A 140,186-nucleotide genomic window follows, 5' to 3' on the forward strand; every position below is an offset into this window, starting at 1 on the left:
CGCCTGAGGCAGTGCTGTTTGGGGGTCTTGTTGGCAGCATGGTGGCAAAGCCTTCACAGGTAACCACGTATGTGTTCCAAGGCAGCCTCTGGGAATGTCACCACCTCTGGCTCGCAAGCCCCTCTTTTATTCACATGAACACACGCAGACCTGTCAGGCCCTCCATGATCAATGCTTGGACTTTTCCATTATCCACGGGCAGCCTGCCACTCGCGGTTCCCCGGGCGTGCCCACTTCTGGCCACTGCCAAGACCCCAGCGAGGGACTGGCCGGAGGAGCCTGGCTGGGAGCATGGACTGGTCTTCCCAACTTGCTGCCCAGGCTGTGGGCCTTGCCAGGTGTCAGACTCAATTTCCTGACCCTTCCTGCTCAGAGAACCGAACATATCTCTCCACCCAAGCTGGGTCCACCCAGGCTGCTGGCTTGGCAGGAGGAAGACCCCTTGGGGTCTAGACCAACTGGCCAGGCAGGGTGGGGATGGAATGCTGAAAGGTCACAGATCCAACTTGTCACCCATGGGACAAGCTGCCAACAGGAAGGCAACGCCACGGAATGGGGTGGCCAGGGAGGCTGCAGGAGGTATTGGAGGGAGCCCCAGGCCCAGAGTCCAGAGCACCCCCCCACGGCGTTCAATCCCCTGACTCACCCTGTCCCATGGGCAAGAACCAGGGCCAGATCCATAGCAAATCAGGTAGTTGAGAAACTGGATTTTTGAGGTCCACCCCACCGTCCATTAGTCAGCAAAGCTCCCTCCCACGGCCAATCTCATATCCCTTACACAACTTTGCACTTACTGCTGTTATTAAAAGAATAGCTTTATTGTGAGAATTCACACACCATACAATTCAGCCATTTAAAGTGTACAATTCAGTGGGTTTTAGTATATTCACTCACAGAGCTGTGTGATCATTTCCACAGTCCATTTTATTTTATTAGTTTCTGAGATGGAGTCTTGTTGTGACGACCAGGCTGGGGTGCAACAGTGTGACCTTGGCTCACTGCAACCTCCACTTCCCGGGTTCAAGCGATTCTCCTGCTTCAGTCTCCCGAGTAGCTGGGACTACAGGTGTGTGCCACCATGCCCAGCTACTTTTTGTATTTTTAGTAGAGATTGGGTTTTACCATATTGGCCAGGCTGGTTTTGAACGCCTGACTCAAGTGGTCCTCCCACCTCGGCCTCCCAAAGTGTTGGGATTACAGGCATGAGCCACCGCGCCAGGCCTCACAGTCCATTTTAGAACCTTTTCATTATCCTGAAAAGAAAACCTGTGCTTTTTAGTCAGGGTGCAGTGGCTCATGCCTGTAATCCCAGCACTTCAGGAGGCTGGGATTACTTGAGCCCAGCCTGGGCAATATAGTAAGGCCCCATCTCTATAAAAAATTTAAAAATTAGCCAAGAGCGGTGATGTACACCTGTAGTCTCAGCTACTTGGGGGCTGAGGCGGGAGGATCACTTGAGCCCAGGAGTTGGAGGCTGCAGTGAGCTATGATGGCACCACTGCACTCCAGCCTCCACAACAGAGTGAGACTCTCTAAATAAAATGCTTAAATCCCTCCTAATCTCTAGGTGGCCTCATGGTCTTTTTGAGCCTGGAGTGAAGCTGAACCCACTGGTGAGAGAACAAGAGGCTCCAGCTACAGGGAGAGAGGACTGCAGAGCAGGAGGCAGGTGGCCCAACTACCACCCAGCAGATTTGAACAACAACCCACTGACTAGGTGCTCCCATAGTCATTGGACAGCTCTAGGTCCTAGCTGTGGGCAAAGCCCGGGCTGGGTGCTTTAGGGTTTGGCTCTGTGCCTGGCAACCCTTCTGCTCCTGTCGGAGTAGCAGCTTCCTACAGATGGATGTGGCTTTGTGCCCTATGCTGGCAGGCCCTCCCCAGAGCTGAAGGTGCTTCAGGACCCAGGCCCATGCCTGCTGATCTCCACTGATCAAGGGAGACCTGATGAATGGGGGCTTTTCTAATGAGACCACATATCTCTTCAGGTCACAGTTCCCAAGGAAGGGTCACAGCTTCCCCCTCTGCTTGGGGCTTCTCAGGGAAGGGTCTGTGACCCCCTCAGATCAGACTTTCCAAAGCATGGTTGTACCTCCCTCATCAGACGAGCTCACTTTTTGGAAGTGCTCCATGTGTCTTCCCTCAGACCTTTTGCAAAGCATGGCTATGTCTCTCCCCTTAGGGCAAGGCCACATCCTCTCTGTCATACCAGCTTCCTAGGAGTTCCACCCCCCATGTGGCCTTCTATCTGAGCCACGCTTTCCTCATCCATAAAGTAAGGAGTGTCATATCTGCCTCATAACATTGCTACAGATGGAACAAAAACAACATAACATCACAATATTCACCATCCAATCAAAACTTACTATATCTATACTATGGAATGGTATTGGCAGCAAAAAGAGACAAGAACTGATACACGCTACAATGTGGATGGACTTTGAACACATTATGCTGAGTCACAGAGAATCACAGATTGTATTATTCCATTTGTATGAATAGACAAATCTCTAAAGACAAAAGTAGACTAGCGGTTGCCTCGGACTGAGGGGAGGGGGCAGAATGGAGGGATTGGGGGTTGAGGGCGAAGGGGAGTGAAGCTTTCTTTAAAGAGAAGGAAGCTATTGTGAAATTGATTGTGATGATGGATGCACAGTTCTGGGAATATACTCAAAGTCATTAAAGCGTCCATGTTAAATGAGTGAATTGTACGTTAAGGTAAACTGTGTTTCCATAAACCTGTAAAGGGACCTACAGACATATGTGAAAGCAGGAAAACATGACCTGTCATTTTTTTTTTTAAATCAATGAACCAGACCCAGAAGTGACAAAGATGATCAAATTAGTTTGCAAGGCTTTAAATCAGCTACAGAAATATGTTCAAGATCTTAAAGGGAAAACAAACATAACGAGAAGAGAATTTGAAGATTTGAAAGAGAACCAGTGGGATTTCTGGAGCCGAAAATACGTCTAGGATAAAAACATATGAGACGAGCTTGGCAGCAGATTTGACTCTACAAAGACAAGATCAACGAGCCTGAATCTATCCAAACTAAGGCACTGAGGGAAAAGCAAGCCAAAAAACACTCTAACAGAGCCTCGGCGACCTGCAGGACAATGCTAATCCATCCAACATGCCTAGGGTGGGAGTACCAGGGCAGGAAAAGTAATTGCTGAATTTTTTTCAAATTACAAATGTGATGAAAACCATGAACCCAAAGATCCAAGAAGCTCAAAGAGCTCCAAGAAGAACAAATATTAATTCAAAGAAAACCACACCAAAACGTATCCTAACCAAGTCGCCGAACACCAAAACCAAAGAGAAAAGTATCAAAAGCAGCCAGAGGGAGAAATAACACATTATGTAGAAGGAACAAAGATAAGAATGACTGCTGACTTATTGTCAGAAACAATGAAAGCTAGAGGACAATACAATGGCATCTTTGGAGTCCGGGGGTGAAGCAGGGGGAAGCTGTCAACTTAGAATTCTTTATTCAATTGAAAAAGTTTCCCCCAAATGAAGACAAAATAAAGATTAAAAAAAAAAAAGGTGAGAAAATTTATTGGCCAGTAGAAATAGCACTACAAACATTATAAAATTAAAACTTCAGGCTAAAAAAAATACATGTAAACATGAGATACAAGACAATGGAAAGCACTAGAAATAGCACATATGTGGAATAATGAAACAGAAATTTTCTCTTTTTATTTCTTTAAAAGATAATTGGGTGGGCGTGGTGACTCATGCCTGTAATTCCAGCACTTTGGGAGGCCAAGGCAGGTGGATCACCTGAGATCAGGAGTTTGAGACCAGACTGATCAATGTGGAGAAACCTCATCTCTACTAAAAATATAAAATTAGCCAGGCGTGGTGGCGCATGCCTCTAATCCCAGCTACTTGGGAGGCTGAGGCAGGAGAATCACTTGAATCCGGGAGGCAGAGGTTGTGGTGAGCTGAGATTGCATCATTGCACTCTAGCCTGGGCAACTCCAAGAGCAAAACTCCATCTAAAAAAAAAGGTTGGTTGGTTTTTAGAGACAGGTTTTCACCATATTGGTCAGGCTAGTCTCAAATTCCTGACCTCAGGTGACCTACCCACCTCAGCCTCCCAAAGTGCTGGGATTACAGGCATGAGCCACAGTGCCTGGCCAAAAAAGGTAATTGTTTAAAGAAAAAATAGTCGTGTTTTGCGGGGTTTATAACTTCATAGATGTGAAATGCATGACTACAATAGCATAAAGGATGGAGGAGTAAAATGCAAGTATGCTGTTGTAAGATTTTTATATTATTCATAAAGTGTTAAATGCAACTTAAGGGTAGACTGAAAAGTTAGAGATTCAAATTATAAACTTAGGATACTCACACACAAAGAAATAGCTAATAGGTCAAAGGTGACAAAATGGCAAACAAAAACCAAAACAAAGAAAAAACTTCAATCTAAAGGAAGGTAGGAAGCCAGGTGAGGTGGCTCACGCCTGAAACCCCACCACTTGAGGAGGCCGAGGTGGGCAGATCACTTGAGGTCGGGAGTTTAAGATCTGCCTGGCCAACATGGTGAAACCTCATCTCTACCAAAAATATAAAAAGTTAGCTGGGTGTGGTGGCACACACCTGTAATTCCAGCTACTTGGAAGGCTGAGATAGGAGAAGTGCTTGAACCTGGGAGGCGGAAGCTGCAGTGAGCCAAGATCATGCCACTGCACTCCAGCCTGGGCAGCAGAGGGAGACTTCATTGAAAAAAATAAAAATAAAAAAAGGAGGTAGGAAAAAAGGCAAAGAACAGAAGAAACAAATAAGCAAATAGCAAGATGGTAGCGTTAAACCCAAACGATAACTCTGCATCTGGCCACATGGAACGGCGGGAACTGGACTGATCCTTCCAGCTTAAAAACCGGGAGATGAAACAGAACGTGGCCCAGCACTTGTCTGAACCACAGGCGGTGCTGGGATGCGGTCCCTAAGAGAAGGGAAAGAAAGTGAATTCTAAGATCTGAAAAATTTGCAAATATCAGGAAATTATCATACTTCTAAATAGCCCATGGGTCAAGGAAGAAACCACATGGGACATTAGAACATGTCTTGAATTAAATAGAAACGAAAAAACAGCATATAATACTTGAGTGGTGTAGCCTTAAGCAATGCTTTGAGGGTAATTTATAGCTCTAATTGCTATACACGAGAAGAAAGTTTTAAAATAAATGAGTGAAGGCTCTACGTGTGTGTGTATGTATATGTGTGTGTGTATGTGTGTGTGTACGTGTGTGTATGTGTGTGTGTGTGTGTATGTGTGTGTGTGAGAGAGAGAGAGAGAGACAGACAGACAGACAGACAGACAGACACACAAAGGTCTCCTTTGTTGCCCAGGCTGGAGTGCAGTGGTATAACCACAGCTCACTGCAGCCTCAACGTCTCGGGCTCAATGAATCCTCTCACCTTAGCCTCCCAAGTAGCTGGGGCTACAGGCATCTGCTACTACACCCAGCTAACCTTTTAATTATTTTTTTTTTTTTGTAGAGACAGTATCTCACTATATTGCCAGGGCTAGTCTCAAACTCCTAGGCTCAAGTAATCTTCCTGCCTCGACCTCCCAAAGTGCTAGGATTTCAGGCATGAGCCACTGCTCTTTCATTTCCACATGCTAGAAAATGAAAGGACAAATGAAACGTGATGTAGAAAAACATGAATCATAAAGAGAAATCAAATAGAAAATGAACAAACAATGAAAAAAATCACTGATACCAAAAGCAGTTTCTTTGAAAAGTCCAGTTGTTGATGTATTCATTATCTATCTCCGTATAGCAAAACCACCACCACAAACGTAGTGGCTTTAAACAACATATATTTATTTTCTCATCGCTTCTGGGGGCCGGGAGTCCAGGCACAGCTTAGCTAGGTCCTCTGCTTCTAGCTCACAAAGTTGTGTTGCAATAAAGGTGTCTCATCTGAGGCCAACCGATGAAGAATCTACTTCCAACTCATGCGATGGTTGACGGAATTCAGTTTTTTGCAGGCTGCTGGCCTGAGAGCTTCAGTTTCCACCTGGCTGCTGTCAACCAGAGGCCACCCCTATCTCCTTGCCAGATGGCAGCTTATTTCCTCAAAGCCATTAGGTGTAGGGTGGGGAGGAGGAGAGTGTCCTGGCAAGACAGGTTACTATCTTCTATGATGTGATCGCATACGCATTATCACGCATATGCCTTCACCTGTGTTGTATTCCATGATTTGGAAGCAAATCACAAGTCACATCCACACTCAAGGGGAGATCACACAAAGGTGTGATGACAGGAGGTAGGACTCATAGGGCCATCATAGTCTCTCAGCGCCACTGATAAGACTCAAGCTATATCCTTTAAACCAAAAAATGGAGATTACTGCATTATCGATATTAGGAATGAAAGGAGAGATGTTACTGAAGCTTGTGTATATATTAAATCGATAAGGGAATATGAGGAGCGATTGCATGCCAACACGTTGGATAGCTCGAGCAGCATGGACAAATTCTTTAAAGACTCAAACGACCAAAACTGGCTCAAGAAGAAATCAAAGTTTAGAAGGAAAACAGAGTTGTAAATTTTTTTTTTTTTTTTTTTTTTTTTTTGATATGAAGTCTTGCTCTGTTACCTAGGCTAGAGTGCAGTGGCTCAACCTTGGCTCACTGCAACCTCTGCCTCTCGGGTTTAAGTGATTCTCCTGCCTCAGCCTCCCCAGCAGCTGGGACTACAGGCACCTGCCATCACACCCAGCTAACTTAGTAGAGATGGGGTTTCACACATTGGCCAGGCTGGTCTCGATCTCCTGAGCTTGTGATCTGTCTGCCTCGGCCTCCCAAAGTGCTGGGATTACTGGCATGAGCCACTGTGCCTGGCCAGACCTCTTAAGTTTTTATATTAAAAATGAACTGAGATCTCAAAGCAATAACCTAAACTTCCACCCTAAGAAACAAGAAAAAAATGAAAAAGTTAAATTCAAAGCAAATGCAGAGAAAGAGAGAATATAGATTAAGGGGAAACAAATGAAACAGAGACAGAAAAGCAATAGAGAAAACAATGAAACCAAAAAGTTTGGTTCTTCAAAAAGACCAACAAAAGTCACAAATCTTTAGTTTAGGAGAACTAGAAAAGAGAAAAGAGAAAAAAAAATCAAATTACTAAAATTGAGAATGGAGAATAGACATTACCATTAACCTCACAGAAAGATAGAGAATTGTAAGGGGACACTATGAACGGTTATACCCCAGGGGCAAATTCCTAGAAAGGCTCAAGCTACTAGAACAGACTCAAAAAGAAATTGACAATGTCAAAATATCTATAACAAGAGATTGAATTAATAATTAAAAAACAAAACGAAACAAAACAGAACAAAAACGGAAGAACTCCTCACAAAGAAAAGCCCAGGACCAGATGGCTTCACTGATGATTTCTGCCAAACATTTAAAGAAGAATTAATATGTATCCTTCCAAAACTCTTCCAAAAATAGGGGAGACATTTTCCAACTCATTTTCAGGTCCTGACACTAAAACCACGCAAAGACAAAACAAGAAAAAAACCCATAGACCAATAATCCTTATGAATAGAAACACGAGAACTCTCAGCAAAATACTAGAAAATGAATCATTAACATATAAATAGGGATTACATACCAATGGTCAAGCGGGATTTAAGCTAGGAATGCAAGTTTGCCTCAAAATCCAGTTAATACACTCTATTAATGGAATAAAAGGCAAAACCATACGATCATCTTAATGGATGTAGAAAAAGCACAGTCAAAATCCAACACCCTTTTATGATAAAAACAATCGCCAAACTAGGAAAAGAAAGATAATTTTGGCCAGGTGCGGTGGCTCACACCTATAATCCCAGCACTTTGGGAGGCTGAGGCGGGTGGATCACAAGGTCAAGAGATCGAGACCATCCTGGTCAACATGGTGAGACCCTGTCTCTACTAAAAATACAAAAAATTAGCTGGGCATGGTGGTGTGTGCCTGTAGTCCCAGCTACTTGGGAGGCTGAGGCAGGAGAATTGCCTGAACCCAGGAGGCGGAGGTTGCGGTGAGCCGAGATCGTGCCATTGCACTCCGGTCTGGGTAACAACAGTGAAACTGCATCTCAAAAAAAAAAAAAAAGGTAATTTCTCCACCTGACAAAGGTCATCCATAATAGAAAGTTTCCTCCTAAGATCAAAAACAAGACAAGGGTGTCCCCTGTCAACACTATCTTCCACATAGCATCAGATGTTCTAGTCAGGGCCGTTACACAAGAGAAAGAAATAAAAACATCCAATTGGAAAGGATTAATTCTAACTGCCTCTATTTGCAGAGGATGTGGCCTTGTACAGAGAAAATCCTAAGGATTACACAAACACACAGACATATACACACACACACACACACACACACAACTACTAGAACTAAAAATGACTTCAGCAAGGTTGTCAAATACAAGATAAATATACAAAAATCTGCTATATTTTTGGAAATGAACAATCCAAAAAATTAGATTAAGAAAACAATTCCATTTGTAATATAAAAATAAAACACTTAGGAACAAATGTAACAAAACAAGTGCAAGACATATGCTGAAAACCACAAAGCACAGTTGAAAGAAATTCAAGAAGACCTGGCTGGGCACAGTGGCTCACGCCTGTAATCCCAGCATTTTGGGAGTCCAAGGAGGGTGGATCATCTGAGGTCAGGAGTTCCAGACCAGCCTGGCCAACATGGTAAAACCCTGTCTCTATTAGAAATACAAAAATTAGCCAGGCTTCGTGGTACATACCTCTAATCCTAGCTACCAGGTAGGCTGAGGCAGAAGAATCACTTGAACATGGGAGGTGGAGGTTGCAGTAAGCTGAGATTATGCCATTGCACTCCAGCCTGGATGACAGAGCGAGGCTTCTTCAAGGAAGGAAGGAAGGAAGGAAGGAAGGAAGGAAGGAAGGAAGGAAGGAAGGAAGGAAGGAAGGAAGGAAGGAAGGAGGGAGGGAGGGAGGGAGGGAGGGAGGGAGGGAGGGAGGGAGGGAGGGAGGAAGGGAAGGGAGGAAGGAAAGAGAGAGAGAAAGAGAAATTAAACAAGACCTAAATAAATGGAGAGACATTCTGTGTTTATAGATTGGAAGACTTAATATTGTTAAAATGTCAATAATCCCTAAAATGATCTGGATTCAATGCAATCCTTATCGAAATCTCTTGTAGAAATTGACATGTCGATTCTAAAATTCATATGGAAATGCAACGAACTCAGAATTACAAAACAATCTTGAAAAAGAAGAAAAAATTGGAAGACTCACACTTCTTGACTTTAAAACTTACTACAAAGCTGTAATAATGAAAACATTATGGTAGTGACTTAAGAATCTACATGTGAATTAATAGAATAAAATTGAGACTCTAGAGATAAGCTCACACATTCAGTCAATTGATTTTTGACAAGGATGTTAGTATTTTCAACAAATGATGCAGGACAACTGTACATCCACATGCAAAAGAATGAATTTGGACCCCTACCTCATACCACATACAAAACTTCATTCAAAGTGGATCACAGACCCAAATATAAGAGCTAAAGCAACAAAAACCCTTAGAAGAAAAGATAAGTAAAAATCTTCATTCTTGGGAGGCCGAGGCGGGTGGATCACGAGGTCCAGAGATCGAGACCATCCTGGTCAACATGGTGAAACCCCGTCTCTACTAAAAATACAAAAAATTAGCTGGGCATGGTGGCGCGTGCCTGTAATCCCAGCTACTCAGGAGACTGGGGCAGGAGAATTGCCTGAACCCAGGAGGCGGAGGTTGCGGTGAGCCGAGATCACGCCATTGCACTCCAGCCTGGGTAACAAGAGCGAACTCCGTCTCAAAAAAAAAAAAAAATCTTCATTCTTCTTCAAGAATTAGGCAACAGCTTCTTAGATAGGACACCTGAATCACAAGTAATAAAAGAAACAGTTCATAAATTGGAGTTCATCAAAACCTAAAACTTTGTATTTCCTTTTTTCTTTGTTCTTTTTTTCATAGAGACAGGGTCTTATTCTGTTGCCTAGGATGAAGTGCAGTGAAACAATCATGGCTTCCTACAACCTTGGCTCAAGGGATCTTCCTGCCTAGCCAGGACATCCTCAGGCATATAGGCATGTGCTACCATGCCCAGCTAATGTTTTTGATTTTTTGTAAAGATGGTGGGGTTTCACTATATTGTCCAGGCTGGTCTTGAACTCCTGACCTCAAAGTGATCCTCCCACATCAGCCTACCAAAGCACTGGGATTTCAGGCATAAGCCACCCACCTGGCCACAAACTTTCTGTTTCAAAGTAGAAAGTGAAAAGACAAACCATCTAATTCTGTGTTTCTTATTTTTAGTAGAGACGGGGTTTCACCGTGTTGGCCAGGCTGGCCTCAAACTGCCAAGTACAGATGCGCCCGCCTCAGCCTCTCAAAGTGCTGGGATTACAGGCGTGAGCCACTGTGCCTGGTCTAAATTAAGGATCTTGGGATGGAGAAATTATCCTGTATTATCTGGATAGGTACTAGCACAAAGATTCTCATAAGGGGGTGGGGAGCAGGAGGGTCAGAGTCAGAAAAACAGATGCGATCATGGAAGCAGAGACGGATACAGCGAGAGTGAGAGCGAGAGCAAAGGGGTGGGATCCGAAGATGCTGCACTGTGAATTTGATGAAGGTGGAAGAGACTGTGAGCCAAGGAACTCAGGCAGCGCTTAGAAGTGGAAGAAGGCAGGAGTCTCCCCCAAGAACCTTCAGAAGGAACTTGAACCCGTGACATCTTGATTTCAGACAGAGACTGACCTCGGACTTCTGACTTCTGGGACTCCACGGTAATAAATTTCTGTTAAGGGCCATTTTGGACTAGCAATAAGACACTAATATACATATCTTTTTTTTTTTTTTTTTTTTTGAGATGGAGTCTTGCTCTGTCACCCAGGATGGAGTCCAGTGGTTTCATCTTGGCTCACTGCAGCCTCTGCGTCCCGGGTTCAAGAGATTCTCCTGCCTCAGCCTCCCAAGTAGCTGAGATTACAGGCACGTGCCACCACGCCCAGCTAATTTTTGTATTTTTAGTAGAGACGGGGTTTCACCACATTGGCCAGGATGGTCTCAATCTTCTGACCTCGTGATCCACCTGCCTCGGTCTCCCAAGGTGTTTTGATTTTTAAAAACTATTATGAATGACTTTCCTTTGGCCAGGCATGGTGGCTCACGCCTGTAATTCCAGCACTTTGGGAGGCCGAGGCGGGCAGATCACTTGACCTTGAGAGTTTGAGAGCATCCTGGCCAACCTGGTGAAACCCCGGCTCTACTAACCATCCAAAAATTAGCCGGGTGTGGTGATGAACACCCGTAGTCCCAGCTCCTCAGGAGGCTGTGGCAGGATAATAGCTTGAACCCAGGAGGCAGAGGTGGCAGTGAGCTGAGATTGTGTGACTGCACTCCAGCCTGGGTGACAGAGAATCTGTCTCAAAATAATAATAACAGTCATCATAATGGCTCTCTTTTTAAAATTTCAGTTCCCATTGTTTGAGCTGCATATGGAAATTCAACTGACACCTTGTTCTTCTCCCTTATGAGTTCTAGTAGCTTATTTCCTATCTCCTAGGATTTTCTACATACATGACCGTGGTGTCTCTGGTATGGACAGTGTGACTTCCTCCTTCCAATTGGATGCCTTTTACTTTTTCTTCTTTTATTATTGCACAAGTAGGACCCCCAGGACCATGCTAAATGCCAGCAGCGAGAGTGGACACGCTTGCCTTGTTTCTAATCTTAGGGAGAAATCATTCATACTTTACGCATTAAGATACTAGCTTTAAGTTTTTGTAGCTGTATTTTTTCTAGTTGAGATGGTTGCCTTCCATATTTAGTTTGCTAAAAAAAATTTTTTTTTGTAAATTATGAATGGGGCAGGGATGGTGGCTCATGCTTGTATTGCTAGCATTTTGGGAGGCTGAGGTGAGTGGATCACTTGAGGCCAGGAGTTTGAGACCAGCCTGGCCAACATGGCGAAACACTGTCTCTACTAAAAATACAAAAATTAGTTGGGTGTGGTGGCTCATGCCTGTAATCCCAGCACTTTGGGAGGCCAAGTTACTTGAGGCCAGGACTTTCAGACCAGCCTAGGCAACACAGCACGATCCCATCTCTACAAAAAATATTTAAAAATTAGCTGGGCTTGGTGGCGCCCACCAGTGGTTCCCAGCTACTCGGAAGGCTAAGATGGCAAACCAGGTGCAGACAGGAAGAGTGCAAAAGGGGCCCCCTACAGGTCAGGAGGAATGGAGGCAGCCCCCGTTTGGTTTTCCTGATGCAGTTTTCGTGGGTTGGTTGGTATTCTGTGTTAATTGCCCTTCCCTCCTGTCCCAGCTTCCAGGCAATCCCATGATACAGGGAGACAGGCACAGGCAGTTGGGTTGCCACCCATACTCTGTGAGGGAACACTTCTCTCAAGAGTCTGTGGCCCCAGGAGTGCTGGGGGGTTCCTGCTGCCGTCTTTCTCTCTATGCTCTTGCCACGTGGCACTGAAGGAAGATGCAGTGATAAGTGTGTTGCAGAGCAGAGAAACTGAAGCCCCAGATTTAGAGTCCGAGGACTAGGGAGGGGCTCTCGGGAGCTGAAACGTGTCAGTGAAATTGTTGAGAAGAGGGAGCTCAAGACGACAATTTGATAAGCAATTTATACAAACTCCTCAGCTCACCCCTGAGCTATGTGCATGTACATTCGACCCTAAACAGCATAGGCTTTGAGAAAAGAAACGACAGGACGGACCACTCCCCAGGACCTGGGCTGGCCACTGTGTGGTACATACTCAGAACATGTGGGAATAGTACTGCAGTGTGTTTGGGAACTAAACTCACACTGTCACTGCAGCTCGCTGAGTACAGGCAGGAAGTTGCAGCCCGAACCTAACCAAATCCATTGCCGATTTTTTTAAGTTAAACTTCTCCATAGAATTTAAGCAAGATTCAGAATCACATAACAATATGTTTGAGACAACCAAAATATAATTCAGAATTATCCAGTATATGAAGAACTAGGAAAATCTAAACATCTTCCATGGAAAAAGATAATTAATAGATGCCAACCCAAGATGGCACAGATGTTGGAATTGCCAAACCAGAATTTTTAAAGCAGCTATTTAACTATTTTTCTTGTTTCTTTCTTTTGAGACAGAGTCTTGCTCTGTCACCCAGGCTGGAGTGTGCAGTGGCACGATCTCAGCTCACTGCAACCTTTGCTTCCTGGGTTCAAGCAATCCTCCCACCTCAGCCTCCTGAGTAGCTAGGATTACAGGTGTGCGCCACCATGCCTGGCTAATTATTTTTGCATTTTTAGCGGAGATGGGGTTTCACCATGTTGGCCTGGCTGGTCATAAATGCCTGTGCTTAAGTGATCCGCCCACCTTGGCCTCCCAAAGCGCTGGGATTACAGGTGTGTAATCCCACACCTGTGGGATTTAGCCCCGTGCCCAGCCTGTTTAACTACTTTTCTAAGAGAGAATATTTTTGAAATGAATAGAAAGATAGAAATCCTCAGCAGGAAAATAGAAGATACAAAAAAGAGCCAAGTAGATATTTTAGAACTGAAAACATACAATTACCAAGTTTTAAAATTAACTCAATGAGCTCAGTAGCAGAATGCGTATGACCGAAGAAACAGCTAGCAGAGCTAAAAACAGGTTTTAACACCTTCTCCGGTGGCTCATGCCGATAGTCCCAGCACTCTGGGAGGCCAAGGTGGGCGGATCACTTAAGCCCAGGCATTTGAGACCAGTCTGGCCAACATGGCAAAACCCCATCTCTAAAAAATACAAAAAAATATTAGATGGCCATGGTGGTGCACACCTGTAATCTCAGCTACTAGGGAGGCTGAGATGGGAGGATCTCTTCAGCCTGGGGAGGCTGAGGCTGTGGTGAGCTGTGATCGCACCACTGCACTCCAGCCTGGGTGACAGAATGAGAGCCTGTCTCAAAAAAGAAAAAAAAAAAAAAATTCCAACAGGAATTACAGAGAGGAAACAGATTGGGGGAAAACAAAAACAATGAGCAGTCTCGGTGGAGTAGAAGAATGTGGTGCAAAAGATATTTGAAGCAATAACAGTTTAAACTTCTGAGACCTGGAAAAATAAAGAAGCTTACAGATTCAGGAAGCTTAGCAAACCCCAGTTAAGAACGTTTCAAAGACATCCATGCCCAGACACATCATAATCAAACCGCCAAAACCTAAAGACAAAGAAACTATCTTGAGCACGTCAGAAAAATGACACATCGCGTAGACCTAACAGTTATTTGAACGACCAGGGATTTATCATCTGAAGCCATGGAGGCCGGAAGGAAATAACACAGCCCGATTGGAGTGCTGAAGACAAAGAATTGTCAGTCCAGAATATCGTGTATCTAGTAAAAACATCCTTCAGTAACGAATGTAAAATACAGACATTTCGAGATTAAGAAAAACCAAGAATGTTCATTAGCGGCAGAACTATACAAAAGAAATGCTAAAGAGAGTTCTTCTTTCGAGAGAAGAATCATCCCAGGAGCCTTGAAACCTCCGGAAGGGCAACAGAAATCATAAATATCAGGGCGCATAAAACAGACTATTATTTGAAGTATGACTTTTTCTTTTTTTTTTTTTAGGTGGACTCTCACTCTGTAACCCAGGCTGGAGTGCAGTGGTGCGATTCCGGCTCTCTGCAAACTCTGCCTCCTGGGTTCAAGTGATTCTCTTTCCTCAGTCTCCCAAGTAGCTGGGATTGCAGGTGCACACCACCACACACGGCTGGCTTTTGTATTTTTAGTAGGGATGGGGTTTCACCATGTTGGCCAGGCTGGTCTTGAACTCCTGGCCTCAGGTAATCCACTCACCTCCACCTCCCAAAGTGCTAGGATTCCAGGTGTGAGCCACCAGGCCCAGCCTTAAATATATATGACTATTGAAAGCAAAAAGTATACTATTGTCTAATAAGTATTTAAAAATAAGCTTTATTTTTTAGAACAGTTTTAGATTCTAATAGAGTTTTCAATGTTTGTAGATGTAATACATATGACAGCTACAACACAGGATAGGGAAAGGAATCGTCATGATAGCCACGTTCCTACATTTTACAAGTGGTAAAATATTAATTCTAAGCAGAAAGTAAAAAGTTTGGCGTGCAGATTGTAACTCTTAGAGTAACCATTAAAAAACATTATACAAAGAGATACAGCAAAATAATGAATTGATAAATTAAAATTGAATAGTAAGCAGTATTCAAATAACCCAAACGAAGGCAGGAAAGGACAGTGAAGAATAAAAACAGAGAGAGCTGCCAGGTGCAGTGACTCACGCCTGGAATCTCAGCACTTTGGGAGGCCGAGACGGGAAGATCACCTGAGGCCGGGAGCTTGAGACCAGCCTGTCCAACATGGTGAAACCCCATCTCTACTAAAAATACAACAATTAGTGGGCAGGGTGGTGCACGCCTGTAATACCAGCTACTGGGGAGGCTGAGGCACGAGGATTGCTTGAACCTGGGAGGCAGACATCGCGACGAACTGAGATCACGCCACTGCACTCCAGCCTGGGTGATAGAGCAAGGCCTCGTCTCCTGTCTCAAACAAACAAACAAAAACATAGAGAACAAACAGAAAATAATGAATAAAATGTTAGACTGAAATCCAAGTACATCAACAATAACAACGAATGTAAAGGGTCTAATCACAGCAACTAAAAGAGATTGACAGAGGGTTTTTTTTTAAAAAAAGACACGACTATACATTTTGTTGTTGCTGTTGTGGTGTTGTTGTTTGAGATAGTCGTGCTCGTTGGCCGAGGCTGGAGTGCAGTGGTACCATCTTGGCTCACTGCAGCCTCTGCCTCCCAGGTTCAATGGAAACACCAGTGCTTCTCTTCAGGAATGGATAGAACGGGTAGAAAATCGGCTAGGATATAGAACTAAACGCAATCAGAAACCAACTCCTGTTGATAAAACACTCCATCCACAACTGCATTCTTTTTGAAGGCATATAGCCAGGTATGATGGCGAACACCTGCAATCCCAGCTATTCAGGAGGCTGGGGCATGAGGACCACTTGAACCCAGGAGATGGAGGCTGTAGTGCTGGGAATAGCATTGCGGCTTGGGTAACACAGCTGAGGCCCCATCTCTAAAGAAAAAGCACATAAAACATTCACTAAGATAGACCATGTCCTTGGACATAAAATAAGCCCTAACAAGCGTTTGTAATTTAAAATTATGTACCGTCCGGGCGCGGTGGCTCAAGCCTGTAATCCTAGCGCTTTGGGAGGCCGAGGCGGGTGGCTCACAAGGTCAAGAGATCGAGACCATCCTGGTCAACATGGTGAAATCCCGTCTCTACTAAAAATACAAAAAATTAGCTGGGCATGGTGGCGCGTGCCTGTAATCCCAGCTACTCAGGAGGCCGAGGCAGGAGAATTGCCTGAACCCAGGAGGCAGAGGTTGCGGTGAGCCGAGATCGCGCCATTGCACTCCAGCCCGGGTAACAAGAGTGAAACTCCATCTCAAAAATAAATAAATAAATTAATTAATTAAATAAAATTATGTAAAGTATATTTTCTGATGATAATCGAATTTAATCAGAAGTCAATAATAGAACACTAGAAAATACTAAAATGCCTGGAAATTAACTATAGCCTCCTACATAATCCTGGGGGAAAGAGGAAGTCTCAAGGGAAGTCGAAAAAATTTTAATTTGAATGAAAACGAAAATAGAAGACGTCAAAATTTACAGGATGCAGCCAAATTAAAGGAGAATTTACGTAATTAAATGATTATATTAGAGGAGAAGGGGCTGGGCACAGAGGCCCACACCTGTAATCCCAGCATATCGGGAAGCCAAGGTGAGAGGATTGCTTGAGGCTAGGAGTTCGAGACCAGCCTCCGCAACATAGCGAGATGCCACGTGTACAAAACTTTTTTTTAAATTAGCCTGGTGTGGTGGCACATACCGGTAGTCCCAGCTACTTCGGAGGCTGAGGCAGGAGAATCACTTGAGCCCATGAGTTTGAGGCTGCAATGAGTTAGTATCCTGTCATAATACTCCAGCTGAAATGATAGAGTGAGACTCTGTCTCAGGAGAAGAAGAAAAAAGAAGGAAGAGGAATTGGAGGAGGTGGATAGAAGGAGGAGGAGGAGAAGGAAAAAGAGAAAGAGAAGGAGAAGAAGAAGGGAAGAAGAAAGATTGTCTCCATGGAAAATCCCAAGGGCTAGGTATGCTGATTTATACCTATAATCCCAGCTCTTCGGGAAGCTGAGGCAGGAGGATTGCTTGAGACAAGCCCTGTCAACATAGCAAGACTCCATTTCTAAAAAATATAAGATAAAATTAGACAAGTGTAGTGGCATGCCTGCAGTCCCAGCTACTTGGGAGGCTGAGGTAGGAGGATCACTTGGAGGTCAAGGCTGCAGTGAGCCATGTTTGCACCATGGCGCTCCAGCCTAGGTGACAGAACAAGATACTGTCTCAAAAAAAAAAGAAAAAAAGAAAAAAAACTCAAGAAATCTTCAGAAAGAGGCTGGGTGCAGTGGCTCACAGCTATAATCCCAGCACTTTGGGAGACCCAGAAAGTGGGTGGATCCCTTGAGTCCAGGAGTTCAAGACCAACCTGGGTAACATTATGAAACCCTGTCTCTACAAACAACACAAAAAAAATGGCTGGGTGAGGTGGTGCACACCTGTAATCTCACTACTCTGGAGGCTGAGGTGGGAGGATCCCTTCATCCCAGGAGGTCGAGGCTGCAGTGGACTGTGATCGTGACACTGCACTCCAGCCTGGGCAACAAAGTGAGAGAAATTCTGAATAAAAAGAAAAAAAGAAATCTACAGAAAGAAAAATATATTATAACTATAAATAAGTTTGTAAAGGTTACAACATAGAATTGTGTATTTATGTGCTAGCGACAAAAGATTAGAAACTGAAATTTTAAAAACCATTTATAAAATGCCAAAACAATGCAATACATATGTATAAAATGAATAAAACATATGCAAGGTATTTATGCTAGAAATGTCAAAATGCTCTTTAAAAAAATCTAGAAAGACCTAAATAATGAAGAGGCATAGCATGTTCACAGATTAGAAGACTTGATATAAGTAGGATATCACCACTCCCCAGACTGGTCTGTAGATTTAACAAAACACAGATCAAAATCTGAGCAGGATTTTTGTAGATATATACAAGCTGCTTGTACAATGTACATGCAAAATACAGAGGAATTAGGAAAGCCAAAGCAAAGTTGAGTAAGAAGGAAGTTTGAAGACTCACATGACCTGAATTTAAGACTTACTCTAAGGCTGTAGCAATTAAGACAGTGTAGTATTGGCAATGGGACACAGGTAAATGCAATAGAATGAAATAGAATACTTCAATGCAAAAGAACAGAGTATAGACACAGACCCACAGAAATGCAGGAAACAGATTTCTGACAAAGGTGCAAAGACATTACGAAAGAGTAAGGATAATTTTTATAACAAATGGTGCTGGAGCATTGGATATTATTTGGCAAAAATCAATGAACTTCAACCTAACCTCACAGCTTACGCAAAAAAAAAAACCTAGCTCAAAAAGATCACAGATCTAAGTGTAAGACTAAAACTTTTAGAAGAAAATAATTGTGATGTTAGGTTAGGCAAAGAGTTCTTAGATACAAAATCAAAACTGCAATTTGCAAAATAAAATCTTGATTAATTGGACTTCATTAAAATGATAAACTTTTGTTCTCTGAAAAATTACTATTAGAATGAAAAGACAAGCACAGAAAGAAAAAAAAGTGTTTAAAGATGGCCTTACTCTGTCAACAAGGCTGGAGTACAGTGGCACAATCACAGCTCACTGCAGCCTCCCTTTTGGGCTCAAGTGATCCTCCTACCTCAGCCTCCTGAGTAGCTGGGACTATAGGTACATGCCACCATACCTGGCTAAGTTTGCTTATTTATTTATTCTTCTCTCTCTCTCTCTTTTTTTTTTTTTTTTTTTTTTTTGTAGAGACAGGGTCTCTCTATGTTGCCCAGGCTGGTCTCAAACTCCTGGGCTGGCCGGGGGCAGTGGCTCATGCCTATAATCCCAGCACTTTGGAAGGCCGAGGTCAGGAGTTCGAAACCAGTCTGACCAACATGACAAAACCCTGTCTCTACTAAAAATACAAAAATTACCCAGGTGTGGTGGCATGTGCCTGTAATCTTGGCTACTCTGCAGGCTGAGGCAGGAGAATCACTTGGACCCAGGAGGTGGAGGTTGCAGTGAGTTGAGATCACACCACTGTACTCCAGCCTGGGCAACAGAGCAAGATTCTGTCTCAAAACAAACAAACAAACAACAACAACAAAAAAAAACCCTCCAAAATTCTACTTTTACATAAATAAAAAAAAAAACTGGCAAAAGCCTGTGAGAATCCATTTGTTGCAACTCTGGAAATTAACCAAAGACTTGTAGCAGCCCAGGAGCACTTATTCAAGAAAAACAGCTGAATCTCAGTAAGAGCAGCAAGGTTTGTGGCATTTTAACTTACCCTCGTCCCACCCTCCACTCCTCCAGCTCAGTGGTAGCTTTGAAAATAACAGTTCACGTTCTGCTGCTACAGAACGGTCCTCATTCACCCAGAAATGGGATTTGTTATTTCCACCTGTCTGGTGGTTCCCGTAAAAGCAGCCCAGAACGTTCGCCTTTATTTTGCCTAACTCAGAGCTAGAGCCACTACCTGCCAGTAGATGGTGAAGGTGTTTATCAAAAACATCGGCAGGCAAACGTTTAGTCACTACTGCCTGAGTCACTGGATAATGATGGGGCAAACAATATCGTAACCAAAAAGCTTGGCAAGAAAGATTTGACAGACCCGACATGTTCTGGGAATCCAGGAGGCAATGCACGTGTTCAAGGATGATCGCATGCTCTTCAGCAAAGCCTGGGAGATTTGTTGGTTCCAGAAAGGTTCAAGTACATCTTTGTCTAATCATTAGCTGGAATAGAGGCTTTAGAGGCCATGCTTGACACAGGACACAGGATTTACAGAATTTGTTCAGACATCACTGAACAAACAATAATGACCACAATAAGCAGAAACAGTGACAAAACCTGGGGATAAAGAGGAAATCTGATTTCCAGAGTTGTATATTATAATATTTCAAAATGTACAGTTTTCAACCAAAAAAAAAATGAGGCAGGCAAAGAAATACAAAAGGATGGCTTATATATGTGGTGGGATCGGGGACACGGGAAGCAATCAATAGAAATTGTTCCTGAGGAAGCCCAGACATTGGGTTCCAGACATTGGAGTGCAGTGGTGTGATCTTGGTTCACTGCAACCTCTGCCTCCCAGGTTCAAGTGATTCTCTGCTTCAGCCTCCCGAGTAGCTGGGATTACAGGTGTGTGCCACCATGCCCAGCTAATATTTTGTATTTTTAGTAGAGATGGAGTTTTTCCATGTTGGCCAGGCTGATCTCAAACTCCTGACCTCAAGTGATCCACCTGCCTCAGCTTCCCAAAGTGCTGGGATTACAGGCTGGACAGACTTTAAATCAACTATTTTAAAGAGCTAAAGAAACCATGTCTAAAAAAACTAAAGGAAAGCATGAGAACAGTATCTCACCAAATAGAGAATATCAAAAAAGAGACTGAAATCATACAAAGTAATGAAATAGAAGTTCTGGAATTGAAAAGTATAACAACTGAAATGAAAAACTCACTAGAAGGGCTCCACAGATTTTTTAAAATAGCAAACTTGAAGATCAGTCAATTGAAATCATCAAGTCAGATGAACAGAAAAAAATAAAAAAAGAATGAAGAAAAATGAACAGAGCCTCAAAGAACTATGGAATGCCATAAAGCACATCAACATATGTATAATAGGAGTCTCCGAAGAAGGGAGAGAGAAAGGGGAAGAAAGAACATTTGAAGAAATAATGGACAAACATTCCCAAATTTGATATATAACCTGTGCATCTAAGAAGTTCAACAAACTCTAACTAGAATAAATTCAAAGAGGTCCACACCTAGATACGTCATAATCAAATTGTCAGAGGTCAAGGAGAGGATCTTTTTGCAGCATGAGAACAGAGGTTCATCATAGATAAGACGTCCTTAATAAGATGAATGGCTGGTTTTTCATCAAAAACCATGAAGGTCAGAGGGAGTAGGATGATCTATTCAAAGAGATGAAAGAAAATAAGATCAACCAAGAATGCTATATCTGACAAACTTATCCTTCAGAAATGAAGGAGAAATCAAACATTCCCAGATAAAAACTGAGAGAAGCTGTTCGTAGCACAGCTGCCCTATGACAAACGCTAAAGAGAGTCCTTCGGGTTGAGATGAAATAACACTAGCCAGCAACTCAAATCCACACAAAGAAATAAAGAACACTGGGAAAGATAACTACATAGTTAAATATAAAAGACAGTATAAACGTGTTTTTTGTTTGTAACTCCTGTTTTTCTATCTGATTCCAAAGACAATGGTACAAAGCAATAATTATAAATCTATATTGAGGGGCACATGATGAATAAGAACGTAACTTGAGCAAGAATAGCATGGGAGGGTAGTGAAGCTATATAGCAGCAAAGTTTTATATACTATTGAAGTTAAATTGGTATTAATCAAAACTACTATTAACCAGCACGATGGTGCATGCCTTTAGTCCCAGTTACTTAGGAGGTCGAGGTAGGAGGATTGCTTAACCCCAGGAGGTCAAGGCTGCAGTGAGCCAACATCATGCCACTGCACTCCAGCTTGGGCAAATTGGAGTGAGACCCTGTCTCAAAAGAAAAAATAAGAAAAACAAAATCAAAACTACACTGCTATAAACAGAGATGTTAATTGTCATCCCCAGGGCAAACACAAATAACTAAAATATATATAGTAAAAGTAACAACAAGGAATTAAAATGGTATACTACAAAATATCTATAAAACATAAAAGAAGGCTGTAATGGAAGAACCAAGGAATAAAAAGGCAAATGGCAGATGGACTGGAAGAAGTAAATCCTCATGATTAATTACACTAAATTAAATGGGTTAAACACTCCAACTAAAAGACACAAATAGGTTAAAAAACACAAATAGGTTGAAAGTAAAAGGATGGAAAAAATATTCCATGTGGACAGTAACCAAAAGAGAGCTAGAGTGACTACACTAATATCAGGGGGGAAAAAAATTGGCTTTAAGAAAAAAAAAATGTGGCCAGGCGCAGTGGCTCAAGCCTGTAATCCCAGCACTTTGGGAGGCCGAGGTGGGTGGATCACAAGGTCAAGAGATCGAGACCATCCTGGTCAACATGGTGAAACCCCGTCTCTTCTAAAAATACAAAAAATTAGCTGGGCGTGGTGGTGCATGCCTGTAATCCCAGCTACTCAGGAGGCTGAGGCAGGAGAATTGCCTGAACCCAGGAGGCGGAGGTTGTGGTGAGTTGAGATCGTGCCATTGCACTCCAGCCTGGGTAACAAGAGCGAAACTCCGTCTCAAAAAGAAAAGAAAAGAAAAAAAAAATGTTACTAGAGACAAAGAAGGACATTACAGAATGATAAAAGTGTCAATACTTCAAGAAGATATAACATTTGTAAGCCTATATGCACCTAAACACAGAGTTTCAAAGTACATCAAGCAAAAACTGCAGTAATTGGAGGGAAAATAGAGAATACCACAATACTATTTAGCCATGTCAATATTTTTATTTATTTGTTTTTGAGACAGAGTCTTGCTCTGTTGCCTAGACTGGAGTGCAGTGGTGCAATCTTGGCTCACTGCAACTTCCACCTCCCAGGTTCAAGCGATTCTCCTGCCTCAGCCTCCCAAGTAGCCGGGATTATAGGCATGCACCACCATGCCCAGCTGATTTTTGTATTTTTAGTAGAGACGGGGTTTTGCCATATTGGCCAGGCTGGTCTTGAACTCCTGACCTCAGGTGATCTCCCACCTTGGCATCCCAAAGTGCTGAGATTTCAGATGTGAGCCACCATGCCCAGCCTCCATCTTTAATAATAAAAAAACAACCAGACATCAGATCAGCAAAAAAGCAGAATGTATGACAACCGGACCTAACGAACATCTATAGAACATTCTACCCAACAACAATACGATACACATTCTTCTGATGTACACAGGAAACATTCTCCAATAGAAATTACATGCCAGGCCATAAAATATGTCTTAATACATTTTTAAAAATGGAAATAATACAAAATATGTTTTCTGACCACAATGGAATGAAATCAGAAATTAATAACAGAAGGATATTTGGAAAATTCACAAATACATGGAAATTAATCAACATACTTCTAAATAATCAGCAGGCCAAAGAAGAAAGTAAAGTAGAAAATCACAAGGTAAGGCCAGGTGCAGTGACTCACACCTGTAATCCCAGGATTTTGGGAGGCCAAGGTGGGTAGATCACGAGGTCAGGAGTTCAAGACCAGCCTGGCCAAGATAGTGAAACCCCATCTCTAAAAAAAAAAAAAAAGAAAGAAAGAAAAAAAGAAAAGAAAACCACAAGCTAAATTAGGAAATATTTTGAGTCTGGCACAGTTGCTCACACCTGTAATCCTAGCTCTTTGGGAGACTGAGGCAGGCAGATTGCTTGAGCTCAGAAGTTCAAGATCAGCCTGGCCAACATGGTGAGACCCCGTCTCTACAAAAAAATACAAAAAATTAGCTGGACACGGTGGTGCACACCTGTGGTCCCAGCTACTGAGGAGGCTGAAGTGGGAGGATCACTTAAGCCCAGGGGATGGAGGTTGCAGTGAGCCAAGATTGCACCACTGCACTCCAGCCGGGGTGACAAAGCAAGACTCTGTCTCAAAAAATATATATACATATATTTATATATGTGTGTGTGTGTGTGTATACATATACACAAAGTGCTGGGATTACAGGACTACACACACACACACACACACACACACACACACACACACACATATATATATAAAGAGAGAGAGAGAGACGAAAAAAAACAATGAAATGAAAATAAAACATAACATATCAAGATTTGTGGGCTAGAGGGAAAGCAGGGCCCAGAGTGAAATTGATAGCTACAAATATTTACATTTAAAAAGAAGAAAGATCTCTTTAAATCAATAATCTAATATTTTACCTTAAGAATATGTAAAAAAGAACAAAATAAGCTCAAAGGTAGCAGAAAGAAGGAAATAATATAAGGTAGAAAAATTAAATGAATGAATAAAAGATTAAAGAAAATCAATAAAACCAAAAGTTGGTTATTTGAGAAGATCAATGGTAGACACATGCCATTATACACTTGTCATAGAATGTTGGCCAGGCGTGGTGACTCACGCCTGTAATCCCAGCATTCTGTGGGGCCGAGAAGGGTGGATCATTGAGGTCAGGAGTTTGAGACCAACCTGGCCAATATGGTGAAACCCCGTCTCTACTAAAAATACAAAAATCAGCTGGGTGTGGTGGTACGCACCTGTAACCCCAGCTGCTGGGGAGGCTGAGGCAGGAGAATCACTTGAATCCAGGAGGCAGAGGTTGCAGTGAACAGAGATCATGCCATTGCATTCCAGCCTGGGCAACGAGAGGGAAACTCCATCTCAAAAACAAAAAAGTCATAGAATGTGTAACACCTGGAGCGAATTCTATGGAAACTGTGAACTTGGGTGATAATGATGTGTTAATATGGGTTCATGGGCTGAATATAAAATCATTGCCAAATTCAAGGTTAGGAAGGTTTACTCCTGCTTCCTTCTAAGAAGAAAGCAGCTGTTACATTAAGGTCTTCTCTCTATTTTTGAATTATGTGCCAAGTATGAACTATGATATATCCAAATATACCATTGTGATGAGGGGTGTCCATAGCGGGGAATGTTGTATGTGGGGGCAGGGGAGGCAATATGAGAATTTTCTGTACTTTCTATGCCATTTTTCTATGAACCTAAATCTTCTCTAAAAGATAGTCTAGGCTGGGTACAGTGACTCACACCTGTAATCCCAGTTCTTTAGGAGGCCAAGGGAGGAGGATTGCTTGGAGCTAGGAGTTTGAGGCCAGCTTGAGAAACCCAGCAAGAATTTGCCTGTGAGCAGTGAGTCATGATCACACCACAGCCCTCCAGCCTAAATGACAGAGTGACACCCTTTCTCTTAAAGAGAGAGAGAGAGAGAGACCAGGCACGGTGGCTCAAGCCTGTAATCCCAGCACTTTGGGAGGCCGAGGTGGGTGGATCACAAGGTCAAGAGATCGAGACCATCCTGGTCAACGTGGTGAAACCCCGTCTCTATCAAAAATACAAAAAATTAGCTGGGCATGGTGGTGCGTGCCTGTAATCCCAGCTACTCAGGAGGCTGAGGCAGGAGAATTGCCTGAACCCAGGAGGCGGAGGTTGAGATGAGCCGACATCACCCCATTGCACTCCAGCCTGGGTAACAAGAGCAAAACTCTGTCTCAAAAAAAAAAAACAGAGAGAGAGAAAGAGAAAAATACAGTCGATCTAAAAAAGAGATAATTGTCTAACGGCAAAAATAGTGGCAATGAATTGTATGTTTATAGCATATGTAAAAGCAAAAGGGATGACAAAAACCGTACCAGTGGAAGAGGAATTGGGAGTATCCTGGAGAAAAGCTTTTACTCTGTATATGAAGTAGTATATCACTTAAAGATACACTTTGACTAATTAAACATTTTAATTGCCCTCATTTTACATTCCCACTAGGTATATATAGTGTAAAATGATACAGCCACTTGGGAAAATAGGTTGGCAGTTTTAAAATAAGGCATTCAGATGTCACTGAAAACAGCAGGGTAAGGAATTCTAGAAATCCATCAGTCCACTAAAGCAATAATTAAGCTGGCAAAAAGTGTCAGATTCAACTTTTTTGGAACTCTGAAATTAAAGAAACAGCAACTAAAAGAGTACTTAATTAAGAAATAAACTGTTACATTTTGGTTAGGAGAATGTTGCAACTTTTTATGTAGTGCCTACAGTCTCCCACCGTCCACCTCAGATGTGGCTGTGATGACAGTTTGTGCCCCTCGTGTGGCTTGCTAGTACAGGGAGTGGGGGGCAAAGAACTTTGTTCTATACACTTGCAATAAGCATAAAAATAAAATTAAGAAAGCCATTCTATGGGCAATAGCTTCAAAATGAATAAAATACTTTAATTCCAATAAATTGAACAAAGGAGGTGTAAGACTTGTGTGGTGAAAAGTGCATGACATCATTGAACGAGATTAAAGAAAGCCTAAATAAATGGCAAAGCATCCCATGTTCATGGATTAGAAAACAGTACTGTTAAGATGGCAATATCCACCAAAATGATCTACAGATTCAATGCAATCCCTCTCAAAATTCCTACTGCCATTTTTCACAGAAATGGACATGTTTATCCAAAAGTTCAAATGCAAATGCAATGAATCTCAAATAGCCAGAAACAATCTTGAAAAATAACAAAGCTGGAGGACTCAAATTTCCCAATTTCAAAACTTACTTACAAAGCTACAGCAATTAAAACCGTATGACACCGCCGTTAAGAATAGACATACAGACCAATGAAATGCAGTTCAGAATCCAGAAAAAAAAAAAGCCAATAGATCTATTGCCAATTGATTTCCAACAAAGGTGTCAAGATCATTCAGTGGGGGAAGAATAGTCTCTCCAACAAATGGTGCTGGGACAACTGGATGTCCACATGCCAAAAAATAAAGTTAGACCTTTACCTCACCTCATGTGTCTTCACCTGACACAATTCAAAATGGATAAAAGACCTAACTGTAAGAGCTAAAATTATAAAACTCTTAGAAGAAAACAGAGGTAAACCTTCAAGACCTTGGATTTGGCAATAATTTTCTAGATATGACACCAAAAGTACAAGCAACAAAAAAAAGGCTGAACTTCATCCAAACAAAAAACTTACATACATTAAAAGATACAGTCAAGAAAGTGAAAAAAAAACCTACAGAATGACAGAAAATATTTGCAATTCATATTGCTAATAAGGATCTAGTTTCCAGAATATGTAAAGAACTCTCAGAACTCAACAATGAAAAGACAAACAACCCAATGAAAATATTGACAAAAGAACAGACATTTCTCTAAGGAAGAAATACAAATTGCCAATAAGCACATGAAAATATGTTCAACATCATTAATCATTAGAGAAATGTAAGTGAAAACACTACTTCATATCCATGAGGATGACTATAGTCAAAAAATGAAACATAAATTTTGTTGAGGGTCTGGAGAAATTGGAGTTCTTATATGTTGCTGGTGGGAATGCAAAATGGTGCAGCCTCTGTGAAAAACAGTGTGGCAGTTCCTCAAAAAGCTAAACACAGAATTGCCCTATTACCCAATATTTCCATTCCTAGATGTATACCCAAGAGGACTGAAAACATAAGTCCACACAAAAACGTGTACATGAAGGTTCACAGTGGTTCTATTCAAAATCACGAAAAGTCAGACCCTAAAGGAGCTGACAAACACACAAACAAAAAAACAAAGACACAACAATAGCCAGAAGGTGGAAGCAACCAAAATATCCACCAATGGATGAATGAATAAACAAATTGCAGTCTCTCCATACAATGAAATATTATCCAGCCCTAAAGAGGAATGACATTTTTTATACATTCTTCAAAGTGAATGAACCTTAAAAACATTATGTTGGGCCAGGCATGGTGGCTCACACCTGTAATCCCAGCACTTTGGGAGGCCGAGGTGGGTGGATCACGAGGTCAAGAGATCGAGACCATCCTGATCAACATGGTGAAACCCCGTCTCTACTAAAAATACAAAAAATTAGCTGGGCATGATGGCACGTGCCTGTAATCCCAGCTACTCAGGAGGTTGAGGCAGGAGAATTGCCTGAACTCAGGAGGCGGAGGTTGCGGTGAGCCGAGATCGTGCCATTGCACTCCAGCCTGGGTAACAAGAGCGAAACTCCATCTCAAAAAAAAAAAAAAAATTATGTTAAGTGAAAAAAGCTAGACAAAAAAAGTGACATTCTGTTGATTCTATTAATATGAATGCGCAGAATAGGCAAATCCATAGAGACAGAAAGTAGATTAGTGATCGTCAAGGCTGGGAAAATCGGGGATTGGGGAGTGACAACTTAATGGACACTGGATTCCTTATTGCATAACCTCCCACAATATGATGGTGTCTAGAGATGGGGCATTGGTAGTGCTGATAGAGACACACTATCGTGGATATACTTAATGCCACTGAATTTTACATTTTAAAATGGTTGAGATGATCAGTTTTATGTTATGCATACTCATCCACAAATTTTAAAAACAGTCTTCAATAAAAAATGAAGAGACAAACCACGGACTTACAAGAAAATAGTCACAAACCTTGTATCTGATAAAGAACTTGTATCCAGAATATAGCTGGGCGTGGTGGCTCACACCTATAATCCCAGCACTTTGGGAGGCCAAGGCGGGCGGATCATGAAGTCAGGAGATCAAGACCATCCTGGCCAACATGGTGAAACCCAGTCTCTACTAAAAATATAAAAATTAGCTGGGCATGCTGGCAGGTACCTGTAATCCCAGCTACACCAGAGGCTGAGGCAGGAGAATTGCTTGAACCTGGGAGGCGGAGGTTACAGTGAGCAGAGATCACACCATTGCACTCCAGCCTGGCGATGGAGCAAGACTTCATATTTTTAAAAAAATGTTTTCATAAAAAAGAACTTATATCCAGAATATATAAATAGGTCCTATAATCAATTAGTCAAAAAAAAATTTAAACCCCAACATTAAAAAAATAGGCAAAACACCTAAACATTAGACACTTTTCTAATAAAGTTGTCTACATGGTAACAAGCTCAACATAATCAGTCAGCAGGAAAATGCAAATTAAAATCACAATGAGACACCACTGTGTATCTGTCAGGATGGTCAGGCTAAAAAAATCCTATAGACTGTATGACTCTACTCTAAAGGCTGAAATTTAAAAGACTGACAACACCCAATTTTGGTGAGAACGTAGAGCGATCTCATCCATTGTCGGTAGAAATGTAAAATAACACAGATGCTGTAAGCTGAGTCTTGGCTGTTCTCGTTTGGTGAAACATCCACTTGCCTTATCGCCCAGCTATTCTACCCCTAGTTACCCTACAGAACCTCTAGAATGATGAAAATTTTCTCTGTCTTGACTGGTGTTAGGAACTGAATGCTTTTGTCTCCTGCCAATTTACACATTGAAGCACTAACCTCCCACGACATGATGGCATCTAGAGATGGCACTTTTGGGAGGTGATTAGGTTTAGATGGATTCATGAGGGTGAGGCCACCATGATGGGATCAATATCCTTATGAGAAGAGGAAGAGAGACCAGTGCTCTCTTTCCTTCCCTTCCTTCCTCCCTCCCTGCCTTCCTTCCTTCTTTTAGACGGAGTCTCACTCTGTCACCAGGCTAGAGTGCAATGGCACCATCATGGCTCACTGCAACCTCCACCTCCCGGGTTCAAGCAATTCTGTTGCCTCAGCCTCCTGAGTATCTGGGACTACAGGTGTGGGCCACCACATCCAGCTAATTTTTTTGTATTTTTAGTAGAGATGGGGTTTCATCACGTTGGCCAGGATGCTCTCAATCTCTTGATCTCATGATCTGCCTGCCTTGGCCTCCCAAAGTTGCTGAGGTTACAAGCGTGAGCCCCCACGCCTGGCCCTTAAGCTCACTCTCTACCATGTGAGGACACAGCAAGATGGCGGCCATTTGTAAACCAGAAAGTGGACCCTTGCCGGGAACCGAATCTGCCGGCACCTTAATCTTGGACTTCTCAGTCTTGAGAACCGTGAAAAAGAAGTCTGTTCTTTCAGCCATCGAGTCTATGGTATTCTGTGATGGCAGCCTGAGCAGACCAAGGCAGTGTGCTGTGGATAGCACAATTTGTCCAAAAGTATCAATTCATACACTTAAAACGTGTATTTTACAATATTAAATTGTATCTTAGGGAACGGTAAAGCAATGTTAACTGGGCCAGGTGTGGTACCTTACACCTGTAGTCTCAGCACTTGGGGAGGCTAAGGCAGGAGAATCACCTGAGGTCAGGAGTTCAACAGCAGCCTGGCCAACATGGTGAAACCCCATCGCCACTAAAAATACAAAAAATTAGCCGGGCATAGTGGCGGGCACCTGTAGTCCCAGCTACTCAGGAGGCTGAGGCAGGAGAATCTCTTGAACCCGAGAGGCGGAGGTTGCAGTGAGCTGAGATCGCGCCACTGCACTCCAGCCTGGGTGATAAGAGCGAAACTCTGTCTCAACGACAAAAAAATGCTGAACTTCAGTTGTAGCTTGCCTGTTACAGTCATAAGGGTTTTTACAAATTCTGAAACTATTCTCTTGTATTCTAGGCCCAAGCAAATGGTGAAAAACAGGAGCCAAATTTTAAAAAGTGATTCGCCAGGCATGGCAGCGCGCACCTTAGTCCCAGCTACGTGGGATGCCTAGGAGGGAGGATCGCTTGAGCCTCGGAGTTCAAGGCTGCAATGAGCTATGATCGTGCCATTGCACTCCAGCCTGGGTAGCAGAGGAGGAAACCTACCTCAAGAGAAAATTGGAGCCAGATTTCCCATTGTTGGAGAAGTACGTGTTTGGAAAGAGTAAACTGAGACGGTTATCAAATGGGAATTGGAGACATCGATATGAACTCTGTGTGTGCGTGTGTGCCTGTGTGTGCACGCGTGTGCGCACGTGCGTGTGTAAAGAGAACATGATATGGAGCAAAAGCTAAATAAGCGATGACTCTAGGTTAAAAAAAAATTATCAGGGAGTTCCTTGAACAACTCTTGCAACTTTTCTGTAAGTCTGAAATTGTTTCTAAAAATGTTTCAAAAAACAACAAAAAAAAATTCTTTTAATCAAGCCAATTAGCAAAGCCAGATTCCAGAGATACAGAAAGCAGAGAGGGTTTTGAGATCACCCCACCCAAGGGTGCTTAGGAAGGGAAACCCACTTTGCATACTCTATTATCCCATTCAGAATCAAGGAGAAATGCCACGTGGATTCTCCCTTTTGTAAGAGGCAGCAACCTGGCAGAAAGAAACGAAACCAGGCCGGGAGCCGGGATACCTGGGCCCCTGTTCCAGCTTAGCCACAGCCTGTGTGGGATGGCCCCTGTCCTCTGGATCTCACGGTCCTGTCCACACCACGAGGTGGCCAGAATCTCCAGCCACTCTGTTTTCACCACTCTGGATGATCCCAAAGCCAGCATGGGGCTCGCCAGCAGCTCAAAGACCCGCTGCAGCCCCCGGGAGGGTTTCCACTTTCCAAGAATTAATCTCTCTGCCTGCACTGGCCGCCTGTTGGACCGTCGGCCTCTCAGCACTCTGCCTGCCTTGTCCCGGGGCCAGCCTCAAGCTCGTGATGCGATTTTCCAGCCTGAGGCATCTCACCCTTGGAGCCTCCAGCTCCCACTCTTCCCTGCCACAGTCTGAGACAACCCCTGCCCCCAGCCCAAAAATGTACAGAGCAGCAGCAGCTGGGGTCTCTATTCTGCTGAAACTTGCGGACCTCCGGGATGGTGGCCACAGAGAGAGACCTGTCCTCAGGACGAGCGCAAGTGATGCTCTCCGGACTATGGTTGGCAGGTCTCACCTGCTGGTGCCAGCTGCCCACACCCAATGTCTTCACTGGAGCCCTGGAGACTTCCTCTGCAGGCTCCAGCCTCCCCAGGACAGAGAGAGATGGCTGGGCATGGCAGCGCATGCCTGTAATCCCAGCGCTTTGGGAGGCCAAGGCAGAGAGGATTGCTCGAAGTTAGGATTTGACACAAGCCTGGGTAACATAGCGAGACCCTGTCTCTATAAAAATAAAAAATTAGCTGGGCATGGTGATGTATGCCCACCTGTCATCCCAGCTCTTCCAGAGGCTGATGCAGGAGGATGACTTGATCTTAGGACTTGGATGCTGTAGGGAGCTATGATCGTGCCACTGTACTCCAGCCTGGGTGACAGAGTGAGACCCTGTCTCAAGAAAAGAAAAAAAAAGGCACCTCAGGGTCCACTTCTGAGAAACCCCTGAGTCTCTGGTCTAGGTCCTACTTTCAAGCCCCACTGTACATACAGGCGGCTTCCTCTAGACACATCTCCTGGCTGGGGTACCTCAACCTCCGTAAGCCTCCAGCTGAGGTCATCCTTCTCTGTCCCAAGCTTGCTCTTCCTTGTTCCCTACCCTTGCCATCTCTTGCTCCCAAAATGAGAGGGTCATCATCCCCAACCTCCGCCCCTCTTTATCTGAAGCATCCAAGCTGCAGCTCCGTGAGACTGTCTCTTTAATATCTGGAGGTGTTCTCTCCCCGCACACACCTGGATGCTTGCTTTTTTTCTTTTTTTTAAGAGACAGGGTCTCGCCTGTTGCCCAGGCTGGAGTGCAATGGCGCCGCCATAGCTCACTGCAACCTCGAACTCCTGGGCTCAAGCGATCATCCTGCCTCAGCCTCCCAAGTAGCTGGGACTTCAGGTGTATATCACCAGGCTTGCCTAATTAAAAGGATTTTTTTTTTTTTTTTTTTTTAGCTATGGGGTCTCACTATGTTGCCCAGGCTGATCTCAAATTCCTGGGCTCAAGCCATCCTCCCGCCTAAGCCTCCCAAAGCGCTAGGATGACGGGCATGAGTCACCTGCACTTGCCCTCGCTGCCTGCTTTAAGGAACACCCCAGCCAACCTTCCCTTTACCACCGCTTGTGTAAATATCTGGGTGCCGCGTTTCCCTGCTTCACCGCCCTCCACAGCTCCCTGTTGTCTTCTAGATAACGCATTCCTCAGCATGGTTTGAGTCGGTGTCTGCTCAGGGTCTGGCTTCTTGCTGGCACAGGGGCCGGGCGATGACGCGGCCTCAGCCCCACCTGGGCGTGCCCCTCGGGCAGACATCCTTCCCAAGCCCTGCTGCACCAGGCTGCCCTTGTTTCCTTCATTTTCAAAAATGAATGTTCATAATTCAATCACGTAGAATTTTTCTGGTACCACGTCTCTCATAATCTGACCGCTGTGCTGTTTGGCAGCGGGTGTTTATATTTTGACGGTTTCTAGCTGGGCTTTGGGCGATCCCACGTTTCAATTGTTTTCCCGTCGCAGTGATCAGATGTGTCCTCCGGTGTCCCCTGGTTGTGTCTTTGGACCTACTTCCAGTGCCCTCATGTCTGGCAGCCGCCTTCCTGCATAACTGCTTCAAGACATCATCTGGATGCCTTTAGACTGGGGGCCAGGCCGGAAATTACTCCACGGGGTCGCCACTGCCACACCCCCTGCCCGCACCCCTGTGGGTTCTCTGCACCACGGGGAGGCCAGCGCCCCCAGGCCTGATCCCACCAAGACATACGGGCCCTCCCCCCAGACCAGGCCCAGGGGGACAACTTCCTGGACACCTGTTTGGGACCCCCACTCCACCACCCTGGTTTGGCAAAAAAAGCAGGTCTTTCCCACAGGAAACCCACATCCAAGAAGAATCAGAAAGCAGCAGCTGTGCCCAGGTGCTTTTTATAGTTGACAAAGTGCTTTCACATGCACGGACCCCATTTGCACCGCATTAGGAGGCTGGGAGGTGGGCGTGATCATAACCATCTCCCATTCACGAAGGAAGAACTTGGGCCCCGAGAGAGCATCGAGGATGTCTTCCGGGTCTCGGGGAGACCGTGGCTGTGCAGCCGGGGCCTCAAGCCTAGACCTCTGGCCTCCAGTGCTGCACTTGAAATAGACAGATGCCTAACTATAACCAGCTGCGCATGGGAAGAGCCGAACCATACTGGGTTGAGGGATCTTAGGGGTCCAGGGAGTTTCTTTTGGGGACAGCCCAGAGCTGGACACAAATGTCAAGGAGCAGATACAATTCGAACGTGTACCTTCCCACGGACCCTCTCATCTGGGCCTCCTCCCACCTCACACCAGGGGTCACTCTCACGCATCCCGTTTTCCCAATCAGGAAACCAAGGCTCAGTGACTTAGGGACCCGGTCAAGGTCACCCAGACAGCGGAGGGGAGGAGCCAGGCTGTGAAGCCAGTGGGCCCAGAGATACTAGGCCCTCTTGGCCTCACCTGGGTGACTGCCAGGAGACCACTGGGGACAGAGTGGGCGTTAGGAGGAGTGGGGCTGAGGCCAGGGCGGAAGGCAGGTGCCCTCTTGCGCCAGGCAACGGAGCATGGGCTTTATAGGCACAGGAGCCTGCAGGCCATCGGTGACACAGAGTGGAAGTGCAGCTGTGGCAGGACCTGTCTGTAGCCTCCCTAATCAACAGAGGGGATGAACAGGTGGCCAGGGAGCGGCGCTCCAGAGAGATCAGCAGGTGTGTTCCACAAAGACCCAGACCACCTGTTTCCCAGCCACCCGAGAGGAAGCCCCTCTCCGCTCGCTCACTGCAGGGAGCCGCGTCCCGAGTCCCCTTGCTTTCCTCCTCTTTGTTCTGTCTTGTTCTGCTGGGGTGTTGGCCTCTCTACAGATGCTGGGGGAAGGGCAAGGAAGGAAGGTTTGTTTCCAATTGGTTTCAGGAGGCTGGAGGGAGACGTCTGTTTTTCCGAACCAAAGCAGAGACAGTCCACATTAGGGCTGAGGCATGAAATCCACTCTAAAACGCTCCGTGTGTCTCCAGCACGGGGCTGGTCCTCACGACCACTGTCTCCCATCTGGGCCCATTCCCTGTAACAGAGAGGGAGATGATGCTCTCCCAGTCTCCCCCTACCCGAGTCACAGCAGAATGGCCCAGGGCTAGACCAGGCAGCAATAGCTGCCAATCTGACAGCACTTGACATCTTTGAAGCTGGCTGGAGCCAGCTGGAGCTAGTCACTCCCACTCCACCTCCTCCAGGAAGCCCGCCCTGAACACCACCACCCACAGGGTTTCACAACACTGCCTCCCCACCGCCTGCGCGCCGGACACCATTGCCAGTGTATGCTTGATCAGATCCTGCACTGCATGGCCACGTTTTAGAATTTAATATCAGTCTTCTTCTATTGTATATTTTCTTCTCATGGATCACTCATTCATTCAACTATTTGTTTTAAAAAACTGTTATTAAGTATTTACTGAGGATGGGTGTAGCGGCTCACACTTATAATCTCAGCACTTCAGGAGGCCAACCGAGGCAGGACAGCTTGAGCTCAGGAGTTTGAGACCAGCCTGGGCAACACAGCAAAACCCCATCTGTACCAAAAATCCAGTAATCAGCTGTGAACAGTGGCACATTCCTATAATCCCAGCTACTCAGGGAGCTGGGGCAGGAGGATAGTTTGAGCCTGGGAGGCAGAGGCTGCAGTGAGCAAAACCCTCCCTCTAAAAATAATAATGATTGATGATGATAAAGATGTAAACATTTGTCTCGGTGTCAGAGACCGCTCTGAATAGTTCACTTGTATTAACGTGTTTGATGCCCCACAAGGCGGATAGGCGGGTGACATTATCTCCACTTTATAGATGAGGAGATAGAAACACAGAGAGGGTAAGCAACGTGCCTGAGGCCACACAGCAAGTGTCAGAGCTAGACCTTGGCTTCAGGCAGTCTGGCTCTAGAGCTGTGCTCTTCACGGTGATAAGGTTCCGCCTGACTGGGGAGGTATTACTGTGTTTCTTCCAAAGGGTTGCGGACACGTTTCAGCATGAATAAGTTAGCATTTCCAAGTCAAACAATTGATAACATCTCCCCCACGCCTCCCAAAAGTCCCTCCAACCTTTTTCTCTCATTGTTTCCTCGTGAATCTCCTTTCCCCAGCAAGAGCGCAAGCTGGAGGTGGCCCCAGCCCTAGCGGTACTTACGGGTTGGAAGGACTGACCAGGGTCCCACCACAGGACACCTGAGCTGCCAAACACACAGAGGCTGGCCACGTGACAAGGCTGAGTGTGAAGTTTTCCAACTCGCCTCCCCAGGAAAGATGAGCTCACACGCAAGGACGCTCCCGCATCTCGCATCTCGCGGGCGGGCTCGGAACTGCAAATGCGCGCTGGAGTCCCTTCCAATTCCCTAACTCGAAAAACCTGTCTGCTCGCCCCAGCTGCCGAGCGTGTCCGCCACGCACGATTGGTGCTAAGGAATGGTTGCCTGAGGCTGACTTAGCTGCAGCCCAGACCCAAGAGCTAGGGCCTTGAGAGCCTGGCCTTACCAAGGCGGACACGCAGACCCGGCTGTGGGGACCATGTCTGGAGCTTCAGGCCAAGTGGGTTAGCAAAGGTGAGGCTGGAGGTCGGGAGACTGGCAAGGAGGTAAGGGCTGAAGAAGGATGCTGAGACTTGAACTAGGGGGCAGGCCACGAAGCTGGAGAAGACGGGAGGCTCCCTAAGACATTGAAAAGGTGCTGGGAACAGGGCTTGGGTTCTCCAACCAGCTTGTTTGCTGAAGGTAAGAAGACAGGCGTAGTGGCTGGGCGCGGTGGCTCACGCCTGTAATCCCAGCTCTTTGGGAGGCTGAGTTGGGCGGATCACGAAGTCAAGAGATCAAGACCATCCTGGCCAACGTGGTGAAACCCCATCTCTATTAAAAATAAAACAAATTAGCTTGGTGAGGTGGCACACACCTATAATCCCAGCTACTAGGGAGGCTGAGGCAGGGGAATCGCTTGAAACTGGGAGGCGGAGGTTGCAGTGAGCCAAAATCGTGCCACTGCACTCCAGCCTGGGTGACAAAGTGACACTGTCTCAAAAAAATAAATAAATATATAGAGAGAGAATAGAAGGAAGAAAGCGAGAGAGAGAAGGACAGAAGGAAGGAAGAATGAGGAAGGGCTGGAGACTCTTGGATTCCATCTTCACTGGACTGAGGGTCAAAGCCTCCGAAGGGCAGGAGGCAGACGAGGTGATGCCCTCACCCTAATGTAGACGGGGTCCAGAAGTGTCTGGGGGGGGGGGAAGGTCCATCCAGGGCTTCAGGGCAATCAAGAGAGTGACAAACGAGAATTCAGAGGGGCAGGGAGGGCCTGGCAGAGCAAGCCCATGGCATTCTTGAGAAGACCGGGGTTCAAGAAGCGGGAACTGGGGTGTTTTCTACACCAACAACAAATAGCCTGATTCTCCAGGTACCACCTGGGTGTCCGATAGATCAATTCAGGCTGGGCGTGGTGGCTCATGGCTGTACTCCCAGCACATTTAAACCTGGGAGGCTGAGGCAGAAGGATTGCTTGAGAGCCCAGGAGGCCAGGTCTAGCCTGGGCAACCTAGCAAGACCTCGTCTCTAAAAAAAAAAAAAAAAAGAAGAAAGAAAGAAAACAAAAACACACACACGCAGAGCAAGGTGTAGTGATGCACCTGTAGTCCCAGCTACTCGGAAGGCTGAGGTGGGAGGATGGCTTGAGCCTGGGAGGTTGAACCTGCCATGAGCTATGATCATACCACTGCACTTCAGCCTGCGAAACAGAGCAAGATCTTGTCTCAAAAAAAAAAATCAATTCAATTCTGAAACTAACCACCCAGAGTTTGTGCAGGCTCCACGGGTTCAAGGCTCAGTTGCACAAGACTGCCCTCTTCACATACCAGGGGCAGGTCCTGGGTCACCTTCTGACCAACTGGCTATATATACATCAAGGCTGCCCACAGCCCCCTCTTCATTTTCCTACCATGGCTCCTAGAGCTCGAGAAAGCATCTATGACCTGCATGCCATTCCCGGTTTATTACAGCGAGTACGACTCAGTAACCGCCATGGGGAGGTGGAACAGAGAGCAAGGTATGGGGCTGGGGGTGCACTGATACTCACTCAGGTGGCTGGCACGATATGAACTATTAGGAAAAGTGATAGATTGCAATGTCAAACCTTTTGAAAGGCCAAAAGGTTTCACTGGGGCAGGCTGAAGGCAGCAGTTCATTGACATGAGCATAGGAAGGAGTCACAGAGATGGAAGACTTTACCCCACATCCCTTTCTCTCTACTCTGTCCTGGAAGATCAAAGGGAAATTTACCTGTTAATAGCGTTTACTGTGAGCCCTGGAGCCTAAAGCTTTTATCAGTCGTAAACCCATTCTCTTTAACCGTGTTAATTATCCACAAGTGCATTAGCTTAGAACCTCTGTTGTAACCTCTACAGAATCCGTGTGTGATGAACAGAGGCTCTGGGTCCACTGGTTGCATTTCACTGTCTGAAAGCAGCCAGCGGCCATCCCTAGCCCGCATGCGTCACTGTAATGGTGTGAGAGTGTATTCATTCATCCGTGGTTGAGTCAGGGTCTGCAGGCCAGACGTCTGCAGGTGGTGGTCGGTGTCACGGGGGTGTGTGGATCCCCCTTTCCAAGTGCCACCACCTTCACTGCACCTCAATTTGTTCACCAGCCCAAAAGCTCTCCAGATCCTGTAGCTTCAGGTTTTAAAATTTTTTATTTATTTTGTATTTTTTAAGTTTTTGAGACAGAGTCTTACTCAGTCGTCCAGGCTGGAGTGCAATGGCAGAATCTCGGCTCACTGCAACCTCCGCCTCCTGGGTTCAAGCAATTCTCCTGCCTCAGCCTCCTGAGTAGCTGGGACTACAGGCACCTGCCACCACGCCCAGCTAATTTTTGTATTTTTAGTAAATATAGGGTTTCACCATGTTGGCCAGGCTGGTCTCAAACTCCTGACCTCAGGTGATCTGCCCCCTTCAGACTCCCAAAGTCCTGGGATTCCAAAGGTTTTAGGAGTTTGGCACCAGGCTCCGAATATGTTCTAAAAACCAAGGACAAAGACCAAGTAATATTTCTTATAATGCCACAGGGGTTCAGGCTGGGTGAACACAGAGTAAGGGCCATTGGGTAGAGAGGAGGGCATCTGCCAGCAGTTAGATGACATAGAGAATCCTCTCCTTCATGAAGCCAAAAAGAAATAAATTCATAAATCATATCAAGAGACATGTGCAAGGCCGGGCACAGTGGCTCACGCCTGTAATCCCAGCACTTTGGGAGGCTGAGGTGGGCAAATCACTTGAGGCCAGGAGTTTAAGACCAGCCTGGCCAACATGATGAAACCCCGTCTCTACTAAAAATACAAAAAAAAAAGAAAAGAAAAGAAAAGAAATTTGCTGGATGTGGTGGCGGGCACCTGTAATCCCAGCTATTCTGAGGCACGAGAATGGCTTGAACCCAGGAGGCAGAGGTTGCAGTGAGCCAAGATCGTGCTACTGCACTCCAGCCTGAGTGACAAAGCAAGACTCTATCTAAAAAAAAAAAAAAAAAAGAGAAAGAAAAAATCAAAAAAATAGTAGTACTAAATTTCTCAGTAAAGAAGAGCCTAGGACAGTGTCGCTTCATTGGGGAATTCTGCCAAATGTTTAAAGAAAAAATTAATGCCAATTTTTTCTCAAACTCTTCCCAGAATTGAAGGGGGAGAGCATGCTTCCTGACTCATTCTATGAAGCCAGCGTTACCAAGAAAACTACCGATTCCGATCTCTATGAGTACAGATGCAACCAGAGACCGGCAAACCAAACTCTGCAGCGTGTTAAAAAAATTTTACACCGTGACCAGCGACCAAATGTGAATTATCCCCAGAACTCAAGAGTGGTTCAACATATGAAAATCAAGCTATGTAATACACCACATGAATAGGATGAAGGGAGGGAAAGAAATAGCCACGTGATCGTTTCACTTGATGCTGACAGAGCACTTGACAAAACCCAGCTCCTTTCATGATTAAAAAAATCAACTAAGAATTAAAGGAAACTTCCTCAGCAAGAAAAAGGCAGCAATGCTGGGCATGGTGGCTCATGCATGTAATCCCAGCATTCTGGGAGGCCAAGGCAGGCAGATCACTTGAGGCCAGCAGTTCGAGACCGGCCTGGCCAACATGGCGAAACCCTCATCTCTACTAAAAAAAAATACAAAAATTAGCCAGATGTGGCTGTGAGTGCCGGTAGTTCCAGCTACTTGGGAGGGCGAGGCAAGAGAACCACTTGAATCTTGGAGGTAGAGGTTGCAGTGAGCCAAGATGGCACCACTGCACTCCAGCCTGGGCGACAGAGCAAGACTCCATCTCAAAAGAACAAAAAGAAAATGACAACACTGGCCGGGTGCGATGGCTCATCCCAGCACTTTGGGAGGCCAAGGTGGGTGGACTACCTGAGGTCAGGAGTTTGAGACAAGCCTGGTTAACATGGTGAAACCTCGTCTCTATTAAAAATACAAAAATTAGCTGGGCATGGTGGCATGTGCCTGTAATCCCAGCTACTAGGGAGACTGAGGCAGGAGGATCGCTTGAACCTGAGAGGTGGAAGTTGCAGTTAGCTGAGATCGTGCCACTGCACGCCAGCCTCTGGGCGACAGAGTGAGGCTCTATCTCAAAAAAAAACAAGAAAGAAAAAAGAAAAGAAAATGACAATACCAAATGTTGCGGAGGATATGGGTTAATGAAAACTCTCATATATTGTTGGTGGGTGTGTAAACTGGTAGCAGCCACCCTGGCAGACAGTTTGACAGTTTCTTAAAGAGTCAGTCATACACCTGCCATACAGTTCGGTGTTTCCATATATCCCTAGGCATTTGCCCAAGAGAAATGAAAAATATCCATCTACACGAAGACTTGAACACAAATGCTCAAGGCAGCTTTATTCCTAATAGAATGGACTGTACAGAGCCCAGGTGTCCGCGCACAGAACAGTGGAAAATAAATGATGGCATATCCATATAGTGGGTAGTACTCAGAACAAAATATATGCAGAATCATGAATGGATGTCAAAAAATATTATACTGAGTGAAAACAGCTGACTCAAAAAACATATACACACAGTCCCTGACTTACAATGGTTTGACTTACGATTTTTCAACTTTATGATGATACAAAAGCAATATGCATTCAGTAGAATCTGTAGGTACCCATAAAACTCTCCTGATAGGCCGGGCGCGGTGGCTCAAGCCTGTAATCCCAGCACTTTGGGAGGTCGAGGCGGGTGGATCACGAGGTCAAGAGATCGAGACCATCCTGGTCAACATGGTGAAACCCCGTCTCTACTAAAAATACAAAAAATTAGCTGGGCACGGTGGCGCGTGCCTGTAATCCCAGCTACTCAGGAGGCTGAGGCAGGAGAATTGCCTGAACCCAGGAGGCGGAGGTTGCAGTGAGCCGAGATCGCACCATTGCACTCCAGCCTGGGTAACAAGAGCAAACTTCGTCTCAAAAAAACAAAAACAAAAACAAAAAAACCCTCCTGTTTTTCAATTTCAGTATTCAATAAATTGCATGAGAAATTCAATACTTTATTACAAAATAGACTTTGCATTAAATAATTTTGCCAAACTGAAGGCTAATGTAAGTGTTCTGAAAATGTTCAAGCTAAGGCTTGGTACCGTGGCTCACACCTGTAATCCCAACACTGGGAGACTGAGGCAGGAGGATCACTTGAGTCCCGGAGTTCAAGACCAGGCTAGGCAACGTAGCAAGATCACATTTCTACAACAACAACAAAAAAGAAAAAAAAAAGACCAGGCATAGTGGCTCATGCCTGTGATCCCAGCACTTTGGGAGGCCAAGGCGTGCGGATCACTTGAGGTCGGAAGGTCGAGACCAGACTGGCCAACGTGGCGAAACCCCGTCTCTACTAAAAATACAAAAATTATCTTGACATAGTGGCGGGCGCCTGTAATCCCAGCTGCTTGGGAGGCTGAGGTATGACAATCACTTGCACCTGGGAGGTGGAGGTTGCAGTGAGCTGAGATCGTACTACAGATCTCCAGCCTAGTGACTGAGTGAGACCCTGTCTCAAGGAAAAAGAAAAGGCTCTAGAGAAGGGGTCTGGGTTGAGAGCTGAGATCTGAGGGCCGCCCACAAGAAAGGCGTGGGCAAGAGGAGCTCAGAGGAAGGGTCTGGAAGAGACCATCATGGGCAGGGGCTTTGCAGAAAGAGGTTTCACAGTGTCTTGCACCACACGTCAGGGAGGAAGAGTGGCCGCTCAGTGACAAGAGTTGCTGCAGCCTCCATCTGTCCATCCGCCCAGGGAGGACTGGGGACAAAAGCCAGGCAGGAGACAGTCTGGAGAGAGTGGGCTGTGAGGAAGTGAGGGATTCGAAGGGCAGATGACTCTGGCCGGGCGCAGTGGCTCATGCCTGTAATCCCTGAGCTTTGGGAGGCCAAGGCGGGAGGATCATCTGAGGCCAGGAGTTTGAGACCAGCCTGGCCGACGTGGTGGAATCCTGTCTTTATTAAAAGTTCCAAAATTAGCAGGGCATGGTGGTGAACGCCTGTAATCTCAGCTACTCAGGAGGCCAAGGCAGGAGTATCACTTAAATCTGGAAGGCAGAGGTTGCAGTGAGCCAAGATTACACCCCTGCACTTCAGCACGGCTGACAGAGAGAGACTCTGTCTCAAAAGAAAAGAAGAAGTGTAGACGACTCTTTGAAGGAACTTAGCTAGGGAGAGAGACAGCTGGGTGGGGCTGAATGTGGGCCTCACAGGGGACTTTAAAACATAAATATTTTTTTCCTTGAGACAGGGTCTCATTCTGTCACCCAGGGTGGAGTGCAGTGATGCAAACATAGCTCACTGCAGCCTCGAACCCCCCGGGCTCAAGCCACCCTCCCACTTCAGGCTCCCATGTAGCTGGGATTACAGGTGCCCACCACCATGCTTGGCTAATTTTTATATTTTTGTAGAGACAGGGTTTCACCATGTTGTCCAGGCTGGTCTCAAACTCTGAGCTCAAGCAATCCACCTGTCTCAGCCTCCCAAAGTGCTGGGATTACAGGCTTGAGCCACCGCACCCGGCCTTAAAATTTCTAAATGAGAGAAAATGGACCGTGGGGCTGGGTGTGGTGGCCTATGCCTGTAACCCTAGTACTTCAGGAGGCCTAAGCAGGCGGATCACTTGAGGTCAGGAGTTTGAGACCAGCCCGGCCAACATGGGGAAACCCCGTCTCTACTAAAAATACAAAAATTAGCTGGGGGTGGTGGCGTGTGCCTGTAGTTCCAGCTACTCGGGAGGCTGAGGCAGGAGAATCCCTTTTTCCCAGGTGGTGGAGGTTGCAGTGAGCCAAGACTGCGCCACTGCACTCCAGCCTGGGTGACAGGGTCACCCAGGATAAGACTATGTCTCCCCTCTCTGTGTCAAAAAAGAATGAGAATGGAGTGTGGTCACGTGCTGAGGGTTGGGAAGCATGGGTGGAGGTGGAGGAGCAAAAGGGAGGATCACCTGAGGCCAGGAGTTCAAGACTAGAGGGAGGTCTCTGTGTCCAGAGTGCATCTGGCCCATGGTGGGCAGTTTCTGAATAAGCAAGTTACTGGGGACAGACGGCGGGAGCAGCCCTGGACGTGGTGCAGGTCCCCTTAGTGATGAGGGGTGCGGGAAGGGGAAGGACAGCTGGTGATGGGGGTTCTGGGGATGGGGAGTCAGGATATGAGGGAATCTCCATGAGGCAGCCGATGTGCCTGGAGCAGAGAGAGGAGAGTAGAAGGAGGCGCCCCTGACCCCATGCCCCAGGCGGCACGACCACTGGGCACAGGTCCCCCTTCCCTCTGTGTCGACCAGAAAGCACAGTCATGGTGGTGAGGGTGGAGGCGATGCAGGGCAGGAGCAAGAGGGACTGGGAGGAGCCTCCAACCAGAGGGCAGGGGGAGGCTGGGGCTCCAGCCCAGCCCTACCGTGGACTCAGTAGGAGACCCAGAGCTGACCTCTCTGCCCAGAGAGCCTCTACTTGCCCACCTGGAGAACGGGGCCTCGGCCTCCACGTGCCGTAGCGGGCTTGCAACGTGGCATCCCACAAGTCTTGCATTTCAGGCCTGCGGAACACAGAGAAGTGTGTACTTGGGGATTCCAGGATCCTGACATTCTATAACATAATTTCTGTGTGGCCACCAGGGATGGGGCCAGCCAATGTCTCTCCCCTCACAACGGCTCTGTGTGCCCATCCCTGCTGCCAGCTCCCCTCCCTTCCCTTCTCCCCGTCAACTCCGGGCACAGCCAGCCTCGCACACGTCCCAAGCAAGCACTTGGCAGACAGGGACTGTGATTCATGCCCTTCCAGCAGGCTGCGTGGCTCGCCCACCCGCCAGAGCCGGCAGGACATTCTTGGCCTCACCGTTCACTCAGGATTAGCAGGGCGGGGGTGGCTGGGGCTGGGGGAGGCAGACTGTGTTCTCGGGCCTCAGCGAGGTGGGGGGTGTTCATGTCTGAAGTGGCCGCCAGGCTGGCCAGGGAGGGAACATCACCCCTTAAACCGAGGCCATGTCTGGGACCCAGACGGCAGGACTGGGGCGGGGCCATCGGAGGAAAGCTGCCACCTGCTCCGTGTCCAGGGAAAGAAGGAGGGCCAGGAGTCCAGGGGCAAGCGAGGCCGCTCACCCCAAAGCTCCGACCCTACTTCCCTCCACAAGGCTCTTCCCTGTTAGGGGAGCCTGGCCCCCTCCATCCCCACTGCCAAGAGCATAGGCTCAGCCAGGAGTTTGAAACCGGCTCCCAAACAGCCCAGGAACAGAGGAGTCGGCAGCCTCCAGCCACTCCCTCCCCATGCCCACCCCAGCTCCCCGAATTCCCCACCAAAGCCACACCCCACCCCCGTCCTCAGACCAGCCCTTCGGGATGAACCTGGAGCTCCCAGGATAAGGCTGTGCCTCCCCCCTCAGACCATCATTTTAGAGCAGACTATGTCTCCCGAAAAATCGAGTGTCCCGAGCCTCACCAGAACACACACCGAGGTCGGCATCCCTGGCTAGGGCCGTGCCCCTTAGGCCATGGTCCCTGCCCAGAGCTCTGCCTCCTCCCTCAGATCAGAACCCGCAGGGCAAGGCCTGTCTCCTCATCAGGGGTGTGACAAGAGAGGACTGGGTCATCAAAGTGAGCAGCGGTGGCTCATGCCTGTCATCCCAGCACTTTGGGAGGATCCGCACAGGTGGGCAGATCCTTTGAGGTTGGGGGTTCAAGATCAGCCTGAGCAACATGGTGAAACCCCATCTCTACCAAAAACACAAAACAGTAGCCAGGTGTGGTGGCGCGTGCCTGTAGTCCCAGCTACTTGGGAGACTGAGGCAGGAGAATCGCTTGAACCCGGGAGGCGGAAGTTGCAGTGAGCTGAGATTGAGACATTGCACTCCAGCCTGGGCTACAAGAGCAAAACTACATCTCAAAAAAAATAATAATAATAAAACAACAACAAAAAAAAAACAAAGTAGGCAGCCCAGGGAAGACAGTCGGAGGAGAGTACAAGGTTCCCACTCACCGTGGGCTCACCTGGGCGCAGAGGAGTCTGTTCTTCCAAGGTCAGGTGCAAACAGCTCCTAGGCTAGGAGCAGGAGCGTGGCGCTGGACCATGGGTCAGGGAACGTGATTTTGGAGCAGGATCTCTGGGCAGGGAGGGGACCAGGTGTGCACAAGCCTGCGGTGATCCCCTGTGAAATGCATCGTCCCCCTCCTCCGGGGCTCCAGGGTGCTGTCCCCAAGCAGTCGTCACCCCAGACCTGGGCCTCTGAGGTTCAGCGTAGGTGAGTCTGACTCTGCCACCCAGTGCTCCCGCTTTGTGTCAGACTCCCGGGAATTGCACTTCTGACTCCACCCCAGTACTCCTCCACCTTTCTAACCTCAGTTTTCCTCATCTGGAAAATGGGGACAGGGACACCTGCAGCAGGTGGTTCCATGTGTGCTCTGTCCCTTTGGCTGGCCACAGGTAACTCCGGGTGACAGCAGGGCCAAAGGCGCAGGAAGCAACGAGGCTGAGCCCAGCCTGTCCTTCCGACCCACGGGCGGTGCCAGGACCTCCAGGAAGTTGCTGAGACGGAGCCGCATGCAGGAGTGGGAGAGAGCTGGCTAGCCTTGGGAAGGTCAGCCTTGGTGTCCTGTGGGGAGGCGAATTCCAGGCCCCTCTGGCCTTCCGCATGGGTCCATTCTCTCCCCCAAACTCTGGCTAGAGCCGCTCTCCAGGGAGAGCTAGGGACCCATGACCAGCCCAGGAGGAATCAGGGGCATGGGACACACATTCCTCTCTCTCTCTTTCTTTCTCTCTCTGCCTCATTCTCTGTTCCCCCAGACTGGGAGACGAAGGACTGGATTTGAACCCTGGCTTTGACATTCACCAGCTAAAAGGCATTGGGCAAGGTATTGAATCCCCCCAAGCCTCAGTTTTCACATCTGTAAAATGGGAGTGGCCGGGTGCAGCAGCTCACACTTGTAATCCCAGCACTTTTAGAGGCTGAGGTGGGAGGATCGCTTGAGCCCAGGAGTTCAAGACCAGCAGGGGCAACAAAGTGAGATCCTGTCTCTACAAAAGGTTAGCTGGTGTCTTCAGGCATGGTGGCTCACGCCTGTAATCCCTGCACTTTCGGAGGCCAAGGTGGGCAGATCACGGGATTGGGAGTTCAAGACCAGCCTGGCCAATATGGTGAAATCCTGTTTCCCGACTAAAAATATACAAAATTAGCCAGGCATGGTGGTGCACGCCTGTAATCCCAGCTACTCAGGAGGCTGAGGCAGAAGAAACACTTGAACCTGGGAGGCAGAGGTTGTGGTGAGCTTAGATCGTGCCACTGCACTCCAGCCTGGGTGACAGAGAGAAATTCTGTCTCAAAAAAAAAAAAAAAATTAGTGGGTGTGGTGTCGTGCACCTGTAGTCCCAGCTACTCGGGAGGCTGAGGCAGGAGGATTGCTTGAACCCAGGAGGTTGAGGCTGCAGTGAGCCAAGGTCATACCACTCCACTCCAACCTGGGTGACAGAGAGAAAGATTCTGTCTCAAAAAGAAAATAGTAAAATAAAATAGGAATGATAACAAAACCCAGGGCCGTTGGAGAATGACATGGGCTAAGGCAGGAAAGAGCCCGGCCCTGTGGGACAGGGAGGGCAACCCTGGGCACAGTCATTTTCATCCTCTCCAGGCTCCTCTGAGGAGCACCCAGAAACCCCAGCTCAGGGTAGGTGGTGCAAACCAGGGAGTCCTGAGTCCCTGGCCCAGAGCCCCTGCTGGAGAGGGCCAGGGTTCCTCTGCCCTGAGCATCACTGAAGTTTGGGTGAAGGGAGGGACAGAGACCCAGCCAGACCCTGCCCGTTCCAGCCCTGGTTCATCCCAGACCCCAGCGCTGAGACCTCTCCCCACCCGGGCCCCCAGCCAAGCTCCACTGTGACTGCCAGATCAGGAGGACAGTCTGCTTGCTCTCTGCTCAGTCCTTAAAAGTCCACCGGCCAGAGCTCCTCTTCTGCCTTGAAGGGGGCCTGTGTATGCAGGGCTGCGTGCCCTGGATGCCACAGGTAGGGGAAGCCACTGGAGGTCTCCCCAGAATAGTGCTTGGCTGCAGGTCAGATCCTGGGAAAAGGCCACAGGGGAAAAGGGCCTAGAGCTGGGGGACTAGGGCCCAAGCCGGCCCTGCGGGAGGAGGGAAGTGTGGGGGGGTACTTAATATGAGGGTGGGGCTCAGTGAGACGGGACAGTAAGGAGGAAGAGTAAAGGGGCTTAGGGGTGGGAAAGGGAGCTCAGTGGAGAAAAGGGGGGTTCCGGCATGGCAGGGGGCTCAGACTTTCCCTCCCTGGTCACGCTCTCCTGCCACTCAGCTCTCTTCATACCATCCCCCCTAAGCCATGCCCTCTGATCTCCCGCCTGCCTGGGGCTGACCACTCTGCCTTGTCTCTTTCCATCCAGGGCCTTGGGGAACTCCAAGACAGAATGGCCAGAGGCCTGGGTGCTGTCTGAGGACATCTCTGCAAAGCCCCAGAGGCCCAGGCCGGTGGGATGCAGGCTCCTGGCCCTGTCCAGGCTCATGCGATGGGGCAGGGGTGTAGGGGCCCCTCCCTGGGTTTGCCCTGGGATGGTAGAGAGCCACCGTGAGTCAGTTCAGGGTGGTGGGCACCAACAGAGCAGGATTTCATCCAAGAAGCAACAGGGAGGCCAGGCGTCTTGGCTCAGGCCTGTAATCCCCAAGCTTTCAGAGGCGGAGGTGCGAGGATGGCTTGAGCCCAAGAGCTTGAGACCAGCCTGGGCAACATAGCAAGACCTCCATCTCTGCAAAAAACTTTAAAAGTAGTTGGGCTTGGCCGGGCGCGGTGGCTCAAGCCTGTAATCCCAGCACTTTGGGAGGCTGAGGCGGGTGGATCACGAGGTCATGAGATCGAGACCATCCTGGTCAACATGGTGAAACCCCGTCTCTACTAAAGATACAAAAAATTAGCTGGGCATGGTGGTGCATGCCTGTAATCCCAGCTACTCGGGAGGCTGAGGCAGGAGAATTGCCTGAACCCAGGAGGGAGAGGTTGCAGTGAGCCAAGATCGCGCCATTGCACTCCAGCCTGGGTAACAAGAGCGAAACTCCGTCTCAAAAAAAAAAAAAAAAAAAAAAAGTAGTTGGGCTTAGTGGTGCACACCTATAGTCCCAGCTACTAGGGAGGCTGAGGTGGGAGGATCGCTTGAGCCCAGGAGGTTGAGGCTGCAGGGAGCAATGATGGCACCAGCACACTCCAGCCTGCAGGACAGAGCAAGACTCAAAGCCTGGAGGACAGAGCAAGACTCTTTTTATTTTTATTTTTTAATTTTTTGAGACGGAGTTTCGCTCTGTTGCCCAGGCTGGAGTGCAGTGGGGTGATCTTGGCTCACTGCAACCTCCGCTTCCCAGGTTCAAGCAATTCTCCTGCCTCAGCCTCCCAAGTAGCTGGGATTACAGGCACCCGCCACCACACGCAGCTAATTTTTGTATTTTTAGTAGAGACAGGGTTTCCTCATGTTGGCCAGGCTTCAAGAGTAAAGGGGCTTAGGGGTGGGAAAGGGAGCTCGAACTCCTGACCTCAGGTGATCCGCCTGCCTCAGCCTCCAAAGTGCTGGGATTACAGGCGTGCGTGACGGCGCCCGGCCAACTCTGACTCTTAAAAGAAAAAGAGAAAGAAATGACAGGGACTAGAAAGAGGCAGTGTAGGTGGGAAGGGACTTTCAGGATGCGGGTCCTGGCGTTGACACTCTCCCTGAGGAGCAGGAGAAGAAAGGGGGGTCCCCTGGGAGCTGCAGTTTCTCACTGGGATCAGGAAACTTCTGGGCTCTGCCCACCCCCACTTACACACTTCATCCACGGAGGATGTTATACAAGGAAGCTGAGTGGTTCATGCGTCCATCCTCAGGCTCTCTCCAAGATCAAGGGGGAGACCAGCTCCCAGGCCCCAAGTCCCATCTACATCGAGGGGCTGCAGGTCACAGGGCCTGTGGCAGCTGGAGGAGTTCCTCCCCCAAGCCTCTCACCACCCACCCCCTGGGGAATGCAAGTTGCCCTGGAAATACTGTTTAGGTACAAACACTTCTTCAGGCTATGTCCTGGGGGAGAGCGGGGAGGAGGAGGCCTGCTGGGCAGAGGCCAGGGGTGTGGGAGGTGTGGAGAGACCCCTTTTGGTCACCAAGTGGCTCCACTCCCCCGGGAAGGGAGCACCAGGGCTGATGCTGCATTTTCCGAGGCCCAGAGGGAGAGCTGGGGGTGCATAAGGGAGTCCCGGCAGAAGACAGCCTTAGATCAGAGCCCCAAGGCCCAGATTCTCCATCCTGGTCTGCTGCTGGGTCTGAGCCTCAGTTTCCTCATCTGTAAAATGGATGGTTTTCTCCTTGGTTCCTTCGACCTGTTTTTCAACATTCATGCTCTCTGCTGCTGTCGGCCTCTGCTGGAGGGACGAGGGGTCCAGAGGCCTTTCCTGCTCAGCCCCTCGAAGAAGCCCCCTCTGCCACTCTCTGACTCCGTGTGCCCACGTGAGAAGGAGCAGCTGGTGGGCCCAGGCTGGAGAAGTATCCTGGAAGGGCAGGGTGGGGAGGAATTTGGAAATTTTTAGAATCTTGACAGCCCCGTGAGTCAGTGGGGCAGATGGAAGCGATTAGACGCTGGCAGGAGGCACCGTGGGGTGGAGACGGGAACAAGAATGGTTTGGAGCTCAGTCCCCAGCGAGGCCGGATGGCTTCCTCCAAGCCCGTGTAGCAGCCGCCGGGTGCCCAGGCCTGCTGTGCATGTTTGAGACGCCAAGCTGGACAGTGTAAAGAGGTTCGTGTGATGGGGTGCCCAGGAGGCTAGGGGTACAAGAAAGGAATGGGACACAGGATGAGAGAACACGCTGGCCACCGGGTCCCAACACTGCTGACCAGAGGAGGGCAGGTTTCCACTGCCCATCCCCACCCCCAGTATCTACATCCCTTCCCGGAAGGACCTACCTACTGCTAATGCAAACACATTCCCCAGCAATCCAAAACCATATACTCGGCTGGGTGCGGTGGCTCACGCCTGTAATCCCAGCACTTTGGGAGGCTGAGGCAGGAGGATCACCTGAGGTCAGGAGTTTGAGACCAGCCTAGGCAACATGGTGAGACCCTATCTCTACTAAAAATACAAAAACTAGCCAAGTATGGTGGTGTGCACCTATCATCCCAGCTACTCAAGAGGCTGAGGCAGGAGGATCGCTTGAACCCTGGAGGCAGAGGTTGCATCGTGCCATGGCACTCCAGCCTCAGTGACAGGGTGAGACTCCATCTCAAAAAAAAAAAAGAGGGAAGGGAGGTGATTTGTGCCCAGCTGCAGGGGGTGACAGGCAGAGCTGCATCAGCCAACCACGGACCCGCCAATGACTCCTACCCGGGGAAGCAGGTTGGAGGAGCTGTTCTTCAGGTCGCCACAGTCATCAAGTGTGAACATGGGCCGGGCACAGTGGCTCACATCTATAATCCCAGCACTTTGGGAGGCCAAGGCAGGCAGATCATTTGAGTTCAGGAGTTTGAGACCAGCCTGGCCAACATGGTGAAACTCCATCTCTACTAAAAATACAAAAAATTAGCTCAGCGTGGTGGCACGTGCCTATAATTCCAGCTACTTGGGAGGCTGCCCAGGAGAATCACTTGAACTGGGGAGGCGGAGGCTGCAGGGAACCAAGATTGTGCCACTGCACTCCAGCTAGGGCAACAGAATAAGACCCTGCTCAAAAAAAAAAAGTGAACATGACTGCGAAGCACCAAACTCAGCTTTTTTCCAACATCTCTCATCACTCCATTTCTCCTCCAACCACCCATCCATCCACTCAGTGTTTAGCAAATAGTCATGCGTGGCTGCTCTCTTCTGGGACCTGCCAGGTTCTGTGGTCCAGGCCTAAAGATGCACACAGACAGAGCATCCCAGATTCCATGGTTGACATCTGGAAGAAGAACTCGCTCCACCCAGTGGGGTAGGGACACCAACGTGGAGGAGGAGCTCTGAAGGCAAGTCTGGCAGAAGCAGCAAGAGTTTGCCAGGCAGGCCCCAAGTGAGGAGGCTGTCGTGGGCATGGAGATCTTGGGGTCTGTAGGGGATATTGGGATCTGAAGGCCCAGCTCAGGAAGCTCTCATGGGCATGGAGGTCCAGAGATCTTCAGGGGGAGGTCAGAGGTCTGTGAGCCCAGCTCAGGAGGCTGTTATGAACAAGGAGAACTGGGGGTCTCCAGGGTTCTTAACAGAGGATGTAAGTCAGACCCAAGGAGAGGACAATGGGCAAGGTCAGAATGTCAGCACCCAAGACCTGCCCCCATAGGTGACAGTGGGTTATGGAAATGTTTAAAGCAGAGAGGATTTGTGTCATTAAAAGATCACTCTGGGCTGGGGACAGTGGTTCACACCTGTAATCCCAGCACTTTGGGAGGCTGAGGTGGGCAGATCACCTGAGGTCAGGAGTTTAAGACCAGCCTGGCCAACATGGTGAAACCCTGTCTCTACTAAAAATACAAAAATTAGCCAGGTGTGGTGACACATGCCTGTAATCCCAGCCACTCTGGAGACTGAGTCAGGAGAATCACTTGAACCCAGGATATAGAGGTTGCAGTGAGCTGAGATTGTGCCATTGTACTGCAGCCTAGGCAACAAGAGCAAAACTCTGTCTCAAATAAAAAAAAAATCACTCTGGTGGCCTGTGATCAGGCCAAGATAAAATCTAAACTAAGTGACAGTCAGTAAAGAAGAGGGTACAGGCAAAAGAGGGCTTAGGAGGTAAAATCAGCTTTGGGTTTAATTGGCATCCTAACAGTAATAAGTCTTCCATTCCATGAACATGGGATGTCTTTCCACTTATTTGGACCTTTCATTTCTTTCAATGATGTTTTGTAGCTTTCAGTGCGCAAGTCTTGTGCTTCTTTTTAAACAATTCTAAATTTGATAATGAGGTATACAGGGGTGAGGTGTGAGAGGCAGGCATCTGGGAAGACAGCTGTGTTCCTGTAGGGAAGCAGGAGGATGAAGATGGTGCAGGTGGAGATGGAGACAGTGAAAGAAGAGCTAGGTTGGGGCAGTTGCTGAGTCTTCTTTGAAGCTGACTTTGCAACATCTGGGACATCTAAGTGGAGAAGGCCTACAGAACTGGCTAAAAGACTGAAGTCTTCAATAAGGAGAAAGGGTCCTAAACACAAGGCCAAAGAGCTCAGAATTTTCTTGTAGATAAGATGATGGGGAGCTGTTGGCTTTATGCAGAGAAGTGACACAATCAGATTTAGAAGAATTATTCAAGCAGGAGGGAAGAGATTTGGCTTAAGGAGAGAGACACTGCAGGCAGGGAGACCTAGGATGAAGGATTTAAGTGTTCCCCTAGAGGCCAGGATCTGAGCAGTGGCCAGGGCAGGAAATGGGGTCATAGAGCAGACCTCAGTTAGCAATTGACCCAGGCTAATTGTCACAGGTGGATCTCACTTTATGCCAAGTGGAGTTTTGATGAGTTGGGTCATATGTCGATGCTTTATGCCAAATTCTGCTTTCATGACTCAATCCAAAAAAGAAATTAAGAAAAAGCAATTCCATCTACAGTAGCATCAAAAATAAAACAAAATACTTTGGAAAAAATGTTTTAAAAGAACATTTAATACTTCCACATTGAAAGCTACAAAACATCACTGAAAAAAATTAAAGATCTAAATAAATGGAAAGACATCCCATGTTCATGGATTGGAGGCTTATTATTGTTCAGATGACAATTCTACCCAAAGCTGATGACAATACTACCCAAAACAGATTCAATGCAATCCCTATCAAAATCCCAGTGGTGTATTTGCAGAAATGGAAAAAAATCCATTCTAAAAATCAAATGGAATTTCAAGGAAGCTCAAATAGCCAAAACAATCTTGAAAAATAACATTTGGAGGACCTACACTTCCTAATTTCAAAACTTACTACAAAGCCACAGTAATTAAGACAATGTGTTACTGGCATAAAGACAGACATATAGATCAACAGAATTGAATTGAAAAATAAACCATTACAATTGTGGTAAATTTATTTTTGACATCAGTGTCAAGACCATTCAATGGGGAAAAAATAGTCTGTTTCACAGATGGTGGCGAAACAAGTGGATGTTCACATGCAAAAGAATGAAGTTGGACCCCTACCTCACACCGTGTATAAACATTAACTGGAAATGGAGTGAAGATCTACATGTAAGAACTAAAACAAGAAAACTCTTAAAAGGCAACATCAAGGTGAATCTTCATGACCTTAGATCTGGCAATGGTGTCTTTGATACAATGCCAAAACTACAAGCAACCAAAGAAAAAATAGGTAAATTGGATTTCACCAAAATTAAAAACTTTTGTGCTTCAAAGGATACTATGAAGAAAATGAAAGGACAGCCCACAGAATGAGAGAAAATATTTGCAAATCATTTCTTAAATGACTTAAGAGACTATGTTATATGAAAGGCTCCCCTTGGAAACTTCTTCATGGTGGGGAGTGGAGGGGAAAGACCACACCCCAATGTACAGCATGCAGGCATCCTGTCCTGCCCTTTGTGGAAGGAGTTTGCCCAAAGAGGATCTGCTCATATAGGAAATTGGGGAAGTGAAAAGTGGGGAAGGGTGGGAGGAAGGAGAGACACTTGCCCCCGGGCAGCCACAGTTCTCTGGGAACTTGCTCACAAATTCCCTGAATTCCCCCAAATTAATTTTAGAACGAGTCCTCGAAACCCAAGGAGGTTGAAGGACGGCCCGGCGCCAGTTAGGGCAGCTCTCCGAAAGGGGACAGCGGGAGGGAGAGGCCGTCTGGCCTGGCCTCGTTTCCCAGCCAGGTCCCATCCATGGGAAGGTCACGAGAGGCACGAGCCGGGGCCAACCCTGTGCAGGGCGCGGGCGCGGGCAACAGGCCAGGAGGTCCCGGGGCCTGAGGCCTCCGTTCCCACTGACATCAGTGCAAGGTGTCAGGGGGCCTGAATCATCAGGGCTGCGGCCAGGCCCCCTCCCTGGGGGTGGGGGGAGAGCATAGCAGAGGCATGAGGCAGCCCCAGCCAGGCCAGCGTCCTTGGGCAAGGCTGGCCCCTGTGACTGTTTGATAGAATTAGCGAGTGAGACCCGCCACGGGGAGACATGGAGATGTCATCGTCCTGGGTTCCAACAGGCTGCACTCCCCCTCGTTCTGATTCACAAAATTCATTTCAACAGCTCTAGAGAAGAGCCTGTCGGCAGGGCCAAGGGGTCGTAAACACAGAGAATATTAATAGCTTCAGCCAGGCTGCCCGGGGCGGGGTGGGGGGGTTGGGTGGCTGGAGGGGCCCACCAGAGGGACTGATTTATTTAGTCTCCTCATTAATGATGTGGAAAGATGAGCGTTTGCCCAAGCCTGGGGCGGATACTGACCTACATCAGGGCAGGAATTACCCAAGCTAAGGACACGCCACGGGGGACCATCCGGGGCTCTGTCTCCCCCAGGCTCTATTCCTCTTGGTTTTATCATGGTGGCTCGGCTCTGTATCCCAACCAGGTGGGCCCAGGTGAGGCACCATCGTCGAGCCATCTCAAAGCAGCAGACGGTGGGAGCCAGGCACACCGGCGCATACCCTGGCCAGATAAAGATGGGTCTCCTTCCAGAGCTGAGGGCTCAAGAATAATGCATATTCGTGCCCATGAACACACGTGCTCAGACCTTTCCACGTTTCTGACAAGACCAGCCCATGTCCCCTCTCTCCATCCAGGTGGCTGGACGTACAGGATCAAGTCGGAGTGTAGAGTACCCAGCCATCCCAGGCTGGCACAGGATAGAGTGAGCCAGGAGCTGCAGGGCGTATGCTGACCAGACGAGGATGGGCCCCTTCCTGAACAAGGACCCTCGCCTCCTTCGCCCTCCACCCCAACCTCATCCTGCCATTAGTCAACCTTAGATGTCACTCTCAAATCTAGGGATATTTAGCGCTAGTTCAGGAAAATCCCACGCACATGTGCGCGCAGAATATACGCAACACCTGTTCCCCCGCACGATTGGCACAGCCCCATTTCAGGGCATAGCTTAGCCTGCCAGGGGAGCAGAAACCAGGGCAGCTGGCACGCTCTGGCCCTTCCCAAGTCCCCAGGTCCTGAGAACATCATTCCAAACCGCCCTTGGGGCCCCAGAGTCAGAGGTCGAAGACCAAGGAGTCTGTGAAGAGGGTCAGCTGGCAGTGGCTTGGGGAGATCCAGTTGGGAGGCGTGCCCAGGGCCCATGCAGACGGGCTGGGGGAGCCTCCCCCGGGAAGCCTTCCACTCCCAGCTGCACACTCCTGCCTGCCAGCGCTGGGACAGACACAGACAGACTGGGCCTGGCAGCGGCTGCAGCTGGGAGCCTGCCGAGTCCCGGGCTGGAATGAAGAAGGAACCTGTCCAGCAATGAGATCAAGGCAATGGCACAAGTGTCCCCCCCAGGGAGCCGAGCTCTGTGTCCCAGGACATTCCAAACTCTGTGAACAAAACATGGGATGGGAGGCTGGCCAGGCTGGGCCAGCGCCAGGTGGCCCCCACCCCTCCCATCAATGGGGGGTTGAAGGGGGAGCCCAGCCTCCTGCGGGGGCTGTCCCGGCCCAGCAGTGGGACCGGCTGGGAACGCAGCTTGTACTGCCGGGAATACTGCCCACACAAGTCGCCTGGGGACGATGCATCCAGGCACCTGACACGCTTCCTCCGCAGGGCGCCACATGTGGTCATCTGCCTGAACTCAGCACCATGTGGGGTGCTGTGGGCGACGCATCCATCCTGCACACCCACCTGTGTAACTTAGCAAACACCTCTAACCTTCAAAGCCATGGTCGTTTATATAACCCCTGAGGAAGCCTGGTCTGGCTGATTTCCCCCATTTTATAGGAGACTGAGGCCCAATATGGAGTTTGCTGGAGGCCACATGGTTATCAAGTGCTGATGCGGGTCTCACCCGGGACAGCTGCCTCCCTGGCCAAACCCTAACTCCACAGCAGCACCCTTAAAATCAGCAGGTTCAATGCCTTGATTCTATAAATGGGTAAACTAAGGCAGAAAGAGACAAGGCCTTGCCCAAGGTCATAAAGCATCAGAGGTGAACGTGGAATTCAACTTCAGATGTTGATGCTCGCAGGAACGTGAGCCAGGCATGATTCCAGAGCTGGAAGCCAGCCAGTGTGCATGGCTCAGACAGCTGAGGAGTGGAGAAAAATCATGGTGGCTTCCTGGAAGAGGTTTTCTCCCCTACAAGCAAGGCCTCTGAAGCTTTCTCAAGTGGCCCTATGTAGAGACAGCCATAGATGAACAGAAGGGAAATTGCAGCTTAGGCTCATGCCTGTAATCCTAGCACTTTGGAAGACTGAGGTAGGAGGATCACTTGAGGCCTGGAGTTTCAACATAGGGAAAAGAGAGAAAGAGGGAAAGAAGGAAGGAAGGAGGGAAAGAGGGAGGGAGGGAGGGAGGGAGGGAGGGAAGGAAGGAAAGAAGGAGGGAGGGAAGGAGGGAGGGAGGGAGGGAAGAAGGGAGGGGGGAGGGAGGGAGGGAGGGAAGGAAGGAAGGAAGGAGGGAAGGAAAAAAGGAAGGAAGGAAGGAGAGAAGGAAGCAGCTACCCAGGAGGCTGAGGTGGGAGGATCATTTGAGTCCAGAAGTTTGAGGCTGCAGGGAGCTGTGATCACACCACTCCAGGCAGGAGGCAGAAGAGGAGTCCTCTCCCATCCATCCACCCTGAGCCAGGGAATGAGACCCCATCTCTATTTTAAAAAAAAAGGAAAATTGCAAAGAAGAATGAGAGGCTCCTGGGGTGAGCTGTAACTGCCCGGGACACCTCAGAACCGTCCCTTCCCCTCTGCAGGCCTCAGGGGCCTCATCCATACAACAGGGACACAGGATGTTGGCTGTGGTGAGATCACATAGTGACTCCTGCCACCTCAGCCACTCCTGTGGCAAGGCTCTGAAGACTGGCGCAGGGCTGCCAGATAGTGGCCCTGGCTTTGGAGCCCCCAAGTCCTAGTGGGGTGCCTGGGGAGGGGAGAGGCAGGCTACTGCTTGCTGAGCTGGGATATGAGGTGTGAGGAGGAGCCGGGTGAAGGCCAAAGATAGGGTTGGTGCTGCAGGAGGGCTGGAGGGGCAGCCGGTGGAGAGGAGAGGAAGCATGGGCGTGGACAGCCACGGTCAGCAGCAAGGATGATATTCTGTAAATGACAAGAAACTGAGGGGATTAAGAGGGACAAGGTCATGGTCAGATTGACCCGGGGAAGGAGTCATCCATGAGGTCATCCATGGATGACCAGGCAGATCATGGTGGAATCCGATACCAGCAGCAGCTAGGAGCTTTCAGCAAAAGTTGAGAAAGCTCTGGGTGGGAGGCAGAAATGGAGTCCTTCTCTCCCATCCATCCCAGACGGGGGTCCCCTGGGGGGCAAAAGAGGGGCTCTGGTCCCCAGGTAAGGCATCTGGAGCCACGATGAGCCCAGTGACCATGTGCTGACCCCGACGTGTGCCTGGCCATCCCAGCCCTCAGCACGAAGAGTCCACCCTCTGGCTGGACCAGGTCAGGGTGACCAAGGGCATGACTGACAGTCAGCTTCTTCCAAGGAGCTACTTGGTCAGAGTCTCCCGGCTCCTCCCAGCGCCTAAGGCTTGTGGCACAGTATGTTTTCCAGAAGTCAGTGGTTCTGGCTGGGCGCAGTGGCTCATGCTTGTAATCCCAGCACTTTGAAAGGCCAAGGTAGGCAGATCACCTGAGGTCAGGAGTTCAAGACCACCTTGGCCAACTTGGTGAAATCCCGTCTCTCCTAAAAATATAAAAATTGGCCAGGTATGGTGGTACACGCCTGTAATCCCAGCTACTCGGGACACTGAGGCAGGAGAATCGCTTGAACCTGGGGGACGGAAGTTGCAGTGAGCCAAGATGGCACCAATGCACACCAGCCTGGGCGACAGAGCCAGACTGCATCTCAAAAAAATAGATAAATAACAGAAATCAGTGGATCAAACATGAACATTGAAGTAGGGCAGGCTGTGAGCAAAGACAAATTTAAGGAGTACCAGCACCGGGAAGGACCTGGAAGGTGTCGGCCTGGCCGCTGGAGAGAAGATGGGAAGAAGGAGGCGGTCGGGAGCGCCAGTGGGGTAGAGACAGCAGGGAGGGCACTGGAGGGGGGGGCGGCAAGGAGTGGGAGAAGGGGAGAAGGGAGGGGACTCCCCCATCCAACTCCGGTTCCAAGGACCCCAGCCTGCCTTCCGCCAAGCCAGGCTGGGGTCCTTGGAACCGGAATTTTGGTGGAGACACAGAAGCAGGACCGTGGGCCATTTTCACCTTTTAAAAACCACAGCCATTGGAAGCCTGGCGCGGGAGCCAAATTTCTGGGAGAGACAGAGGCCCCGTGGGCGCTTCCGCTGACGTCAATCGGGGTTTCTCTTGTGTGTCTGCGGCTTTGACAGGAGAAGGCCAGTTTAGGGGGCTGAGCCAAGAGCAGAAGGCTAAGCTCCACTCCCATCCTTCAAACTCCCTGCCCATGGATGAAACCCTTGTCAGGGTGGTTCGGGTACCCTGCTCATCAGGAGGGCAGGTGTCGGTTACAGGACAGGAGCTGGGGGCATCTAGAATCCTGCACGCAGTCGTGACCCCTGGGTCCTTATGTGACAGCCACACCCCATGCAACCTGGGAGGCTTCATGCCAAGGAACCCATTTTGATGCAGGGAAAGTGAGCCCCAGAATTGGGGCTCAGCCCAGGAGTACTCGGCTTCACCCAGGAAAAAATTCAAGGGTGGGCTGGGCTCAGTGGTTCACACCTGTAATTCCAGCACTTTGGGAGGTCGAGGAGGGCCGATCACTTGAGGTCAGGAGTTCGAGACTAGCCTGGCCAACATGGTGAAACCCCGTCTCTACGAAAAATACAAAGAAATTAGCTGGATGTGGTGGCAGGCGCCTGTAGTCCCAGCTACTCAGGAGGCTGAGACAGGAGAATCGATTGAAACCAGGAGGCAGGGGTTGCAGTGAGCCGAGATCGCACCACTGCACTCGAGCCTGGGCAACAGAGCTGAACTCTATCTCAAAATTAAAAAAAAAAGGCCGGGCATGGTGGCCTACACCTGTAATTCCAGCACCTTGAGGAGCCAAGACAGTTGGATCACCTGAGGTCAGGAGTTGGAGACCAGCCTGGTCAACATGGCAAAATACAAATATTAGCCTGGCATGGTAGGTGCCTGCAATCCCAACTACTCAGGAGGCTGAGGCAGGGAGAGTCGCTTGAACCCAGGAGGCGGAGGTTGCAGTGAGCTGACATCGCACCGCAGCACTCCAGCCTGGGTGACAGAGCGAGATTCCGTCTCAAAGAAAAAAAACAGGAATTCAAGAGTCAAGTTGTGGTGTTAAAGGGCACCTTTTACTGATGCAGCTGTGGACAGCAACAGCACAGCTGCTGCTCCTTGCTTATAGATTATCCTATAAGCAGTGTGTCCTGAGGCAGGCCTGCACTAACATTTATTTATAGCAAATGGTCGGTCGCATGCAAATTATATGCAAATGTTTTAATCATATGTAAATCACACGCACTTATTGATTATACGCAAATTAAGGGTGGTTCACGGAGACATTTCTAGGACGAGGGTGGTAACTCCTGGTTTGCTAGGTCATTGCTGTGAAAAGTGCTGGTAACTTTTGTGTTGCCATGGCAATGTGAACTGACATGGCACACGGGTGGGCGTGTCTTACGGGGAGCTGCTTCTGCCTCCAACGTGTTTTAGCTAGTGTTCAATGTGGTCTGGTGTCTAAGCCCCACCTCTGGAATCAAGTCCCACCTCCTACCTCATTTTGAGGTAAAGGTGGCACTATCTGCCACTAAGGGACAGTAGATGCCTCTTCTGCACCTCAAGGCTCCCAAGAAGACCTGTCCACCTGCCTGCTCCTCTCTCCCCTGCCCAGTGCAGCCACCTGGCTCCAGGCCAGAGCTTCTGCAGTGGCCGCTGGAAGCCCTCCACATTCCAATCCTCTTGACACAGCTGCCAGTCCAGGTTTCGGGAGCTCAGCCCAGCTCCCAGACACTAAGTTTCTCAGATAGGGAAACTGAGGCCCAGAGAGGACCCAGGTGCTCTCCGGCACACCCTGTGTCCTCAGGCCCTGCACAGGCATCAAAGCCCATTGTGCTGGAGAGAGAACAGGACTGAAGCTGTCTCTCCACCCACCAGGCGCGGTTCCAGCTGGTTGTAGGGGCTGAGGGGTAGGGGTGCAAATACAAGAGGGATAAAGGTCACCTGCAACACACACCTGCCCCCGTCAGCTCCACACACGCGTCGTCCTAGCCTGATGCCATCTGAGCCTTGACCCCAAACCCAGAGTGATCCAACACCCAAGCCAGCTGAGCTCAACTGCAACCGCAGACAAAGCACCGGCCATGGCCCCTGCGGCCACAGACTAAACCTGACCCCAACCCCAGACTCAAGGTTGAGCTCTGCCCTGGACTGAATCCCGACTCCTGTTGGAACCGTCACCTGCCCCACACTGAAGTCCAGCCACGGCTCCAGGCCGAGTCCTGACCCCCACCTCAGACTGAGCTCTGACTCTGGCTCCAAGCTAGCCCTGCAGCCCAGCCCTCCACCGAACCCAATCCCTGCCGCAGTCGGAGCCCTGAGCTCCACACCAGACCAAACCCCAGCTCTCCACCCAGACCGAGCTCCAACCTGGAATTAGCCTCGTTCCTGAGCCCGCAATAGGCAGAGCTCTGACTCCAATCCCAATCTCAAATCAAGTCCTGACCCTGACCGTGACCTCGAACTGAACCCGACCCCAAGGCAGAGTCCGGACCCAGCACAGAGAGCCCGGGAAAGGCTCTGAGGACAGCAGACACAAGCCCCATCCCCTCTGCTGCCAGGCAGGGCGGCAGGCCTGGGGCCACCAGGTAGCAGGGATGGGGGGAGGGAGAGAGGATACACGAGCACCCTGTCCCAACACACACGGATGTCCCCCGGCCAGTCAGCCCCACCCTCCCCGGCTCAGGCTTATCAAACTGTGCAGTGGGGGCTGCACAGCCGGCCTGCCTCTGTGTAGATGAACAGAAGGCTGGCAGAGGGAACATGGATCCTTCCATGCTGCTGCAGATGGGTCTTTCAAGGAAGGGAGATGGACCTAGGGGGAGATCCTGGCCCAGATGGGACCAAGGAAAGCCTGGCATTGGTCCGCCGCCCCCACAGGAAGCAGGTCATGTCCTGAGCCTACTGGACAGAGGCCTTGCTCTGCAGAGGATACAGCTGATGTGGCCACCACATCAGGGCGCAGGGCTAGGGGGCTTAGCAGCGCAGGCACTCGACCTCCTAGTATCAGGAGAAGAAGGACTGGGAGGAAGTGGTCCGGGTCCTCAGGGCTACCAGCCTGAGGGGCTACACCTCCTTCCTATCCTGGTGCCCTCTGGCCTCCGGAGGCAGAGCCAGGACCCCCAGAAAGGCCACCTGAGCCCCCCTTCCTCGTGGCCCCAGCCCCTGGCCCCAGTCCCCGCCTCGCTGTGAGAATGTGCACTCGCAGCCTCCGGGAAGAGATCAGCATGAAGGAATGTGCTGTCTTGGGGCCAGCGGACAGGATGGGCCGCTGGAGAGGGAGCGAGTGAGGAGAGGCGGGGAAGATCGGAGCTGGGAAGGGAAAGAGTTGATGGGGGCAGCCAGCCAGGCCGCGCCGGCCGGGCTATTGTTCCCAGCCCCGCAGGTCAGGTGCACCGGGCCGGCGGCCCAATCCCAGCCTGTGCTCAGCACGGGCGGCCCGGACTTCCCGGGCCTGCCTGCCTCTGGGGTCCTGCGCAGCCTAGGAAAAAGACAAAGCCTGTCCTCTGGGCCTCCAGTCAGCCCTCTGGGCCTCTGTCTGCCTCTTGGCAATGTCTCCCCTCTCCCGTCCTTCCGCAAGCCTTTCTCCGTCCAGACCTCCCTTGTGGGAGGAAGTCTTTGGTTTCCCCGGTCTGATAAGCTAATCTGCACACGGGTGTTAATAGCTGATAACGACTGGGATCAGTTCTCCAGTGTGGTCGGGGACCAGTAGCTCCATATCACCTGGAAACTTGTTAAAAAGGCGAACTAGCAGCCCCAGCCCAGACCTGCTGGAGCAGAAACTCTGGAAAGGACACCCAGTGGTCTGTTTCATGTTTTCGTGGTTTTTGTTTTGGAGACGGGGCCTTGCTGTCACTCAGCCTGGAGTGCAGTGGTGCAATCATAGCTCACTGCAGCCTCAAGCTCCTGGGCTCAAGCAGTCCTCCTGCCTCAGTCTCCTGAGCAGCTGCGACTACAGGCATGCACCATATTTGGCTAATTTTTTAAATTTTTGTAGAGACAGGATCTCTCTATGTTGCCCAGGCTGATCTCAAACTCCTGGCCTCAAGCCATCCTCCCCACCTCAGCCTCCCAAAGTGCTGGGATTACAGGCATGAGCCACCATGCCCAGCCCCAGTGGTCTGTTTTAACAAGCCCTCAGGGGATTCTCACACACATTCAGGTTTGAGAACTACTGATTTAGAATGTGACAATGACTAACTCAACACATGTCCACAGAAATAATAACAAGCCAGGTGTGGTGGCTCACATCTGTAATCCTAACACTTCAGGAGGCTGGGCCAGAGGATCACCTGAGGCTGGGAGTTTGAGACCAGCCTGGGCGACATAGTGAGACCCCTAACTCTACCAAAAAAAAAAAAAAAAAAAAAAAAAAACAGTAAAAATTAGCTGGGCGGCCAAGCGTGGTGGCTCAAGCCTGTAATCCCAGCACTTTGGGAGGCCGAGGCAGGTGGATCACGAGGTTAACAGATCGAGACCATCCTGGTCAACATGGTGAAACCCCGTCTCTACTAAAAATACAAAAAATTAGCTGGGCATGGTGGTGCATGCCTGTAATCCCAGCTACTCAGGAGGCTGAGGCAGGAGAATTGCCTGAACCCAGGAGGCGGAGGTTGCGGTGAGCCGAGATCACGTCATTGCACTCCAGCCTGGGTAACAAGAGCGAAACTCCGCCTCAAAAAAAAAAAAAAAAAATTAGCTGGGCGTGGTGGCGCATACCTGTTCTCATAGCTACTTAGGAAGCTGAGGCAGGAGGATTACTTGAGCCTGGAAGGCAGAGGTTGCAGTGAGCTATCATTGCACCACTGCACCCCAGCCTGGGTGACAGAGTGAGACCCTGTCTCTATTTAAAAAAAAAAAAGAAAGAAAGAAAAGAAAAGAAAAAAAGAGGCCAGGCATGGTGGCTCCTACCTGTAATTCCAGCACTTTGGGAGGCCAAGGTGGTGGATCACTTGAGGCCAAGAGTTTAAGACCACCCTAGGCAACATGGTGAAACCCTGTCTCTACTAAAAATACAAAAATTACCTAGGTGTGGTGACATGTGCTTGTAGTCCTAGCTACTCAGGAGGCTGAAGCAGGAGAATCTCTTGAACCCAGGAGGCCGAGGTTGCAGTGAGCTGAGATTGTGCCACTGCACTCTAGCCTGGGCAACAGAGCAAGCGAGAAAGAGAGAGAGAGAGAGAAGAAAAGGAGGGAGGGAGGAAAGGAGGGAAGGAGGGAAGGAAAGAGAGCTATAGAGGGAGGGAGGGAGGGAAGAAGGAGGAGAAGTTGAATGAATGAATAGGTGAGTGAATGAGCTTTCAGAAGGCCCAGTCTTATCCCCAGACTTGAGTAAAATGCTTTCTTCTTGTCCACCTGGTGTCCAAGCCCTGTGGGTGGTTGAGAGCTGCAGACTGGAACAGAGAAGGACTGACAGCTGACTCCCTCGGAGACGAGCAGGTCTCAGCAACTTCACCTGCAAAGAGCCCATCCAGCAGGCAGGGCCTGGGGCACGGCCAGGCTCAAAGAGGCCCAGTGAAAGCTGATGGGAGGAGGTGGTCTACCAGGCCAGTCAGAGGTAGTGACAAACATCTGGGGCTGGGGGCTCATGCCTGTAATCCTGTAACCCCAGCACTTTGGGCGACTGAGGCAAGCCCAGGAGTTCAAATCCAACCTGGCCAACATGGGGAAACCCCATCTCTACCAAAAATACAAAATACAGCCGGGCGTGGTGGCACACACCCGTAATCCCAGCTACTCGGGAGCTGAGACAGGAGAATTCTTTGAACCCAGAAGGTAGAGTTTGCCCAGATCATGCCACTGCCCTCCAGGCTAGGCGACAGAGCAAGACTGTCTCAAAAAAACAAATGAAAAAAGAACTTGGACCCAAGCTTGGATGCCAGGCCCCTGAATATTAAAGTTGGCACCTTCAGAAATCTGAGATCAGGCTGAACCTCAGGGGCTGGGACAGAGCTGAGCCCAGCAGTGGGGTCCGGGGACTTCTGCTGTGGGGAAGGGAGCAGAAGCTGCAGGGTGAGAGCCCGGCATGGTCTGGATCTTGGGAACTCATCCCTGAATCTGGCCTTTGGATCAGATACCTCCTGAGGCTGGCATTGCCCTTTCCAGAACTTCAGAGCACCACGATGTCTAAAGTCTTCCTGGCTTTCCCAGGGGCCTGGGTCTTGGCCAGACTTGGCCGCAGGGGGCTTAGCCGTGGTTCCCGTCTCCAGAACACATTAGAGAGATGGACGAGGTCTGTCTTAACCTCCTTGGTTTTTGTTTTGTTAGAGAAGGAGTCTCACTTGGTCGCCCAGACTGGAGAGCAGTGGTACAATCTTGGCTCACGGCAACCTCTGCCTCCCGGGTTCAAGAAGTTTTCCCTCAGCCTCCCTAGTAGCTGGGGCTACAGGTGTCCACCACATCCGGCTAATTTTGGTATTTCAAAGGCCCTATTCACAATTCAAGACAGCCAGGCATGGTGGCATGCACCTAGTCCCAGCTACTCTGAAGGCTGAGGCAGGAGGATCGTTTGAGCCCAGGAATTCCAGGCTGCAGTGAGCTATGATCCCCCCACTTCACTCCAGCCTGGGTAACAGAGGGAGACCCTGTCTCAAAAACAAACAAGAAAAAAATTTCAAGGCTCTGATAAGTCCTGCACGACAATAGCCTGTCTGACTTTGTGTTTTCTCGGCTTCTTGGATCCAGAAGCTCTTTCCCCTCCCAAAGCGATGGCTGATGGAGCATCACTTGGGAAACACACCCAGAATGCAGAGGGCATCCTTCCAGAGTTCCACGGAGGAAAAACAGGAGCTGGAGAAGCATCTTGCTGAAGAGGCAGGGAAGGCAGGGCATGCTGGAAACTCACAAAGGCTCAGCCTCTCTCAACCTCCAGGACCCACTGTCCCCAGCAAAGGTGTCATTAGCAGAAACCTCAGAGGAGGGGCAAGATTCCTATGTCTAAGAGACACCCTTGGGTAGGCTGGCGCACCCAGCTAACAAGGGAATGAGTGGTAACTCCCAGCATGCCCTGGGGAATTAGCCGGGAAGCCGACCAGATACAGCCTGGTCCCCTGGTTGGACTTGAATTCCCAGACCAGCTCCTGTCTGTCTACACCTGACTACCCAGCTCTGCCCAGCAGGGCATCTGACATCTGTCCCCTCCCCTCTCCCCCGATTCTGTCCTCTCCTAGCTCTTCTGCATCTGCCTAGGGTGTGAGATGGCCTCCCAACCCCCGACCTGGGGGCTTGGAGGCTCTTGTCCTTTTTGGAGTGGATGGGAGAAAAAAACTCCTGCCTTAGCTTCCTCCCGCCTGCTTAGCCTCTTGGCTGCCTTCTGAAGCCAGACAATACAGGGAAATGTGTGCACCCAAACAACTCTGCTGCATCAGGAACCGGCTGACCCTGCCCAGGGAAGCAAACTCCGAGAGCTCCACCCTGCTGTTCCCTCAGTCTGCACACCAGAGATCACGGCTAGAGGGGCAGCCCAGCAGGGGGTTATCAGAACCAAAGGGGTCATAGGCGTCCCAAGGTGGGCAGGAGGGGAGAGAGCTCAGGGGTCGCCTCTCTCTAGGTACCCGGGCTCGCCTTTCTGGCTAATTCAGAAAGGGAGCTCTATCCTTGACTGTGAAACATGCAAAAGCCAGATTGCCAGTGTTTTTCTGGAGAACTGAGGCTCTGAATCTAATCTGACCTAAAGATAATGAAAATAGCCCTTTGACTTGATTTGAAAAATGTGTTAATTCATTCCACAAGCATTTGCTGTGCTTGGGTTCTGTGCTGAGCCTAGCACTGGGCACTGGGGATCCAGGGGGGGTCAGCTCAGTGATGGCCTGGAGAGACCCGCGGTCTAATGGGGGAGACACCCACAAATGGAACCGGAGGGCATGCGGCTCTGCTTGGTACCCGGCTGAAGTTCCCCCCGGGGTCTAATGGGAGAGACACCCACAAATGGAACCGGAGGGCATGCGGCTCTGCTTGGTACCCTGCTGAAGTTCCCCCCAGGGTCTAATGGGAGAGACACCCACAAATGGAACCGGAGGGCATGCGGCTCTGCTTGGTACCCTGCTGAACTTCCCCCCAGGGTCTAATGGGAGAGACACCCACAAATGGAACTGGAGGGCATGCGGCTCTGCTTGGTCCCCAGCTGAAGTTCCCCCTGGGAAATGCCAACCTTGGCTAAACTGAAGTCTTGGGAGATTGCACACGCATGGCTGGGACGGGCAAGGGGGCCTGTCACCAAATGCGCCTGCTGCCATGTGGCCGCCCTACCATGGAAACCACAGGATCAGTGCATAGTTTGCAAAAAAAAACACAGGGTCGTGTCCCCATGTTCGATAAAGACTCCAGTGCCCTCCAGGGTCCCCTGCCGGCAGCCCTTCCCATCTTCTCCGATGGGAAGCCCCTTTGCCAACCTCGACGCAGCCCTGAGGTGATGAACATCAGGTGTGAGCCAACAGACCATTGAGAAAAGCAACACAGGGCAAGAGAAGATTGGCTCCCCCTGGCTCACAGGCACAAACACGTCCACAGATACGTGGACACGCCCACGAGATGACCTCCGGCCATTCCTGGGCATCCACCTTTAGGACATGTCAACTTCCAGCAGCGGGGGTCGGAGCGGAGGGAGAACCAGAGACCCAGTGACGGCCCCGCTCCCCCAGGCTCCCAGCTCAACCCCAGTGGGGCTCAGACCGCGACTCACCGGGTCTTAGGGTTTGGGGACGTCAAGTGTCAAGCGTGGGGTGGAAGGGGCCAGGAACACGGAGAGCAGGAGGCCGGGGGCCGCTAAGGTCAGGGCAGGCGGTCTGTTGTCCTGGCCCCTCACGCCCACCTTGCCCTCGTGCCCAGAGACTGTGTGTTTTTGTCCTTTTCTTGGAGGGGGGAGGGGTGCAGCTCGGAGCCTTGGGTGATGAGTTAAGTGACAATGAATTTGAACCACATGGAGCCTGGGCTTAAGGGGAAAGTGTTTTGGTGAAACGCAGCTGGCGTTTCATCAGCCCCCAGCCCCCACCCGCCAGACGGTACAAAAATAGTCGGGGCCAGGCAGGCTGTGACCCACAGGCCTGGCCCAGTTTCGCCACCCCCTGTCCCGGAGGAAGGCTCAGAGTGGCCTCTTGCCCCCGATCTGGGTTTCGTAATCTCGCCTTGTTCCGGTCACAGCTATGCGGACAGGCTGCTTTGTCTGGGAGAATTCGCTCCCTCTGGAAGAGACGGTGAGGCCAGGGAACCCTCTCCTGCTGTTTGTAACAAGTCCCCCTGGGGCACTGGAGAGAAGCCAGAGCTGGGCTCGCTGGGCTCGCTGGGCCCGGGTGGCAAGAGTGGCATGGTCCCAGCTCGGGGAGCCCTGCAGCTCTGGGGATGTGGGTGGGTCATGGGCCCTGGGGCAAGAGGCGGACTTCACTCAAGCAGAAGCTGGAAGGTCTATCACCCTCTCAAACCCAGCTCCACCCTTCAGAGGGGGAAACTGAGACAGAGGCTGGGCGTGAGTGATCTTAGGCGCCGGAATCTGTGTTTTGTTTTTTTGTTTTTTTTTTTTGAGACGGAGTTTCGCTCTTGTTACCCAGGCTGGAGTGCAATGGCGCGATCTCGGCTCACCGCAACCTCCGCCTCCTGGGTTCAGGCAATTCTCCCGCCTCAGCCTCCCGAGTAGCTGGGATTACAGGCACGCGCCACCATGCCCAGCTAATTTTTTGTATTTTTAGTAGAGACGGGGTTTCACCATGTTGACCAGGATGGTCTCGATCTCTTGACCTCGTGATCCACCTGCCTCGGCCTCCCAAAGTGCTGGGATTACAGGCTTGAGCCACTGCGCGCGGCCCGGCACTGGCATCTGTTAACAGCACAGAGGAGGCATCTGGAAGTGCTCGTGGGCTGAGAAAATGATAAAAGCCCTTTGCCCCAATCCCTCTCAGCTGAGTCCAGGAAGGAAAGGAAGGCATAGCTCCCAGAAACCCCCACCCCAGGGCACACCCAGAAGGTAGACAGGCCCCACCGCCGTGAGCCTCTGTCACTCCTCATCTCCTTCCCTCCTTCCCCAGATGTGAATGGTGGTAGCCGCTCCTGAAGCCCCCTCTGGGGTTGGGATGAGGGGAGGGGACCCTAATCGTGCCATTGCAGGCTGGTGGCAGCAGGACCCACAGCACAGCAGCTCCCAGAGGGAAAGAGATGTGCCCACAGTGAGGCCAGGGGCAGCTGGGATGGGGAGAGATCCTGGGGTAACAGGGCCACTGATTTGACAGTCAAAAGTCACATCCGCCGGGCGTGGTGGCTCACGCCTGGAATCCCAGCACTTTGGGAGGCCGAGGTGGGAGGATCACCTGAGGCCAAGAGTTCGAGACCAGCCTGGCCAACATGGTGAAACCTCCACTCCAATAAAAATGTAAAAATTAGCTGAATGTGGTGTTATATGCCTGTGATCCAGCTACTCTGGGAGCCGAGGCACGAGAATCACCTAAGCCTGGGAAATGGAGGTTGCAGTGAGCCAAGATCATGCCACTGAACTCCAGCCTGAATGACAGAGCGAGACTCTGTCTCAAAAAACAAAAATAAAAATAAGGCCAGTTGCGGTGGCTCATGCCTGTAATTCCAGAATTTGGGGAGGCCAAGGAGGGTGGATCACGAAGTCAAGAGATCGAGACCATCCTGGCCAACACGGTGAAACCCCATCTCTACTAAAAATACAAAAAAATTAGCTGGGCACGGAGGCGCGCACCTGTAGTCCCAGCTACACGGGAGGCTGCTTGATCCCAGAGGCAGAGGCTGCGGTGAGCCAAGATCGCACCATTGTACTCCAGCCTGGATGACAGAGCAAGACTCTGTCTCAAAAAAAATAAAAGAAAAAAGAAAAAGAAAGAAACCCCCTCCACTTGCCCCTTCAGGCCACAGCTCCCCAGGGAGAACCAGACCCCTGGGACCTCAAGACAGGACCCATGTTGGTCCTTCCTGCCTCGGTCTCCCCATGCAGGGCCAGACCAAAGCACCTCAAAAGCATACAGGAATCATGGCCTGGGTGCCCCCTTTCTCCCCGCGCCTGCCTCCTGCCCCAGGGACCCCGGGACCCAGCCTGTCTGGGAAGCCCTGCTGTCCTGGCCCCCTTCCCTGCTCTTGCTACCGAGAGAGTTTCCGCTCCCTCCACTCCATTGTTCTTCCAGCAACACTGGCCCCCGCCCCAGCTGGGGCACAGGGACCTTACGGCAAGGCTCTGGGAAGCCTGATCCCACACCCAGAGTTTGGGGAATGGGGGAGGTTTCCTCTTCACCCTCCTGGTGGAGGTGTGGGAGGTGTGAATTAGGGCTGGGTGAGGCAGCTCCACAGAGACACAAAATGGAATCAAAAGGCAGGCAGCTCTGCTAGGTCCCCAGCTGAAGTTCCCCCTGGGAAATGCCAACCTTGGCTAAACTCAAGGCTCGGGAGACCGGCACATGCATGGCTGGGACAGGCGAGGGGCCCATCACCAAATGCACCTGCCACCGTGTGGCCGCCCTACTATGGAAACCACAGGATCCGTACATAGTTTTCAAAACTGGAGGTCCTGTCCCTGTGTTCAATAAAGACTCCAGTGCCTTCTGGGGTCCCCTCCTGGTGGCCCTTCCCATCGTCTCTAATAGGAAGTCCCTTTGCCAACCTCAACACAGCCCTGAGGAGATGGAGTCACCTGCTCCAGAGGGAGTCCCAGCTCTGCTGCTTCTCAGCCATGTACATACATGCCTTTGCCTCTCCAAGCCTCAGTTTCCTCATCCATAAAATGGGAATGACCTCATGACCTTCCAGCCAAAAGTGCTGTGGGGAGTACATGGGATACTACATCATGGAGAAGTCCTCTCTGTGTGCCTGGCAGGAAGGAAGGGCCCGGTGAAGAGGGCCCCCCATGCTTCCTAGAGAGGGGTGGGGACTCTGGGTGATGTGGGAAGTTGCTAGAGGGATGGGAAGGTCCATCAGGATGTCCAAGGATGATACCGTGGTGAGGTGCACCTGTAGTCCCATCCTTGGACTCAGCCTTGGCCCCAGGGTGCCTGCTCCTTGTTCTGTCTCCATAGGTCCTCTAGCCTGTCAGGCAGATGCAGACACGGAGGGACGCTCCCCTCACACATACCAGCGGAGACCCCCAGCCCTATCCTTGGAAGCCCTGGTGACCATTAAAAAAAAAAATAGCCAGGCGTGGTGGGCCGTACCTATAGCCCCAGGTACTCAGGAGGCTGAAGTGAGAGGATCACTTGAGTCCAGGGGTTCGAGACCAGCCCTGGGCAACATAGCAAGACCACATCTCTATAAAAATAAAAAAAATTAGCTGGGTGTGGTGATGTGCACCTGTAGATCCAGTTACTTGGGAGGCTGAGGTGGGAGAATCGCTTGATCCTAGGCGTTTGGGGCTTCAGTGAGCTATGATTGCGCCACTGTCCTCCAGCCTGGGCAACAGAGCAAGACCCTGTCTCAAAAAAAAAAAAAGTGTGGACCAGGCACAGTGGCTCACACCTGTAATCCCAACACCTTCGGAGGCCGGGGCAGGTAGAACACCTGAGGTCAGGAGTTGGGGAAGATAGAACAGGGGCCCTGGCAACTCAGCCAGTTCTGTTTCTCCTCCTGGGCAGAGCCCAGCGACACCATCTCTGAGGGTCTCGCTGCCATCCCTCTTGCGGGCTGGCTTAGTCTAACTCTGTCTCTGCTCTTTCTGACGCCCTCATCCCACCTCAGCTTACAGAGAGGCCAGAAGTGCAGTGGTCCAGGATACAGATTTGGCCAGGCATGGTGGCTCATGCCTGTAATCTTAGCACTTTGGGATGTAACAGCAGGAGGATGGCTTATGTCCAGGAATTTGAGACCAGCCTGGGCAACAAAGTGAGACCCCATCTCTTTTTTTTTTTTGAGCTGGAGCCCCACTCTGTCACCCAGGCTGGAGTGCAACGGTGTGATCTCGGCTCACCACCACTTCTGCCTCCTGGGTTCAAATGATCCTCCTGCCTCAACCTCCGGAGTAGCTGGGACTACAGATGCATGCCACCACACCCAGCTAATTTTTGTATCTTTAGTTGAGTGGCCCAGGCAGGTCTTGAACTCCTGAGCGCACCTGATCTGCCCACTTCAGCCTCCCAAAGTGCTAGGATTACAGGCATGAGCCACCGCACTCAGCCATGAGGCTCCATCTCTACCAAAAAAAAAAAAAAAAAATTAGCCAGGCGTGGTAGCTTACACCTATAGTTCCAGCTACTCAGGAGGCTGATGCAGGAGGACTCTTGAGCCTAGGAGTTCGAGGCCGCAGTGAGCCATCATCATGCCACTGCACTCTAGCCTGGATGACAGAGTGAGACCTCATCTAAAAACAGGGGGGTGGAGGACACAGACTTTGGGACCAGACTTCCCAGTTTGAATTCGCGCTCTGCCACCCGAAAACCAAGCAGAGCTTAGGCCTCAGGTTCCCCATCTGTAAAATGGGTTAAATGGTAACAACAGTGCTTCCCTGCCAGGGAGACTGGAACGAGTTAACGTCAGCAAAGCCCTCAGAACCGCATCTGGCCCATGGCGAATATTTAATACATGCTACGCCTCATCATTTTCTATTTGTGTCTTCATCCTGCAGGTTTGCTGACTCACATTTTCCATGGGTAAGGAGGTGCGGGAGAAGGCGTGGGGCTCTGTGGTTTGAATGGCTTGATGCTCCAGGCCTCGGGGCTGCAGGCTACCATAAAGCACTTCTTTCAGCTGGGGCCAGCGATGCTTCGATAAAGCTTGACCACAGGATGCAGGATGGGCAGGTTCTGCAAACACACCCCGGGCCTCGGAGGCTGGGCCAGCACCAGAGCTGAGACCATTCAGGGCAGGCAGGCAGCAAGGTCCCTAGCTCCAGGCCAGGGGCTGTGGCCGCTCCCTGCTTCCCTCCTTACCTCCACTCACCCCGCCCCTGCACGCCAAATCTCCAGCCTCCACCCCAAGGCTATTCACATCCCCTATCCTAGGAGGCTGAGAACCTGGGAAGGCAGCGTCGCAGAATCCTTGGATCTTGAAGTTACAAGGCTTTGGCTAGTGCTGGGAGGTGGCCTCACAGCCTCAGGGGAGTAATGTCTGCCGGCCAGGTGTGGTGGCTCACGCCTGTGATCCCAGCACTTTGGGAGTTCAAGACGAACAGATCACCTGAGGTCAGGAGTTTGAGACCAGCCTGGCCAACATGGTGAAACCTCGTCTCTACTGAAAGTATAAAAATTAGCCAGCATGGTGGCAGACACCTGTAATCCCAGCTACTTGGGAGGCTGAGGCAGGAGAATTGCTTGAACCTGGGTGGCAGAGGTTACAGCGAGCTGAGATCACGCCATTGCACTCCAGCCTGGGCGACGAGAGTGAGACTCCCTCTCAAAAAAGAAAAAAAGAATAACCTACGCCATTGCCATGCTCCTGACAGCAGTCCCACCAGCTTGGATCCCTCCACAATGGGGCGCTCACTACCACAATTGTGACTACCACAATTGCTAGAATCTGGGAGGCAGAGGTTGCAGTGAGCTGAGATCACGCTACTGCACTCCAGCCTGGGCGACAAAATGAGACTCTGTCTCCAAAAAAAAAAAAAAAAATTCCCACTTGCTTTTAGCTCATTAGGATCACATGTCCCTAGTGAGGTCAGAGGGGCCTACAACCCCATGAAGAGGAACCGGTCCAGGCCACCACCAGGCAGTTCCCATGGCGTGTCTTTGCCCAGGCAGCCCTTTGTCCCTGAGATGGTCTATTTTTCCAGATGCCCTTGGGTGACCTCGTCCCCAGGCTTTCTTCTCTGAGTCTGGGGCTCCTGGAGGAGACATCCAGCCCCTACCCTGCCAAGCATGGGTGTTGGCAGGGAAGGAGGGAGGAGAAGAGAGGATTCCTGGAAAGGGACAGCAGGGCTGCTTGTGTGAAGGGAGTTTTGTGATAGGGACCCAGTGCAGCGCCCTGTCCCCCACAGTTGGTGGCACCCCGTGCCGTGCCTGAGGCACCCCAGGGGGGCGTGGGCAACCAGGCAATCCAGGGAGCCTCAGAGGCTCTTTCAAGCCCTGCCAAGGGGCTGCTGGGTATGTTGGTGCAGAGTGGCTGCTGTCACCATTCCTGGCAGGGGACATGTGTCCAGATTATGTCTACACTAAGCTAGTCCCCAGGCAGCACCCAGAAGCCCTGTGAGCCCTCTGCACACAGGACCCTGCCTCAGGACGGGGAACCCAGGCAGCACCCAACACCAGACCCAACCGGGCACGGGGAGAGGCGGGGTGACCACAGGGTTCCAGCTGTCCAGATGTGCGGCCAGCATTCTGCCGAGGAGACGGGGCGGAGCTGCCTCAAGAGGCCCAGATGGGCCGCGTTAACCTGGGAACAGGCTCTTTGGGGCCCAGATGCTCTGTATTTAGCCGGCTAGCTGGTTTTGGTCTCCAGATGTGGGGCTGGGGTGAGGGGCAGGACGCAGCTCCAGATGCGAGCACTATGTGCAGGCAAAGCTGCAGGGCCCAGCTGCAGCCTCCAGGACCGGCGGCTCCCCAGTCTTGCCCTTCTCCAGCACCCCAATCCATGCCTACCTGCCCCTGGGCCAAGAGGGGCTCAGGTTCACTCAGGCTCAGAAGCTGGCAGAGCCCACAGGCACCCTCATGGTGGGAAAGGGGACAGAGCCCAGGGACCTGCCCAGTGCCACACAAGTCAGGGACTGGTAGGACCCCCAAAAGGTGTAGAGAGCCTGGGGTCCCTCCAGCCACAGGCAGCTGCAGGTGGGGGCTTGGGGGAAATGCCTTCCTCTCCCCACCCCACACAGACACTCTGACACACACAACTGAGTAGGCTGGACAGCCTTGGCCAAGCAGTGGGAGGAGGTGCTGCATTCACCACGGAGGGGAATTCTCAGGGGACACAGTCCTGCCCCGGGGGGCATCTCAAAGGATCCAGCCTTGCCCTGAGGGACCCACCCCCCTCCGCCCCCAACTGCTCCACCCAGGACCTTCAAGAACCCCAACAGGTGGAGGATTTGGGCTGATGGCTGACCCCCCAATCCCAGGCACTTTTGGGGTCTTAAGCCCCCAACCCCAAGCCAGGGTGATCAAAGGCAAAGAGAGGTAAAGGAAGAAAAGGCACTGTCACTGCTGAGCAGGTGCTGGGCGAGGGCGTGGAGCAAGCCTCCCGAGGGAGCCCAGACACGACGGCCTCCCAGGTGCCCGGCCATCCTCTCCCATCTAGCACAGATATGGGGGGGGCAGCCAGGGAAACCAGGGACCCCTGCATTAGTTGCAGCATGGTCCTGAGACCCCGCAGCCTTCCCCTCCCTTCACCCAGAGGGCCTCCATCCTAGAGAAACGCAAGTCTCCCAGCAGCCCCCTTCTCCATACCAACAATCACGCAAGGTCAGCTGCCCCTCCCCAGCACCCTCCACCAGGCCCTAGAAGTGCAGCCGAGAGGCCAGGCACGGTGGCTCACACCTGTCATCCCAGCACTTTGGGAGGCCAAAGTGGGAGGATCACCTGAGGTCAAGAGTTCGAGACCAGCGTGGCAAACATGGCAAAACCCCGTCTGTACTAAAAATACAAAAATTAGCCAGTCATGGTGGCGGGCACCTGTAACCCCAGCTAATCGGGAGGCTGAGGCGGGAGATTGCTTGGACCCAGGAGGCAGAGGTTGCAGTGAGCCACGATTTCACCACTACACTCCGGGCTGGTGGACAGAGCAAGACTCTGTCTCAAAAAACAAAAAAAAGAAGTACAGCACAGAAGGCGGGGACCCGGGCACGGGCCGGGACTGCAGGAAAGCCCCTTGCCCGCTAAGCCTCAGTCCCCACTGCCTGGCGGCCCCAGCCCTGGACTCTGAGACAGGAAGTCGCGGTGGCAGCAGCAGGCAGAGGTCACGGTGAAGTTCGCCTGATCAGAGCAGCCTAGCTGGGGGTTGGGGGCAAACAGGCACAGCTACAGCTGGGGGTTGGGGGCAAACAGGCACAGCTACTCTTTGGGCCATCAGGCATCTTGCTGGCCCCTGCTCACTCTGACCAGGCAAAGCAGCTCAGGAGACAGACGGCAGGACCAGGACCAGGACCAGGACGGCGCAGTCTGGCTGGGTGGGGAGGCTGGCTTCGGGAGCTGGGTTGAGGCGAGAAGCGCTAATAGGTTATGTCAGGCGAGCGCTCTGGGGAAGGGGCCGCGCCTCTCAGCTCTGGCAGCCCCACCTGGGGCCTGAGCCCAAGAGCTGGGGCCTGGAGAGAGGCTCGGTGCTGAGCCCAGCATGTGGACCGGGGAGTGGGGAGGCAGGACAGGAGCGAGCCCCATCCCCAACCAGACCCAGGGCAGCAGCGGGGCTGGCGGTAAGACAGAGACCCCTCTCTTGGGCTAGGCGGGTCCCGGTGAAAGTGGCTGCCCATGCTTACATGATGGGTGGGGCTGGGCTTGCTGGGGCTGGGCTTGCTGGGGCACGAAGTCCAGGGATGGGACCACCTCCATGCTCCAGAGGGCCCTCTTATGATATATCCCCTCATTTCCCCTTCTGCCCAGAAACCCCATGGGCGCCAGGATCCCATCCCCAAACCCTCGGGACCCCGATCTCTCCCCTAAACTTCTGCTGCTCTGCCGGGACACCAGCCACTCTCCCATCCTCCAGTGTGCACTCGGGCAGCCCCTAACACCACAGCGTTTCCTGGGGTTGGGATGAGGTCAGGGTGCGACAGGGGCTGGGGAAAGGCCTGCATGTGAACCCCTCTCTTGGGGATGTGGGTTCCGGGGCTGAGCAGGAGCTCCAGGAGATAGAGAAGCTCTCAGAACAAGGGTGAGGGGGTCAGGGAAGGGCCAGGAACTCGGGCCGGGGCCTGCAGACAGACTGAGGAGGGGGCCCCTTACAATCCTAGTGGGGCAGCCAGCGCCCTGTGTGTCTTGGCGAAGTGGGACCCCTGGCCCGCCAGGTATGTAACAATTCCAGCCATTTCCTGCCCTATTAATGAAAAAGGGACTGATATAAATACACGCTCAGCATAAATAAATACAGGCCAGGCTCGGGACTGCATAGCAGACAGATTGCGTGAAGTTGCTGGCCAGCCTTGCAGCCCCCACCCTGCCCGTGCCCCCCCACCCCCCTGACACCGGCCACCACTTGTTTCCTTCCAGCAGGCCAGGGCCCCTCCACACTCACAGGCCTGAGACAGATGCACTGACTGCTCCCATCCCAGGCCTCAGAAGTGGCCGCCCCCCCGGGGAAGGCCACAGGCCTAGGAGATGGGGATCAGGGTCCCAAGAGCCTCCCATGCCAGCCCTGAGGGGGATGGCATGTGCATAGACCAGGCCACAACCCTGTGACATCTGGCATGCTGTGATTATGCCCTGATCCCAGGGGGGGAAACTGAGGCTCTCAGCGTTCAGGAACTTGCCCAGCGTTACACAGCCAAGAGGCTGTAAATCCAGAATCCAAACCCAAGGCTCTCTGACCCCAAAGCCTCTGTTGTGTCCACCGTTGTGAGTGGCAGCCTGGGCAGACTCTGCCCTTCTCCCTTCTCCCAGGATGCCAAGGACCTTGGAAGGCCAGGAATACTTCAAGTCCTAGAAGAGACTTTGCAAAAGCAGGAATAACTCCAGGACAGGGGATTCGGGGAGCCAGAAGTCAGCCAGTGTAAGGCCGAATAGACAGGGCCCCCTTCTTCTACCCCACCCCACCTCCCACCTGGGCATTCAGGAACAAGGCCTGGCATCAAGGAACCCCAAATGCTGACTCCTAGCCAGGCATGGTGGCTCACACCTCGAATCCCAGCACTTTGGAAGGCCAAAGCAAGAGAATCGTTTGAGGTCAGGAGTTTGAGATCAGCCTGGCCAACACAGCAAAACCCTGTCTCTATTAAAAATACAAAAATTAGCTGGGCATGGTGGTGGATGCCTGTAGTCCCAGCTACTTGGGAGATTGAGGCACAAGAATTGTTTGAACCTGGGAGGCAGAGGCTGCAGTGAGCTGAGATCACGCCACCACACTCCAGCCTGAGTAACAGCGAGACCCTGTCTCAGAAAACAAAAAAACACACCAAATGCTGACTCCCCTATCAGGGATCACCCCACCCATCCCACACTGCGCAGACATGGAAACCAAAGCGCAGAGCGGGCAAAGAGAGCCTCATCCACTGTCACACCCAGTGATCAAGGCAGGGCAGAGGCGCAGAACCCAAGCATGTGTCCCCAAGCCCTGATCTTCTCCACAGAGCTTGGGCTTGGGTTGAGAAGGGCCATCCCCTCCTACAAGGCTTCCTTTGCTCACGGGGGTTCCAGCTCCCAGCCCGGGCACAACCAAAGACAGACTCGGGGTCCACCTATGTCCCAGAACCCCGGCTTTGCCCTTGCCCAGGAACAATGGCTTAATCGCAACAATGGCTGAGAACCCCTGGTCCAGACACCCTATTAAAAAAAAAAAAAAAAAGGTCTGGGCACCGTGGCTCATGCCTGCAATCCCAGCACTTTGGGAGGCAAAGGTAGGTAAATCACCTGAGGTCAGGAGTTTTCGACCAGCCTGGCCAACCTGGAGAAACCCCATCTCTACTAAAAATACAAAAATTAACAGGGTGTGGTGGCGCACGCCTGTAGTCCCAGCTACTTGGGAGGCTGAGGCAAGAGAATCCCTTGAACCTGGGAGACAGAGGCTGTAGTGAGCCAGGATCACACCACTGCACTCCAGCCTGAGCGACAGAGTGAGACTCTGCCTCAAAACTATATGTAATAATAATAAAATAAATTTAAAACGAAATTTTTAAAAAAAGGCTAGTACTCTGTCTTCAAGCCATGGAAGCCCTCCCTCACCAGTGGGTGACTGTACTGGCCACTCCCTCTACAGGCCACCACTGGGGAAAATAGGTAAGGGCCAGGCTCAGTGACTCATCCCAGTCCTCTGAGAGGTGGAGGTGGAAGGATTCCTTGAGCCTGGGAGTTCAAGGCTGTAGTGAGCTATGAGGGTGCCATTGCACTCCAGCCTGGGCAACATAGCAAGACCCGTCTCTAAAAAAAGAAATTACAAATTAACTGAGTCTATGGTGGTGTGCATCTGTAGTCCCAACCACACGGAGGCTGAGGCAGGAGGACTGTTTTGCTTGAGCCCAGGAATTTGAGACTGCCGTGAGCTACGATCACACCACTGCACTCCAGCTTGTGAGACAGAGCGAGAACCCATCTTAAAATAATAATAAAGTAAAATATAAATGATTAAAAGGAAGAACAGGATGATCCACGTGGACTGACTTGGACACAGGTGGGTGGCACGTTATTCAAATGCAAATCGAAAGCAGCTGGCCTATGAATGCGACGAGAGCTTCCCCAGCACCATCTGCAGGTGTCTTAGGTGAGCGTATGTACACATGTGCACATATAGAAAGAATCGTGTTGAAAAGATACACCGCACATGCTTGACACTGTTACAAAGTTCAGAACCAGAGAAGGGGGAGACATTTTTTACCTTAACATCTCTGTATTTTGGGTCATTTTTTTTTTTAAGTTGGAAGAAGGAAAAACAGTATCAGACTTCAGCCCACTGCCCAGCTCCCCCAGGACTCCCATCTCTCTCCCTCTGCTCCTCTAAACTTTTTTTTGAGATGGAGTCTTACTCTGTCACCCAGGCTGGAATGCAATGGTGCCATCTCAGCTCACTGCAACCTCCACCTCCTGGGTTCACGAGATTCTCCTGCCTCAGCCTCCCGAGTAGCTGAGATGACAGGCACCTGCCACCACGCCCAGCTAATCTTTTTGTATTTTTAATAGAGATGGGGTTTCACCACATTGGCCAGGCTGGTCTTGAACTCTTGACCTCAGGTGATCCTCCCACCTTGGCCTCCAAAAGTGCTAGGATTACAGCTGTGAGCCACCACGCCTGGCTCCTCTGAACTTTTGAGCCCCCATCCACCTGCCCTTCCCCTTTCCCCACCTCCTACCACCTCAGGCCCCCAGGCTGCATCCCTGTCTGTCCCACCTTGGCCCCAGACTGTTCTAGGACCTCCTCCTTTCCTCCAGTCCCCACATCAGCAATGGTGCATTACCTACTCCTGCACTCAGGCTTCCCTGAAAGTTGTGCATAAGTTCTAGAATCCCAGTCATATTACGCCTCTGACCAGGGGATTATAGGTCCTTCCTGGTATGTGTTCTACCTTGTTGGCCAGGCGGGACCCCCCAGATGTCCCTCCTAGGGCAGGACAGCCTTGCTGCTCAGACCTGAAGGAAGGGTCTGGACATTCACCTCACGTCCACCCTGGGCTGTAAGGGAGGCCCTCGCTGAGCTGCGAACCCGAGTGGAGAAGGAGCATGCTCACATTACCACCCTCTGGCTTGGGAGTGGGTGAGAGATGATTGCAAACACTCAGAAAACCATCCCTTCCCCTCTCAGCAGAAACACCCACCTGAAGGCTAAATCTGGGGGATCAGAAGTGCCACAGCCTGAGCTGGCACAGCAGCATCAGCCACCCCTGCAGCAGGACCCTGTGTCCTCACTCATAGGTTAGGGGAGCGCTGAGATGCTGGATAGGTTTCCTCACCCCAGGGAGACGGATGGCTCTTCAACAGATAGGAGGGTGAGTGTGGCTGGTTCTGTGGATGGATGGGTGGGTGGAAGGATGGATGGATGGATAGATGGATGGATGGATGGGTGGATGGGTGGATGGGTGGATGAGTGGGGGAGGATGGTGGGTGGGTGGATGCATGAATGGGCTGATGAATGGGTAGATGAATGGGTGAGTGGATGGGTAGGCAGATGGGTGGATGGGTAAATGGATCAGTGGATGGGTAGATGGATAGATGGATGGATGGGTGGATGAGTGGGGGTGGATGGTGGGTGGATGGATGCATGAATGGGTGGATGAATAGGTAGATAAATGGGTGAGTGGATGGATGGATGAGTAAATGGATCAGTGGGTGGGTGGATGGATGGATGGATGGATGATGGATGGATGATGGATGGATGGATGATGGATGGATGGATGGATGATGGATGGATGGATGGATGGATGGATGGATGGATGGATGATGGATGGATGATGGATGGATGGATGGATGGATGAGTGGGTGGGTGAATGTGTGGGTTGGTGGGTGGATGGATGGATGGATGGATGAGTGGGTGGGTGAATGTGTGGTTTGGTGGGTGGGTGGGTGGGTGGATGCATGGATGGATGATGGATGAATGGGTGGGTGGGTGAATGTGTGGGTTGGTGGGTGGGTGGATGGGTGGATGCATGGATGGATGATGGATGAATGGGTGGGTGGGTGAATGTGTGGGTTAGTGGGTGGGTGGGTGGATGGTTGGGTGGGTGGGTGGGTTGGTGAATGGATGATGGATGGATGCATGGAAGAACAGATGAGTGGACAGATGGATGGGTGGATGTGTGGGTGGATGGGCAGGTGAATGGACGAGTTGGTGAATGGATTGGTGGGTAGGTGGATGGATGGTTCTGTGGGTGGCTTTGTAGGTGGGTGGTTAAGTGGATGGATGAGTGGCCAAGTGAGTGAATGAACGGGATTACTGAAGCCTGGCTCACAACTGCTTCTCAAAGGAAGTTGCTAAATCTCTGAAATGTGAGGGCCTGGCACCCCCTAGAGGTCAAAGTCTCTAACTGTCCATCTCTCCTAAAGCCCTGGGCACCAATACTTCTGAGAACTGCGGGCAAGCACCTAGAGAAAGCTAAGAATTCTGGGAAACAAAAAGTCTAGAGAGCCAGTGCTGGCTCCGCCCTCGACAGACTGTGACCTTGGGAAAGTTCAACCTTCGGAGGCTCAATTTTCTCGGCTGTAAATGGTGTAGTCAAAGCCGATGCCATGTTGCTAGGAGATTTAAACCAAAGTATGAGTAAATTGTCTGAGATGGCTGATATCTGGCCCATAGAAGATGCTGACAGAATGTGATTTCCTTCCCAGAGGACGGCCCTGGGCTCACATGCACGCACACACGTGCACATCACTCACACAACGTCTCTCCAGCCCATTAGGGAAGAGGGAGTGAGACCGTAGGCCAGGCCAGACCGGGAGAGGCAGTTGGGGATACATTTATTCTCTGGGATTTCCTTGCTCTGGCAAAACTGGTCCAGACTCTGAGGCCAAGGACCCAGACAGTGAAGGCAGCAAGGAAGACTCCAAGGCCTCCCGGGGTTCAAGCTCCTGGGCCTGGGCCAGCTGGGTGGTGTGCTCAAAGGCAGCCTGCAGCAGGTGGGAGGCCAGGCAGGTGGTCCAGGTGATGAGATAGGCCAGGTGCCAGGAGGCGAGTGCAATCATAGTCTCCATCCACCAATACAGGCGTCTCAGCTGTGCCAGGAACTCCCTCACCAGCCAGTTCACTTGCAAGGCCTGGAACAGGGAGACAGGTGGACAGATGGCCCTTACCAGCCCATAGGGTTAAACTGCTTGGCTCTGCCCGCCCCCCAGCCCAGCCAGCCCTGGCCACACCCAGCACCCCAGGCCTCCCCTCCACAGCCCAGCCGCACCCCTAGACCACCCACCTTACTGAGCTGCCAGCCCAGTTGGGAGCAGCGGGCCTTCTGACACACTCTCCAGGTGACCACCACCAGTAGCAAGGCCACCAGCATCAGGCCATGCAGACACAACAAAAGCAGGTCTGTCCAGATGGCCAGAGACAGGCCCAGCCGCTCCCAGGCACCCAGCAAGGCCAGGCCCAGGACCCTGGTGCCATCCCGAATACCAGCCCACATCAGCCTGGGTCCCTGCAGTACCAGCCAGACAGGGACCTGTATCAGAGCCAGCCCAACCTGGAGAGCCTGGCCCAGAGGGCAGGCTGCAACTCCCAGGGGTAGGTGGGTCTGCCAGTTACAGGTCTCCCCAGCCTCCTGGGCCAGCCCTGACACCCAGTGGTTGAAGAGGTTGATCTTGAGGAGCAGGAAATTGTAGAGGTGATCTCGGTTCTGAGCCAACTGCAGGAGAAGAGAGAGAGGGGGTCTCACTCATCATCACCCTCCTGGGGCAGGGACCCCACTTTTTTTTTTAATAATTCTTTTTTTTTTCCAAGATGGCGTTTTGCTCTGTCGCCCAGGCTGGAGTGCAATGGCGCCATCTCAGCTCACTGCAACCTCCAACTCCTGGGTTTAAGCAATTTTCTTGCCTCAGCCTCCTGAGTAGCTAGCTGGGATTTCAGGTGCCTGCCACCACGCCCGGCTAACTTTTTTTGCATTTTTAGTAGAGACGGGTTTTCTCCATGTTGGCCAGGCTGGTTCAAACTGCTGACCTCAGGTGATTTGCCCGCATCGGCCTCCCAAAATGCTGGGATTATAGACGTGAGCCACCGCGCCAGGCCAGGAGCCCCACTGTTACTGCAGAGGTGAAGCTGCTGGACCACCGTGAGCCAGATCCCCACCCCAAGGCCTCAGCTCCCTCCTTGTGCAAGGATGAACTCTGTCCACTTTTAAGGACTCCATTCCGAGGGGGGAATTTTAGAAGGTGTTTCATATTATATTTGGGTTCCCTTCCATTGGATTTTTCTTTTTTTAAGAAACAGGACCTCGCTGGGCACAGTGGCTCACACCTGTAATCTCAGCACTTTGGGAGGCCAAGTTGGGCAGATCACAAGGTCAGGAGTTGGAGATCGGTCTAGCCAATGTGATGAAACCCCATCTCTATTTTTAAAAAAAAAATGGCCAGGCTCGGTGGCTGACACCTATAATCCCAGCACTTTGGGAGGCCAAGGCTGGTAGATCACAAGGTCAGGAGTTCAAGACCATCCTGGCCAAGATGGTGAAACCCCATCTCTACTAGAAATACAAAATTTAGCCAGGTGTGGTGGCGGGTGCCTGTAATCCCAGCTACTCAGGAGGCTGAGGCAGAAAATTGCTTGAACCCGGGAGGCGGAGGTTTCAGTAAGCCGAGATGGCACCACTGCACTCCAGCCTGGGTGACCGGAGACAGAACACTCCAGCCTTGGCAACAGAAGACAGAACGAGACTCCGTCTCAAAACAAACAAAAAGCCGGTCATGATGGTGCCTGTAATCCCAGCTACTCAGGAGGCTGAGGCCGGACAGTCACTTGAACCCAGGAGGCAGAGGTTGCAGCAAGCCAAGATCACACCACTGTACTCCAGCCTGGGCAACAAAGTGAGACTCTGTCTCAAAAAAAAAAAAAAAAAAAAGATTTTCAGATTTCTGATCTGGGTGACCAGTTGGACAATGGTGCCTCCCATTCACTGAGACACTGCAGGACTCGGGTTAGGGGCGAAGCTGTTCTTGAGTCCTGGAGTTGAAAGACCTTTCATCAGAGCTAGAAAGCCCCCAGCCCTTGAGTGACACCAGTCCACCCACCGGGAACCCCCCATGCTGGTGTCCACAGGCCCGCCATCTGAGATTGACTGCATGCCCCTGACTCACGGGCTGGATTTGCAGAGCTGGGGGCATGGAGGGTACAGCTTTGCTGAGACCAAGGGGTGCAGCAAGGAGAAGAACTAGGGTGGAGGTGGGAATAGGACCTCCCAGGCTGTGGTGCTGAGGCCAGGGAGGAGGGAACCCTATGATACCCCACATGATCCTAGAAGATTGTTTTTTGAGATGGAGTGTTGCCCCGTCATCAGGCTGGAGTGCAGTGGCATGATCTCAGCTCACTGCAACCTCCGCCTCCCAGGTTCAAACGATTCTCCTATCTCAGCCTCCCGAGTAGCTGGGACTACAGGCACCCACCATGCCCCGCTAATTTTTTTAATTTTAGTAAAGACGGGGTTTCACCATCTCGGTCAGGATGGTCTCGATCTCTTGACCTTGTGATCTGTCCGCTTCAGCCTCCCAAAGTGCCTGGATTACAGGCCTCAGCCACCACCACTGGCTGAGATCATTTATATAAGAGAGGAAGCAGAGGCTCAGAATGGTGAAGTGGTTTGCCCAAAGTCACATAGGTAGAGAGTGAAACAGCCGAGATGCAAATCTAATGCTGTCTGTCTTTCTCTGCTGCACCGTATTATACAATCATGGCTCACTGCAGCCTTGGCCTCCCAGGCTCCATCTATCCTCCCACCTCGGCCTCCTAAGTGTTACCGAGCTGTGACCCCAACCACAAGCTTTTGCATGTTTAAAAAAAATGAATGAGAGGTGGGGCATGGTGGTTCATGTCTGTAATCCCAGCACTTTGGGGGGCCGAGGCAGATGGATCAGGAGGTCAGGAGTTCGAAACCAACATGGCAAACATGGTGAAACTGTGTCTCTACTAAAAATACAAAAATTAGCCAGGCATGGTAGCACGCACCTGTAGTCCCAGCTTCTTGGGAGGCTGAGGCAGGAGAATCACTTGAACCCAGAAGGCAGAGGTTGCAGTGAGCTGAGATCGCACCACTGCACTCCAGCCTGGGCGACAGAGCGAGACTCCATCTCAAGAAAAAAATGGGAAAAACAATGAATCACCCACAGGAGTGACCCTCAACAGAGAAAATTCCACCAGATGAAGTAGCTCACGCCTATAATCCCAGCACCTCGGGAGGCTGAGGTGGGAGCATCACGTGAGGCCAGGAGTTGGAGACCAGCCTGGGCATCATAGTGAGACACCGTCTCTACAAAATACAAAAATTAGTCAGGTGTGGTAAGGCACACCTATAGTCCCAGCTACTTAGAGGCTGAGTGGGGAGGAGTACTTGAGCCCGGGAGTTGGAGGCTGTAGTGAGCTGAGATGGCACCACTGCACTCCAGCCTGGTCACACAGCAAGATGCTGTCTCTAAATAAATAAAAGAGCCGGGCGCAGTGGCTCATGCCTGTAATCCCAGCACTTTAGGAGGCCAAGGCAGGTGGATCATGAGGTCAAGAGATCGAGACCATCCTGGTCAACATGGTGAAACCCCGCCTCTACTAAAAATATAAAAATTAGCTGGGCACGGTGGCGCGTGCCTGTAATCCCAGCTGCTCGGGAGGCTGAGGCAGGAGAATTGCCTGAACCCAGGAGGCGGAGGTTGCGGTGAGCCGAGATCGCGCCATTGCACTCCAGCCTGGGTAACAAGAGCGAAACTCCGTCTCAAAAAAAAAAAAAAAAAAAAAAAGAAAAGAAAATTTCAGCACTGAAGTTTGGGGTGGGGTTTCTGGGAGCTGTCAGATTATTCTGGAAGTCAGGCAGCCCACCTAGTTCCACTGGACGGGACAGGCAAGGCTCGGGTCCGGCAGCTCCGAGGTGGCTTTGTAAAGGGCCTGGTGTGTGGTCTCCACCCCACTTACCTCTACCCCCCACTCACCAGTACTGAGAGCCTCACGGCCTGCAAGAGAAGCCCCAAAAGGCTGGATCTGACCGGAGGAATGGTCTCCATGTCTGGCCTCCCCTCCTCCTCCAGCTGGGAGAAGCAGGATGACCTCACAGATGCCACAGGGTGGGGCCAAGTTACCATGGGGACCCAGTTGCCACAAGAGACCCCCGCCTTTACCTGGCTCCAGCCGCTCTACTGCTTCAAACCTCAGTCCAAGTCTGACCCCAATGTGGCCAAGAAGGTCTTTAAGCAAAGCTTTCTTTGGGTCAGATTTCTCCAGAGCTTGGAACAGGAATTCAAGTGCCACCTAGGAAAGAGTTCATGTCTGTAATCCCAAGGCTCTGGGAGGCCAAGGTAGGAGGATCGCTTGAGGCCAGGAGTTTCAGACCAGCATAGGCAACATAGCAAGACTGTATCTCTACAGAAAAAAAAAAAAAAAAAAAAAAAGGAAAGAAATAGTCAGCTGTGGTGGTGTGCCCCGGTAGTCCCAGCTACACGGGAGGCTAAGGTGGGAGAATCACTTGAGCCCAGAAGATAGAGGCTGCAGTGAGCCAGGATCACTCTCGCCTGGGTGACAGAGCAAGATCCTATCTCTAAACAAAGAAAAAAAAAATTTAAGTCCCAGGAGTTTATATGGGGCATGGGCCCTGCAAGCGTCCTTGGGAAGAGAGAAAGTGAGGCAAGGACAGATGTGTTCATGAGCAGGGTTTGAGTTCAGGCAACTCGAGCTGATCCCCAGGATCCAGAACAGAAAAACCCCAGGCCTGTAATGACGGAGCCTTGACCAGGGCCGAGGCCCTGGGAATGGAGACGGCAGATGCCAGAAACCTATAGCCGGGACAACAGAGAGAATTGGAGGATGTCAAGACCCGCGATGATCTGAGACGTTGCCCACTTGCATGTTAACAAGTTACCCAGCCAAGCTCCATGGCTGCCACAGGAAGACACGAGACTCCCGGGTCAGAGAGCAAACAACGTCACTCACGGCGATAGCAGTGAACTAGAGTGTAAGCATTTTGCATTCATTCCCTGAGCCCCAAATCCCACAGAGTGACGTGACAAGGCCAGGTGGTGCCTGCAGCACCCCAGGTGGGTGTGTTACAAGAGAGGAAGAGGAAGTCTGAGCTTGGGGAACCCAAATCTTTTATTTTCTTTTCTCTTTGCTTTTCAGATGTAGCCTTGCTCTGTCACCCAGCACAGTGGTGCAATCTTGGCTCACCACAACCTCCACCTCCCAGGTTCAAGGGATTCTCCTGCCTCAGCCTCCCAAGTAGCTGGGATTATAGGCACCTACCACCATGCCCAGCTAATTTTTTTTGTACTTTTAGTAGAGACAGAATTTTTCCACGTTGGCCAGGCTGGTTTCGAACTCCTGACGTCAGGTGATTCACCTGCCTCAGCCTCCCAAAGCGCTGAGATTACAGGTGTGAGCCCCCCACTGCACCGGCCTTTCTTTCTTTTTCTTTTTTCTTTTTTTTTGTGATGGATTACAGGCATGAGTCACCACGCCCGGCCAGGAAACCCAAATCTTTTCTAATGAGCAGTGAGCAGGGCTTCCTTTTGCCCCGGAGGGAGACGCTATCTATATCTTTCAAGGTTGTCTGATACACAGATGTCCTGGAAAAGAAAGTCCAGGGCAAAAGGCCTCCATTAGTGCCTCACTCACAAGACATACAGAAACATGAAGGACACATAGAGATTTGCATCCCAGCAGTGGAATGAGCAGGAAAAGAGGTAAAGCGAGACGGGGCCAGCGATACCCCCCACAGCAGAAGACTCGAGTGATGGACAGATGGCAGTGCTGCCCGCCAAGTGGGGGCGGGGGAGAGAGGAGTAGGTTTGAGGAGAGAGGCAGTCTGGGCAATATAGTAAGACCCCATCTTTACAAAGCATTCAAAAGTTAGCCGGGCATGGTGGCACATGCCTGTAGTCCCAGTTACTTGGGAGGCTGAGGCAGAAGGGTCGCTTGAACCCATGAGGTTGAGTCTGCAGTGAGCCATGATTGTGCCACTGCACTCCAGCCTGGGTGTCAAAGTAGGATCCTGTCCGAGAAAAAGAAAGAAATGAATAATGGTCCTACCCACCGGGTTGCACCTGAAGGCAGCAGGACCGTCTGTGGGAGGAGCCTCCACTGTAGATCAATCAACTGGGAGCCTTGAACCCTCAGTCCAAACTTCCCGCCTGCCTGCGCCCTTCTCTTTCTTAGCACCAGGTTCAAGGCCATCCGTGCATTATTGCTCTGTGTGGCCTGGGAGTTTCACTTTGCAGGGTAGCAGGCAGGCAAGAAACCCCAATTATCAGTAGTCTCTGCCTTGCACAACGCCGGGGGGCGCCATTCACCGGCCTCTGCCCTTCTCCGCCCCAGGACCCAGGGTCAGAGGAGCAGCAGGAAGCAGCCGGGTGCCCATCGGTTCTCTGGTGCGCCCCCTGGGGGCGCAGGACTGCAGCACGGCCGCGCGGGGGCAGCAGACACCGGCGCGTGCCCAGACGCCCCGCGCAGGTGGGTGGAGAGTTCCCAGTGACTCGCTTGTCCCCGGGCCTGTGAGGCTGATTTCCCAGTAACAGCAACGTCACGCCACCCCCAGGAGCTCGCCCTGTGCAGGTCCCGTCATGCCTGGGGTGCTGGAGGCAAAACCACGGAGAAATTATCAGGACCAAAATCTTTTTTATTTCATGTTCCTAAGTTAAAACTTCATTTTGTTGCAAATCTTCACTTTTTTTTTTTTTTTTTTTTTGCCAAAAACTACACAAAAAGAATATGCCTGTATACTTATTGGAGCATGGTATTTCTTCTTTCTTTTTGTTTGTCGTTGGAAAAAGAAAAGAAAAAACAGCCCGGCACTGTGGCTCACTCCTATAATCCCAGCGCTTTGGGAGACTGAGTCGGGTGGATCACAAGGTCAGGCGTTCGAGGCCAGCCTGGCCAACATGGTGAAACCCCTTCTCTACTAAAAATACAAAAATGAGTCAGGCATGGTGGCGCGTGCCTGTAATCTCAGCTACTAGGTAGGCTGAGGCAGGATGATCCCTTGAACCTAAGAGGCAGAGGTTGCAGTGAGCCGAGATTTTGCCACTGCACTCCAGCCTGGCAACAGAGAGGAGACGCTGCCTAGATAGACAGATAGATATAAACAAACAAACAAACAAATAAATAAATATTTTTTTTTAAGAGAGGGGGATCTTGCTCTGTTGCCCAGGCTATTCTTGAACCCTTGGCTTTAAATGATTCTCCTGCCTCAGCCTCCTGAGTAGGTGGGCTACAGGCATGTGCCATCATACCTGGCTACTTTTTATTATTATTATTATTATTTGTGTAGAGATGGGGTCTCACTAAGTTGCCCAGGAAGATCTCAAACTCCCGGGCTCAAGAGATCCTCCCACCGCAGCCTCCCAAAGTACTGGGATTACAGGTGTAAGCCACCACTCTTGGCCTGCATTTCTTCTTTCTAAAGATGGTTTTATCCAAGCCACTTACATTCGAAAATAATGATTAAAAAGCAATGAAAGAGGCCAGGCGCGGTGGCTCAAGCCTGTAATCCCAGCACTTTGGGAGGCTGAGGTGGGTGGATCATGAGGTCAAGAGATCGAGACCATCCTGGTCAACATGGTGAAACCCCATCTCTACTAAAAGAACAAAAAATTAGCTGGGCATGGTGTTGCGTGCCTGTAATCCCAGCTACTCAGGAGGCTGAGGCGGGAGAATTGCTTGAACCCAGGAGGCGGAGGTTGCAACTGAGCTGAGATCGTGCCACTGCAGTGCAGCCTTCGGGACAGAGCAAGACTCCATCTGAAAAAGAAAAAGAAAATATCATACAGCAATGAAGGCATGAAGGACTGTATCCTGGTTAAAGAAGCTGATGGGAGACGGCAAACTTATGAACAGAGCTGGTACACGGCGATAACCTTGTTGAGTTTTTGCACCAATCGTCCTTATCTGTAAACGTGGAAAATACTTAGAACCAGGCAGGGAAAGTTGTGGGGAGAAACCAGTGAAATCTGGTCGCTGTCGGGCCTTTGACGGCCCCTGGGGGCGGATGAGTAATGAAGTCCGTATCTGTGAAAGAAAAGGAATTCGACAATTTTTAGAAACAAAATTGCTTTCACGTGAGTGTAAATTTGTAAAAAGAAACCAGCCAGGGTGCAAAACCTGTACTAACTCACAAACCACTGTGTGGAAATCGTCACTGCAACCAAACTGTTTTCAGGCAATTCACTTGGAATCCCAACATGATTTTAAATTTAGTTTAAAAAGCCCACTGCCAAATGCAAAGAAAAACCTTTGCTATCTTAAAATTAATTCAAAAATTTTAAATAAAAACAAAAGGAAATACTTTAAAAACATTTATTTTTTATTTATTTATTTGTGTCAGCCAAAACCAAGGATGATTTTTTTTTTTAAACGTTTTTACACGTTGGGAGGCCAAGGCAGGAGGATTACGAGGTCAAGAGTTAGAGACCAGCCTCGCCAACATGGTGACACCTGTCTTTACTAAAAATACAAAAATTAGCCAGGCACAATGGTGCGCGCCTGTAGTCCCAGCTACTCAGGAGGCTGAGGCGGAAGAATTGCTTGAACCCAGGAGGTGGAGGTTGCAGTGAACCAAGATCGCGTCACTGCACTCCAGCCTGGTGACAGAGTGAGACTATGTCTCAAAAAAAAAAAAAAAAATGTTTTTAAAAGGATATAAAGTTGTCAAACCATCTCATGTTTCAAAACTATTGTTCATCCCAAAATAAGAGTGCCGATAAATGGGCAAAATGGCATATATACAGGCCCCGTGCGGTGGCTCACACCTGTAATCCCAGCACTTTGGGAGGCTGAGGCAGGAGGATCGCTTAAGCCTAGGAGGTCAAAGCCAGCCTGAGCAACATAAGACCCCTGTCTCTACAAAAAAAAACACACAAAAAACAGGAGTGTAGTGTGTGCCTGTAGTCCCAGCTGCTCAGGAGGCTGTGGAGGGAGGATGGTTTAAGCCTAAGAGGTTGAGGCTGCAGTGAGCTGTGACTGTGCCACTGTACTCCAGCCTGGGTGACAGAGCAAGACTGTGTCTCAAAAATAAATAAATGTTAAACTAATCAACATATTAAAAACCAGCAACGGGCATTATTCATAACATTCGCCGATTCATTTGTTGATTAATTTGTTCAGAAACAAAGTTTCAGGCACTTGTTTTCTGCCAGCTCTCCCAGATCTTTCTGTGGAATATTCTCCCAGCACCCCATCCCTCCTCATCCGCTCCTTCTTCCTCTACTTGCTCTTTTTATTTTTGTTCTGTTTTGTTTTGAGACAGAGTCTCACTCTGTCACCCAGGCTGGAGCGCAGTGGAACGATCTAGGCTCACTGCAACCTCCGCCTCCCAGATTCAAGCGATTCTCCCAAGTCAGCCTCCCAAGTACCTGGACAAAAATTATCTGGGTGTGGTGATGTGCATGCCTGTAGTCCCAGCTACTCGGGAGGCTGAGGCAGGAGAATCACTTGAACCCGGCAGGCGGAGGTAGTGGTGAGCCGAGATCGAGCTGCTACACTCCAGCCTAGTAGACAGAGCGAGACTCCGTCTCAAAAAATAAAAAAGAAAGAGAAAAGAAAATATTCCTCAGGGCCCCCTCACCTCTTTGTTTAAACCATACTGTGGGCCGGGGGTGGTGGCTCACGCCTGTAATCCCAGCACTTTGGGAGGCAAAGGCAGGTGAATCACTTCAGGTCAGGAGTTCAAGACCAGCCTGGCCAACATGGTCAAACCCCATGTCTACTAAAAATACAAAATTTAGCCATGACTGGTGGCACATGCCTGTAATCCCAGCTACTTGGGAGGCTGAGGCAGGAGAATCGCTTGAACCCGGGAGGCGGAGGTTGCAGTGAGCCAAGATCACACCACTGCACTCCAGCCTGGGTGACAGAGCAAGACTGTGTCTCAATAAATCAATCAATAAATAATAAACTGTATTGTTGAAAGAAGTCCTGGAGCCCCTCACAGCCGCCACCAGCCGCCACCACTGTCCTGGCCCAAGTCACCGAGCAAAGGCAAAGGCTGTGACAGGCTGAGAGAAATGTTCACAGCCCGCAAACTATCCAGAATCTCAAATATCCAAGGAACTCCTACAAACCGGTGAGATAAAACTACGTGGCCCACATGGAATTTCGGCTAGCCAGAAGGAGCGAATTCAAGCACTCTGCTGTACAGCGCGCTAGCTACAGTTGATAACCATCTCTTGCACACCTGGAAATTGCCGGCCAGGTGCAGTGGTTCATGCCTTCGGTCTCGCTCAGCAATTTGGGAGGCCAAGGCAGGTGGACTGCTTGAGCTCAGGAGCTGGAGATCAGACTGGGCAGCATCTCAAGACCCTTTCTCTATTAATGAGCCAGGCGTGGTGGCATTTGCCTGTAGTCCCAGCTACTTGGAAGGCTGAGGTAGGAGCATGGCTTAAGCCCAGATGGCAGAGGTTGCAGTGAGTGGAGACTGCAAACTACACTCCAGCCTGGACCACAGACTGAGACCCTGGCAGGTGGGAGGGAGGGAGGAAGGGAGGGAGGGAGGGAGGGAGAAGGGGGCAGGGAGAAGGAAGGAAGAAGGGAGCCTGGATCACAGACTGAGACCCTGGCAGGCGGGTGGGAGGGAGGGAGGGAGGGAGGGAGAAGGGGGCAGGGAGAAGGAAGGAAGAAGGGAGGGAGGGAGGGAGGGAAGGAAGGAAGGAAGAGGAGGGAGGGAGGGAAGGAAGGAAGAAAAGGAGGGAGGAAGGGAGGGAGGGAGGGAAGGAAGGAAGGAAGAAGGGAGGGAGGGAAAGAAGGAGGGAAGGAAAGGGAGAGGGAGGGGGAGGGAAGGGAGGGAAGGGGAAGAGAAAGGAATGGGGAAGGTAAGGGAAAGGAAGGGACGGTGGAAGGGAAGGGCAGGGGGAAGGGAAGGGGAAGGGAAAGGAGGAAGGGGAGGGGAGGGAAAGGAAGGGAAGGGGAGGGAAGGGAAGGGGGAAGGGAAGGGGAGGGGAAGGGAAAGGAGGAAGCGGAGGGGGGGTAAGGGAGGGAGGGGAGGGAAAGGGAGGGAAGGGAAGGGAAGGGAAGGGGAGGGAAGGGGAGGGGAAGGGAGGGGAGGGAAAGGGAGGGGAGGAAAGCAAAGGGGGAAGAGGAGGGCAGGGGAGGGGAAGAAAGAGAAGGGAAGGGAAGGGGGAAAGGGAGGGGAGAGAAGGGAAGGGGGAAGGGAAGAGGGAAGGGAGGAAAGGGAAGGGAAGGAGGGAGAGAGGGAAGGAGGGAGGGTGGGGAGGGAGGAAGGAAGGAAAGTTGCCAAGAGAGTACATTTTTAATGTTCTCACTGCAAATTAATGATGTAAATATGTGAGGTGACGCACATGTCACATGGCTTGCTTAGTCATTCAACAACACATCCACATATCACAACATCATGTCATACGGTTGTCCCTTGTCAGTTAAAAATAGGGAAAGGAAAAAATCAAATGACCCAATGGACAAAAGCAAAAGCAATCCACAGAAAAGGAAACGCCAGGAGCCAATACATGTGTGGCAAGAGGTTCAGCCTCACCAGTCATTAGGGAGGAATGCAAACTGAAACCACAGTGAGATATGATCTCACCCTCATCTGCAAAAACAAAAACGTCCACGGCACACATGTGTTTATGAGTTTGTAGGATAACCAGAGCCTCGGACACTGCCTGTACCCTGACTCAGGAGTGCCCTGCTGGCTTTCAGTCTCTGGATGCCACTCATTCTAAGAATTGTATTAAACAGGCCGGGCGCAGTGGCTCACACCTGTAATCCCAGCACTTTGGGAGGCTGAGGTGGGCGGATCACCTGAGGTCGGGAGTTTGAGACCAGCCTGACCAGCATGGAGAAACCCCATCTCTACTAAAAATACAAAAAATTCGCCAGGTACGGTGGCTCAAAACTGTAATCCCAGCACTTTGGGAGGCCGAGCTGGATCACGAGGTCAAGAGATCGAGACCATCCTGGTCAACATGGTGAAACCCCGTCTCTACTAAAAATACAAAAAATTAGCTGGGCATGGTGGCGCGTGCCTGTAATCCCAGCTACTCGGGAGGCTGAGGCAGGTGGATCCCTTGAGCTCAGAAGGTTGAGACTGTAAGGAGCTAGGATTTCGCCACTGCACTCCAGCCTGGGCAACGCGAGGAGACCTTGTCTCTGAAAAGGAAAACAAAAGTATTGTACAAAGCTGCTGATTAAACACACACGTGAAACTGAAGCAAGACCCTAACAAAGCAATAGTTACTGTTACTCCATGTGGCGTGCTCTACTTCCTACTCATTCTATTTCACAACAGGCTGGATCGTTTCCACTCCCCTCCAGTGGGTTAAAGCACTCCTTCCAGAAACATCTACTCATGAACAAAGAGACACGTGCATGGCAACATTATATCCTATCCCCGGAAAGTGGGTAAGTCAACCAGGTGTGTCCCTTGAGGCTTGAGGGATAACTAATCGGTGGTGAAATGAGCAAAATGAACGCAGTCCGCGTGCATCCACACATAGAAAGAGCTCATCAACAGGCTGGCACGGGGGCGCACGCCTGTCATCCCAGCGCTTTGGGAGGCGGAGGTGGGCAGATCACCTGAGATCAGGAGTTTGAGACCAGCCTGGACAACGTGAAACCCCGTCTCTACTAAAAATACAAAAATCAGCGGGGCGTGGTGGTGAGCACCTGTAGTGTCAGCTACCTAGGAGGCTGAGGCAGGAGAATTGCTTGAACCGGGGATGGGCAGAGGTTGCAGTGAGCAGAGATCACGCCACTGCACTCCAGCCTGGGCAACAGAGCAAGACTCCATCTCAAAAAAAAAAAAAACCATTGAAGCAGAGTTGAAGGGAGAGTGGGCAACGTGGCAAAACCTTACTGCTATGAAAACTATCGAAAATTAGCTGGGTGTGGTGGTGCACACCTGCAGTCCCAGCTCCTCGGGAGACTAAGGTAGGAGGATTTTCCTGGCTGGAAAACAGTGCAAGGGCCCTCTGACAGCCTTGGCACTTTCCAGGAACAGCAGAAGCCACCGTGGCGGGATGAGGAAAAGAGATGGTACAGATCAGCAGAGGAAAGAACTTGGACTTTGGGTTTGAAGCAGAGGAGTCCACTTATCAGATGAGTACTGAGAAAATGCCACTCCGGTGGGGCACAGTTCGTTAACTATTGAAACACTCATTACCAAATACATGGGGAGTTATTACACTAGACTTCTTTTGTGTGTGTTTGAGATTTTCTCTTTTTTTCTTTTTCTTTTTTTTTTTTTTCTCAGACACGGTCTCGCTCTGTTACCCAGGCTGGAGTGCAGTGGCACAATCTCAGCTCAGTACAACCTCTGCCTCCCAGGTTCAAGTAATTCTCCTCCCTCAGCCTCCCACATAGCTGGGAATACAGGTGCCCGCCACCATGCCCAGCTAATTTTTGTATTTTTAGTAGAGATGGGGTTTCACCATGTTGGCCAGGCTGGTCTCGAACTCCTGATCTCAGCTGATCCATCCACTTTGGCCTCCCAAAGTGCTGGGATTCCAGGAATGAGCTGCTGTGCCTGGCTGGTATAGTTTGAGTTCACAGGGTTTGAGCTCCCAGAGCATGGGAGGGGAGAAAAACAGCTTGAGCTGAGCCCCTGGGTGCAAGGTGGTCCACGGGCATTTGCAGAGATGGGCCCTGAGGAGGAGCGATTTGGGAGTGGAAAGAATCGCTCTCGGGTCTGGGCTCGCTGCCAGTGAGAGACCTGTGGCCTCCAAGGAGATGTTAGTTTCATGGCTGGGTGGACATGTCCAGAGTTCAGGGAAGAGCCAAGACTAGGAGTCATCAATTTGGGAGTCACCCACAAATAAATAGTATTTAAAACCATGGGACTAGATGAGATCACCTCGGAAGTGGGCGTAGGCAGAGAAGAAAGGAGACCCAGGACGGAGCCAGGGGCCGCTCCTAAGCTTAGAGGTAGGGAGAAGAGTGAGGAGGAGGTGGTGAAGAAGGTGAGGCAGGAGGAAGACTCCAAGGACGGGACTTTGCCATCTGGTCCTCAACAGCTCCACACGCCATCGGCACCAAGGTCACCCCCCCTCAGCAGCCCCTGACTCTTGTCACTCCAGCTCTTGCCAAGTCATTGCAACAGTCTCAGAGCTTGGGGTTCGCCCAGCCCGCTCTCCCCGCTGCCTTCTGGAGCCATCTTTGTAAAACGCAAATCTGAAGTCACAACTTCCCATTGCACATTTCAGGTTAGAAAGCATGTCCATAGTTCAGGCGCGTCGGCTCACCCCTGTCATCCCAGCACTTTGGGAGGCTGAGGTGGGCGGATCACCTGAGTTCAGGAGCTCCAGACCAGCCTGGTTAACATGGAGAAACCCCGTCTCTACCAAAAATACAAAATTAGCCGGGCATGTTGGCGGGCGCAATCCCAGCAACTCAGGAGGCAGGAGAATCACTTGAACCCAGGAGGTGGAGGCTGCGGTGAGCCAAGATCACACCATTGTACTGCAGCCTGGGCAAGAAGAGTGAAACTCCTTCTTAAAAAAAAAAAAGTAGAAGAAGAAAGCGCATCCATAGGCTAGCTGCAGTGGCTCACGCCTGTCATCCCAGCACTTTGGGAGCTGAGGCATGCAGACCAACTGAGGTCGGGAGTTCGAGACCAGCCTGACCAACATGGTGAAACTCCGTCTCTACTAAAAGTACAAAATTAGCTGGATGTGATGGCAAACGCCTGTAATCCCAGCTACTTGGGAGGCTGAGGTAGGAGAATGGCTTGAACCTGAGAGGTGGAGGTTGCAGTGAGCCGAGAGCACACTATTGCACTCCAGCCTGGGCAACAAGAGCAAAACTCCGTCTCAAAAAAGGAAAGAAAAGAAAAGAAAGAGAAGGGGAGAGAGAGAGAGAGAGAGAGGGAGGGAGGGAGGGAGGGAGGGAGGGAGGGAGGGAGGAAGGAAGGAAGGAAGGAAGGAAGGAAGGAAGGAAGGAAGGAAGGAAGGAAACCAAACCCTTAATATTAAAATCACTTAGCAAAACTCCATCTCAAGAAAGAAAGAAGGAAAGAAGGAATGAAGGGAGGGAGGGAGGGAGGGAGGAGGGAAGGAAGGAAGGAATGAAAGAAACCACTAATATTTAAACCACTTGGGGTTGGGCTTGTGTTTTTTAGGCAGGGTCTGCTCTGCTGCTCAGGCTACAGTGCAGTGGCACAATCCTAACTCCCTGCAACCTCAACCTCCTGGGTTCAAGTGATCCACCTCAGCCTCCTGAGTAGCTGGAACCACAGGCACATACAAACACACCCAGCTAATTTTTGAATTTTTTTGTAGAGGTGGGGTCTTACTATGTTGCCCAGGTTGGTCTTAAACTCCTGGGCTTAAGCGATCCTCCAGCCTCAGCCTCCCGAAGTGCTGGGATTACAGGTGTGAGCCACTGCACGCAGCCAAAGGATCCTTTAAATTCGTCTCCCACCCCAAACTATTTTCTCTTCCCCAACCCCCCCAAGCTCACCCCTTCACTTTGGCAGCAGCTCACCTGGGGGGAGGGGGAGCTTGATATTCACTGCCCTGAGTGAGAGGGTCATGTTCAGCAAAAGACATTGATAAGGCTGTGAGGTTTCAAAAACTTAAGAAGACTTGAGGGGATTGAAGAATTAGAGGAAGAAAAAGAAAACTTGATGAGTTAGAGAAAGGCCTTCCAGCCCCAAAGCTAGAACAGGTTCCTGGAACAGGGAGGAGGACTGGAAAAGACTTGCAGTTCGAGATATTTCAGGCACATCTCATACTTTTCCTGCCTCAAAGATTTCAGTCATTTAATCAGCTGTTTCTCTCAGGAGCTCTGGTTCCTTTTAGCTCAGAATGCTTTAAAAAAAAAAAAAAAAAAAAAAAAGACAAATTCCTGCTTGGTCACCTGGGCTGGAGTACAATCACGTGATCTTGGCTCACCGCAACTCCACCTCCCGGGTTCAAGCAATTCTCCTGCCTCAGCCTCCCAAGTAGCTGGATTAGAGATGCCCACCACCATGCCCAGCTAATTTTTATATTTTTAGTAGAAACAGTTTCATCATGTTGGCCAGGCTGGTCTTGAACTCCTGGCCTCAGGTGACCCGCCTGCCTCTACCTCCCAAAGTCCCAGAATGACACACATGAGCCACCACGCCTGGCAAGAATGCATTTTTAGAACCAAGAGCTGGAATCTCAGTGGGGTGATCGCTACTGAAGTGTTAGGTGTTTAGGTCGCTTTGGCAGACAAAGCTGGGAAATTCACAAATACACACGCACATTTGTGTCTATTTCTGCATCTTTCCACCAATTTATGTCTAATGTCTCCCACTCTCTTCCAACGCTACAGGGTTCATTCTACTCTTCACCCTGTAAACCCGGAAATCTGAGACAGATCTCAGTTAATTCAGAAAGTTTATTTTGCCAAGGTTGAGGACACATACCTGTGACAGTCTCAGGAGGTTCTGACCACATATGCCCAAGGTGGTTGGGGCACAGCTTGGTTTTATACATTTTAGGAGACGTGAGACATCAATCAATATATGTAAAAAGGACATTGGTTTCATCCAGAAAGGTGGGGACAACTGGAGGCGGGGAGGGGCTCCAAGTCACAGGAATGTGAGATACAAATGGTCGCATTCTTTGAGTTTCTGAGAAGCCTTTCCCCTGTAATCCCAGCTACTCAGGAGGCTAAGGCAGGAGGTGGAGGTCGCAGTGAGCTGAGATTGCGCCACTGCAGCACAGCCTGGGCAACAGAGCGACATTCCATAAAAAAAAAAAAATCTGGAAATGCAGTCCAGTAGGTCTCAGTCTTATTACACTCGGCCGCTATTCAAGATGGAGTTACTCTGGTTCAAATACCTCTGACACTTCCACCCCTAAACATCTCTAAAGTTCATCCACTCCTCTCCCCAGTCAATGGCTTCTACCCAAGTCACGTAACCATGACCTCCCACCCAGACAGTTGCGACAGCCTGCCAAATTCTGCCTCCCCAAACCCTTGATTCCTACAACAGTCCTCTAGACCAGTGCTTCTGAACCTTCAGCTGCCTAGAAATCCCCTGAAGAGTTTGTAGAAACACAGAAACTCTGGGTCCCATCCCCAGCAATCTAATTCTGATTCAGAAGGTCCCAGGTAGACTGAGAATTTTTTCTTTTTTCTAGATGGAGTCTCACTGTCTCGAGGCTGGAGTGCAGTGGCTCGAACCCGGTTCACCGCAACCTCCGCCTCCCGCTACTGTTCAATACAGTAGCCACTAGCCACAGGTGGCTATTTAACTTATTAAAATAAAATTTGGCCGGGCGCGGTGGCTCAAGCCTGTAATCCCAGCACTTAGGGAGGCCGAGGCGAGTGGATCACGAGGTCTAGAGATCGAGACCATCCTGGTCAACATGGTGAAACCCCGTCTCTACTAAAAATACAAAAAATTAGCTGGGCATGGTGGCGCGTGCCTGTAATCCCAGCTACTCGGGAGGCTGAGGCAGGAGAATTGCCTGAACCCAGGAGGTGGAGGTTGTGGTGAGTCGAGATCGCGCCATTGCACTCTAGCCTGGGTAACAAGAGCGAAACTCCGTCTCAAAATAAATAAATAAACAAATAAAATTTAAAAAAAAAATACAAATACAAAGTGAGGGTGAATTCTAGGCCCCTCTCCCGCCCGTGAGAACGCAGGGACTCCCCAGTGTCTACAAACCTCCTGCTTTTAGGAAGCATAAAGGACTTCGGGAGGCAGGAGGGCAGTCGGAGTGGGACGGTAGAGGGGGAGGCCGGGGCCAAACCCCGGAGAAGCCCCTAAACCAGCACAGCAGGAAAATGTCTCAGCGGTCCCGGCTCTTCCCAGGCTGGAGGAAGGCCACAAGCCTTGAGCTCATTGGCTGACGGTAGGGGGCGGACTGCCAGAGCCTTCCTTTGATTGGCTAGTTTCTCTTAGCGGAAAGCCAATCGTTGCGGGCAGGCGGTGAGGGTGTGGCCAGGCTCGGCGTACAGGCCCCGCCCCGAGTCCCGCTGCCCACCCAAGCCAGGCGCTCTCGATTGGCGGTGAGTTCAGACTCAGGCCTCGTTCGAACCCTTTCGCTCCGCTTGTCGCCCACTTCCGACCCTCTCCCCGTCAGGGGGCGGGAAAGAACAGGGCCTTCCTCCAACTGCCGGGCACCCCTCTCTCCCACCCTGCCCTTCCCCAAGCCCTGCAGCCCCAGAGTGTAAATGTCCAAACGCGCCCTCTCTGGGCTCAGTGTCCCCATCTGGGGTAGGGGTCGGATTAGGGGTCGCGCTGGTGGCCTGGCAGCCTCCTCTGCAGTGAGAGGAGGAAAGGAGGGGTTGGGCGATTGAGGTGGACCACGAGACAGGGCAGCCGTGACCCCGCAGGAGCATGGCCCAGGAGGAAGCTGGGAGCCTGCCCGAGGTGCTGGCACGTGTAGGGGCCGCTCATGGCATCCCCGACGTGGCCCAGAAGCTCCACTTCTATGACCGCTGGGCTCCGGATTACGACCAGGTAAACCCATCTGGGTCCTTGCCTCCCCTAGACCAGCCTCCATTTATCTACCTGTAGAGTGAGGAATCAGCCTTGAACCCAGGGGCGGCTGTGAGAGTGAAGTGAGGCCTGGTTAAGAACCCTACGGTCCTGCTGCCCCTTCCGGACCTGCCTCACAGCTCAGGATTGACAGCCCCATCAGGGGCCATCACTTCCCTGGGGGCTGCCTGGAGGAGGTGCTATTGAGAAGTCACTGTGGGGCGGGACTTGCAGGCTCACACCTGTAATCCCAAGCACTTTGGGAGGCCAAGGCGGGCAGATCACCTGAGGTCAGGAGTTTGAGGCCAACATCGTGAAACCCTTTCTCTACTAAAAATACCAAAATTACCCAGGTGTGGTGGCGGGTGCTTGGTAATCCCAGCTACTTGGGAGGCCAATGCAGGAGAATGGCTTGAATCCAGGATGTGGAGCACCAGCGACAGAGGGAGTCTCAGAAGAAAAAAAAAAAAGAGGCTGGGTGCAGTGGCTCACACCTGTAATCCCAGCACTTTGGGAGGCCGAGGCAGGTGGATTACCTGAGGTCAGGAGTTCGAGACCAGCCTGGCCAGCATGGTGAAACCCTGTCTCTACTAAAAGCACAAAAATTAGCCAGGCATGGCGGTGCACACCTGTAGTCCCAGCTACTCAGGCGGTGCACACCTGCAGTCCCAGCTACTCAGGAGGCTAAGGCAGGAGAATCACTTGAACCTGGGAGGTGGAGGTTGCACCACTGACTCCAGCCTGGGCAAAAGACCAAGACTCCATCCCCCACCCCCACCCCCCGAAAAAAAAAAAAGAGAGAGAAGTCACTGTAGACGCAGCAGAGAGAGCTGCCCTGACCAGGAGGGAAGGTCCCTGGAGGGCTGATCCACCATACAGTGGGCTGGGGGCTAACTCTCCAGTGCTGGCCCCTTAGCAAGGGGAACCACCTCATGCCTGGGCATCCACTCACGGTAGCCCCAGCCAGTCTTGATCCCCCGACACACACAGCTTAGCCTGGCAGATTCCGAGACCACCCCACAAGGGAGCTCCCCCAAACCCTGGGGCACCACTCTTTCCCCAGGACGTGGCCACCCTGCAGTACCGCGCCCCCCGCCTTGCAGTGGACTGCCTCACACAAGCCTTTCCAGGCCCACCCCACAGTGCCCTGATCCTGGACGTGGCCTGTGGCACAGGCCTAGTGGCTGCCGAGGTGAGGCTCTTCCAGATCCCCTGCCTACTCCTTAGCCCTACACTTCCTCAAATCTCCCCCTGCCTGTGGCCCCAGAACCGCCCCCCCCCCCCCCCCCCGCCAACGCCTCAGCCTCACCGTTCCACGGTGGCTCCCACCTATGATCCCAGCACTTTGTGGGGCTGAGGCAGGAGGATAGTTTGAGGCCAGCCTGGGCAACAAAGCAAGACCCCTATCCCTACAAACAAATTTAAAAATTAGCCAGGCAGGGTGGCGCAGGCCTGTAGGTCCCAGCTACATGGGAGACTGAGGTGGGAGGATCACTTGAGCCCAGAAGTTCAAGGCTGCAGTGAGCTGTGATCACGCCACTGCACTCCAGTTTGGGCGAGAGAGAGACATTGTCTCAAAAATTTTTAAAAAACAAACACATGGGCCACATTCAGTGCAGAGTCCACTGCCCTCCCAAGGTGCAGGGACCCAGCCAGGAAGTGGCAGGTGTGAACCATGACTCAGCCTCCCACCCCCACTCCAGCTACAGGCCCGGGGCTTCCTCCAGCTGCACGGGGTGGATGGGAGCCCAGAGATGCTGAAACGGGCCCGGGCCCGTGGCCTCTATCAGCGCCTCAGCCTCTGCACCCTGGGCCAGGAGCCTCTGCCCAGCCCCGAAGGTACTTCCTCTCCCACCCCAGCACCTCGAGGCCCACCCTCACAGAGCCCTTTCCATTGCCTGTCCTCCATTCCCCACCCACACTAAACCCCGCCCCTCACTCAACCCTGCACCCCACGATCTGATTGCAGCCCAGGACTGGGCCATACTTATCCTCCAGGGGACCTGGGTCCTGCAGATGTGGGCAGTAGCTCTGTCCCTCCCCTAGGGTGCTCTGAGGCCACACCACAGACAAAGCACCTTCCGAGCATCACACCATGTCCCCACCCCACCCCCCACACATACACAGGAACCTTCGACGCGGTGCTGATAGTTGGTGCTCTCAGTGATGGCCAGGTGCCCTGCAGTGCGATACCTGAGCTCCTACGTGTCACCAAGCCAGGTGAGGATCAGCCCAGCCAACCACCCTCCACCCCCCGCCACCATACTCCTTCCCCTCTGCACAGCATAGACACAGGCCCCAGAGCAAGGGGCAGCGTCCTGCCCAGGGCCACACACAGCCTAGCCTAACATCCAGCCACCAGCAGCAGACCCAGGCAAACAGGCGGGGCAGACAGGTGGCCAGCTCAGCTCTTATCCAAGGGCAACCAGGAGCAACTCCAACCTCCTGCAGCCTTCATTTCCCGGCCTGGGAGCCAGGTGTTGTAACAGGACTGCAGTAAGAATCGGGTGACTTCCTGTCTCTAAGACCTTTGCTTTGGTCCTGGCCCACAGTGAGGTCTCGGTTCTGTTCCCTGCTCTCCCTGCTTCCTCACTCATTCATGGATGCCTCTGGGGCATCTCGTTCTCTTTCCTGGTCTCAGTTTCCTCATCTGGGAAATGGGGCTGCTATGGGGAGATGAGAGCTGTGGGCACGCGTGCTGCTGTGGAAGCAGGTGTATCTCCGCCTCATGCTGTGTTCTTGCTCAGCCCTGCGCTTCCCTCTGCTCTGGGCAGAAGGCTCAGACCCTGCCCTCTGGGCCTTGATCTCAAACCCACTGTGGCCCGGGAAGGAGCCAGAGAGGACGGGGCCTGGTTGGAGGTGGACCCACAAAAGTCGTGAGTGTTCATTGCTCCGAGAATTTATTTATTTAATTTGAGACAGAGTCTCACTGTGTCGCTGAGGCTGCAGTGAAGTGGCGAAATCTCAGCTCACTGCAACATTCACCTCCCGGGTTCAAGCAATTCTCCTGCCTCAGGCTCCCAAGTAGCTGGAATTACAGGAGCCCATGACCACGCCCGGCTAATTTTTGTATTTTTAGTAGAGACAGGCTTTCACCATGTTGGTCAGGCTGGTCTTGAGCTCCTGACCTCAGGTGATCTGGCCGCCTTGGCCTCCCAAAGTGCTGGCATTACAGGTGTGAGCCACTATGCGCAGCCCTACTCCAAGAATTCAGAGAAGAGAGGCATTTCTGAGACCAGGTGAGGAATCCACGTGGGGGGCAGCCTAAGACAGAAAGGAGAGGGGCTGAGAGTGAGAACCAGGAGGCGCTGGCTGGCTGCGGAACAGGAAATCGGAGAGGTAAACATGCTTCCTCTCCCTCCTCTCTCTGCACCCCCTGCCAGGCCCAGCAGAGGCTGTGGCTAAGGCTGGGCAGGTCTGGGCAGGCATTAGCCTCCGGGGAGTCTTGAAGGCTGACAAATGCAGGGACACGATGGGGTCAGCTGCAAAGGTCGAAGTCGGGCCCAGGAAGACAGGAACTTTGTACTGCGTGAAGCAGCCAGGGCCCGACTTCCTAGCCCAGCCTATGCCTGCTAAGCCCTTCAGCTGACCGAGCCCCATTGCCTGCCCATGGGGGACAGTCTCCCCTGCTCCGGAGGCTCTCCTCTCACCGTGCTCCCTTCTACCAGCAGCGCCCTGCTTCTCCTTACTCCCTCCTCCAGGAAGCCTTCTCAGACCACTCATTGGGTCTTCCGCATCTCTCCTTCTCAGTGCACCTGAGGCCACCCTGGGCACACTATAGGTGCCTGGACCTGAGGTGACAAGGCCATTTAGCCAGCACTTACTGTAGGACACTTTACACACACACCAGCCTTCCTGTGATATAAGATAGTCATCCTCTCCATGCCAGCTGGGAAACTGAGGCCCAGAGAGGTGAAGGGGCTAGCCCAAGATCCAAAGCACACGTGGGGGCTTTCTTCCTGTCCATTCAGACAGTCATGTCCTCCGACAGAGGCGTAGGTGAGTGGAGAGGAGGGTGTCTTCTCAGTCCAGGAGATTAAGAATTCCCTGCCAGGCACGGTAGCATACACCTATAATCCCAATCCCAGCACTTTGGGAGGCCAAGGCAGAAGGATCACTTGAGCCCAGGAGTTCAAGAGTAGCCTGGGCAACATAGCAAGACCCCATTTCTACAAAAAAAAAATTTTTTTAATTAGCTAGGCATGCTGGTGAGCACCTATGGTCCCAGCTACTGAGGAGGCTGAGGTGGGAGGATTGCTTGAGCCCAAGAGTTGAAGGCTACAGTGAGCTATGATTATGTCACCGCACTCCAGCCTGGGAAATAGGGTGAGATCCTATGTCAGGAAAGAAAAAAAAAGGGCCAGGCATGGTGGCTCATGCCTGTAATCCAAGCACTTTGGGAGGCTGAGGCAGGCAGATCACCTGAGGCCAGGAGTTCGAGACCAGCCTAGCCAACATGGCAAAACTCCATCTCTACTAAAAATACAAAATAGCCACACATAATGGTAGATGCCAGTAATCCCAGCTGCTCGGGAGGCTGAGGCAGGAAAATCGCTTGAACCCGGGAGGCAGAGGTTGCAGTGAGCTGAGAGCGTGCCATTGCACTTCAGCCTGGGTGACAGAGCAAGACTCGGTCTCAAAAAAGAAAAGAAAAAATGAATTCCTGATGTAAAAGACACAGAAAGACTGCCCTGAGAAGGAAGCTGGAAGAATTTCTTGTCTTGAAGGGACAACCCTCCCCAGCAGAGATGGCCCGGGACTGTGGCTCCTGCCCCTCCCCCATCTCACCTGCCCTCCTCCCCCAGGTGGGCTGGTGTGTCTGACCACCAGGACCAACTCGTCTAATCTTCAGTACAAGGAGGCTCTGGAGGCCACCCTGGACAGCTTGGAGCAGGCTGGGGTGTGGGAGCGCCTAGTGGCCCTGCCTGTGGAACACTGGGAGCTGGCTACCTCCGAGCTGGAGGTGGTACCCGGCACCTCTGCCAAAGATGGCTTCATCTCCGGCATCATCTACCTGTACCAAAAGCAGAAATCGACCCAGGTTGAGGAAGTGAGATCCAGCCCACAGCCCCCAGCTGTCCCCTGATTCTATGTGGCCTTAGCTGGGCCCTTCTGCTGGGCCTCCTCTGCCTCCCTTGTAAAATGAGACCGCCAAACCAACCCTGCCCCTCAGAAATGCCCTGCTGGCCGGGCGCAGTGGCTCACACCTGTAATCCCAGCACTTTGGGAGGCCAAGGCAGGTGAATCACGAGGTCAAGAGATCAAGACATCCTGGTCAACATGGTGAAACCCCGTCTCTACTAAAAATACAAAAAATTAGCTGGGCATGGTCGTGCGTGCCTGTAGTCCCAGCTACTCTGGAGGCTGAGGCAGGAGAATTGCCTGAACCCAGGAGGCGGAGGTTGTGGTGAGCTGAGATCGCGCCATTGCACTCCAGCCTGGGTAACAAGAGCGAAACTCCATCTCAAAAAAAAAAAAAAAGAAAGAAAGAAATGCCCTGCCTATTAAATGAGCTCCCAGAAGGGGCAGAAGGACTCATGGCTCTGCAGTTTTCTAGCCCTGGACATCAGGCCAGGCGTGGTGGCTCACACCTGTAATCTCAGCACTTTGGGAGGCCGGGACGGGCAGATCACCTGAGGTCGGGAGTTCCAGACCAGCCTGACCAACATGGAGAAACCCCGTTTCTACTTAAAAAAATACAAAATCAGCCTGGCATGGTGATGGCACATGCCTGTAATCCCAGCTACTCGGGAGACTGAGGCAGGAGAATTTCTTGAACCTGGGAAGTGGAGGTTGCAGTGAGCCGAGATCACGCCATTGCCCTCCAGCCTGGGCAACAAGAGCAAAACTCCATCTCAAAAAAAAAAAGAGTGGCATCAGTTCCTGTGGGTTCTAGAATCAAGAAGTGGCAGGTTGTGGTGGCTGAAGCCTGTAATCCCGGCACTCTGGGAGGCCAACACAGGAGGATTACTTGAGATCAGGATTTCGAGACCAGCCTGGGCAACATAGTGAGGCCCCCATCTCAAAGAAAAATTATAAAAATTAGCACTTTGGGAGCCCGAGGTGGGAGGATCACTTGAGGTCAAGAGTTCAAGACCAGCCTGGCCAACATGGTAAAACCCTGTTTCTACTAAAAACACAAAAATTAGTTGGGCATGGTAGCACATGCCTGTAGTCCCAGCTACTTGGGAGGCTTACAGAAGAATTGCTTGAACCCAGTGGGGGTGGAGGTTGCAGTGAGCTGAGTTCATGCCACTGCATGACAGAGCAGGACTCTGTCTCAAAAAAAAAAAAAAATAGAAATTGTAAAAATAAGCCAGGTGCCATGGGTGCTTGCCTGTAGTCCCAGCTACTCAGGAGTCTGAGTGGGGAGGATTGCTTGAGCCTGGAGGTCATGGCTGCAGTTACGGTGAGCTTGGATCATGCCACTGCACTCCAGCCTGGGGACAAGACCCTGACTGTAAAAAAAGGAAAGAGGCCCAGCTCGGTGGCTCACGCCTGTAATCCCAGGACTTTGGGAGGACGAGGAGGGCAGATGACAAGGTCAGGAGTTTGAGACCAGCCTGGCCAACATGATGAAACCCCATCTCTACTAAAAATACAAAAATTAGCCAGGCATGGTGGCGGATGCCTGTAATCCCAGGCACTCGGAAGGCTGAGGCAGGAGAATTGCTTGAACCTGGGGGGCAGAGATTGCAGCAAGCCAAGGTCACGCCACTGCACTCCAGCCTGAACAGCAGAGCAAAACCTCAAAAAAAAAAGTGACAGAGAAGACCCCTCCATGAGCCCTCCCTGAGCCAGGTATAATTGGTCGCTCCTTCCAGGGTGCTGGGCCCACTCACCTCTAACTTACTGACAAGAACATGAAGCCTGAGCTACCTTGGAACTTGCGGTGCACAGCGGTGTCAGAGCAGGGACCCAAGGCCGTGGCCAAGTCCAAGGGGTTGCTGAGACCCAAGCCCTGTCCTGGACAGCTCCCCGACCCAAATTCAGAGCCCTAAGTCCCAAGCTATAGATCTGGGGCTGGGCCACACTCCATTTCCTCATCCATCAAGGGATCCAAATGACAAGCTCTGGGTGTGGCTTGGAGGCTGCCCTTCAGGTGAAAGGCATTCAGTGACCAGCAGCACCTTGCTGGGTGTGAACAGGGCTGACGATAATTTCTCCTTCAGAGACAGTGGGAAGACTTCACGGGGGAGGAGGCTCTGAGCTGGGCTTTCAGGACAAGCAGGATCCAGAAGGATGGAGAAGGGAAAAGGGACATTCCAGGCTGGGAGCAGGGATGGCCTGTGCAAAGGCTGGGAAGTGGGGCCTATAGGGTGACCCAGGAAAGAGGAACAGACCAGCCTGGCTTCCCAGACAAAGCTGGAACAACATCGGGGTGTGGGTGGAAGGTGGCCCACACCTCGGAGCCGGGAGCCCATGTGGCTTCCCTTCTGGGATCCCCAAACCTTCACTGGGGTCCCAGGCATACACTGTTTCCTGTATATGAGTTTACCCTCCAACAAAAGAAGGGCCCCCCACCTATACAAGGTGATACCTTGGGGGACCATTTCAAGGTTTTTGGGTTTTTTTGAGACCCTGTCCTGCTCTGTCCCCCAGGCTGGAGTGCAGTATTGCGATCTTGACTCACTGCAGCCCCCGCCTCCCGGGTTCAAGCGATTCTCCTGTCTCAGCCTCCTGAGTAGCTGGGACTATAGGCGCCTGCCACCACATCCAGCTAATTTTTGTATTTTTAGTAGAGACAGGGTTTCACCATGTTGGTCTGGCTGGTCTCAGCCTCCTGACCTTGAGATCCACCCGCCTCAGCCTCTCAAAGTGCTGGGATTGCAGGTGTGAGCCACCGCACCTGGCCTCAATTGTTTTTTTAGGTGATACCTTGTGGGCCCATTTCACTGTTTTTTGTTTGTTTGTTTGTTTTAATTTTAGGTGATACTGTGGAGGCCCATTTCAATTTCTTTCTTTTTTTTTTTTCAATTTCTTTCTTAAGTTGATACCTTGGAGGCCCGTTTTGATTTTTTTTCGTTAAGACTTAAGTTCTCGATCTGTCACCCAGGCTGGAGTGCAGTGGTTTATCCAAGCTCACTGCAGCCTCAAACTCCTGGGCTCAAGCAGACCTCCTACCTCGACCTCCCCAAGTACAGGGATTACAGGCACCACGCCCAGCTCAGTTTTTTAACTTTTTGGAGGGATGGGGCCACTGTGTTGCCCAGGCTGGTCTCAGACTCCTGCCTCAAGTGATCCTCCCACCTCCACCTTTTAAAGTGCTGGGATTACAGGTGCACACCGCCGCACCCGGCCCAGCTTCAATTTCTCACCGTTCCCTGGGTCCTGTTTTTTCTTTTTAAGTGTTCACAGCCCAGTGATCCCGCTCCTCACCGACCCCCGGCGCAGGCCTCCAGCCCTGCCCCGCCCACCTCCACAGCAGAAATCGGAGACAATACAACTTATTCCTGTGCACAGGTCCCGTTTATTGTAGAAAATAATAATAATTACAGTGGTGAATAGATCTTCTTAAATTACAAAACAGAAACGACAAAGAAGGTGGAGCAAAAACCCCGGGGCTTCTGAGGATGAAGCCATCCCCTCCTCCCTGCCATCCTCCCAGGCTGGTTAGTGTCCTTGGCAGGGACAAAGGACTTAGAGGGGATCAGTCTCTAGAGGCCCAGGGGCCCTGGGCTGAAGTGGGTGTAGCAGAGAGTCCTGAGGCCGCAGAGCTGGGCAGCCAGAGTGGCCTCCTGGGCCCCCTCCCCCACCACTGCCCAAACCTGTTTACATTGCAGTCACCCCTCCCCTCCAAACCCGTCCATCCACTCTGCACTGCCCAGGCAGGTGGGTGGGTGAGGCCTCAGCTGTACTCCCTGGCGCCGGTTTGGGTGAGCAAGGCACAGTCCCAGAGGTGACATCAAGGCCTGCCCGGGGAACAGAGGAGACACCAGGGAGAGAGGTGGACTCAGGAGATGCAGGCAGACAGGGTGGGGAAGCTGTAAATGGGGACAGTGGCCAACACCGATGCGGGCAGAGCCCAAAGTGGCCAGCAGGAGCCAGCTCCCCACTCCACCACCACACCCTGTCACCTCCGTCCCTCCGAAACATCCAGAGTAGGGTGGCATCTGTCTTTGCTAGCAGGAGGCGGCCTTGGGAAAGTGTCCGAGTGGGCCGGAGAGGCTGAAGGCTGCTGCTCTCCTACCTAGCTCAGTCTCTGTTTGCCCAGTCCCCAGCCCCCGGCAGCCAGTGGCCCACGGCAGGGCCCTCCTGGGGTCACAGCCTGCGCTGAGCTCAGTCCAGGGAAGAACAAAGACAAGAGGGACAGAGCGGAGCCGTGGCACCTTACACGTAGTTGCTGGTGGCGCCAGAGCGGGCGGCAGAATACTTGGCGGAGTAAGGCTTGTCTGTGCGGGGTGGGCAGTTACAGCAGAGGAGCCCCCCGCCAAGCAGCAGGAGGCCCGAGGCGGCCCAGCCGATGTAGAGGGAGGCGCCCAGCTCCCGCTTCTGCCCGGAGGCCACTAGCGGGTTGTAGAAGTCTTGGATGATGTTGTGGGCCGTCCAGGATGCGGGCACTATCACCAGCAGTCCGGCCAGCAGGAACACCACGCCCGCCACGATCATGGTCTTGGCCTTGGCGCTCTCGTCCTCCAGGCAGTTGGTGCACTTGCCGCCCACCACGGACAGCAGCACGCCCAGCGCGGCCACGATGATGCTGATGATGATGAGGGCGCGGGCCGCCTGCAGGTCCTGCGGCAGCGCCAGCAGCGAGTCGTACACCTTGCACTGCATCTGGCCGGTGCTCTGCACCACGCAGTTCATCCACAGGCCCTCCCAGATGGTCTGCGACGTGACGATGTTGCTGCCGATGAAGGCCGTCACGCGCCACATGGGCAGCGCGCAGCACAGCATGGCGGCCAGCCAGCCCAGCACGGCCAGCGCGATGCCCGCCACCTGGAGCCCCATGGAGGCCATCGCTCAGCGTCCGCGGAGGTCGAGGACCTGGAAGGCTGCGGGGATCCGGCTGTGGGGGGCTGTAGGATTCCAAGCCTGGGGACGGACTTGACCTTGCAGAGAGCTCCTTTGCTCCGTGAGTCCTGATGGACAACCCAGCGAGTGTGAGCAGACCGGTTCCTTCCTGCCGGCAGCTGCCAGGGCGCTCGCTCTCCGGGACAGGTTGAACGGTTATATGGCTCTGGTGGAGGGGCGGGGGCAGAGGGAGGGGTTTCCCTCACTGGGGCCTCCCCTTGACCAGTTTCTCTGGATTCCTGAACCCAGGCCAACAAAGGCACTTTTGAGGCCCCAACCCTGGGCCCCTGAGTCACTCCTGTCTCAGAAGAAACTACCCTCTCCCCTTCCTCAAAGCCCGTGCTGAGATCAGCCGGCAGACAGACACTGAGTCATAACCCAGGGACACCTGGGTGTTCACAGGGCAAGGTCAGGGGGCACCAGACCCAGCCAGGTTTGGGAGCCTGAAGACCAGGGTCCCCACAGGCCAGTGCTTCCTCATTCCAGGCTTAGGTGGAAGGACAGGTTGGGACCCTCAGGGAGAAAATTTGAGCCCACCTTGATTATTGTCCTTTCTTATCCTTGATTATTGTCATCTTATCCGTTTCATCACTGGCAGTTTCATTCCTGTTGTGATTCTGATCATTAGTGCATCTGACCTCACCAGCAATGTGCGAGGCATCGGTCCGATAAAGTTACATGTAGGGGAGCGAGGAGCTGGGAGGCCGGGACCCCTGGGTTCATCACTCGCTCTCACCCATCTTTATCGCCCGGCTTTTCTGCGACACGATACACCTTCAGCCAAAAAGACACCAGCGCCTGTGCCCCCTCCACCTCCGTAGAAGTTTAGGCTGGTGGGCTCTGTTCCTGCCGGGGTCCAGCCTGCTTGCCCAGAACTGGGTAGGGCGGGTCACCAGCAAGCCGTGAACTAGATCCTGGAGCCATCATCAGCCCCGTAAATGGGTGTTTACCCTGTGGAGACACAAAACCTTCTGATAAAGCCAGAGTGGGTGCAAAGTCCCAGGAGATTGCAAAGGAAAGGGGAACCCTCCCGGGGCGGAGGCAGTGGTGCTGGGGGATCTCGACTGCAAAGGGGCGCAGCGTGGCACAACTCCAGGGGGTGCTGGATTCTTGGATTATGCTACAGAAGCATCAGGAACAGGTCCTCCAGAAAAATTCTGCAAGGCAGCTGGGCACGGTGTAATCCCAGCACTTTGAGAGGCCGAGGTGGGTGGATCATGAGGTCAGGAGTTCAAGACTAGCCTGACCAATATGGTGAAACTCCATCTCTACTAAACATACAAAAAAAAAAAAAATTAGCTGGGCATGGTGGTGGGCACCTGTAATCCTAGCTACTCAGGAGGCTGAGGTAGGAGAATTGCTTAAACCCAGGAGGCGGAGGTTGCAGTGAGCTAAGATCTCGCCATGGCACTCCAGCCTTGGCAACCGAGTGAGGCTCCATCTCAAAAAACAAAAAAAAAAAAGGAAGGAAAAGAAAAGTTCTGCAAGGCAACTGGACTGGCTAAGGGAGGACATTCTGGTGGAGGGGACAAAGACCGAGGGTGGGCCAGGCAGCTCATTCTGGGAACAGAGCCCCCAGGAGAGATGTGCCAGGCAGAGAGACTGGTGGAGGAGGACATTCAGGCAGAGGAAACAAGGCCAGAGGTGGCAAGGTGGGGAAAGGCAGCTCATTCTGGGAACAGCGAGGAATCCAGTTTAACCAGAGATTGGGCTGGGGAGGGAGGGGTCAGAGTAAAAGGGTCAGAAATTTCTGCCTGGAATGGCACGAGCCCTGGGAGATAGAGGGAGGGTGGAGGGTCTAGATCAGGAGGAACTTCCTTCAAGGCAGACGACTGAGGGGACCTCTGGGAAGGGGTCACCGTGGGAGTGATCGAGAGTGTCTGGGGCTCATCCCAGCCACCCTGAGGGAGCCTCTCCTCACCCGCCCCCCCCCCCCCCCCCCCCCCCCCGTGTAGTCACTTTATATCTGTTCCCTGCTGTGCTGGGAGTGCTGCAGGGGCCACGGCTCCAGTGTGTCCCTGAGCTGCCATCATTGTCCAGCACTGGTGGTCTTGTGCCCAGTTCTGACCCAGAAGGCTGCCTAGTCCTTGAGGGAAAGTTACCTAGGGTGCCACGGTTTGGGTTGAAGCGATTACTGAAAACACATGGGAGGTATCCGAGGTAGGGTTGTTGACTGGTAACGAAGCAGCGGGCAGCCTGGGACAGCCTAGCCTGGTTACAGAGGGGAAGCTGAGGCCTGGCGTTGTGTCTACACACATCTCTCTCCCCTGCTAGGCTGGTGCTCCTGGAAACACGTGCCCAGCACCAGGCTTCATACATCACAGACACCCCAGAAATGTTCGGGGCATTCATGCCTGTAATCCCAGCATTTGGGGAGGCTGGGGTGAGAGGATCGCTTGAGGCCAGAAGTTTGAGGCTGCAGTGAGCGATAATCGCACCATTGCACTCCATCCTTGGGCAATGGAGCGAGACCCTGTCTCAAAAGAAAAGAAAAAAGAAATGCTTGATGGAAAGAATGAGGGATTCTCCAGTTTCCAATCACACTCCCACACCTTCACCTCCATCGTAGGCACACTCACCAAAGCAAACAGGGATGGTTTCTGCCTGGACCACGCCTCCCTGGGGCTTTCTTTACAAGGCCTCCCCCCCCACCCCCACCCCCACCCCCCGCCATGACTGTCGATAATTGCTTTCCCCTCAATGACCTCATCACAGCCTCCTGTCAGTCAACAGGGCAGGGACTTTTATCACCTTGGCTCCAAGGAGTGAACTGAAGCCCAGAGAGGGCCAGGGGCTTGCCCAAGACCAGTGGGCACTCCAGTATGGGTGCCTCCTTCCCCAGTACCTCTTACCTGTGGTCCCAGCCAGGTAGCCTTTAGCAAGATTTCTGAGTAGACAGGTGCCTTGGCCAGATGGCCAGAACCCGCTCCCCGCCCCACTTCCTGCCCTTGCTTTCCTGTGACACAGCCAGCCGGCACTTGGAGAAGCAGCTGTAGGGGAGGGTAGGAGAGGGGGGAGCAGGCAAGCCCTTGAACGGCCCACCTGTGGTCCTACAGAAGTGGCTAAGAAGCTGTCCTTCCTGCCAGCCATGCGTATCCAGAGCAGAGAGCAGGGAGGGGTCGGGAGTTTGGGGAAGGGCAGGTGCAGGAGGGGCCCCAGGCAAACGTAGGGCAGGGGAAGAGGCTCGGAGCTCACAGGGGAGGGGGGGCTAGGGACCCAGGTGTGAAGGGCAGGCCAGAAGGATGTCCTTGGCGATCAGCCAGTAGCTCAGCACTGGAGCTGGAGAGAGATGTGTTGATGCCTCACTGATGCCAAGAGAGGCTGGCTGAGTCCCACCCACCTGCCACAGGAAAAACACCAGCAAAGGCAAGATGCCTCTGGAAGCTCCGCTCTGGCTCCCAGAGCCCTAAGGCAGAGGAAAACAAGGAAGTTTGCCTCCAGGCCTGCATCTGGCACTCTCCCCAGAGCCCTGAGATCTTTTACAAGGACACCTTATAAGGCATCTGCCATTCGTCACCTTTGTTTAGGGCCAGAGAGTGCAGAGTCGGTTGGCATTCATTTCTTTTCTTTTTTTGTGGGGTGGGGGGAGGTGGTTGAGATGGAGTCTCGCTCTGTTGACCAGGCTGGAGTGCAGTGGTGAGACCTCGGCTCACCGCAGCCTCCACCTCCTGAGTTCAAGTGATTCTCCTGACTCAGCCTCCCGAGTAGCTGGGACTACAGGCAAGTGCCACGACATCCGGCTAATTTTTGTATTTTTAGTAGAGACGGGGTGTCCCCATGTTGGCCAGACTGGTCTCGAACTCCTGATCTCATGATCTGCCTGCCTTGGCCTCCCAAAGTGCTGGGATTACAGGCGTGAGCCACTGCATCTGGCCTTCTTTTTCATAACATGCACTGTGTGATTTTGTGATGACAGAATTGTATCTACATGTGCTGGTTTCTGGTTTTTTTCTTTCTCTCTGTCACCCAACCTGGACTGCAGTGGCGTGATCTCGGCTCACTGCAGTCTCCCCCTCCCGGGTTCAAGCAATTCTCATGCCTCAGCCTCTCCAGTAGCTGGGATTACAGGTGCCGGCCACTGCACCTGCCTAATTTTTGTAGTTTTAGTAGCGACAGGGTTTCAGCATTTCGGCCAGGCTGGTCTCAAACTTCTGGCCTCAAGTGATCCACCCGCCTCAGCCTCCGAAAGTGCTGGTATTACCTGGCCACGTATGCTGGTTATTGTCAAGAATAAAAACCACCAGATCAGCTCACCCATCTCTGCCCACCCGGGAAACCATCTTTCCAGCCCTGAGGCCGTCCCTGAGCTCCTTTGTAAAAATGAGAATGTTGCACCCCCTCCCCTCTCAAAAACAAAAACAGACATGAAATGAGATGGGGATGTAAAAATGCTTCGTGAGCCAAAAAGTTGAGGACAAAAGCTGGGAAGCTGTGTGTCCATAAGCCATATCCCCGCCCTGGGGCCTTGGGTAATACAATTCCGTCTCTGAGCCCAGCTTCCTCCCCCGTACAACGAGAACACTGGGGCCCACTCCCCAGGCTGAGACACGCGTGAAATGAGAGGAGGATGTAAAAATGCCTCGTGAACCAAAGAGTTTAATACCAAGAGGAGGACGCAAAGTGGCTGCTGCTCAGCTCGGATCCTGATCATATCGGGTGTGGGAGCTAGGACTTCGAGACCCCTGTCCCCAAAGTTCCAGGGGTTTGGCCAAGTCCCCAATTGTTTTTTTTTTTCCTCCTTTCTTTTTTTTCTTTTTGAAACAGAATATCGCTCTGTCACCCAGGCTGTAGTGCAGTGGTATGATCTCGGCTCACTGCAACCTCCGCCTCCTGGGTTCAAGCAGTTCTCCTGCCTCGGCCTCCCAAGTAGCTGGGACTACAGGCACCTGCCGCCATGCCCAGCTAATTTTTGTATTTTTAGTAGAGACAGGGTTTCACTATGCTGAGCAGGAGAATCGCTTGAACCTGGGAGGCGGAGATTGCATTGAACTGAGATCGGGCCACTGCACTCCAGCCTGGGTGACAGAGCAAGACTTGTCTCAAAAAATAAAAATAAATAAATAAAGGATGGATTATTTTTTTCTTTAGGCAACAAGATCCTATTTCTTTCTGAAGTCCTTGAGTTCAGATTGGAGGCCTGGCGCCAGGCTGAATGGGGGAGTCCCTGGCTCTCAGCCTGGCACCCCACACCAGCAAGACTGTCCACCCCCTCGGGCTGGTGCTGGATGATGGCAGGCCTGGCTGCCGGTCTGGCCAGACTGGCTGAGCCGGTGCTGCCCATAGGCTGGGCCCCACGTGGGCCAAGGGTGGGGGTGGTGGCCACATCTGGGGGTGTTTCCAAGGAAAAGAAGCACCGCTGCTTTTCTCACTGCTGTCTCCTGGCAGAGTCCCAGGGTCCGGCACTTCTGGTGGCAGGGATGGGGAGAGGGGCTGAGCAAAGCAGGGAGACTCGGTGAGAGAGCTTAGTTAGAGAGACTCATAGGAGAAGGCTGTGTGAAGGGAGGGAGGCTTACACAGGGGTTAGGACTGAGAGACCCTTTGCTAAATTCCTTTCCCCCACATCAGTGCATGAATTTCGGTTTATGTCTGTCAGTTTCAAGAAGCCTCGCCAGGCATGGTGGCTTAAGCCTCTAATCTCAAAACTTTTGGAGGCTTGAGGCCAGGAATTCGAGACCTGCCTCAGCAACATAATGAGACCCTATTTCTATTTAAAAAAAAAAAATTTTTTTTTTTTTAATTAGCCAGGCATGGTGGCATACACCTGTAATCTCAGCTACTCGGAGGCTCAGAGAGGAGGATCACTTAAGCCCAGGAGTTGGAGGCTACAGTGAACCCTGATCATGCCACTGTACTCCAACCTGGGTGACAGAGCAAGACCTCCTCTCTAATAAATAAATAAATAGCAAGCCGCATATTTACCATGACCTTTGGCATTCCCACCTTTCTGCTTCTCAGCTGTCCAACCCTTCACAGGTCACTCCCCCACTTCACAGAGAGATCCATCCAGGCCCCAGGCATAGACCCTCCCTCCTGCTCCCCCCCACCTCACTTCAGGGCAGCCCTGTCTCTACCTGCCTTTACTTCATTTTCCCAGAGGCAGGGGAGGGAGAGGACCTAAGGGCTGAGGAATTCCTGAAGACCCTGTAATCTGATGGTGGAGTCAATCCTCCCCAGCCCCACCCCTCCCACACCCATCCAGGACAGCCTCCTCCTGCCAGGCGCCTCTGCCTTGGCCTCTCAGGAAGCAAGCCAACCAGTACAACTTTTCTTTTCTTTCTTTTTCCAGGCTGGAGTGCAGTGGTACAATCTCAGCTCACTGCAACCTCTGCCTTCCGGGTTCAAGCGATTCTCCTGCCTCAGCCTCCCAAGTAGCTGGGATTATGGGTGCACACCACCACGCTTGACTAATTTTTGTATTTTTAGTAGAGACAGGGGTTTCACCATGTTGAATAGGCTGGTCTCAAACTCCTGACCTCATGATCTGACCCCTCAGCCTCCCAAAGTGTTGGGTTTACAGGCGTGAGCCACCGCGCCCGGCCAGGAAACCATTTTTTGAGCACCTACTCTGGGACCAGGCACTACGCTAAGTGCCTTTGAAAACCATTGACTAGCAGGATATTATTTCATCTCATTGCAAAACAGTGCAGGGGCATTCATTGGCAGGGGCATTCACTGTCATTCTCTTGTTGGTTTGTGTTTTTTTTTTAAGAGATGGAGTATCTGAGTCATGGCACCAAAAAAAAAAAAAAGATGGAGTCTTGCTCTGTCACCCAGGCTGGAGTGCAGTGGCACAATGGTAACTCACTGCAGCAGCCTCGAAACTCCCGGGCTCAAGGAAACTTCCACCTTCAGCCTCCGAGTAGCTGGGACTACGGGTGTGCACCACTGCACTCGGCTAACTTTTTGTTTGTCTGTAGAGACAGGGTCTCCCTATGCTGTCCAAGCTGGTCTCTTAATTCCTGGCTTCAGGTGATCCTCCTGCCTCAGCCTCCCAAAGTACTGGGAATGCAGGGATGAGCCACCAGGCCCAGCCCATTCCCATTTTAGAAATGAGAAAACTAAGGCCCTGGGAGCTGATGTGATATTCCAGGGCCACCAGATTAATGGCAAGAGCGGCGTCCACACCCTGCCCGATGTCTGATTCTGGGGCTCATCTTCTACCCCTACTCTCCTATTTATTACTCTCCATCTTTTTTTATTCCCTCATTCTTTCTGGAAAGGCATGCTGAGTGCCTGCATGGGCCAGGCCCAGGGCTAGGTGTGGAGCTCATCAAGGTGTACTTAGCCCATCCTGAATTTAAATAAACAGCTCCCACGCAGGGAAAACCAGCTCTGTGTGAACACTGGAGTGGGAAATATCAAGTCTACCTGGGGCACCCCAGGCAGGCTTCCTGGAGGAAGTGGCAAGTGGAAAGGAAACCTGAAGAATAAGTAAAAGCTTAGAGACCTATGAAGAGGAGAGAGCTCTCCCAAAAGGAGAGTAGCAGGGACAAAAATAGGGTGTGCTGGGGGAGGAAGTATCTGTGGAAAAGTGAACTTGAGGGGAGGAAAACCGGCAGGTGAGGGCGCTAGGGCTGGAAAATAAGTTGGGAGCATCAACCCAGGAGCTTCGGTTAATTGGAGGGAGAGTCAGGAGGGCGGTCTTGCCGTGGGCTGGGTGAAGGACAAGGGAGGCGGGGCTTCACGGGGAGGGCGTCCCTGACGAAGGACCAGCCAGGACTCCCAGAGAAGGCCCCCTGGTCCCAGGCCAGGACAGGCCTTGTCTCCAGTAGGCAGAGCAAGAGGCTGGGATCGTCCTATGCTGCTTCCTCTTGGAAGATCAGAGAATGCCAGAACCCAGCACCTGTGGCCCGACACACCCCTGATGACGGTTTACAGAGAATCTGTCTGCTTCTGTGACACACCAAGAGGCTGAGAGAAACCTGCCATGAGTCAGCAGTGACAGAGCCAGGGACAAAACCCAGGAGCCGGGATCATCAGCACCATCCTGCTCCATTTCCAGGTGACTCAGAGATCATATTACCCTTCAATCCCGGCACAGAGGCCCCAGGCCTGGCCTCTCTCCTGCCTCGGGTCCCCCACCCCATCTCTCCCACATCTCCCAGCATGGATGAGTGGACGCCGCCCACGCCCTCTCCTGCCACACACAGATACGAATCTCTTGCCTTCTCAGGGCCCAAGAAGTCCAGCTGCCAGGTCTTTGCCCTATTGCCAGGTGCACCTCCTGACCCAGCCCTGCCGGAACCCTCATTCCCTGCCAGTTCTCCTGTCTGCATCATCTCAGGAAGGGTACAACCACATCTGAACTGTCCCATCCCCTGGCAGGAGGCGGGCTGGGGCCAGGAGCAGCCACACTGGTGATTAGATTTGAGCTTTGTAATTTTTCAGTTTTTTTTTTTTTTTTTGAGGCAGTCTCAACACAGGCTGGAGTGCAATGGCACGATCTCTGCTCACTGCAGCCTCCGCCCCCCAGGTTCAAGTGATCCTCCTGCCTCAGCCTCCGGAGTAGCTAGGATTACAGTCAGGGACCACGCCTGGCTAATTTTTGTATTTTTAGTAGAGACGGGTTTCACAGTGTTGGACAGGCTGGTCTTGAACTCCTGACCTCAAGTGATCCACCCGCCTTGGCCTCCCAAAGTGCTGGGATTACAGGCATGAGCCACCACGCTTGACTCAGTGCTCTTTTTATATCAGGGCTTATGCATCATGGCTTGAGCGTTTGAAGTGCGCCTTGGTGCTCAACGACAGCACTCAACTCTGCCCTCTTTTCCTCCGCCCTTCCTCCCTTTATGCTTCCTTGCTTCTTTCCAGCTGAGCAAGGGGAGTGTGGATGCCCCAGGGCTTCGCAGCTGCCACAAGTTGGTGTCACGACCCTCAGCGTCAGTCTCCATCCACATCCCCATGCTCTCCTCACCCACCTCCATGCAACAAGCATGCACGTTTATTTTCTTTCTGTCAATTTCATTCCAATTCTTTGCCATCTCAGCAGGCTGGCAGGGAACCCACAGTCGGTCCTCCCTGTAGCTCCTGCTCTGATCTGAATATAGATGGTCCCAGGACATCAAGAAGGGAAGGCCCCCACATTTGTCCCATCAGCCATCGCCAAGCTTTGGCTGCCATAAAAACCTCCAGGCGCCTGACCAACATGGTAAAACCCCATCTCTACTAAAAATACAAAAATTGGCTGGGCATGGTGGCGGGCACCTGTAATCCCAGCTACTCAGGAGGCTGAGGCAGGAGAATCGCTTGAATCTGGGAGGCAGAGGTTGCAGCGAGCTGAGATCGCGCCACTGCACTCCAGCCTGGGCAACAGTGCGAGACTCCATCTGAAAAAAACAAACAAACAAACGAAAACCCTCCAGGCTTCAGTCTGTGTGGTCTCTTCAGGGCCTGGGGCTCAGTGGCCTTGCAGCCACACCGAGGAATCAGAAATCACTGCTAGGGCCAGACAAGGCAGCTCACTCCTGTAACCCCAGCACTTTGAGGTGGGTCACCCTGGCAGGTGGGTCACTTGAGGTCAGGAGGTCAAAACCAGCCTGGCCAACATGGCAAAAACGAGTCTCTAGTGAAAGTAGAAAAGTGAGCTGGGCATGGTGGTGCACGCCTGTAATCCCAGCTACTCGGGAGGCTGAGGTGGGAGAATTGCTTGAACCCAGAAGGTGAAGGTGGCAGTGAGTCGAGATCCGGCCACTGTGCTCCAGCCTGGGAGACAGAAGGAGACTCCATCTCAAAATAAAATAAAATAGTTGTTATGGGGTCTTTATGAATAAAACGAAAATAAAATAGAGGCCAGGTGCTCATGCCTGTAATCCCAGCACTTTGGGAGGCCAAGTTGGGTGGATCACCTGAGGTCAAGAGTTCAAGACCAGCCTGGCCAACAGGGTGAAACCCCGTCTCTACTGAAAATACAAAAATTAGTTGGGCATAGTGGTGCGTGCCTGTAATCCCAGCTACTCAGGAGGCTGAGGCAGGAGAATTGCCTGAACCCGGGAGGCAGAGTGAGCCGAGATCACACCATTGCACTCCTGTCTGGGAGACAGAGTGAGACTGTCTCCAAAAAAAAAGAAAGAAAGAAAAAAGAAAGCTGACAAACACTCTGGGTGCGGTGGCTCACGCCTGTAATCCCAACACTTTGGAAGGCCAAGGCGGGGGGATCATGAGGTCAGGAGATTGAGACCATCCTGGCCAACATGGTGAAACCCTGTCTCTACTAAAAATATAAAAATTAGCCGGGTGTGGTGGCAGGCGCCTGTAGTCCCAGCTACTCGGGAGGCTGAGGCAGGAGAATCACTTGAACCTGGGAGGCACAGGTTGCAGTGAACAGAGATCGCGCCATTGCACTCCAGCCTGGGCGACAGAGTGAGACTCCATCTCAAAAAAAAAAAAGAGAGAGAGAGAGAAAGAAAGCTAACAAACACTGCCCGAGCCAGGAGATCAGAGTCAACATCAGCAGTCATTTATCGTGTTATATACTCGTGATAGAATGTAAAGCGGATGGCACTTTACCTGTGATCTTTCTCCTAAAAACCCGTAATCCTAATCTAATCATGAGAAAAACATTAGACCAAATCCCAAGACAGAAGCATCTGCAATATAGCTGACCAGCACTTTTTTTTTTTTTAGAGAGACGGGGTCTCGCTATATTGCCCAGGCTGGAGTGCAGTGGCTATTCACAGGCACGATCTCACTACTGATCAGCATGGGAGTTTTGACCTGCTCCATTTCCGACCTGGGCCGGTTCACCCCTCCTTAGGCAACCTGGTGGGCCCCTGCTCCCGGGACGTCACCATATTGATGCCAAACTTAGTTCGGACACTTGATCGGCATAGCGCACAACAGCCCAGAACTCCCGGGCTCAAGAGATCCTCCGGCCTCAGCCTCCCGAGTATCTGGGACTACAGGCACGCGCCACCACGCCCGGCAACCAGCAGTCTGAAGATCCAAAGATCGTTTTAACAAGGAAAGTCTGAGACCTGCGGCAACCAAGAAGAGCCTTCATTACATCATGACTAAATGTCACCTGGTATCCTGAATGGGATCCTGAAGCAGAAACAGGACACTGGGAAGAGCTATGGAAATCAGCATATGTAAATTCAGGCAAATAAATGTAAATGCTGTAAATAAATGTGATATGGATCCCAGAGGAGATCCTGGAACAGGAAAAGGCCATTAGATAAAAACCGTGTGGCTGGGCATGGTGGCTCACACTTGTAATCCCAGCACTTTGGGAGGCTGAGGCAGGAGAATCACTTGAGGTCAGGAGTTCGAGACCAGCCTGAGCAACATGGTGAAATCCCGTCTCTACTAAAAACACAAAAATTAGCCAGGCATGGTGGCAGGCGCCTGTAGTCACAGCTACTCAGGAGACTGAGGCAGGAGAATCACTTGAACCCAGAAGGCAGAGGTTGCAGTGAGCCGAGATCACGCTGTTGTACTCCAGCCTGGGTGACAGAGCCAGACTCTGTCTTAGAAAAACAAACAAACAGCCGGGCGCAGTGGCTCATGCCTGTAATCCCAGCACTTTGGGAGGCCAAAGCGGGTGGATCACAAGGTCAAGAGATCGAGACCATCCTGGTCAACATGGTGAAACCCCGTCTCTACTAAAAATACAAAAATTAGCTGGGCATGGTGGCGCGTGCCTGTAATCCCAGCTACTCAGGAGGCTGAGGCAGGAGAACTGCCTGAACCCAGGAGGCGGAGGTTGCGGTGAGCCGAGATCGCGCCATTGCACTCCAGCCTGAATAACAAGAGCGAAACTCCATCTCAAAAAAGAAAAAGAAAAACAAACCAACAAAAAACTTGTGGCGATCCATGTAAAACATACACTTCAGTCACCAATATTGTACCAACATCAACCTTGCTTCATTACCTGAAACAAACAGCCAGTATCGATGTCAAATGTTAGCAGTAGGAGAAAGAGCATAGGGATCTACAGAACTCTCTACTGTCTTCTCAATTCCTTTATAAATCTGAAACTGTTCTTAAAAATAAACACTGTAGGAGCCAGGCGAGGTGGCTCACTCCTGTAATCCCAGCACTTTGGGAGACTGAGGTGGGTGGATCACAAGGTCAGGAGTTCAAGACCAGTCTGGCCAACTTAGTGAAACCCTGTCTCTACTAACAATACAAAAAAAGTTAGCCCAACGTGGTGGCGTGCGCCTGTAATCCCTGCTACTCAGGACGCAGACGCAGGAGAATCACTGAACCCGGGAGTCAGAGGTTGCAGGGAGCTGAGGGCGCACCATTGCACTCCAGCCCGGCCAACAGTGTGAGACTCCATCTCAAAAAAAATAAAAAAATAGTAGTAATAATAAAAAGGCTGTAGGCGGGCTGCAGTGGCTCACACCTATAATCCCAGCACTTTAAGAGGCCTAGGCGAGGGGATAACCTGAGATCAGGAGTTCGAGACCAGCTTGGCCAACATGGTGAAACCCTGTCTCTACTTAAAATACAAAAGTATTAGCTGGGCGTGGTGGCAGGTGTCTGTAATTTCAGGTACTGAGGAGGCTGAGGCAGGAGAATTGCTTGAACCTGGGAGGCGGAGGTTGCAGTGAGCCTAGATGGTGCCACTGCACTCCAGCCAGGCAACAAAGCAGGACTCCATCTCAAAAAAAAAAAGAAGGAAGGAAGGAAGGAAGGAGAAAGAGAAGGAAAGAAAGACGGGAGGGAAGGAGGAGGGAGAAAGCAAGGGAGAGAGAGAGAAAAGAAAGAAGGGAAGGAAGGAGGGAGGGAAGGAAGGAGGGAGGAAATGAGAGAAAGAAAGGAGGGAAGCTGAGCCTGAGCCCCGCCTCCTCCAGGGAGCCTTCCTGGCTTCTGCTTGGGCAGTGAAGGCGCATTGAAGATGCCAGCAGGCAGGACTCAGTACTCAGAGTACTATGGAACTCCAGTTCCAGAACCTCTGGTGGAGAATGTCCTGTTCGTGGGAGATGCATGCTGAAGTTTTGAGCAGTCAGTTGTCATGATGTATTCATCTAGGTCTCAAACGGTTCAGGAAAAAGCAAAGTGTGTGTGTATATAGGGAGAGAAGAGACAGACTGCGACCAACCATACCCAGGTCGGCATTCGGTGAGCCAGAGCAAGGGCATCTGAAAGTTCACTGGACTATTCTTGCAAATTTTCTGTAGGTTTTTTTTTTTTTTTTTTTGAGACGGTCTCATCTCACTCTGTCACCCAGGCTGGAGTGCAGTGGCACGATCTTGGCTCACTACCACCTCCTCCTCCCGAGCTCAAGCAATTCTCCTGCCTCAGCCCCTTGAGTAGCTGGGATTTTTAGTAGAGATGGGGTCTTGCCATGTTGGCCAGGCTGGTCTTGAACCCCTGGCCTCAAGTGATTCACCCTCCTTGGCCTCCCAAAATGCTGGGATTACAGGCACAAGTCACCACACTCAGCCTTCTGTAGCTTTTAAGTTTTTCTTTTATTCTTTCTTTCTTTTTTGATACAGGGTCTCACTCTGTTGCCCAGGCTGGAGTGCCATCTTGGCTCACTGTAGCCTCGACCTCCCCAGGCTCAGATGACCCTCCCACCTCAGCCTCCTAGGTAACTGAGACTACAGGCACACGTGACCACACCCAGCTAATGTGTGTATTATTTTTAAGTCTTGCCATGTTGGCCAGGCTGGTCTTGAACTCCTGGGCTCAAGCAATCCACCCGCCTTAGCCTCCCAATGCGCTAGGATTACAAGTGTGATCCATTGTGCCGGGCCAGCCTGGTTTTAAGTTTTCAAAATAAAAACTGGAGAGAAAAATTAAGAAGGGATGAGTCCACTGAGTGGTTAGGAGGAACTCACCTTGCAGGTGGAAAACCTCAGGTGCAAGGGTGGGAAGGCATGGGAGAGCCGGGTTGAGATCGGGGCCTGGGAGGTGGGGCTGAAAGAAGGTGACGGAAGGCAAGTGGAGGTGGGGGGGCCCATGCTATGGTTTATGGTTTCCATTTTTGACTACTTTAAATCTTGAGCTGAATTTTTTTTTTTTTTTTTTTTTTTTTTTTTTTTTTGAGACGAAGTTTCACTCCTGTCGCCCAGGCTGGAGTGCAATGGTGTGATCTCGGCTCACCGCAGCCTCCGCCTCCTGAGTTCAAGCAATTCTCCTGCCTCAGCCTCCCGAGTAGCTGGGACTACAGACGTGCGCCACCACGCCCAGCTAATTTTTGTATTTTTAGTAGAGACGGGGTTTCTCCATGTTGGTCAGGCTGATCTCGAACTCCTGACCTCAGGTGATCTGCCTGCCTCGGCCTCCCAGAGTGCTGGGATTACAGGTGTAAGTCACCTTGCCCGGCCTCGTGTTGAAATTGGATCCTCAGCGTTGGAGCTGGAGCTGGTGGGAAGTGTTTGGGTGCTGAGGGCAGATCCCTCATGAAGTGCTTGGTGCCATTCTTACAGAAGGGGGTGAGTCCTCACGCTTAGTTCCTGCAAGAACTGGTTGTTGAAAAGAGCCTGACACCTCTTCCCCTACTGCCTGCCAACTCTCTCTGGCGTCTTCTCTCAGTGGGATCTGCAAACAGCTGCTCCCTCTGGAAACTTCCTGAGTTTCTCACCATAAACAGATGCTGGCTGGGTGACGTGGCTCAGGCCTGTGATCCCAAAGCTTTGGGAGGCCAAGGCGGGGAGGATCACTTGAGCCCAGAAGTTCAAGACCAGCCTGAGCAACATAGTGAGATTCCATCTCTAAAAAAAAAAAAAGAAGAAAAACAATTTTTTTAATTAGCCAGATGTAATGGTGCACACCTGAGGTCCCAGTTACTTGGGAGACTGAGGTGGGAGGGTCACTTGAGCCAAGGAGTTGGAGACAGGGGTGAGCTAGGACTTCACCACTGCACTCCCACTGGGCCGCAGAGTGAGACCTTGTCTCTTATGAAGAAGTACATTTCAGGTCCGGCACAGCTCACTCCTATAATCCCAGTACTTTGGGAGGCTGAAGCGGGCAGACCACAAGGTTAGGAGTTCAAGACCAGCCTAATCAACATGGTGAAACCCCGTCTCTACTAATAATAGAAAAAATTAGTCGGGTGTGGTGGCACACATGCCTGTAATCCCAGCTACTGAGGAGGCTGAGGCAGGAGAATAACTTGAACTCAGGAGGCGGAGGTTGCAGTGAGCTGAGATTGTGCCACTGCACTCCAGCCTAGAAGACAGAATGAGACTCCGTCTCAAAAAATAAAAATAAAAATAGAAGCAGATTTCGAGACCAGCCTGGCCAACATGTTGAAACCCTGACTCTACTAAAAATACAAAAATGAACTGGGCATGGTGGTGGGCACCAGTAGTCCCAGCTACTCAGGAGGCTGAGGCAGGAGAATCACTTGCCATGAACCAAATAAACCTCTTTCCTTATCACTTTACCCAGCCTCAAGAATTCCTTCATAGCAGGACAGAAGGGCCTAAGACCCCCAGAGAGGCCAGATCCTCAGGGTGAGACTCTGAGAAGAGCTGAGGTGCAGACGTGCCAGCCCAGCAAGGGCACAGAGGCAGCAGACAGTCAGTGCAAGGCAGGATGGAAGCTCCTGGAACCTGGCTCCCTCATCCAGCCCATCCTTGCCCAGCCCCCAGAGCCACCCAAGGGCTGGGTCATGCCAGCAGACACACACAGGGCTCTCCCCGTCCCCATGTCCCCAGCCCCATGACCACCAAAGTCACAATGCTCAGCTGTCTCTCCAGCATCTGACCCAGCACCCTGTATGCCGGGCTTCCCTGTCTTATCTAACATTGCCTTGGATGAGTCTGGTCCAAATGACCCTCCCAGTTCTCTCCCTTCTCTGTGTTCCAAATGAACTGGGGAGAGCTCAGCCCGTTTTATCTTGAAGGACAAGGCCAGTAACATTAATAATAATAACTGGCTGAGCTCGGTGGCTCACGCCTGTAATCCCAGCACTTTGGGAGGCCAAGGTGGGTGGATCACAAGGTCAGGAGATCAAGACCAGCCTGACCAACAAGGTGTAACCCTGTCTCTACTAAAAATACAAAAATGAGCCAAGTGTGGTGGCGGGTACCTGTAATCCCAGCTACTCGGGAGGCTGAGGCAGGAGAATGGCTTGAATCAGGGAGTCGGAGGTTGTGGTAAGACAAGATTATGCCACTGCACTCAGCCTGGTGACAGAGCAAGTCTCCGTCTGAAAATAAGGATAATAACGACTAACCGAATATCCATAGCAGCACTATTCACAATCGCCAAAGGGTAGAAAAAACACACTGTCCATCGACAGACAACTGGACCAACAACATGTGCTATGTCCGTCCAGTGGAATCCGACTCAGCCGCAAGAGACCAAATGTGAATGCGTGCTACAGCATGGGTGAACCTGGAAAACATGTTGCTAAGGAAAAGAAGCTGGACACAAAATGCCACGTCGCATATGATTCCGCTTCCACAGAATGTCCAGAACAGGCAAATACACAGAGACAGAAAATAGATTAGTGACTTGGGGGTAAGTCTCTATCCCAGGCTCCTGGAATGAGGGTAAAGGGTTTGAACTAACTTACTTTCTTTCTTTCTCTCTCTCTCTCTATCTCTCTCTCTCTTTCTTTCTTTCTTTCTTTTCTTTCTTTCTTCTCTCTCTCCCTTCCTTTCTTTTTCTTTCTTTCCTTCTTCCTTTCTTTCTCCTTTCTTTCTTTCTTTTTGAGACAGAGTCTTGCTCTGTTGCCCAGGCTGGAGTGTAGTGGCTCGATCTCAGCTCACTGCAACCTCCGCTTCCTGGGTTCAAGCGATGCTCCTGCCTCAGCCTCCTGAGTAGCTGGGACTATAGGCACGCGCCACCACACCCCGCTAATTTTTGTATTTTTAGTAGACACAGGGTTTTACTATGTTGGCCAGGATGGTCTCAAACTCCTGACCTCAAGTGATCCACCCACCTCAGCCTCCCAAAGTGCTGGGATTACAGGTGTGAGCTGCTACACCCGGCTCTTTTCTATCTTTGATTTTTCAGAGACAAGATCTCACTCTGACACCCAGGTCTCCGGAGTGCAGTAGTGCAATCATAGTTCACTGCAGCCCTAACCTCCTGGGGTTCAAGTGATCCTCCAGCCTCAGCTTTCTGAGTAACTGGAAGCACAGGTGTGTGCATCCATGCCCAGCTAAAAATTTTTTTTTTTTTTTGTAGAGACAGGGTCTTGCTATGTTTCCCAGGCTGGTCTCAAACTCCTGGCCTCAAGAGATCCTTCCACCCTGGCCTCCCAAAGTGCTGGGATTACAGGCATGAGACACTACATCCAGGCCTTGTTTGTAGTTTCTCTTTGTAGTAATGAAAATGTTCTAAAATTGACCACGATGACAGTGGCGCACCTCTGTGAATATCCTAAAAGCCATCGAAATGTGCATTTTAAAAGGGGTAATTGTATGACATGTGACTTCTATGTCAATAAATCTGCTTCAAAAATAATAATTAGCACTTCTTGAATGCCTGTCCAATGCCAGGCTGGCACCCCACAGCCACTATTAACCCTCAGGACACAGAAGCTTGTCGGATTAAAGTGACTCACCCAGAGTCACACAGCTAGTGGAGTCAGGATTTGAACCCAGAACCATTGGTAACCAGTTATATCTCAACCACAATAAAGCTGCCTCGGCTATTCTGTAGGCTGAAGAGGGAGGATTGCTCAAGCCCAGAAGTTTTTGGGATTTTTGTTTTTGGTTTTGTTTTTGAGATGGAGTCTCTCTGTCAACCCGGCTGGGGTGCAGTGGCGTGATCTTGGCTCACTGCAGCCTACACCTTCCAGGTTCAAGCAATTCTCCTTCTTCAGCCTCCCAAGTAGCTAGGATTACAGGCACACATCACCACGCCATGCTAATTTTTGTATGTTTAGTAGAGACGGGGCTTTCACCCTGTTGGCCAGGCTGGTCTCAAACTCCTGACCTCAGGTAATCCACCTGCCTCAGCCTCCCAAAGTGCTGGGATTACAGGCATGAGCCACCGTGCCCAGCCCCACATCAAGACCTTAAAGCAACTATTATCAAAATGTTCCAAGAAAGGCCAACACTCTTGAAATCCATGGATATATAGAAAGCATTTGCAAAGAAGAGAAGCTGTAAAGAAGAACCCAACCATTTTCTTCCCCTCTCTCGAGACAGGGTCTCCCTCTGTCACCCAGGCTGGAGTACAGTGGCGTGATCATAATTCGCTACCGCCCCAACCTCCCAGGTTCAAGCAATCCTCTCATGTCAGCCTCCAGAGTAGCTAAGACTACAGACATGAGCCACCACACTCTGTTAATACTTTATTTTTTTGTAGAAATGAGGTCTCGCCACGTTGTTCCGGCTGCTCTGAAATTCCTGACCTCAAGAGATCCTCCCACCTCGACCTCCCAAAGCGCTGGGATTGCAGGCCTGAGCCACTGCACCCAGCCCCAAACAGAAATTTTACACGTCTATGATTCTAGCACTTTGCGAGGCCAAGGCAGGAGGCTCTCTTGAGTTCAGGAGTTTAAGACCCAGGTGACAAAGCAAGATTGCCTATCTACAAAAAAAAAAAAAAATTAGCCAGGCATGGTGACTTGTGCCTGTGGTCCCATCTACTCGGGAAGCTGAGATGGGAGAATTGTTTGAGCCCAGGAGGTAGAGGCTGCAGTGAGCTGTGACTGCACCACTGTACTCCAGCCTGGGTGCTAGAACAAGACCCTGTATCAAATAAACAAACAAATGAATTAATTAATTTTAAAAATAAAGTTTAGAACTAAACAATATGATCACCACAATAATAAAACAAAACCAGGCTGAGCACGCTGGCTCAAGCCTGTAATCCCAGCACTTTGGGAGGCTGAGGCAGGCGGATCACCTGAGGTCAGGAGTTCAAGACCACCCTGACCCCGTCTCTACTAAAAATACAAAAATTAGCCAGGTGTGGTGGTGGGTGCCTGCAGTCCCAACTACAGGAAGCTGAATCAGGAGAATTGCTTGAACCCGGGAGGTGAAGTTTACAATGAGCCGAGATCATGCCGTTGTACTCCAGCCTGGACAACAGAGCGAGACTCCTTCTAAAAAAAATTAAAATAAAAAAACAAAACCTTGAATGAGCTCAAAAGTAGAATGGAGATGAAGTCAGTGAACCTGACGTAGATGGAGAAAAAAGCAAAAAACCAAACAGTCAAGTGGCAGATAATTCCTATTCTAAGCAGTGCACCCTACCCCCAACCACAAATCCCCATCCAGAAGGAGTGGGGACACTCAGCAAAAAGGCAGCGTCCCGGGCCTTGGTGCTGGCAAATCCTGTACGTCACTGCTCTCCCCAAGGCTGGGCCAGCCCGTGGCTCTCCCTGGAGTCGCCCTCGCCTGTTTGCTTGTGGGAACTGCAGCCGCCGGGGTTTCCCACACCTGTTGATGGAAAGTTTAAAAATCGCACCTGTGCTCCTGGCAGCTGGAGGGGTGGAGGGGGAGAACTGCAACCTGCGCCCAAACGCTCCCAAATTGGCTGTTTCATTGGTGAACCAGAGGTAAGAGCTGCAAATTCTTCATCTCTCTCTTTTTTTAAAATGAGACAGAGTCTTGCTCTGTTGCCCAGGCTGGAGTGCAGTGGAAATCTCTCAATTCACTGCAGCCTCTGCCTCCTGGGCACAAGCGATTCTCCTGCCTCAGCCTCCTAAGTAGCTGGGATTACAGGCACATGCCACCACGCCTGGCTAATTTTTGTATTTTTAGTAGAGATAGGGTTTCACCGTGTTGGCCAGGCTGGTCTTGAACTTCTGACCTCAGGTGATCCCCCCCCACCTTGGCCTTCGAAACTGCTGGGATTACAGGCGGGAGCCACCGGGCCCATCTGTTTGCAAATTTCTTTTGACAAGTTGCTCATCATGAAGATAAGTAAGAGCTGCCCAGTGCCCTGTGTGTGGCTGGGGCTATGTGTCTGTCCTTCCCAGGGTCTGCCTGCCTGGTTCCTGGGCTGGGCACGGTGCCCCCTTGGGTGTTTGTGGAGGGCACAGCAAGTGTGGCCAAGGCTCTGGGAGAGGCTGAGGAGGTGGCCACCCTGGGGCAGGACTTCCAGGTCCTTGGGAGGGTCAAATGGCAAGAGGGTAACCCACCCTTGGGGGGGCAGCTGCGGCCCCAGGAGGAGAAGGCATCACTGCAGCCCTCTGCTAACTGGCCCTGGAAGGCAGGGAGAGGGGCAGGGGCGAGAAAGAAGGGGAGGAGGAGGAGAAGCGGAGCTGTTCCGAGCCCCTGGGCTGACAGGATTCAAGTTGCAGTCCCTTCCTCCTCCCCGCCCCCATCACCCTCTCAGTCCCAGCAACCCCACTGGGGCCTGGGAGGGTGGCAGAAACCCCGGGCCACACGTTCATAATGAATGCAGTGGAGAGCCAGCCAGCCCAAGACAATCTGGCTAGCCCCAGACTCCCCGACCCCACCCTGAGCCCCTTCACCTCTCTTAGTCCCCTCACCAAGCCCCCATTCCTTCCTCCCCGACCCCAGACCCTCCCACCCTAGGGAGCAAGAACTCAGGGAAGGGACAAGACAGAGAGGGGCAGGGGACTTAGAGAGGGAGAGGCAGCAGAGGAGGGGGCTGGGGGTCTGTGAGGGGAGGGGCCTCCAGGAGAAGAGGGACTTCAGACAGGGGAGGGGCTTTTGGAGGGGAAGGGGGCTCAGGGAGAAAAGGGGAGCTTAGAGAGGGGGGTCTGGGAGTGGAGGGGGCTGGGGTGTAGTCCTGCATGGGAGGGACTCCTGGTGGGCAGAGGGGCTTAAAATATATACCAGATGTGGCCAGGTGCAGTGGCTCAGGCCCATATAATCCCAGCACTTTGGAAGGCCAAGGCATGTGGATCACTTGAGGTCAGGAGTTCAAGACCAGCCTGGCCAACGTGATGAAACCCCATCTCTACTAAAACTACAGAAATTAGCTGGGCATGGTGGTGCACGCCTGTAGTCCCAGCTACTTGGGAGGCAGGGGAAGGAGAATCTCTTGAACCCAGAGGCAGAGATTGCAGTGAGCCAAGATTGTGCCACTGCACTCCAGCCTGGGCAACAGAGCGAAACTCCATCTCAAAAAAAAAAAAAGATATAAACAGATGAGAGCAGGAACAACCCCCCAAGCGTGGGCTCTGGTTCCTGGCCCCAGCTGGGCTGCTTTCCCTCTGGGCTGGGCCCTTGGCACCCTCCCAGGCGACCCCCAGGCTTCATTTCCTCAGGTCTGGCTGAAAACGGAAGAAACCAAGCTTGGGCAGGGCCTTTTTATGGCTTCCAGTGAAACCGGGCCCTGGGGACAGGGAAGAAGTTTCTCCAAGGCAGTGGTGGAGTGCTGGGGTGACTCACTCCTCCCTGACTGGCTCTGTGACACCTCAGAGCCAGGGAATTACCCAAAAGCAGCCAACCGGGGCAGGACGGGCAGAGAGAAAACAGTTCCACCCCGCCCTGGCCACTCTCCTCTCACCGTCCCACGTCACTCACATGGAAGGACAGGCCGTGCTCGGAACTGAAAACACCAAGGATGAGAAACACATCCTCCCACAAACATGAATCCACCTTGAAAGCCAAACACGCCCACCCCATCCCCAGACCAACAGAGGCACACACACACAGCCCTCCAAGCCCCAAACCAAACTCCTCACCTCAAGAGTTCTGCCTCTCAGATGGCCAGTTTCAGAGGCTGCTTAGGGGGCCAGCACAGTGGCTCACGCCTGGAATCCCAGCACGTTGGGATGCCACGGCAAGTGAATCACCTGAGGTCAGGAGTTGGAGTCCAGCTGGCCAACGTGGTGAAACCTCGTCTCTGCTAAAAATACAGTGATTAGCTGGGCGTGGTGGCAGGTGCCTGTAATCCCAGCCACTTGGGAGGCCGAGGCAGGAGAATCGCTTGAACCTGGGAGGTGGAGGTTGCAGTGAGCCGAGGCCACACCATTACACTCCAGCCTGGGCAACAAGAGTGAAACCCCGTCTCAAAAAAAAAAAAGAAAACAGAGACAAGGTCTGCCTATGTTGCCCAGGCTGGTCTTGAACTCCTGGCCTCAAGCAATCCTCCCACCTCTGCCTCCCAAAGTGCTGAAATTACACGTGTGAGCCACCTAACCCCACCTGAAACTGAGCTTTAATTCACCAGGGCCAGGCAGTGTATAGTCACAGGGACCTGAGGTGTGGGTGTTTTCCCACTTGCAGGAAGCTCTACGAGGAAATTTCCTGCCCACCAGCACCAGCTGCCCCCACTCCTCCCTCTGCCGCCTCCTGCCCCCAGCACTATCTCCCCACTTCAGGCTCTGTCTCTGAGCACACACATACATACCAGCATCTCAGCCTAGATGTCAGTATGACAGAAGTTAGCTGGAAAATCACCCTTCCAGGAAGTCCCTGGAGTCCATGGCCATAGCTGTCAGAACAGCCCAGCATCTGCAAACACGGCCGGAGCACCTAGAGTCACACTTGTTTGGAGCTTCCTGTATATGCAATGACTTCTTTTTTTGAGACAGAGTCTTGCCCTGTCTTGCCCAGGCTGGAGTGCAGTGGTGTGATCTCAGCTCCCTGCAGCCTCCACCTCCCGATTTCAAGTGATTCTCCTGTCTCAGCCTCCCGAGTAGATGGGACTACAGGAGTGGGCCACCACACCCGGCTAATGTATTTTTAGTAATGTTTCACCATGTTGGCCAGGCTGGTCTCGAACTCCTGACCTCAGGTGATCAACCCGCCTCGGCCTTCCAAAGTGCTGGGATTACAGGTGTGAGCCACCATACCCGGTAGCAATGACTTCTTATTTTTCCCCTTCTGGCTGAGGCTTCCCTGGGCAGGGCCTGCCTCCTTCGGAAGAGTCTCCCAGAGGCATGGCCATGTCTCTCCGATCAGACCCAGGCCTCCATATAGAAGACAGCCGAGGTACTAGGTATGATTATTCTGATGAAAAGCAACCAAAACTGACAATGTCTCACTTAAGCCAAAAAAAAAAAAAGGGTGTAGGGGTTGGATAAACTGGCTGCAGGATGGATTTTACATAGCTGTATATATGAACACACATTTATGAACGTGTATATGTATAAAATAAACTAATGTTAAGAAAATATTATTCACAAAAATTAAAGAAAAAATCATTCAATAATACATGTGTGTGTATGTTTGTGCGCGTGTGTGCGTGTGTGCGTGTGCGCATGTGTGCGTGTGTGCATGTGTGTGTGCGTGTGTGCGTGCGTGTGTGCACGTGTGCGCGTGTGCGTGCGTGTGTGCATGTGCGTGCGTGTGCGCATGTGCGTGTGTGTGTGTGCGCGTGTGTGTGCATGTTGGAGATGGAGTTTTGCTCTCGTCACCATGGCTGGAGCACAATGGCACGATCTCAGCTCACTGCAAACTCCACCTCCCATGTTCAAGCAATTCTCCTGCCTCTGCCACCCGAGTAGCTGGGACTACAGGCGTGCACCACCTTGCCTGGTTGATTTTTGTATTTTTAGTAGAGATGGGGTTTTGCCATGTTGGCCAGACTGGTCTCGAACTCCTGACCTCAGGTAATCCACCTGCCTCAGCCTCCCAAAGTGCTGGGATTACAGGCTTGAGTTACCACACCCAGCCTCAACGATACTTGTTAAAGCACGGTAAGGAAGACTTTATTTAATACTATTGCTTTTGTTTTGTTTTGTTTTGTTTTGTTGAGACAAGGTCTTGCTCTGTGGCCCAGGTTGGAATGCAGTGGCATGATCATGGCTCACTGCAACCTCTGCCTCCTGGGTTCAAGCAACTGTCATGCCTCAGCCTCCCAAGTACTTGGGATTATAGGCATGCATCACCATGCCTGGCTACATTTTGTATTTTAAGTACAGACAAGGTCTCACCATGTTGGCTAGGCTGCTCTCAAACTCCTGAGGTTAGGATCCATCCCCCTTAGCCTCCCAAAGTACTGGGATTACAGGTGTGAGCCGCCGTGCCTGGCCTATCAGGACTACTGCAGTCACTATTAGGGACACTTAATAGGGGCACTGTAATGGGGTCTTGTAGTGGGGAAGAGAGATTGGGCTCAACACTGAACACAAGATGGGCAAGTGGGAATTTATACTTAAGAAGCAGATTGGGTGGGGTCAGCAGATGGAATGTTATTAAGAGGAAACATTAGGAGTTAGGAGGATTCTGGCTAAACCAACTTAACACGGTTCTTGCTGAAGACAGGCCCGGGTGATCCAGCATCACCTGCGGGATGGTGGAGGACAAGGAACCTAATCAGATACTGAGCGTGATCAGTTATCAAGGATGAGGATTCTCACTAAACAGACTTAGCAGGGTTTTGCTTCAACTAGCTTTTACAAGGAAGTGTGCAGAGGGGCCTCGCAGAAGATTCAGAAATCTTGCTGAAGTTGGGCCAAGCAAACACTCTTTGTCAGTCCCCCTTCTTTTTTTTTGAGACGGAGTTTCGCTCTTGTTACTCAGGTTGCAGTGCAATGGCGTGATCTTGGCTCACCGCAACCTCCTCCAAAAAAAAAGTCACATTCTCAGACCAATAGTTCAAGAAAATTTTGTCATTTTTACAAAGAAGACCAAACTCTACTTTTGCATCGGTGTACTACCAGAACTAATTTTTAATCAAACTTCTAAATAAACCGAGCCAATCTTAGCTGCTTCCTTAAGGAACAACGAAATCATCTGTTGGGACTTGTTATGGCGATCTCCTAGAGAGTGTAAGTGTAAGCCAGCAGGTTTTTCATAAGAGAAGGTTAGTTTCTATGAAAATAAAAGAGGGCCGGACACAGTGGCTCACACCTGTAATCCCAGCACTCTGGGAGGCCGAGACGGGCAGATCACAAGATCAGGAGTTCAAGACCAGTCTGACCAACATGATGAAACCCCATCTCTACAAAAAACACAAAAATTAGCCAGGCATGGTGGGGCGCACCCATAATCCCAGCTACTCTTTCAGGAAGCTAAGGCGGGAGAATTGCTTGAACCCGGGAGGCAAAGGATGCAGTGAGCCAAGATCACGCCACTGCCTGGGCAACAGAGTGAGGCTCGATCTCAATAAATAAATAAATAACAAGGTTAATGGCAAGAACAAACTGTAAACTCAGTTTCTAAATCCAAAAGGCAGCCAGTCCAGAAGATTCTAGATGCCAGGCCTGAGCATCCCCAGCAAGCCGCAGAAAACGGCGGATTTTCCTGGTTTGCTGTTCGGCTGTCATGAAGGCTGCTCCTACCTGAGCTGCTGTGGCCGTTTCTCTGAAGTTTCTAGCAAGTCCTCAGCTTCAGCTCGCAGGGCTTCAAGAAAAGCGCAGTTTTAATTTCTGTGTTTCTAAACTAGAAGGGTGGGAGAAAATTGGAAATATTAGTTTGAAGAGTTGTAGCCAGATGTTGGGGAAAATGAAAAGAATTCAAGATCCAGTCTAGATCATAGGTAGATAAGACTTCAAAAACTAACTAAATAAATAACAGTGCAAGAATCTGATAACATAATGATAATGAGTGGACCACAGTTTTCTTCTGAAACATATTTTTTTCTCCTTCTAGTCACCCCCATTTCTTTCTTTCTCTTTTTTTTTTTTTTTTTTTTTTTGAGACGGAGTTTCGCTCTTGTTACCCAGGCTGGAGTGCAATGGCGCGATCTCGGCTCACTACAACCTCCCCCTCCTGGGTTCAGGCAATTCTCCTGCCTCAGCCTCCCGAGTAGCTGGGATTACAGGCACGCGCCACTGTGCCCAGCTAATTTTCTGTATTTTTAGTAAAGACGGGGTTTCACCATGTTGACCAGGATGGTCTCGATCTCTTGACCTCGTGATCCACCCGCCTCGGCCTCCCAAAGTGCTGGGATGACAGGCGTGAGCCACTGCGCCCGGCCAGTCACCCCCATTTCTAACAGATAATACAAGACTGGTAATAAGTTTGGTATCATTACATTTGTTTCCATTATTTTCTTAAGTGCAACAAGAATAGCGACTGAGCACATTAGCTCCTTTGTGAGTTTGCTTTACCAGAACTTTTGGTAAGGGATCTCAGAGTGGGCTTTTAAAAGCCTTTCAAGGCTAGGAAGTCAAGCCAAAAACTCACTACCAAACGTCACCAGCAGCACCTTAGATTTGAGTGACTTCCTGTTTACTTAAGGTTCCCAAAATATCCCGAGTCTTCTGGGCCTGCCAGAACGTGAGATTCTTTACTGACTAGTAAGGCAATCATGTGGACCCTGTATTTAAGGTATCACGTCAGTCAGTTTTTCCTGTTACAGCTCTATTGGTTCCATAAAGGCAACCTTCGTTCCTTAAAACTATCTGCTCGCACCTGAAAATATGACATTCCAGTCAAAACCTCGGTAATATAAGCAGTGTTTCCAATTTAAGGAGAACAGATTCTCCTTGAACATAGGTAAATAGGCCAGGTGCAGTGGCTCATGCCTGCAATTCCAGCACTTTGGGAGGCCGAGGCGGGTGGATCACCTGAGGACAGGAGTTTGAAACCAGCCTGGCCAACCTGGTGAAACCCCGTCTCTACTAAAAATGCAAAAAGTAGCTGGGCATGGTGGTGGGAACCTGTAATCCCAGCCACTCAGGAGGCTGAGGCAGGAGAATCACTTGAATCTGGAAGGCAGAGGTTGCAGTGGGCTGAGATCGCACCACTGCACTCCAGGCTGGGCCACAGAGCGAGACTCCATCACAAAGCAAAACAAAACAAAAAACAAACAAACAAACAAATTAGGTAAATAACTACATCGCCATACAAATAAGAATACTCAAGAATAGTTTACGAATTCTGGAGGAATTAGGTAGGGAAAAAAAACAAACGTTTTTGTCCAATAAAATAAACTTTACCAAGTTGCTGTAAGCTACAGACAGTTTAAAAGGAAAAAAAAGGGCTGGGCATGGTGGCTCACACCTGTAATCCAAGCACTTTGGAGGCCAAGGAGGGTGGATCACCTAAGGTCGGGAGTTCAAGACCAGCCTGACCAACATGGTGAAACCCCGTCTTTAAAAAAATAATAATAAATAAATAAATAAATAAATAAATAAATAAAAATAAAAGAAAAAAACCATCTTATTAATTTTTTATTTATTTAATTTTTTTTTTTGAGATGGAGTTTCACTCTTGTTGCCCAGGATGGAATGCAATGGCACAGTCTCAGCTGACTGCAACCTCTGCCTCCTGGGTGTGAGTGGTTCTCTTGCCTCAGCCTCCCAGGTAGCTGGGACTACAGGCACACGCCACCACTCACGGGTAATTTTGTCTTTTTAGTAGAGACAGGGTTTTACCATGTTGCTCAGTCTGGTCTCACTCCTGACCTCAGGCGATCACCCACCCGGGCCTCCCAAAGTGCTGGGATTACAGGCATGAGCCAATGTGCCTAGCCAAAAAAAACCTTTCTTAAATCTGGAAAATAAAACATTCGAAAAACCAGCAGCGTTTCAAATAAGTCATGGGTGGTGAGGGAGAAGTGTTAGAAGGAAATAAAGAAAATACAAATAGTTTTTAAAACGAAAATTAATAAACATTATCGGTTTATTCAGCTCCATGTAGTTAATGTTAGTTCTGCTTGATCTTGAGATCACAGTTCCACGAGCCCACCGGTTTCACTAGAGTTCCGGAAATCCTAACTCAGTCCAATGGTATCATCTTAAAGTTACCAGAAAGCTGTATTCCAGGGTGCTTGCCACAATCTTCTTATTAATTTCCTTGACAAAGAAGCAACTTTGAATTGCAGCTATGTGTTGCAAATGTTTTCACAGAATAATTAAAGTGAAATAACTCTCTACGGATGATAAAGATATGGGGAAAGATCGATGAGAGTTCATTTGATAGTGATACAATTAACAAGAAAATTCGATTTCTGTGGCATACAACCTTTTAACATAATAAGCAAAATTATGACTGATAACATTATATTTCTAGGAATTTCCTATAATTTATCGAACACATATTAATCACATTACTATACAAATGGAACTCAAACAAGGTTAAACATTATTTCCTATTTCACAATGTTTCCTATATAATTTAACATAGGAAATAAGCATAACTATTTTAATATCTTTCTTTAACTAGGTGAGAGACATACCTTTTGAGATATCCTGGGGCCCAGCTGGAAAATACCAAAGTTAACTTGAAGTTAAAAAGATGTAATTTACAGTATGATTTTGAGAAGTTTATAAAAAATGCTAAAAGGTTTAAAGCACTTAATTAAACATAATCTCAGTTGTCTAATCAAACTGATGATAATTTTTTTTTTTCGGGACAGAGTTTCGCTCTTGTCACCCAGGCTGGAGTGCAATGGTGCAATCTCGGCTCACTGCAACCTCTGCCTCCCGGGTTCAAGCAATTCTCCTGCCTCAGCCTCCTGAGTAGCTGGGACTACAGGCGCGCACCACCACACCTGGCTAATTTTTGTATTTTTAGTAGAAATGGGGTTGCACCATATTGGTAATTATAAAATAGTTTAAAAGCAAATATAGCAGATTACATAGTTGTGAAGAAAAACTTAGCTTTTTTTTTTTATAAGAGAAGACTTAGTTTTCTTAAGTAACCAAAGACCTGATAAAAGGCAACATCCACACAGGAAATTCTCCAAATAGCTGGGCACGGCGGCTCGTGCCTGTAATCCTGGCACTTTGGGAGGCCCAGGCGGGTGGATCACCTGAGGTCAGGAGTTTGAGACCAGCCTGGCTTACATGGTGAAACCTTGTCTCTGCAAAAATACAAAAACTACCCAGACGTGGTGGCACATGCCTGTAATTCCAGCTACTCAGGAGGCTGAGGCAGGAGAATTCCTTGAACCCGTGAGGCAGAGGTTGCAGTGAGCAGAGATCACGCCACTGCACTTCAGACTGAGCGACAAGAGTGAAACTCCATCTCAAAAAAAAAGAAAAAGAAATTATTTTGATAAAACAGAAAATTTTTCTTTTCTAGGCCAATTACTTTAAGGGGAAAAAAAGCTTCACATTCTCAGACCAATACAGACAAAATTGTTCAAGGAAATGTTGTAACTTTTAGAAAGAGGACCAAATTCTACCTTTGCATCAATGCATCAACGTACTACTATAACTAATTTTTTTTTTTTTTTTTTTTTTTAGACAGAGTCTAGCTCTGTCACCCAGGCTGGAGTGCAGTGGTGAGATCTCAGCTTACTGCAACCTCCTCCTCCCTGGTTGAAGCAATTCTCCTGCCTCAGCCTCCTGAGTAGCTGGGATTACAGGCACGCGCCACCACGCCCAGCTGATTTTTGTATTTTAGTAGAGACGGGGTTTCACCATGTTAGCCAGGATGGTCTCGATCTCCTGACCTCATGATTCGCCCTCCTCAGCCTCCCAAAGTGTTGGGATTACAGGCATGAGCCACCGTGCCCGGCCTAGAACTAATTTTTAATAAAACTTCACAAATGAATCTAGCCAATATCAGCCAGCTTTGACTACACGTGACAAGATTTCTTTTCCACGGTTGAGTCCACCTTTTTTTTTTTTTAATTGCATTTTAGGTTTTGGGGTACATGTGCAGAGCATGCAATACAGTTGCATAGGTACACACATGGCAGTGTGTTTTGTTTGCTTTCTCCCCTTCACCCACATTTGGCATTTCTCCCCAGGCTATCCCTCCCCACCTCCCCCTCCCGCTGGCCCTCCCCTTTTCCCCCCAATAGACCCCAGTGTTTAGTACTCCCCTCTCTGTGTCCATGTGTTCTCATTTTTCATCACCCGCCTCTGAGTGAGAATATGCGGTGTTTCATTTTCTGTTCTTGTGTCAGTTTGCTGAGAATGATGTTCTCCAGATTCATCCATGTCCCCTCTCCGCGCATCCAGCGAGAGCTTCCGAGTCCAGCTTTTTAACAAATATCAATTATTCAGTTTTACTCAGCAGAACTTTAAGGTTGCAAGTTGTCAGAAAAAAAAGATTTTTGAAACTGTTTCCAAGTAGGCATCTTCTAAAGCATAATTATTTGTTAAAAGTTCATTTATAAACTTATAAAGATTTTTGAAACTGCTTCCAAGTAGACATCTTCTAAAGCATAATTATTTATTAAAAGTTCATGTATAAACTTTCATTCTACGACATTCACCTAATTTATTTATTCTCAACAACTACATTTTAATTGCTCATGAAAAATTTCATGAAACCTTAAACAAAGGTAGGCACTATTTTAAAGCATTTTTCCTGTTAATAAATCAGATAAGTATCAAAAAACGTCACAAAAGCAACGAAACTACAAAGTTAAACGAGGTTGTTTTTTTTTAACTTTTATGTCTGGCAACCACCAAGCCAGTCAGCAATTCATTTTTCCCGTACATTCTGTTCTTAGGTTAGATTTATAGTTTTATGGCCTTAAACATCTAGCAAATACAACAGAAACGTTCGTAGCCGCATACTCAGGAAAAACCGTGGGCCTGTATTGAATGATAACAGCTCTGAAGACATTCCTGTTTTCATGTTACCAACAATTTTAAAACTAGCTGTT

General features: G+C 50.8%; 3 protein-coding genes across 3 annotated transcripts; 1 reads left to right on the forward strand and 2 right to left on the reverse strand.

Annotated features, from left to right (window-relative positions):
* Positions 1-81,210: 81,210 nt before the first annotated feature.
* TMEM270 (transmembrane protein 270) lies at positions 81,211-85,520 on the reverse strand. Its single transcript, XM_054247468.2, has 3 exons — positions 85,414-85,520; positions 81,705-82,133; positions 81,211-81,552 (listed from the first exon to the last, which is right to left on the reverse strand). Exons 1-3 carry the CDS (start codon positions 85,483-85,485, stop codon positions 81,256-81,258), a joined length of 798 nt encoding a protein of 265 aa, XP_054103443.2. The 5' UTR covers positions 85,486-85,520; the 3' UTR covers positions 81,211-81,255.
* A 13,837-nt stretch (positions 85,521-99,357) lies between these two features.
* Positions 99,358-105,409, forward strand: METTL27 (methyltransferase like 27). Its single transcript, XM_078354907.1, is given in 6 exon segments — positions 99,358-99,857; positions 100,939-101,067; positions 101,579-101,714; positions 102,003-102,095; positions 104,681-104,801; positions 104,803-105,409. Coding segments are annotated over 6 exon segments (729 nt in total). The 5' UTR covers positions 99,358-99,734; the 3' UTR covers positions 104,930-105,409.
* Positions 105,410-108,325: 2,916 nt separating this feature from the next.
* On the reverse strand, positions 108,326-110,022 carry CLDN4 (claudin 4). Its single transcript, XM_054247478.2, has one exon. It carries the CDS (start codon positions 109,833-109,835, stop codon positions 109,206-109,208), a length of 630 nt encoding a protein of 209 aa, XP_054103453.1. The 5' UTR covers positions 109,836-110,022; the 3' UTR covers positions 108,326-109,205.
* Positions 110,023-140,186: the final 30,164 nt, after the last annotated feature.

Source organism: Callithrix jacchus, chromosome 2, assembly GCF_049354715.1.
Source record: "Callithrix jacchus isolate 240 chromosome 2, calJac240_pri, whole genome shotgun sequence".
NCBI lineage: Eukaryota > Metazoa > Chordata > Mammalia > Primates > Cebidae > Callithrix > Callithrix jacchus.

Excerpts from the sequence above, each read along its gene's own strand:
- TMEM270 (XM_054247468.2), bottom strand. The coding sequence starts at position 85,485 with ATGGAGACCATTCCTCCGGTCAGATCCAGCCTTTTGGGGCTTCTCTTG. Across the intron at positions 82,134-85,413 it reads CCGTGAGGCTCTCAGTACTG|TTGGCTCAGAACCGAGATCA; the intron begins GTGAGTGGGGGG and ends CTTCTCCTGCAG. Across the intron at positions 81,553-81,704 it reads TGGGCTGGCAGCTCAGTAAG|GCCTTGCAAGTGAACTGGCT; the intron begins GTGGGTGGTCTA and ends TCCCTGTTCCAG.
- CLDN4 (XM_054247478.2), bottom strand. The coding sequence starts at position 109,835 with ATGGCCTCCATGGGGCTCCAGGTGGCGGGCATCGCGCTGGCCGTGCTG.